At 37.3% G+C, this 144179-nt stretch overlaps 4 protein-coding genes across 4 annotated transcripts; 3 read left to right on the forward strand and 1 right to left on the reverse strand.

The window, feature by feature from the left end:
- The first annotated feature begins 37685 nt into the window (after positions 1 to 37685).
- LOC140241154 (choline transporter-like protein 2) lies at positions 37686 to 59010 on the forward strand. The gene is made up of 19 exons (XM_072320913.1): positions 37686 to 37707; positions 38513 to 38594; positions 40367 to 40451; positions 40984 to 41151; positions 42816 to 42888; positions 43682 to 43823; positions 45096 to 45179; positions 45957 to 46069; positions 46595 to 46717; positions 47540 to 47639; positions 48984 to 49076; positions 49965 to 50055; positions 50930 to 51165; positions 51744 to 51838; positions 53410 to 53516; positions 55036 to 55109; positions 55814 to 55979; positions 57455 to 57539; positions 58310 to 59010. The coding sequence occupies exons 1-19, from the start codon at positions 37686 to 37688 to the stop codon at positions 58414 to 58416; spliced, it is 2046 nt and encodes a 681-aa protein (XP_072177014.1). The 3' UTR covers positions 58417 to 59010.
- Positions 59011 to 64801: 5791 nt separating this feature from the next.
- On the forward strand, positions 64802 to 70744 carry LOC140240471 (uncharacterized). The gene is made up of 5 exons (XM_072320242.1): positions 64802 to 65098; positions 66887 to 66950; positions 67451 to 67507; positions 68691 to 68846; positions 70180 to 70744. Exons 1-5 carry the CDS (start codon positions 64916 to 64918, stop codon positions 70281 to 70283), a joined length of 564 nt encoding a protein of 187 aa, XP_072176343.1. The 5' UTR covers positions 64802 to 64915; the 3' UTR covers positions 70284 to 70744.
- Positions 70745 to 74035: 3291 nt separating this feature from the next.
- On the reverse strand, positions 74036 to 96899 carry LOC140240863 (eEF1A lysine and N-terminal methyltransferase-like). Its single transcript, XM_072320637.1, has 12 exons — positions 96800 to 96899; positions 93300 to 93528; positions 91610 to 91818; positions 90066 to 90195; positions 89669 to 89790; positions 88109 to 88249; positions 81821 to 82002; positions 80460 to 80645; positions 78721 to 78932; positions 76591 to 76726; positions 75875 to 76012; positions 74036 to 74931 (listed from the first exon to the last, which is right to left on the reverse strand). The coding sequence occupies exons 1-12, from the start codon at positions 96889 to 96891 to the stop codon at positions 74636 to 74638; spliced, it is 2073 nt and encodes a 690-aa protein (XP_072176738.1). The 5' UTR covers positions 96892 to 96899; the 3' UTR covers positions 74036 to 74635.
- Positions 96900 to 129279: 32380 nt separating this feature from the next.
- Positions 129280 to 132641, forward strand: LOC140241276 (alpha-N-acetylgalactosamine-specific lectin-like). Its single transcript, XM_072321025.1, has 3 exons — positions 129280 to 129342; positions 130404 to 130692; positions 132310 to 132641. Exons 2-3 carry the CDS (start codon positions 130480 to 130482, stop codon positions 132541 to 132543), a joined length of 447 nt encoding a protein of 148 aa, XP_072177126.1. The 5' UTR covers positions 129280 to 129342; positions 130404 to 130479; the 3' UTR covers positions 132544 to 132641.
- The last annotated feature ends 11538 nt before the right edge of the window (positions 132642 to 144179 follow it).

Genomic DNA, 144179 nt, shown 5'->3' on the forward strand with positions numbered 1-144179 from the left:
AATGAGGGAAAAATTGATACTAATGCATAATGAAACCATCACTGCCTTTGCTGTTGTAATGCAACAGGGTTATTTCACATGACAAACTGAAGCATGAAACATGAAATATATGATGTTGTAGTTTTACAGTCTCATTCCCATTCTGCATTTTCTTTGGGGCCTTTGTAAATTCATTTATTTATTTATTTATCATTTATTTATTTATTTATTTTTATTTATTTATTTTATTTTTTTTTGGGGGGGGATACACCTTGCAGTCCTTACTCACGATCACCCGCACTCTGCGTCCAGACACAAATAAATTGTGCTTCAACAGCAGTTTGATTTATTCTGGAAGGACCCACTTAATATGCGCCTCGTATCTCCTGTGTATGGACTACAATGACTCTGTACAGACCAGGAATCTGTGAGTACCGACTTCAAAAAAAAAAAACAGAGCATTTGCAGCAGACCACTGCCTTCCCCAGCCACAGGCCGATCTGACTTCTTTCACTGACATACAGAATTGCATCCATCACCATGGCAACTGGATGTGAAAGCATCTTTCAAGCCGGCACTGGTGATGTTCATAAACTGCTCCAGTGACATTGTCCATTTTCTCTGTATTTTAGTGCATAAATGGTGGTTTGTCGATCTTGAAAGAATCTCATATAATCCTGCTCCATAACCAGCTCATGAATACTCCAATTGTGTATACAATGTCTGGTATGTTTGCTATTTGTGCATGCTTTTTTTCTCTGTCAACCCGCACTATACCTCATAATTATATTGAAGTCTATATTTTATTAATCAGAATATAAGCAACAAGGAATATATTTGTATTGCAGTACTTACAGATGTGAAGATTACCAAACACTATGGTATATTAAATCAGATTTTTAAATGGTAATGCTTTTTTTTTGTGTGCAAATTTAGTAATATTTATACATACTGTACATGACTGCTTGTAACCTTACACATTGTATTGTGTTATTGACAAGAATTATAACTTTTGAATTTCATTATAAAATGCTTCTTTGCTGTGTGAAATTGCTGTTGAAAAAAGTGGCTGCTGTTCATTTATTCCAAAGTTTGGGGGAAAGTGTTGCATTGCTCCTTTTTTTAATCAAAGTGCATGTGTGTTTAAAACGTAACAAGAAGTTCCCTGAAATTAAAGAATATTGACAATTCTATGTTAATATTTTTTTTCTCTCATTTTTAACTTTCTTAATTTGTCGGTCAAATCATCAAATTTCCCAGTGTTTAACCCTAACCAGGCCGGGCTTTTTGGGGTGTTCTGTGGCCTGGGGGATGGTTGATTCACCCCCCCCCCCCCCCGAGATCTCGGTCGTCGATTGCGCAATCGCCATGAAAATTGGCACAAGCATTACCTTTGGCGTAATCTACCAAACTATAAAAAAAGAAATGGAAATTTTCATTATATTAATTATGCTAATATATGCATAAAATCATACATTTTGCTCTAAAACAGAAAGTAAAGCTCCTAGAATCGTAATTTTTGGTGATAACATTCTTTGTAGCATTCCTAACAATGTGCTTGAAAAAAAAATCTCGTATCAAAATAAATTTCTTATGTATTTTATTGTTTTATTAATTTTTCATGTATTATTGTTTTATGAATTTGTTATGTATTTCTTTGTTTTTTGACCTTTTGTGTTATCATTTTTTTTCACGAAATTTATGACAGAACCTATTTCAAGCATAATCGTGCTGAAATTAATTGATTTTAGCCTATGAAAGTGAAAATATTCATATCTTTATGAATAAGGTGAGAAAGCTCCTTTGCATAGACTTTGTACACAAAATCACGTTTTTGAGCCATTTTCGGTCTGACAGGCATGTGTAAAAGGACGTGCAGCATCGTAACGGTATGCGCGATTTTCGCAAAAATGATGTCAAAAGTTGTGCGAGACTTGAAACCCTTTTAAAACCTTAAAAACTTAAAACACTTGTTCTAGCAATATGCAAGCAGATTTCGGGCATGGAATATGTTCTGTCAAATCAACCTGGAAATTTAGAGTTTGAAAAGTTTAATAGTATGAACTTTTGAATAATCATATCTAAATGCCGAGTATAATGCAGATTGAGAGACTTGAATAAATCCTATAGGATTTTTTGTTTTGTTTTACCTTGTTTTTCAGAATTGTTTGAATGCACATTAAAAAAAAAAAAAATCTAACTTGTTTCCATATTCAGAACAACACCGTAGACCCGGTGTCAGCCTGGTAGGGGAACTACTGGAAACACCACACATGATGGACATAAGTCCAGGAATTCCGTATCTATGGCAACACACCCATGACCTTCTTGACTAGTCAGAACCTCCTCTCTGTATTAAAGGCAGTATTCTAAGTTTGAGAAATTGTGATTATATGTATGATTATGTTTGAAAAAAATCACAGAGGTAGGCCTACATTTTAACCCATCTCATCCCATCTAAGTTGCAATGTCTCATAGATGAGAACTCCAATGCTCTCCTCAGTGTTAAAGGCACTGTTCAACGATGTTGATAAATCTGATCTGCATGGACCCACATGCTACTACTATGACTACAACTACTACTACTACTACTACTGCTATCAGTTTGTAAAGTGTAGAACCTGTGTGCAAAATTCTTCTGCACTACAAGAGCTCCTGATATGTTCGTAAATGATTATGAAAAAATGGACAAAAAATTGTTTTAAGAGTCTTGATTTAAAGACTACATCTTTTACTCCAGTTGCAGGTTTTCTGCTGTCTTATGGTAAGATATTCCACAGTTTGGGAGCAGCATAGGCAAATCCCTGGGTTTCTGATGTTATTGTTTTAAACATTGCTATTTGCAGAAGAGTGTCTTTAATAGAACTTTGCAGGTTATGAGTGTACCAGCATCTCATATGCAGAGTAGATATGAAACTATTAAGAACTAGGGTTTGAATGAACACCAAATGCTTAACCCTTTGAGGACCAGTCCTGAGTATACTTGGGTCAAGCGTCTATGGGAAATGCGTGTTGTAGTAAAATCAAACTGTCCTCAACGAGTAAAAGAATGTGAAAGTCTGTGAGAGATCAGATAAATTTGGCTCAATATTTCTCATAAACAGGACATAATGTAATGAGCCATTTTATAAATTGCTTGTTACCATGGTGATATGTCTTCTTAGATCTATTGATAATGACAGCAAAATTCTCAGATATTGTTGTGTACACGAATGTGTGGTTTTTTTTTTTTTTGCATGTTAACCCATTGAGGACAGACTGATTTTGCTGCAACATGCATATCCGAGTATGCTCAGGACTCATCCTCAATGAGTTAAGGTCATCACGCAAAAGCTTAGTCACCAAAGATTGACAGTAACTTCAGAACTTTAGCCTTCATGATATCAAAATATCTTGAAAGCATTAGATTTTGTACAGACAGGTGTGTGAGAGGATGTTATGGTCAATGTACAGATTGTGTCTTGAGGTATTATTATCAATATATCCATAATCTGGTGCATAGTTTTTGTGTGAGTTTTTTTGTACATTAAAGATAGTGAAACTGTTGGGAATACAATGTATGTACTGTACATATAGTATTACAGAATCAGTATTTTTTAGTGGGTTACCTTAATCCGTTGAGGACGAGTCCCGAGTATACTCGGGCAGGTGTCTATGGGAAATGCGTGTTGTAGCAAAATCAAACCGTCCTCAACGGGTTAATATTTGAGAAAACTTGTAATTATTCACAGGTACGCTATATTTGTAAACACATTTCACAAACACACTTGTACACATTTGCATTAGTATTTTACACTTACAGAAATGTAGTTGTTACACAAAATATTAAACATTTTGTGCAATTCTTTTTGATGGATGATTGATAATGCTTACTCAGAAGATCTAAGTTTTTGTGATTCTTCTATCATTGAAATGGCATAATGTAGTGGTTTCTTGGTGTAGGCACATTGTATAAGACTTTGTTAATGAGATATTTTTCCACAGCTTTTTCTCATTTAGATAGACATATATCATTTCATCATTTGTAGTGTACATAGAAACACTGTGTAGCCTGCTATGAATGTTATTTTGCACACTTTGTACAAATGTGGTGATTGTTGCATGTGCAAAGGAAAGAGAGAGATTTAATCACTAGGAAAGTCTTGTATTGACCAGAAATGATAACTCAGATCTCCAGCATTCTCTTGAAGAAAGTAGTGATTTCACCAAAAACGTAGTACAACATTTCACCAGCTCAGTGTTGTTGTATACAATGTTTGAGATTACAGCCCTCACCCTTTGCCAGGGAACTTATTCATAAGATCTTGGGACCTCCTCACAAATCTCGTAATCGCTTTATCACACTGTTTCTGGAAGAGTTTAGACATCATAGGCTCTTCATGTCCTTCCAAAAGATAAGGATCTCCCTTTCAAGCAAAAGCATGTTAATGTATATTGATGTTTCTTTTTTCCATAAAACCTACTCTAAAAGCTGAGAACAAAACTAAACAAAAAACAACCAAGATTCCAGTTGCTCCTAATACTTTTCCTCTAATGGCATATGAAAGTGAAAGTTCATGGAAGTATCATTTAGAATTAGATTTGGTGCACATTTTGGCAGGACAAGGAGCAGTTCATTGCATTCACATGATACTAAGTCATAAAAACACACATAACAGTGAAAGATTTTTAAATTCAGACCTATTCATATCAGTTGAAATTAAACTGCATTTGCAGTGAACATGGTGTATCTTACATTGGCAGTTTATCACCACAGAGGGCAGTGTTTTGTTTTGTTATTTTATTTTTTTTTTTTAGTACTGAATTCCCAGCAATGTTTATCAACACAGATCCACATCCACATACACAAATCCACACAGACAGCTGACATTATGTCTTGCGGCCAATCAATGAGCGAGTCATAAAGTAACATTTAGCATAGCATGCTGATACATTTCCTCAAGGGTATGACATCACTGTTTATTTTTAGGTCTCAATTGATGCTGTTTCCACTGAGCAAAGAAAACTATTGTCGAATAACTGGAACATAATCTAAAGTAAAGTAACCTCATTTCAAAGAATAAAGTAGATTAAAACAATAAAATGAAATGGTTTAAAGAGAATGCAGTATGAAATGGGGAGACAGAAATATAGTTGCATTTGAAATGGCTGTTGGTGGTACATGATAAGGCTGACTTGAGACGTTCTTGTTCCTCTGTGAATTAATTTGATAAGATGACTCAAGTGATTAAGAATTAACTTTCAACAAACTTAATGTTTAACTTACAAATTATTTTTTTCCCAAAAAAACAAAAGAACAGGGGAAAAAAGATGTAAATCCTATTGATTTTAAATGCAGTGGTTTTGTTTTATCCATGTAGATCTATACATGTATGATACCGTATACATGTATATTTTATGTGTGTGTGTTTGAGATTGTGAGTACTTCAATGAATTTACACTGATATATCAAAATTTAGATCAAAATGTGTGTCTTTCATGGTGATGAATATGTCATAGTTCTGAATCATAGAGAGGATTATAATTATGACAATAGAGGCTGTCTATTCCCCCTGCTGAGAAAAAAACTGTAATATGACTGAGACTAGGTACATAATATGGATTCAAATTGATTCAGGCTGAAAGTTCTCCAAGCACATTGTACTATTGTGTGTGAAAGAAGAATGAAATGTTGATCAGATTCATGCAGTGTTGTTTGGAATGCAGAAGGGAGCAACTCCACAAGCTAAGGTCCTTCTGCTTCACAACATTTGATATCCTATCTTAATTGTGTGTAATATATTGTGTTTCTCTGTATTCTCCTTTGTGGCATAACATAAGGCACACTAATTTTGAGAAATCCAGCAATGAAATAGATATGTTTGTAATTACGTTGGTGATAAATGTGAACGTGCCTTCTAGGTAGTGCCTTGCTCAACCATGGCTACACAAGTCCAAACACAATTATCTTACTCTGTATTGTCACATATTAAATATAGCTTGGTGATTAATGTAAACATGTCTTTCTGGCAGTGCCTTGTACATTATATAACCCTTGTCCACTCACATCTAAAAACAAGTCCTTAATCTAGTTTTTCTCATATCTAGCAATTCTATTCAAAATTTAATTCATCCATGTGCCTTGTGAGCTGAATGGAACCGTATGTTTTGCAGTTACAGTTCATTATTCTGAAGGTTTGTTATTCTAAAGGTTCATTAATCTGAAAATGGGAAAAAAAGGTTTGTTATTCCAAAGTTTGGTTGATCCAAAAATGAATTAAGGTTCTTAATTTGGAAGGTTCATGAATACACATTTGTTCATGTTCAAATTAACAAATCTTTTTTTTTCATTTTCAGATTAATGAACCTTCAAAATGAATGATTGCTCTTGAATTGTAAGGAGCAATGTATGAATCCCGTGTGATATCACAATACATGTTATACGCACATATCAATACTGACAATGTATTCTCTTTCATCTGTAAAAAAACACTATACTTTATAATCATGTTTATGTTATGACAGCATCGTTGGTCTATCGAAGTGATGGTCAGATGAATGCCGAGAATGAAATGTTTCTGCAGCTTGGATAGTTGGCTTGCTCCTGTTTCTCTACAAACAAGACTTGTGGGATGATCCTTGTCAGCTGTGAATGATCTTTTCTATATAAATACATGTAGATGTATTCATTAGGGAGATGATGTGAGATGATGTCGGTGTATTCATGTGGTACTGGAGACGGTTGTCATGACGACCAAAGTTTTGCTGCCTGTCGATACAGTACAGTTGGCTCTCTGTCAATCCTGATCATGTCAAATTTCTGTGACTTCAAAGTACCAGGTATATTTCCAGAACCAATTAGAAAAACTGTGCTGATACTACATCATGCATGCAACTTGAACATAAGTTTATTCTCCATTCCCATTAGATTCCAATCATGCAAAGTTAACTTTATTATTATAATTCATTATTTATTCATTATTATTATTATTATTGTTGTTATTATTATTATTATTATTATTGTTATTATCATTATTATTATGATTATGATTATGATTATTATTATTATTGTTATTATTATTATTAAGATTTTGATTATTATTATTATTATTATTATTATTGTTGTTATTATTGTTATTATTATTGTTATTATTATTATTATTATTATTATTATTATTATTATTACCATTATCATTATTATTATTATGATTATTATTATTATTATTATTATTTTTATTATTATTATTATTATTATTATTATTTGTGGCTAATTTGACTTCCTCCTTGTCGAGCCACCACCTTTCTACACCTTATCTTTTTGAAACTGGGTTGTCGAATCTGCACACAACATTGGCAAAGGGAATAATAGGACAAGTTGACATGGAAGGGCAAAGATTTTTCAAGTGGTCAAATGAATTAGATTATCAGTCACTTTTTTAATGATGCACATGGGGCCGAAATCAGCTTTTTAGGAGTTTGTTATTATCACTTAATGCTACAAGTGGGTTCTGAATCTTTAATTGTCACTGTTAATCACAATCTCGACTGATGGAATTGATATATGACTTGGACAGGACTTGTAAAATTCTTCTCGCCTTTTTGTGGAAACTGCATTCAATTTTTTGTTGAAGTCAGAAATGTAAGTTCACAATAGGATACATAAGCATTCCATGTTTCTCGTTCCATATGATGTTGAGAAAGTTATTGAAAGTATGTTACTTTAAGTCTTGTTTGTGTGATTGCCTTAATGCACTCTTACAGAAAATTTCTAGTACTGATTTTAATATGGTGTAGATTTTGAAACATGTATTTTTTTTTCCTGGCACATAAAGTTATGAATATCCTTTTTATAGACATGTCCGGTAAATGTTGACATGAATGTTAGAAGATAATAATGGTATATTTTTACACCAGTTATTGTGATACACTTTCATATTTTATATTAATTATCTATAAATGTCAGTAAAGATTTGATTTTATAAAATAATAAAAGTCAGTGACACACGAAAGGTAGTTGTCAAGTTGCATTTTTTTTTGTCCTCACTATAGGTACATGTATGTCCTACATTGAATTACAAAGATTTCTTTTTTCTTGGGGTCAATAATGATAGTTGCCGTGTGTTAGCTGGAGGCACCAATTCAGAGCAAATAAAAAAAAATGTAACTATTAATAATGCTCCTATAGTTTTATTGTGACTAGTATACAAACAAAATACAACAGATCTATACAGGAATATTAAATGTTACATGGAGAATTTTCTTTAGGTAACAGACAGCATACAGTGGAACGAAGATTGCCTAGTTAAACTAATTGGAAAGCCAGATTAATGTATTTTGCATGTGTGTGTGTGTGTGTGTGTTTGTATGTGTGATAGAAAGGAAGAAAAACAGAGAACGTGTTTGACAGCTCTTTTCTGACGAGCGTACGATCCCACCACGTAGCTTGGTTGATTTTTGTACTAAGGTATGCATTCCTTCTTATTTTTTGTCCCCGCCGAACGAGTTCGTGCAGGGGACTATGAAACGGGCTCCGTACGTGTGTGTGTCTGTGTGTCCGTGTGTGTGTCCGTCTGTCCGTGTGTGTGTCCGTGTGTGATCAAATGTTCAATTTGCTACTTCTCTGTCATTTATGAGCCAATTTTTATTCTGTTTGCTTTATATGAGAGCACTACATGGGAGCTTTGAAACTTCTACACAGAATTTCAGTTGTGACCTTTGACCTTGACCTTTGACCTACAGTGTATATTGTACATTTTGCTACAAAATGCTACTCCTTCGCCATTTCTAACCCGATTTCGATTCCGTTTGCTTTATGTGATGGCACTAGGTGAGGGCTTCAAAACTTCTACACAGAATTTTGACCTTTGACTTCTTTGACCTTTGACCTTGATTTTTGACCTATATTGTACATTTTGCTACAAAATGCTACTCCTTTGCCATTTCTAACCCGATTTTGATTCCGTTTGCTTTATGTGATGGCACTAGGTGAGGGCTTCAAAACTTCTACACAGAATTTTGACCTTTGACTTCTTTGACCTTTGACCTTGATTTTTGACCTATATTGTACATTTTGCTACAAAATGCTACTCCTTTGCCATTTCTAACCCGATTTTGATTCCGTTTGCTTTATGTGATGGCACTAGGTGAGGGCTTCAAAACTTCTACACAGAATTTTGACCTTTGACTTCTTTGACCTTTGACCTTGATTTTTGACCTATATTGTACATTTTGCTACAAAATGCTACTTCCGGCGGGGACATATATTACGCACGGCGTAATTTCTACTTTTCCTTGTTTTTACGCTGACGGCCTCCAGTATGTACGCCTCTATTCACACCACCCTGAAAATGGTGAAAAGGCCGCCCCAAAGTTCAAGACAGTTGTTTAACCGCGGAGCTTCATACGTCAAACGCGCGACTTCACGAGTTTGACGCCAGGACAGTCCTTCTCATTATCAATCCGAGGATGGGCGGCGCTGTCCCAAAAAAAAAAAAAAAACAACAACAACAACACAAAAAACATCGAAAATGTTCTCCTTCAGCTCTCCCTCTGTGCGCTCGTGTTTTGTTTAATTACATGTCATTTGCACGTATCATAGTAGCATTTGAAATACAGCTGATTAGTTGTCTATTTAGTTGTTATTTTTTTTTTAACCAGTACCAGCTGCTACTGCTAAATGAGCACTGTATAATTATTGTATTCCCTCTTCTTAAAAACTGCTGTATTTGAAACGGGGTCGAGGAAGAAGTAAATTTTTGTAACTCCTATCTATCTATCTATCTATCTATCTATCCATCCATCCATCCATCTATCTATCTATCTATCTATCTATCTATCTATATCTATCTATCTATCTATCTATCCATGCTACATATACATCTTTCTATATATCTATATACCATCTATTTAGTGTCTGTCTATCTATCTACCGATCTATCTATCTATCTATCTATCTATCTATCTATCTATCTATCTATCTATCTATCTATCTACAACGTGCAATCTAATATCTATCTCTATCTCTACCTATATATCTCTCTATATCTATAAATTCCCTGTAGATACGCGTATAGTTACCCCCTTTTTCAGACGCTGTTTCAGAATTTTCCAGAATTTTGTTCTCAACAATTCTGTTTCTGCAATTATCTTCGTCTTTACGAAGGCCTAATAAGGCTTTTTGCCAAGTGAGCTGCGCTACCGACTTCGCGCCCTCCTTTCATTTCTCTGATTTTTTCACAATAATTTTATTATAATCCAGAACTTTTTTTTCTAACTCAAAGATGCAATTCACCACCCCGTTTCTACTCTCCAACTTCATTCAGCTTCCTTAAAAGAATACCAAAATGTGATCTCATATCCATTCGTCGTCATCCTTATGGGAACTGGTTCTTTAAAAAACAAACAAACAAACAAACAAACAAACAAACAAACAACAACAACAACAACAACAACAACAAAACCTCACCTGTCCCGAATGTGAACACTGTTGTTGCTATCAAAACCATGCTCACATTTCCAACTCAAGCTATAACAAAACGCTGTGACGTCACTTCGGTACGGTTGTCCAGTGCCTTTTTTCAGAAACATTACTTATCAGCCCCTTTCCACACTGTTCACCCCGACTCTTACCATTCATTCAAGATCACACCATGGATATTCCCACGCTGTATATTTCAACATTTCAGCATTTCAATAATGTTACTTATGCAGTATAACTGTCAACCGGCACTATCCAGTAGATCAGACGATGCACTCATCCGTTATTATCATCTAAATCGTGAGACAGCCGTTAGTCATAATTACATAATATTGACTGGCCTCGAGGGAGATACCAGAAAATATTGCCCAAACTGAAAGAATATTGCCCGAGTCGAAGACGAGGGCAATATTCTTTCAGTGCGGGCAATATTTATCTGGTATCTCCCTTAAGGCCAGTCAATATTATAATTATTACCTATCCCCTAGGTAAATTAAGAAAATATGTGAATACAGCTATACACTATGATATAGATCAAGCTACATTTGACTACCTGTAGATCATCACCAACATGTCGAATAATTGAAAAATTGTTCATCAATGTATATCATTCAACTCCAACTTCAAAGATACATATGTAGTTGTAACAGGCGAACTTCAAACATCTGAACGCTTTTACACTTTATTTTTGCTTCGTTTCAATTTGGAGAGTTGTAATAACTGATGGTCACTGTGCAAGTTATGATTGTTTGACGCGTCGTGCTGCTGGAACTAGTGGAAGTGGTCGACCTTGTATGAGCTGATTTATCGGCGTTCTTCTGCGGTGCGTGTAATCGACACGCAGCGACGTCCTTGAATGTTTTCTCTTCGTGGTCGAATGTTTACATGAGGTGGGAAGAGAAGGAGTGGAAGAGAAGGAGTGGAATCTCTCTTCCCACCTCCCTGTTTTACAGTGCACTCCCGTTATAACGAACGCGCGGTTATAACAAAATTCTTGTTATAACAAAATTCTTGTTATAACGAAGTAAAAATTTGAGCTGCAATGTCGTCCACTCTATGTATTTCTATCGTTTATTTGTTCGGTTATAACAAAATTCCGATATGACGAAAGAATAACTGCCGGTCCCGAGGATTTCGTTATAACGGGATCCCACTGTCTATGTAAAACCCCGGATGCTCGTAATATGCTCTAATATCGCCCGCTGAACTCCCGACCCTGCAAAATAACAACTGTAATTGCCTCGCAAAACTATCTCGTATAGGTAATAATTAAAGATAGTGCATTTTGTTGAAATTATTGACGAAGTAACGTGAGCAGCACTGAGCCTATATTTCGATTTAGCAGGAAAAGTTTCACGACTGTAACACGAAAGTGCATGCGTCAGAGATGTTTAGATCGATAGCCATCGCTTTTAGTAAGTTTAAAGGGATGGTATAATTTCGTTTGAGATGGGAATTCAGATTTTATTTTTTTTTTCGAGATTAGAAACCACTTAGATGAAATATTAGAGAACATACAATTCTGAGAAGAATTCAAAGTTTATTTGATGAAAATCGATTTTGAACATCAATAATGGCTGAGATATCCAGAAACAAAGGTGGGACCCACCTTTTTTCATCTTCTTCATCGTCATCATCATCATCATCATCATCGTGATCTTGATCGTCGTCGTCGTCATCATCATCATCATCATCATCAACATCATCATCATCATCATCATTTCACCGTGCAATCGAACGCATTCTTAGTGACACTCAGTATGTAACAATATTCAACTTACATAACTCTGCAAGTGAGAAAACTCTATGATAATGACTTTATGATGAGCAATGATATTCATTATTCATGTAGTCTGTACTCATGTATTCTGTAACTGATGCTGTTGCCTCATTTTGTACTCTCGGGCCCGGATTCACGAAGGTTTATGATACAATCTTTGTCCATGGTTGAACATGTTTAAACCATGGACAAAGACTGTAGTTTGGTATTGGGCGCCAAGCTCATGTCGCATGGCCTACTTCTTTACGAAATCAGTCATTTCTTTACGAAATGTTAACATTTTGTCGGTTTGTAGACAAAGATTGTACCACCTTCGTGAATTTGGGCCTCAGTGTCCAGAAGAATATGGATACGATGGATACTTTTACATCACCCAATCACTGAGATTGTGAATTTGCACAGAAACAGAAATAAGATTAAAAAAAACCCCAGAACGTTCATCTTCAAACTCCTGTCCATGGCTGACACTGCTTTTGTGTATCTTTATATACATAATGTATACTAGTACATACATACTATTCTTTGTTTTGCATCTCTGCAGACGAAAGCTACTTTCCCGCGGAAAAAAGAGTCCCGCTTCTCGTCAGACCTATTCATGCTATTAAATTGTTGTCACGTTGAAATGATTTATGACACTGACATCAGACAAACAGACATTCATAAAGATTGATCTCTGATAAAAAGGCTGTCACGTCCCTCATATCCTGCAGCCCCTTAATCTCTTCTGGATATAATTACGTGGTGAAACCAATTAAAAAAAAAAACCCACTTTAGTACCAAAAGACAATTTAGATATATTTGCACTCCTTGTGTGCAATTATATACCGTTCATATTTCAGCAAATTAGATTGATATCTCAATAGAATTCATCACGCTTAAAAGAATTGTTACTCTAATGGCCTCTGCTACTCCTTTAACTCTCCCCAGATTAAAGGGATGTGTCTAATTTCGGATGGGATTGGAATTCAGGTTTTCAACGTGTTTTTTTTTTCATAATAATTTTATACGATAATAAGAAACCTCTTATGATATATGAAAGACCATATAATTCTAAGAGTAAGTCAAAATTTATTCGATGAAAATTGGGTTTGAAATGACTGAGATATCCAAAACGAAGTGATTCTGATAAAAGGTGCCACCATTGGCACATTTTGTGAGGGCCACTTTGTTTTACTTTGATATCTCAGCCGTTTCAAAACCGATTCTCATCAAATGAACTATGAATAACTCTTAGAATTATATGCTCTTTGATATTTCAAAAGAGGTTTTTTTTTTTTTTATTATAGCGCAAAAAAAAAAAATTACAAATCTGAGTGTCATGATCGGCAACATACTTGTTTCTTCTATTCGAGACCGCACGATTCATTGATTCGTGAAGGGTCATACAGTTGTATTTGTTCCGTCTGTCTAATATTTCTGTTATTCATTTTTTTCCTGTTCTCGTCTACATTTATGTAGGATTTTATGTCTTTCAATCATCCATGTATATCCAACCGTCCATCCATCTAGACGTCCATGTATATGTGTGAAATATGTATGTTTGTTTGTATATGCATGTACATTATATTGTATGTATGTGTGTACACGCCTATGTGTGTGTATACATATACGCGTGTTAACTGTGCATCTACTTTTGTATGTATGTATGTATGTATACTATGTATGTATGTATGTATGTATGTATGTATGTATGTATGAGTGTGTGTATGTATGTATGTATGTTTCTACTATTCGTTATCTATTTATTATTTATTCATGTTTTCTGTAAAAAATACAGAGTAGGCACATTCAGTTTGCTATCTACTTTACAATACAATGGCGCCCTGTATGTACACAAAATAGGATAACAAATGCATTTGCAGTCACATGATTCACACAATACAGCCGGATCAATGACATAAACAAACAGAAGAAATAAACTTAACTACACTTCTGTTACGTGCTATATACTATAAACATCAAAAGTAGGGCCATAATTATTTAGAAAAGGGGAGAGTATAATAACCATAACCATTTATCTATCTATCTATCTTATCTATCTATCTATCTATCTATCTATCTATCTATCTATCTATCTATCTACTTTTTAGGTTACTAAAGTATATAAGTTTTGCTTGTCAACATTTCCCAATTTTGAATTTCACATCACACTGTACAGTCCATTCCTATCTACAAAATGAAAAAATGTCCTTCACGACTTGTTTGGACTCCTCACGATTCCTTTCCTTTTGTCGTAGCAACATCCTCCAACTCGCCCCCTCCCCATTCTCTTTCACCAGTCCTTATAATTCCCACTTGCCGTTTCCTTCTTATTCTCCTACTTTCCCTTCATACTCTCCCATGCACTGCCCCCATCCCCTCCCCGTTCCCACCCCTCCCCGTCCCCGTCTCTCCCATCCCTCCTATATCCCTCCCGTTATCTCCCTCCACCTTCCCTCCCAGCTCTCTCCTTGTTCCCCACCCCCACCTTTCTACCACTTGGCCTCCTTTGGTTGAGATCTAATTTCAGGTTTCTAACATTTTTTGGTGAGATAATGAGAAACCTCTTCTGAAATATGAAAGAACATGTAATTCTATGAGGAATTCAACGTTCATTTGATGAAAATTGGATTTGAAATGGCTGAGATATCCAAAAAAGAGCGATTCTAATAAAGTGTGGGACCCACACTTTGTTACGATCGCTTTGTTTTACTTTGTCGATGTTTCAGTCATTCCAAACCCGATTTTCATCAAATGAACTTTGAATTCCTCTGAAAATGGTATGCTCTGTACTATATCATAAGTGTTTTCTTCGTATCTCGCAAAAAGTTAAAAGCCCAATTCTCATCTCCACCAATACTGTACCATCCCTTTAAACTCCCTTAAACTCTTCCCATAATCCGTCCGTCTTCATTCCCTTTAATATAACAAGCACCTGAAATTTCTCCCTCCCTTTTTTTCCAGATTCTTTCCCTGTTCCCTCTCCTTATCATTCCCTCTCCCTCTCTCACTTGTATGCATCTATATTCTGTCCCTTTAAACTTCCCCCCAACGCTTACTTTCTTTCCCCTCCTAACTATCCCACTGCGCTACATCTCCCTATCGCCCCCTTCCCCTTCCCTCCGAACCCACTGTCGTTCCATTCGTCTCCCTCTCTATATTCTCCCCCTCCGGTTCCCCTTCCCTATAAACTTCCTCATATTATTACTCCCTTTCTTTTACCCCCTTTCCAAACTTCCTCCTATATTACTCCCTTTCTTCTACCCCCTTTCCATTCCCCTTCCCGAAACTGCTCCTTTCTCCTCCCCTTCTCAACTCTCTATAAATGTTCCGCGACCCACCATTATACACTCCCATCCATAGGTCCTTTTCTTATAGCAGCTTCCCTCTGTTGCGTCCCCTTCCCTCTCCGCCCCTCCAACTTTACAGCTCTCTTTCCATGTTTCTACTCTCCCTCCACCATCCCCCCTCCTGTCCTCTCCTCTCACCCAGCTCCCCTTCCATTCTTCGACTTTCGCTCATAACCTCCCTTATTCCCCCTCCCCTCCCATTTCCACCTCTCAGCCTATATGCAGGTCTTCTGTCATTGCGGGGGAGTGGGGGGGGGGGGGGGGGGGAGGGGAGGGGAGGGGAGGGAAGGGGATGACACTCATGTGCTTGAAATATAAATCCAATATATTATTACAAACACCCAAGGGGAGGAGGCAGACGTATACGTCGTTTACAGATCAAATATCGCCCGCAGATGTTCACTAATTTGTCGAGATCAGTTTGTTTCCCGCATTGATTTATCGCACTCACAGCTGGATCAGCAATTAGCAGGTATAACGTTATCACACGTATCATGGCGTTGTCTCGCTGGGGCTGCACTCTCAGAATAGATAAGGATGTAGGCCTATGTATGTATCATCAGTAAAACGAACATTCTTGTGATTTATTGATTGATGAGGTCGCAGAGGTCGCAACAACGCCAGTTTTTAAGGAGAAATCATTGTTATTGCCATACAAGTCACCCGCTCTTCCCCTCAGCGATTTATTTCACTTAAAGACTTAAAGGTAAACTATACCTAGCTTTCATTCAGACATAATTCAAGTTTTCAAGGTGAGCAATAATGGCCACTACTTCAAGCAATGCCGAAATGCGACAGCGCTTGCTGCCCAAGGATACGGAGGAAGAAAAAAGCCCTTACGGTAAGATGAACATGATGTATTTGTTCTGTTTATGTGACAATTGTTTGAATAAACAATTGCTCTGTTGTGAATTGGAAACAACTCCGCAGTTTTTGCAATGTTCCAGTTCTTCTCAGTCTACACGTAGAGAATACCGCAACATGGAAGTATCCAGGAGGCTAATTAGCACGCGCAATGATGTATCTTTGCAATGGAATTCAGGTGTGGTTCTTCCTTCACATTATTTTGTGATCATGGTGATACTCAGTATAGCTGGCAGTCCCTCATATCTTCTTCGCAACTTAAAGGTATTGTTTACCATTGGGAGCAGTCATTAAAAAAAAAAAAGTTGATTTATTACATTTGATGCATGCTGCATATGTGTTAGTAGGTCAATAAGTTGCATTACAAAACATCCTACCATATAAAAATTTCGCAATAAAGCCTAGAATATAAGGAGATCTCACTATCTTTTTTTCTGAATAATCCAGAACAGTAGACGGTTTAGTCTAGAAACAATTTTTAGCTATTGTTCACATTTTGTATATTTAACAATACTTAACATTTGCATTTTCGCGTTGGTTGTTTCTATTCCTAACTCACAGTTTAGAACTATTTTGAAGCACTGACTCTGGCTTTTTTGTTTCAACTGCAAATGGTACATAATGCCTTTAAAGAGGAATATGACCGGATCAGTTAAGATTAACAATAATTGTATTCTGAAAAGAAAGATTGACATTTCACAAGACATCGGTGAATGTTTGACCAAAAACGGATGAAAATTAGGGAAGATATGAAGTTAGAAAGTTTCGCTATCATTCACGAAACAGTTCTTGAGCAGTCAAGATGAACGTAAATATGTCATCACCTCACAACCTGCCGTATAGTTTGTATACACTGCAAAAAGTAGTCCGGTGTTAAATAGTGAACACCGAGCTGGTGTTAAATTTTCGGTGCTCATTTATGGTGTTAAATTAACACCTACGGGTGTCATTTCCAAATTTTAAACTGTTTTTTGAAGAGTTTCTTAGTAATTGCACTTCTTGTTGATTTTTTATTTAAACAAGACGATCAAGAATTTTACATTAAAATACTACATTTTTGAAAAAATGTGAAAATAAATTTACACCAAAGTAACACCAGCTGGTGTGGTCCCTTATTGAAGCTGGACGGGTGTTAAACCATTGATATTAACACCAGCAAATATCAAATCAACACCATGTGGTGTCATTTTTGAATTAACACCAGTACAGTGTCAAAATAACACCAGGTACAGTGTCAAATTAACACCACGAAGTGTCAGGTGAACACTTTTCAACACCATCACAGTGCATTTTTAACACCTGTGGGTGTGGTCCTTTATTGAGGTTTGATCGGTGTTAGATTTAACACCAGTGGTGTTAAATCTAACACCGATGTTTTTACAGTGTACCCAAATATTGAAATTTACAATTTCCAGTTCAGTTGCTTGATATGCCCCAGTATTAAATCACTGCGATCATTATTTTGAGATTACTCAGGCAGGACTACTATGTTTTACACTTTTGTAACAGCAATACTGGATTATTTTTCAACACTTTTCTTTTGTACGCTATCAATGGAAAATATAAGTAGTAGCTCGCTCATTTTTTGCCTATTTGCATCAACTGTAGAACTGCGTGCAAAAAATAGCAAGTCCTTGAAATTTCAAATTCGATTACTTTTTTTTTTTTTTAAATCCGATTTTGGTCAAATTTTACTTTATTCTGTTGTCCTTGTTAATTTTCTTAATCTTTCTTTTTGGACTAACTTTGAACTGGTCTAGAATTCCCCTGTATATTTTTTGCCACTTCACTACTAAACATGCCAGTCATTTTGTTTGCCATGTATGACCCAAACTCACTCACACACACACACACACACACACACACACGCACACACACACACACACACACACAATACACTCTCTTAACCAGGTCAGTACTATGGGTGTGAGCGTGTCTCTGTCACACTTTTGATTTGGATTTTGATTTATTCATTGAATGCATAATACATTATACATAATATGTATACATGACGTAATTGATGTAATTGAATAATTTCTTACTTTTTGTTTAATTGATAATTATGATGAATCAAATTTGATATCATAAACATCTTTGTTGTAAGTGACACATAGGGCTCATATCATGCCCCCGGGTAATTGTAAAGAATTGTACTTTTGTGAGCCTTGGCCCATGTGTCACTTCCTTACATCTTATACATTGTATACCCCGTATGTATGTTATTCTGCAATATTATTGTATGGCCAAATAGATAGATAAACAAAATTAATGATGATGATGATGATGATGATGATGATATAAATAATAAATAATAATAATAATAATAATAATAATAATAATAATAATGATAATAATAATAATAATAATAATAATAATATGCACATATATATAAACAGTTCGTACATGGAAAATGTAATACGTACTGTGTAAATACATACACTTTCACGCAGTACAGACATTGTGAGGCACTTCCCACACAAACACAGTTTCCTATGATTCTGAATACCCATGTTTCTCTCGCTCCCTCTTCCCAGCACGCCTATATATTCTGCCCCTCTCTCATCTCCCACCCCTCCCCTCCTCTTTTCACCCCTCCCTTTTCACACACACACACACACACACACACACACACACACACACACTCACACACACACACACACACACACATGCACATGAAGCTCTCTCTTCCCCCCTCTCTCTCTCTCTGTATCCACCCCTTTCTCTCCCGATCTTCCTTCGCTGTTTTCCTGTGCTGTTCACAAAATTTTTTCTCTCGACTTTTGAGAATTGATCTTGATAAGGTTCGTGTGTCATTTTCCAAATCAGACACTCATGGTTTAGGCTCCAGAATAACTCGATGGTTAGCTAAAATTGTGACTTCCTGATTTTTTCCACTTTATCTCAAGACAGATATTGTCACCGCGTGGAAAAAAAAAGTTTGGAAAGCATATCTGGTCTGTCTCCCATTGCTGTCTTACGTAGGTCCATGTTATCGTTACTCACGAGAATTAGACGTATATAGCAAGCAGTTAACCAACCTTCTGCTTTACTGTTGAAATGAAGCGTTATCATGGTAATGTATGTAAACATAGCCTGAAAAGAAAGACAGTTTACAATGAAATCTTGTTGAACGAGCGCAGTGAGCGTGGAAGTGATTTGGTTGCAACAGAGGAATTGTTTTCCTTCAGGAGAAAATACTGCATGGCATCTTCACTAACGCAAGATCTTAATAAGTGTCGGAATCACTGGAACATAAATACAGGATAAACTAAAAGTGGCCAGCGATAATACTTTTAAAGTTTCCTTAACGCACTTTGCTTCCGAGGTGACAAACATGTGAAGACGAAGCATAGAAAAAAAAAAAGAAAACAAAAATTCGCCTGGGTTTGAAGTTCCCTCTCCTGTACATCGGTGTCTATCGGTTTCTTCTTGGTGCGTTTTTTTCCGTCAATCACGATCACGGATGCTTGGACGATGGGGAGGAAGAAGGGAACTCGATCATGGTCTCGTTCCCCTATCACGGACAAGACGAACCTGGTAGAGTTCGACAGATTCGATGCGGTCGAATACAGCGGATGCAAGGAACCCGAGTGGCAGTACGATCCTAGCTTGGGTATGCTACAATATGTACCTGACATGCAGTCGCTTCTGTGTTGTGTTGTATAGACTAGCATGCGAAAGTATATTGCACAGTAAACATACCGTCTTATTTCCAAGCACAAGTTTGCATGTATCTCAGACTACGAATTGCAAAGTACATAGGCCTTCTGAATATTTTACCTCACTCATTTTTGTGTTTTACAGCTGTAAACTATTGATACATAAAAATGCTCTTTATAGGGACTGCGATAAAGTAGATAAAAGGTTTTATGCACCCGTCTGTATACGTATAACAATTACTGGTCATTGGTACATTATCAAACTGTCAATCCACTTAGTGTACAATATAGTCAGTTTGACGCACTTCCAAACCACGTTAAAAGTCTTACGGATAGACCATGCTGTCTCATATCGCTTGCTTTCATAGATGTTTTGACGATGTCAATAAAATTAATATCATTAATTGTAAGTATATTGTTGCAAACTCGCTCCTGCTGATACAATACAGCAACAACAATAATGATGATGATAACGACAATTAATAATCAAGACAATAATGAAAAAAAAATCATATTTCTGGTTCCACTTCAGGGTTTCTTCTGCTGAAAAAAAAAAGTCTCTTAAACGCGCGCATGCGAGGAGGCAAAGTGGCTTTTTTGTAGAGTCTGAAAGGGGTGCGAACGCCTCCACGCCCATGAATGATACATAACAATAATACGGACCCATAATTATTTAAGACTCAACAACTCTGCATTCGATGAGAAGCCAAAGTATGCTGTTTTATCACATCCACAGCCACGAGATGTCAATATATAATCATTTTGTGTGATATATCACTTCTCTGCATCGCATAGTAGATCATCGATTTTCTCCATCTCCTCAGCTGAATACTGGTAATGATAAAAAAAAGACACTACGATAGTAAATATAATATGTTACAATGAAATGATAGCAATTAGCATTAATGATAGCAGCAATAATAGTAATGATAATGATTACAACAATGATTATAGAAGTTTAGAAAATATCATTTATTTAGTAAAGATATTTCCCATAATTCAATCATTATGAATGTTTAATCTTAAATTAATGATGTCCGTTTAATGTTTTTTATGAATTTCATTTCGAGGAATATCAAATACATGTAACTAAACTAAACTCGGAAGAATATACAGCAAACAATGCAAACAAAAACTACATCCAATGGGCCTATCGAGGATCACTGAAAAGAAATGAAATCGATCTTATTATTAATTCATCCTCTAGTGATTGGTTGAAAGAGCTTCTTGTGATTATATGTATTTTCAGCTGTATCAGAGTATTGGCATGTTTGACACTCCATTCCATAAGCTACTGTACATGTATTTGCACAATGACGTCACGTATCATTTCTGAAATTGTGCTCTTAAACCGTCACTCTGTGAAATGTAACAATTTTAAACAAACAATTGTTACGTCACACAGCAATTCTGACATCGCGCACTGTATGCGTCGCACCGTGACGTCACAAAGCAATTTTGACATTGCGCGCTGTCAGTCTGTGAAATGTATCAATAAAACTTCTTGTAAAGCAATTGTGACCTCATAATGCAATTCTAACATTGTGCATTGCTTCGTATTGTCATACCGTCACCAAGTGTGTGGAGGATCTTTGCTGTCACTCTGAAATGTAACATTTTTGAACAAAATAGTTGTAACATCACAAAGCAGCCTAACATCGTGTGCTGCCTTCACAATATCTCATCCACCACTACGACACGACTTTTCGCATCGCACTTTCCCCATTCCATGGGCGTAAATCGGGGGGGGGGGGGGATATAAAATTATCCCCCCCCCCCCGAAATGGAGGAGGGGGGATGGCCTGTACAATCATCCCCCTGAAATTTGAGAAAAAAAAATGGAGGAAGCAGAAATGTGATTGTATCAATTTTGGTATATTGCATGACGTTCGTACGCCCGCCTTCAGACAGGTAACAGAGCTGAACAGTATTCTATCTTGTAGGATAATGTACTCGTATACATAATTTTCTCAAGCGCTCGCTGGCTTCGCTCGCTCGCGAAGAAAGTAATATCGCTCGGGTTCGGTCCCGTTCATGATATTAAGTGTAAGAATTAATACAAGAAGTTTATTCAAACTTGATACCATCTTATAGCCAAATTGTTTTATATCAATCAACACCACAATATAATGCTACCTTAAACAAGTTGGACTGTTTCCAGTCGACAAAACGCGCAAAAACATGCATCAAATTGCACCATGTACAACATCAAAATGCAAAAAGTTCTCACCGTCGGAGGGGGAACACCCCTTCCTCACCCTCCCCCTCCCCCACCCCCTCCCTCCCTCGCCCCATCCGCTCGCTCGGATTCGGTCGCTCGGGTTCGGTCGCCGCTCGCTCCGCTCGCTCGGGTTCGGTCCCATTCATGACATTCAGTGGAAGAATTGATTCAAGAATTTTATATAAAATGATACCATTTAAGGCAAATTGTTCAGTAATAATCTACATCAAAATATTCTGCTACCATAAACAAGTGGGACTGTTTCAAGTCGATAAAACACGTAAAAACATGCATCAAATTGCACCATTTACAACATCGAAATACAAAAAGTTCTCACGTGGGAGGGGGAACATCCCACTCCCACCCCCCCCCCCTCGCTCGCTCCGCTCGCTCGGGTTCGGTCCCGTTCATGATATTAAGTGCAAGAATTAATACAAGAAGTTTATTCAAAGTGACTATTTTATCGCCAATTGTTGTTTTATATTAATCGACGCCACAATATAATGCTACCTTAAACAAGTGGGACTGTTCCGAGTCGACAAAACGCGCAAACATGCATCAAATTGCACCATGTACAACATCAAAATTTAATGCAAAAAGGCAAAAAGTTCTCACCGTCTCTCGCTCCGCTTGCTCGGGCTCGGTCGCGTTCATGACATTCAGTGGAAGAATTATACAAGAAGCTTATTTAAATGATGCCATTTAAGGCAAATTGTTCAATAATAATCTACATCGAAAATATTTTCTTACCTTAAAGAAGTGGGACTGTTTCAAGTCGGTAAAACAAGCAAAAACATACATCAAATTGCACCATTTACAACATCAAAATGCCAAAAGATTCCACCGTGGGAGGGGGGAAACCCCATCCCACCCACCCCTCGCTCGCTCCGCTCTCTCGGGCTCGGTCGCGTTCATGATCTTCAGTGTAAGAATTAATACAAGAAGTTTAATGATACCATATAGGCACAATTGTTCAATATAATGTACTGCTACCTTAAACATGTGGGACTGCTTCAAGTCGATAAAACACGCAAAAAAGATACATCAAATTGCACCATTTATAACATCAGTATGCAAAAAGTTCTCTATATGTGGGAGGGGGAAACCCCCCTCCCACACCCCCCTCCTCGCTCGCTTCTCTCCCTCGCATCTAACCGCTCCCCCAAACAAATGGATTTATTGAATTTATTCGGGCATTATTCAGGGCTGCGCTACGTTTTTTGAAAGGGGGGGGGGGTGTTGTCAAAATCGCCTGTCAGTCAAGAAGAAAGAACATCAAACGACAAGAGAAACAACAACAAAAAAGTCGTCATACTTTTAAGGTCTGATTTTTCGCCGAAAGTCGGCTGACAAGCAAGCAAGCAAACAAACAAACAAACAAACAAACAAAAACAAGAACAAAAAGTCTTCATGTTTGCTGCCACTTCCCTCCCACTCTGCATGCAAAAGAGTGGGACATTCGATCCCTATAAAGTGTGTATGTGTGTGTGTGTGGGGGGGGGGGGGGGGGCGGGCACCAAGCTTCTCTCCCCCACCCTCCCCCACGGGCTGCGCCGGTGCGGTTTCGGGGCTTGTAATCGTGGTGATGGTGACTATCGCCTATCATCCCCCCCCCCCCCCAAATCCTCAGTACGAATTTACGCCGTTGCCCATTTCCCCTTCTTTTGTTTAAATTTTTAATCCAAAATATTAAGCAAATATACTTTCAATTGCCTAATTTTGAGTGTCTGGTTAAAACTATAGGCCTCTGTGTCTCCAAAAGAAGTACTGTATTCACTTCGGGGCTGCGCCCCTCACTGAATAGTTCCTTTCGATTCACCTCTGCCCATAGTTTTAACCAGAAACTTTCAAGAGTTAGACAAAGTTAGACAAAATATATTAAATTTGTATACTATACTACTGCTACACTACACAGTATTACTACTTCAACTACTATTACTACTATACTACTACTACTACTACTACTACTACTACTACTACTACTACTACTACTACTACTACTACTACTACTACTGTGATGCTACTATTACTATACTACTACTATTATACTACTACTACTACCACTGGTAGTAGTACACACACTGCTGGGTGTACATAATGCGTATTTGTGTAATACATAAAAGAATTGACGTAGAAAAACAAAGAAACAAACAACTAGTACCACATCGGTCCACATACAGGCTCTAGATATATACGTGGATGAGTCTCTTAACTTCCATGTGGAGGTTCGAAGATCGAATCTTGTCAAGGGCTTTGTCGTTGGGCAAGATGTCCCTGTCAAATAAAGTTACTGTCTTTATGTAATGTATCTAAATGTAGCTGGTAATGTTAGTATAATAATGACAATAATAATAACAATACAATAGTACTGAAAGAGCACTTGACGAGGTAATGCTTCTTTCAGAAATCATGAAGGGGTTTGGGTGATTTAACATATTATGTGTCAGTTACTAGTTTTTATCATTATTAGTAGGGCCTATTCATTAGACCAAGAAACAAGTCGAGAGAATGTGTAGGATTTACTTCCATTGAAAAGCAACAACAAAACCCCTTAAGTGGAATTCTCTTTCTATTGTTGTTCGTCGGTGACTGTTGTAGTCTTCTCATTTAGACATCTAGCACTGACACTCCGTAAATCGTAACTTTGCATTGGCTGTCCGATTTTCCCTCACACCTCACTAATGTGTGATACTCTAGAATAATACGAGTCTCGTATTATCTCTACAGTTACTCAATCCACCGTTTTATATTTGGGTGCCAATCTCCATCCTGTTTTGCAATGTTGTCTTTAAATTTCCAAGAGTTACAACAATCGTGTTCGATATTATTTTAATCACTGAAGTGGATTTCCGTGGTTGGCAAATCCATTGTGCTTCTCTCGGAGGTTATTGTGCTTTTGTCATGAAGACTTTTACCCCCACTGAGAAATTTGATTCTTGATACAGTGTAGGCGCCCCTATTACGTATTGTTGGCAAAATCCCCAAAGTTCGTGGAGTGACGTCATTGGTTGCAGACGATGACAATACGCGCATAATCGATTCATTAGTACGTTCGATAAAAAGAAAAAGAAAAAAGCGTGCATTTTTTTCGTGATAGATGCCGGATGGAGGAGCCACCTCCGTGGTGGATGACCGCTTCAAAATCCTCACACTATTTTAGCGTAGAGTAGAAGCCATTGGCTTAATCCACACACACATGGTACCATTGTACTGATCACACACACACACACACACACACACACACACGTACTCGACGTGAACATACACTCTGTACTCGACTCACGATCGAACAATCATCCGCTCGCAAACGATCAGCAAAAGTACGGTCCGATGATCCATGAGATATCACCAACCAACACGGTAAACTTCGACAAGGATTGACAATTTCTGCTGGATGTTTGGGTACTGGAAAATATCACAAAATAGGAATACCATTAACAAGCGATGGGCAAAAATAAAGTGGAGGATGGGGAGAAGCTGGTGGATGAAGAAGATGGGAAATATGGTGAGTATGCCGTCAAACTTGGAAGTATACTTGCTCAGTCTACTTCACTTTCTGCGAAGAGAGTGGGGTGGTTGCTAGTCAGTGGCGTCCCGTGTTACAGCCCTTGTCCGCCGCACCGCTCGGTGCGACGAAGTACAGTGGTACGTATGTACAGGGCGTGTGTGACACCGATTTGCTCGCGACTGTCTTGACCCTAATTAAATAGAGCCTTGGTTTGTGAGTGTTCAAACTGCTTTTAATGTTTCAAATTCCATATTGCAACAATAAAGTCTATAAATTTTGTATCAGAACGTTGTGAAACAGTGTGATCCCTGTGGCTGTGTCTGTGAATGTGTCACACTGTAACTCTGTACCGTAGCTATCATTTCTAGTTGTAGCTTGAAAGTAGAAATCTACTGCTGAACTCGAAATGTTAGTCTCGTCGCCCCCCCCCCAAAAAAAAATTGATGCCTAATGATCTCGAATGGAATCTACAGTGAAAGTGTGCAAGAAAATACCTCTTGCGAAGTGGAATGTTGGCATAATATACGAGTGTATTCTACTAGAGGATCTAGTCATCATGATAATAATAATGTTGATCAACAGCAGTGGCGGATCCAGAGGGGGGTGAAAGAGGCGCATGCACGCCCCCTTTATTTATCGTAAAAACAAAAGCAATAAAAAGAAAAAAAAAATGAAATGAAACCCGGAAGTGGCACCAGAAATATTAGTTGCGCCCCCCCCCCCCCTTTACAGAATTCCTGGATCTGCCCTGAACAGTGTAATCATAATGATGCATTCAGCATGCATGCACGCCGGGACTTGACTTCCAGTTCTGTTCTACTACGGATGCCACACTTGTCCAGTAAATTTTACTAAAATAAAGTAGAAGGGTCGTCTAGACCAAGTACATTTGTAAGCCTGAATGTTATCAAAGAGTAGACAGACAATCTGTTCTTTGCAATATGTACACATGTACATGTACATACACAAGTAAGTACCAAGCCTATGTAAGTGTGGCTAAATGCTAAAATTCCTTTGGGCCTTGACAGCTTCTAAAAACTACATTTTTCAAAAAGTTTTTAAAGCCATGATTAACTGCATTTTGATTTAGGGAGACTCTAGTGAGTCTGCTGTTTTTTTCTTTATCATACATGAGCCAGATTTAGATGTGATCATTTTAACGGTTAGTACAAATAAGTTAGTAGTGTAGGCTTTTTCATTTCCTGTTTATTTCAAGTGTGAGTTAAGATAAACTTATCATCTAACTCATAGAGTCAGGGTCATGATCTAGACCAGTACAGTTTGGCCTACTGAAGACAATGCATGTGATGTGCAACAGTAAAAAAAAAAAAAAAAAAAAAAAGGGGGGGGGGGGGTGAAGATCTTGCATCAAGATATAATAATAATCATGTGGCAGAGAGGTCTCAAAATAAAGATAATGATAGCAACACATGTACAATCTGTACTGGAGAAATGATGAATTACATATACAGGTTACAGAGAGTTGAAACACTACGTTGTATATTAAAGGGACTCTTTCTTCTACCTTGTGCAATATTTTAATCACTTTTTATATCATCATATGAGTGGCTGTTTATAATGATTTAATGAATTTTAAAAAGGGTAATTTTTTATAATGATATGATTTACAACAACACATGATGGGGTCTGTGATTATACAATTGTAGGTGGATAACAAAATGATGCTTTATATAAAGTCATTCTTTACAGAAATGGGTACAGAGTGAGAAAGTTTATGAGCAAAATGTATTTGGCTAAGGCTCCCAACAAATCATTCAAAGAGAGGGGGATGTAATATGTAGATATAGCTATAGACAGAAAGATAGAGAAGGAGAGAGAAAGCTAATTCATAAATTTGTGTACAATTGTTTTTGGTTATGTTTTTTCATACTTTCATTGATATTACTGTTGCTTTTTGTTTTGAATCTTTACAAAAACAAGGAAAATTTTAATACTCAGTGTGGAAGTTCTTTCAAAAAATTCCATAGTTGATGATAATTATTATTATTCCAGAGCACAAAGAAGCAGCAGGTGAACATCCAGTGCTGAAAATGTACAATAGGGATTAGAACTGAGGACACAAATTGAGTACTGGTACAATGTGTACCCTGTCTCAAACAATGCAGGCAGTAGTTTCAGCTTGATACACTGTACATTGTAGCATCACTATCATACTCCAAAGAGACAGAGTTTACAGTACTGTAGAGGCACCGTACATGTAAATTTACACTCACTGTTGTCAGATCTGCATATTTAAAAGTCTGTCTCATTGGCCTTTCATTAGTGGACCATTGTCTATCCCCCTTCTAGTTTATGAGAGAAAAGATTGAAAATGAATTTTAGGATTTATGATGTGCATTAAATGGAAACAAGTGTTTGTGTCATACACTGTACACTGATGTTAAAGCTTGCAAACTTTACAAATCATAATATTTGGTGATTTACAGTGCTGTATGTCATGATTTTATTTCAGTTGCTGCCATTTTACTTCCCAAATATTCTGAAATTCACAAATACATTGTACTTGCATGCCTTGGAATTAGGGTTAATAAAAGGTTACAATTTCTTTATAAAATATTGATCTTTCTCCTGTTCCAGTGGTTGACTGCCTGTCCCCCTAGCAAAACAATACAGTCAATACAATGCAATAATCATATTGGTAATGTGCTCTTATACAAACTGTACAAGTTCCTTTAATACAGCACTTTACATCCCATCATCATCTACATAGCTCAGCTGCTATAGTGCATTGCAGTAGTAAACAAAAACAAAAAACATACGAGTAATGAACAGGTAGTTATTGTGAGGTACATTTACAGCAAATGGTGAATTGTGTGATCAAATCACACTGTCTACTGTAGCTGGACCAAAGAAGTTACAGCCACGTGCCAATTTTTATTGTGTATGCTGTCTTTTCACACAACCTATCAAACTTTTTCCCCTAATTCAAGTCTTAGAGCATTGTTTTATATAAAGAGAGTTGGCATACAGTACTTACAGCTTTAGACTTTTTATCCTCTCTTGAATATCTCTTCATGATTTTGCATGAAGGCGCATGAATGCAAAGTGTTGCTACAGTTGTACAGTGTACATGAACATTGTATGATCCAGCATACTGTGAACTAGCAGTGAAATGGCCAATTACTTGTAATGTATACCACAGCTCAGGTGATAAAATGTTCTCTCCAATCATCCATAAAATGTGTTTGATTAAGAATGTCAATATGCATTTGTGCTATGTACAATCAATCTCTTTTTGCTACATTTCACACACATACAGATATAGTGTACAAGTACGTAGGTAGTGCATTCATGTACACGTACAGAGATATAATAGCATTCTATGTCAAGAAGGGACTCATATTTTATAGTTTTGTGAACTATCCTTACAGAGGGTTCTTTACAGTATCAAATTCATACAGTGGCTTTTACCTGTTATTGTAGACTTTGCACAATTTACCGCATTACAGTGTACTTTATGTTTGATGATCTGTGTTTAGTTTCCATTCATTACCAGTCCACTCTTTCTCCACAATTGCTTTGATATACATTGCATTTCGGTCAGATGACCGGGGCGCTTTTCCTGTACAAAATATGTCTATACTTCAAATCCCCATGCACATGGGCTCTATTACATGTGCATGTACACTTCACGGTTTGATAGGAAGATAGACTACTGCTGCCAGTCATTTTCCAGGGGCTCTATTTCTCACTGGTCATTTGCTGGCTGGGTGATGAGAGGTCATTTTTAGCTATTCTTCCTTTTCTGAGTTGTTCTATTCAATGGTTATTTTGCCTTTCATTTAATTAGTAAAGATTAAAAAAAAAAAAAAAAACTCTATGCAAAAATGTTTATGGAAAGTCAAAGAAGAATGTCAGACTTGAGTTTCATATATTTTGTAAATCAAATTTTTTGATAATTGATCCGTATGCAAATCACAGATAATACGCAGGGTTTCTTTTTTTTTTTTTGATAATGGTTATCAGCCTTGGTTATTCAGAAGGTTTGTTAATCTGTAAAGGAAGTTCTATCACTCTGAAGGCTTGTTGATATAAAAATCAAATAAGGTTTGTTAATTCCATTTAGGTTCATTATGAATCCAAAAAGAAGATAAGGTTTGTAATTCCGAAGGTTCGTTTAATAATATGTACATGTATCTTCTGTTCATATTCGGATTAACAAACCTTATTCATTTATGCATAGATTAACCAAAGTTGGAACAATGAACCTTTGCAATAATGATTCATATGCTATTTTCAGATTAGCAAACCTGTGGAATATTGGCTCAACTGTTGCAATAAATGAATCTTACTTCATTTTTTGATAAAGGAATGTGTAGGCTTTGTACTTTATGTAGGGAATTTTTGTGTCGTGGAATACTGTAATGATCCTTTTCTCATTATGTTGTTTTTTTTTTTTGAATTTGTAACAAATTTGTGTGAACAAATGTTATATTTTATTTGTAAATGAATATTGTTTGCTGTAATCATTCTACAATTTCAGAAAATATTTCTTTGCAAGCTGTAATACAGACAAGTCATCCATTTTGTATACTTGTGTATTGTACAACATACAGTCTGGGCATAATGCAGCCATTGTGTTCTGTTCCCCTTCAATCAAATCCCTTGAATCTCATAGACAAGTCTGTGTTATAGTCCATTGCCCACTGAGGTACATGTATCATTAATATTGTATTTACAACAACAAAATATCTAATTCTTATATTGAATTCTGAATTCATCTCATTGGAAAAGCCTTGCCAAGTGCCCTGTAGTATTTCTTTATACAGATTGTAAAGTGAAGTTAAAGGTAGGGAATCCCATTTGCATGCCTTAAATGAAGAGTTGTATAAATACAGTGGTATGTTGAAGAGAGTATCATTTTAGAAACTCCCATAAAGTATTGAAAGTGGACGGTAACATTAAGTACATTTTTATTGACCGTTAGATTTTGAATTGAATTTTTTTCGGGGCTCACCGTAAATTCCAGTACATTACTAGGCTACCTTTGCAGACTCATGCACTGTATGTGTGTCCATCATGTACATGTGAAGAAAGTTCATCAAAACTTTAATACAAACATTTCTATATACATTCTTGCCACACACTCTATGTTATTACATCAGCTCTTATACTTTTAGATTTGTGTTTATAGATAAAAAATACAGAAGACTGCAACAAAAAGGCTTAAGTGTGGCTGACACACAGAACTACTGAGTATAAGTTGAGTTTTGTGCATTATTCAAATTGTAGATAACTGTTGACTTCCAAATTTCTCAGCAGTGGCCTTTAGAAACAAGTCCCCTGAGGTTCATATTTAATGTTTTGCTGCATTTTTTGAGGTCTGTAAAAGGTATCCCCTACCTTTAAAGAAATGTGTTGCTTAACAGGTCAATTTGTGAAAATGCACCAAGAAATTGTGAATACACAACATACATGTTTGTATGTCATATGATTTGGTACTTTATGTTTTACACTGTGTACGGTACACTGTACACATACAAAAACTGCCTTCCATTATTACTGTGCATCCATTTAAATAGCAATAATCCCTGATGAGCTCTTCCATGTGCTTTCCATTTAATAATTCAGTACTGAAGTCATTGACAGGTAAAATTAAGCTCATAAGTAATGTAGATGTAGTACCAGTACAGCAGATGCTAATGAGTTACACAGCATATACATTGTACGCCAGATAGAATGTACAGTGTACGCGTGTACCAATCAAGATAATGTATTTCCAGTATAACCCACATGCACCACTTCTGTCAAGGTTTTTTATTATTTTTTGCTGGGTCGTGATCTGCTTCTGCTCCCCCCGCAATATTTTCCAATTAGAATGATAAAAGAATTGTCTGCTCCATTATGTGTGCTATTGTAGAGCCACGTTGCACATTTGTTATGATCCCATGTTCTTAAATTTCACAATTTGACAGGTTTCCCCCTTCAGCATTAGATGTCAAACTACCTATTAATTGCTCTACATTTGTAAATCTTTGTGTTTAAGAGTAAGGAGCACATTTTATTTGAAATGTCTGTGATCTGAATGTTGTTTTTATTTACAGTCACCATACTGTATCAACACTTTTTATGTATAAGAAAATTTTAATGACTATGATAATTATGTACTAAAATATTACCTGGTAGTTATGAGTAATCTACAATTGTACATGTATCTAATTTCTTTATCATTTGAAGCAATAGGATAATTTTTGTTTTTATATCTTACCTGCTCAGAAAATCAAGATGTTCTGTGAATTAAACAATAATTTTAATACATTCTTCAAATCAGAGTATTATACAGGGACTGTACTTTTCAAGACAGAATCATATATCAACCAGTTGGAGACTTTAGTCCTGAATATACTTAGGCAAGTGTCTACAGTGCACTCCCGTTATAACGAACACGGTTATAACGAAATTCCGGTTACAACGAAATAAAATTTAAGGCCGCAACATTATCAACTCTATGTATTTTCATTGTTTATTCATTCGGTTATAACGAAATTTCGTTATAACGAAAGAAAACTGCCGGTCCCGAGGACTTCGTTATAACGGGAGTCCACTGTATATTTATTAAATGGGAAATGTGTGTCTAAAGAAAATCAGCTTGCTCTCTTTTGGTTAAAGATGTAAGCTGTTGTTTGACAAGTGTGTATGCTACTTTAATATTTACTAGCACTGTCACTTGTATAGTTTACTTTTATATACATTGCATGTGATTGATTATTGTTTTTAGCTGGAAGAAAACAGTACATCATTTCTATCTACCACAACAGCGACGTTTGGAAGTTGAAATATATATTCTACCAACCAAGGCACCCCGTACTCAGATGCCCACACACAATCTCTCTTTCTCTCTTCCAAACACAATGTACACACACAAGAACCCACCCCCCCCCCAAAAAAAATATATATAGAGAGAAATAAAGAAGACATGATACTAAAAAGAAAACAGGAGAACAAATACAACTTTGTAAATTATCCTCATGAATTCTGATTATGTGACACACTTCCTTGCTTGCAATTCTTCTCATGTTCATATTTGTACCATGTTCAATTACACTGTGCACCCAGTACTTCCGTCTATCTTTTCTAGCTAATCCCTTCATTATTGCCTCTGCCTTCCATGTGGACTGCCTAATTCACACTGAGAGGCCCTATTGCTGTTTCTCCTACAAAGGAGTTAGCCTCAACCTGTTACATTGTTGCCTAGCAACGAACAGCCACCCAGCACAATGGCTGCTGATTGTGAACAATGAGAGACCCCTCAGTCTGCCTGCTGAAATCACCCTCTCTTTCACGGCTGTGCGAACACAGCGGTGGACACCATGGGTTACAGTGGCAATATTTACTACCTGCTTATTCCCATCCGTGAAACTGAAGGACCTACGCTGCATAAGCCTGTGACCCCTTTCAAAAATACATGCAGCTTTCTGCAGCTTGCTCTTCTACAGATGATCAGAGAAAAAACATTTACCCTACAAAGATGTACATGAATTGAGACAACAAATTTAATAATCTTGGTGACATAAACTAATAATCCTGACACATGATGAATGATGTTTAAGATTCTAAAATGGCATGTGTCCTTCATCATCAGCTCAGGTCTGTAATCTTTATACACTGTACATGTAGTCAGCAGAGGTATCCTCAACCAGCGGTATCAAAGCTACATGTAGACAATGCAGTTCCTGAGTGTGTAAACCAGAAATCTCTAGGTCATAGCTTGTTTCTATACTATTCAAATGAGGGTGCATTGAGGGGCTTCTGCATCTACAATGTAGATGTACAGAACAAAAAGTGGAAGCCATAGTCATAATTAAGCTGCTACTAGTGCTAGATAGGATCCTCCTGAGAATTTTTAATACTGTACTCAATAATACTGTACTCTATCAGTGAATTTAATGGAGATTGAAACACAAACCGTTCATGGACCTTGTGACATATTTAGAGCTTGGTGCCTGTGAGCACAATAATTGACTTAAATTTTCGTTTTCAGTAAAGAGCAATATGATCTTACAATGTATGAAGCTTACTGTTGTACATTAATTGCTCTCTCATTCTTCAACCATTTGGTCATTTTTTAATGGCAATGCTGTGTGATTCTTTGATTTAATGACAATAATATCTCTTTATAGGCAAGTCCCAGATAAGGTCCCGTCAAGAGGGAAAAATTTCATCTTTGCTCAATATTGTATGTTTGGTATCATTTTGAAGCTTATGAGCAGAAGTTTCAAAGTCCATGAAGGAAAATATCATCATGTATATTTATGCAAATTTCAAGAGCTTCATTTGCAAACAGCATTACATATGGGACATTTATACAAATTTATATTTATGCATAGGAAAGCAAATGATATTTGATTTAAGTGGACATACGAAGTTCATCAAATAGTTTGACTTGGTATGTATGAAAATTCAGGGATTACGAATGCAAATTACATGTAGGTAGTGTCCTATAAATACCTTTTAGAGGCATAATATGTTATAAATCAGAATAAAAGAATTTACGATACCTTTTAGAGGCAAAATATGTTATAAATCAGAATAAAAGAATTTACTACAGATTTTGCCAGAAAAAGAAACACAGATACTTGTACGTGTACAGTATGGACTGTGTATGTATGGTGCTGGTTTTGAACATTATTTTAGAGGGAGATTAACCATTAATTGCGGAGTTTCATCGCAAAACTGGTTAAGTATTATTTTTTTAACAACTAAAATTTAGTCGATCAGCAGATTGAGCAACACAATTTGTGAAACCCTTCCAGTGATACAAAAGTGTACCTCACTTGTTACATAGCAAAGAGTATTCTTTTTTTTTTTTGTATGAAGAACGAGTATTCTTGAAATAATGATAGAAATATCCCATGTATTTTCTTGTCATTTCTGCTGTTTTTTTTTTCTTTTTTACAGCTTTGATAGCAAATATATTTCAAATTAACAAGAATGGATTTAACTCATTTTGCAGTCAAACTCTGTCAGTGTGGGTCCTCTACAGTACAGATATCATACAAAAGTATGTGATTGGTGACAAAAATGTAGCTTGGACAATGCATCATGTGTCTACATTTCAAGAGTGAAGCACCTGCAATTTGGATCTGTACAATGTATGTGCCGAGCTCATAGTGAATTAATCAGCCATTTTCCCTTGCAAACAATGTGCCGTACACCATATGGTACAATAATTTGTATGAGCATGGATGTTTATCATGTAGTAACCAGTGTATGACATGTTTAAGTCCTGTGTGTTTGTACATTGTGTTCCAGATGTTTGCCCATGAAGGGGTATGTACAAACATGTACAACCACAGTAGCTGGAGATATCCCTCATTGGTACGGGTACACTTTCAGTGAACCAGACATGAACATGCTGCCCTTTAACTTTTTGTACAGGAAAAAAAAATTGTACGTTATGTTTTTGTTTTTGTTTTTTTAAGTATGTGTACATATTGTATCCCTGTCATGTTTGAATTTACATTTTAAATGCTTGCTTTGAAGTGAAAAAAAGGTCAAATATTAATATATACTGTAAAAGGTAGCTGATGAACACTGTATTGGGTTCCAATAAATTACATGTGAAAAATTCTGAAAGATCTGCTTGCTACTTGTTGTTCCTTCACTGTTTATGAACAAACAGGAAACTATGAACAAGCATTGTATTTTACTTTTTCTTCTGCAGGTAAAAAACAAAAACAAAATGTAATGCGTTTAATATGAATGATTGTGTACAAAAAGTATGCGTCATGTACGTCAGGCAGGAAAGGTTCACAAATGCAAATCATGAACCATGATTTGTATAATACATATTTGTGCAATTCTTTTTTCATCACTGAAGAAGTGCAATTGTGCAAACAAGGCTTCACCTGTCCACAGAACATGCAGTGGAAAACTAATTTAGATTAACATTTTACAGTACAGTGTCATTGCCGTATATGTACTCCCAACACTGTATGGAAGCATAGTTTCGATTATACAGTACATTATATTCACTGTTTGCTTTGAATGATAGAAATGCCAAGTATTTTTGCTTGTTTATTTATTGTTGCTTTTTATAATCTTGCACAATCCCAGATATGATTTTTTGCTATGATGTATTTCAGAATTTGAAGAGGAAACATACTATCATCTAATCTATGGATGCGATCATTAAAGGATTATGATACTTGATGGAATCTCCAAATATTCAGTTCTAAGTTTACATAAATATCACTAATAACAATGTCTGTAATGCGTGTGTACACTCTAAATAGATTGCATTTGCTGATAATAACTATATATATATCAGATTTGAGATATACTGTATGTGTTGTACATTCACTGAAAAGATACAATGCACGTTCAATTGTGTACACATTGGATGTGTATAGTTGACTTTTGTTTCATAGGGACTTGTAAAATGAATTCTACCATTTGATGGCCAGCAAAAAATAAAATAAGGCATGTGAAAATAACATTGCAGACCGGCTAAAGTCTTTTCGTGCATTATCAGATTTCATGTTGTTACAAGCGTTAATCCCATTAATCATTTGACCTAATTGCCCTGCTAGTGGATGATCATACACGTACAATGTATGTCTATATGGGCCATGTATAACTTCAGTTTTCAGTTCATTTGCCATAGTTCTGCCAGAGGTTCTGTATAATGTTGATTGACGGACTGTATTATAGTGGCATACAATTTGTACTCTGAATCCAAAAACTGTATTCAAAGTACATTGTAATTTGGTTGGAATCACTTGGATTTTCACAATGGTTTTCTGTGAGTGTTCCACATATTTTATATCATCGCCTGATATCCATACAATGTAGTCTACTATCCACAAAGTAGAGTCTCCCATAAATATATTTAAGGACTGATGTAAAAATGTTGGTCAATGCAGTAATGCAATGTGTGTTTCTCTACAATTGTGTTTTTGGTCACGCAAGAAATAAAATATTGAAATGTGATAACCATACTGTAGTGACATGTTTTTTTTTTTCTTTTCCTTTTTTTTTTTTTTATAGACATGCCTATAAAGATTTTTATTATGTCCTCCTACATGTACAATTGTATGTTTTCTGAATACATTTCTGTTCATTATACTCTCTTGTTCTATTTAATTTCAGGCAAGCCAACAAAGTATGACCCAACATTCAAGGGACCAATAGAAGACAGGTAGGCCATATTCAATCCAAAAATCATGACAAGTTTGGAGGTTTGTTTGTATACAATTGTACATGCTACTTAATTTACTTGTTTGATGGAGATAAATGATAGTTAAACTAGAATATATCGGGTTGTGTGAAGCAACCAAGGCACAGAATGATGAAATATTTGAAGGGTATTTATGTCTAATTTCATAGCTGAATGATTTAAAGAGATTTTATGTTTTCTGACACACAGTACAATGTAGTTCCTACGTACAACTACTGAGCCAATTTCAAACCATCTGGAGATTATGATAAAACTTTGAAATATGGACATTCTAGGAGACTTTTAATTAAAATGTGCTACAAGTTTTTTTTTTTAAATTTTTAATTACATGTGTGGTGTAGAGGTAGTACATGTTTCATGTTCTGTCAAGCTTTTGATATGAAGTGACCTAAGTGTACATACGCACAGTGTTTGCAAAGCAATATATGGTATCATAAATTTGTCCCCCTTGAAGAGCTGAATACACATTTACCTTACACTACTCCATTTTTGCTTGCTTATCGCAATCACAATCAGCTAAGTCTGATTTGCCCTTTTGCAGTAGTTGTCATGGTAACAGTGATGCCATATCTCTGGCCAAGGGCCCATTCAATTTTAATGGATCCATATCTTGTTCGCTCTGCTTCGTTTTCTACAGGAGCTGTACAGATGTCATCTGCTGCCTTTTATTCATTGTTTGCTTCGTTGGGATGTTTGTTGTCGGCTACTGGGGTGAGTTCATACATTGTATGCATTGTACTTAGGGTCACAGGACAGCTAGTCTACTGTACAGGGTGATAATAGCATTTTAGAATACTGACATGATGGAACAGCAATTCATACATCTGTATATCTTGTTATTATTGTTCAATTTTGTTGTGAGGGTATGTTTGGACCTTCTGATCATTTTATAGATCAGGGCAACACACTTTTGATATGTAATACACTTCACTCAAAAAGATGTGTTGTAAATATATTAATCACTTCTATCTGATTAACCTGTGAAGAAGATTGTCTGAAGTGAATAGAATACACACATACGATGCAAAGTTTGTTCCTAACACAGCATCAGATTTTGAAAATATAAAGTGCACCAGATTCTGACTGATACAACAAAAATTTTAAAATGTCACATCAATATGTTGTGTTTATTTAAATAAAGTTGTATTCACCAATTGTGTCATACTTTATGTACAAATGTACTGTAGGTGTTGATTTAAATGGGATGAATGAAATTGATTATGTCATCAAAACACACCTCTTGAGGCTGTAGCCATCATCTTTCTGGCAGAGTGCCAATTGGTGTATTCGATATTAGATACTGTTTTCGTAGAATGTCAGGAGCTTACCATGTACACAGAACATTCAGAATATACAGTGTAGAGTGAAATAAAAGTTGTACATGAGTATTTGTTAAACATCCAGTCACAATGAGACATACTTTTTTTTTCACAAGGAAATACACATCTAAAGACAGACAAACGCACACAATAATTTTATTCATTTGTTTGTTTGTTTGTTTGTCTTTTTTTTTCAGCTTGGTCTCATGGTAATCCAGTCACTCTCATCAAACCAACAGACACATATGGCAACATTTGTGGATATGCAGAGAATGTCAAGTAAGATTGTCTAAAGTTTCTATACTTTGTACTTGGTTGAAATTTGTGATCTTCTTCTTTTTGCATTCATGTGTTTTTCAACTCCCAACAATATCTCCTCCTGTGCTACAAAAGCCTTGTATCATGTCCAAGGTGGGATATTGGCAACTTTTTTTTTTTCAGCAGCTTTTTTTGATCTGCACCTGAAAAATGAACTACCTCTTTATGCAAGGCTCGACACTAACGGTGGCCCGGTGGCCCAGGGCCACCAAAAATGAAAGTCGGGCCACCAGATTTAAAAAAAGGGCAAATTTGGTCGGCCGCCTCGGATCACCAAAATTTTTTGAAAAGTATGCCAATAAATTTGTAATTCTTTGCACCGGAAATGTTGAGGTTTATTTATGAGTAGATATGTCCAGCTTCCAATTCTTACTATGATAAAATTTAGATATTTGACTCCGGTAAAAAAAAGGACTTTTAATGCTTTAAATTGTGTGTTTGTTTTTTTTCGGGCCACAAAATTTTTCTCTCGGGCCACCAAAGATTTGAAATTGATGATTTTGGTGGCCCCATCGTTAGTGTGGAGTCCTGCTTTATGAAATCAACAACTGTTGATGTGGAGAGCCCAGAGAAAGACAGAAGCAGTGCTTTTACCTCCTTCTTTACCTGTCAGTGAGATATGACCTGCAATTCATTTGGTGGAAGTATGTACACTTGGTTAATACAACTTTGTTACCATTTTTGTATATACTTGTTCTATTTCAATCTTAGCAAGCAGAGATTTCTGTAGACTTTTTTTTCCTTTCCCACTCTTTTGCTATATCAAGTTAAACACAAACTTAATAATCTTAATATATGTTTAAAGGTCATATATTGGGAATTTCATACAGGAATCTCAAATTACATACTTATCTATCAATGTTTTTGAGGAGGAAAGAGCATTTTTTCCTATATGAGTGCACATCATACAGCACAAATAATGGTTTGGTTGCAGCTCAGAACGAAAGATTACAAATGTTCCATAGTTTCACCTGTAGCATTTTCATTGGTATTGCTATAATGACTTCTGACAAGTAGCTCCTGAAGATGCACATTTTAATGATTGTAGCAGAATGTGATTATTTACATAGATCATTGTTTTTTTTTCTTCTGTGTATTAAAGAAAAGTGGCCATTTTCACTCTTGTTTTTGTTGATGGGTGTACAAATGTGTATGCCATGAATGACATTCGCTAATTTATATTGGCATTATATTCAACTTATCATCGACATGCTTCAGGTGTGCCATGTACATGGTATCAAGTTTAATGTAAAACAACTTTTTGACTCTGGTGGCTCAGTTTTTAATAAAACATGAGATGTTGAACTTTATTGACTGTGTGGTATTTTGATGGTGAAAAGGATGAAAAAAGAAAAAAAAAACACTCAAGCATGCAAAAGTTTTGAAAATCAAGTTGTCACAATGGAGATGACTATGAACAAATATTACCCTGCTCATCCACACTACCACAATAAAAAGATTGTCTACTATCTGTTGGAAAAACTGAGTGTGTATCAAAAAACCAGGCGCTCGCAGATTTTCACCTATTTGAAGCATATTCCAACATTAAGGTTTTATTAAAATGGGTTTTTGTATAACGTAATTTCTATACAGCATTACACACAGTTGCATAATTTCGGACCATGCAGCTCATATTTTTCAGACTGAGAGGCTGTTCTGTGACTACATGTATGAAAGACAATTTGTTATGTTCCATTAAACATCACATTTTCTTCATCTTTCTATTTTGGCAGAGATAAGCCATACCTGTACTTCTTCAACTTCTTGGATTGCCTGAGTTCTTCAACTCTCCTCAGTGTAAAATGTCCGACAGTGCAGGTAAACAAAGTCTACTTGATTTATGCTACACATAACAACAAAAACATGTAAACTTTGACTTTGTTCTTTCTTTGTTTCATTCTCACCACCGCAAGGTGGTTGCATTTTACTCTTTAATGTTTTTGATGATTATGATTATCTTTAAAGTCATTTTTTTTTTAATGATTTTGCTTGTTGCATTTAACTGATGCCATGTCTTGATAAATCAGCATCATGTGTATTAGCTATAGTTTTTATCTGGCGATTCTATTGAATACACTCTATATGTAGACACTCGTAATGCTAGTACAGTTATGAATTCCAGTTTTTTTTTTTTTTTTTTTGTGGGGTTCTTTTTGCTGTCCAGGAATATATCATGTGAATATAGCTTCATTAGCTCTATGCCCATTGTTGCAGCCGTTGCAACTTATATGTTATATACTGTCAGATTTAAACATTGATTGTGAGCGCCTTGAGCACCATTGAGTGGATGCGTTGCATGTTATAAATGTCTGTATTATTATTATCATTATTATTATTATTGTGGTGACAGGTATGTGTATCCTCATGTCCAAACTACACGGCTGCGCCGTACACATCGGTCGCCACGAGCGTTATCAACGGTGTCGCCTTTGATGTCAACCTGATCGACTGGAGTACATTCATCTGTGACTATGGTTTTAATCCGCAACAAGAGTATCTCTTGAGTGGAGGAGAATACGTAAGTCACTCACATTACAAACAGGGCCCTCTGGCAAAAATAAAAAAAGATATTTATATGTTTGGAATCCAAAATGAAAATCAACAAAATTGAATTTTCATTGATGGTTAATCCAGCACTGCATTTGAGTGGGGTATTTTATGTGTAGATTAGTTCAGACATGACTTTTTATATGCTTCTAAACCTTGCACTTTTCATTTTAGATCACACGCACAGACTCTACCATGCACTCAAATGAAAAGAAAAAAAAAAATGCAGCCCGAAGGGATAAATTAGTCACAAGAAATTTTTCCTGTGGCAACAAGCTGTCTTTTTTGCCCAGTAGACTATATATTTCTATGAATCTGTTGTGATTTATTATAAACCTGAATAATAGATAGCAGACAATTTTCTGTAGTGATTGTTTTGCAAATGAAGTATAGTGATAAGAATGGCGAGATTGTTGTCATGATGTTTCTTTAATATTCATGTGATAAGTTTGTGAATGACTCAATAGAATAGAAATTTAGCCTTGGTGCTGCAATGTACTTTTGAAGAAGCAAACCATCAAAATGCAGGGAATAAATTTCCAACTTGAATTTGATTAGCTATTTCAGATGATGAATGATATATAATTATATCAAATCGTATCCTGTGTACTTCTATGGAAGAAAACTGCTACACAAAAGTTAGTTTGTGTAGGTGTAGCTGCAGTATAAAAATGCATAGCAAATTACGATGCGATACCAGGAAAATGATTCCCTGAAATATGATGGAATAATCGTAGCCTGGCCAAAGGATTGTTGCATATTGTCAACTTGATAGACACTTCTGATTGCAAATGAAAATGGTGTTGTACTGTCAAATGTACTGAAGTCGCTATAAATAGTCGCCTCTGGCAAACACAGCCATGGCAACCATATAACAAATCATGTCTGCACTCTTCGTGAATGCAGAGTAAAGCTGACATCAGATTTTGGAGAGCCGTTGCCATAGTGATGCCAATTACCATTTCTCATTAGCTGATTTCCCTACTTTCCTTCGCACTATCAGGGATGCCAGTGGCATTTGCCTCCAAGTCCTGAAAAAATTTTGGTGGGGCAGAATATGTGCTTGAAGTGCGCACATCATGAGCACGGAGCGCGAAGTCCCTTGCGGCAGGGGTTCAGGTCTGGGGTTGTAGATACTCAGCCCGATTTTGGACCATTCCAAAATACTTTTATGACCTTTTTCATTTTGGTGGTAATTTTGATACTTGAATGCAAGTGATGTTTACTGAATGGATAAATTCAGACTTGCAAGCACTAAAACCCAAGGAAAAAGGATAAACGGGAAGAAATTACAGAAGTGGCAAAAAAGCTTAAATCAGAGATGACACTGAGAATAATAAACAGAATAGGAAAATCACAATTTTCAGACATTTTGAACAAACAAAAATGTGACTCTAAAGTTTGCTTCCTTTTCAAAAAAAATTTTGCTATTATTGGGAATAGTTGAAAAAAGCTCAGCTATTTTCCAATACTTGAACGCACCTACAAGTTTAGTGTTTTCTTTTGGTCTTATGCACATATTGTTTGTGCTGCTGGAAAACTTTGGTCTTTATTTTTGTGGCTATACACTGTGTTCACTTGATGCAGCTGACTTTTTTCTTAATTATCCTTTGATCTTCCCTCTCCCCCTTTCAGTCAGGTACCGTGGGCCTGGAAAAGATGTTCTCCGATGAGAAATGTGCATCCTATGTTATCCCACAGACTGCATGTGAGTGGTATACTCTCAACAAAGATGTTAATAATGATCAAATCTTATTCAGCAGAAGAAAATATCTATCATGACGTGTAGATGTACATTGTTAGTATTTAACCCGTTGAGGAACGTTGATTTTGCTACAACAGGCATTTCCCCTAGACCTCGGCCTGGCCGAGTATACCGCGGACTCATCCTCCACAGGTTAAAGGTTAACCCAGTGTAGTGTATATTTTGACCCATTGCTTTAAGTTCTCATAGGGTAGAATCCTATATTGCAGTCACAGTGGCCTGCAAACAATTTATAAGTTTGAGGAGAGTAAATGCTGTGTAATACACTTTGTTTGCAATAACCTTAATCTATGTCCGTCACGTTGTTGTGTCATTTTGCTATTTTGCTGGTGTAAATTCTTTTTCAATAAATTTTAATAACATGTTCAATTTTCAATTTGTAGGATTGTGTTGCACCAAAATGTGATAGAATATCGCAACATTGTGTGTTGTCAATGTCCTAGATTCCCTTCTTTTACATGCAATACATGGTCTTTTAAAGACTTTATGTTGAAGGAACGTATAACAGGTGTGTCTTTTTTTAGGACAGTATTGCAAAAAAAAAAAAGAAGAATGAATCCAGGTTTATATGATCTCATCCCTAATTTGAATGGTTGTCAATTACTTTAAGCCAACAAATTATATCTTGCATTTTCCCTTGCAAAAATTACATTCAGTGCAACAACCACTTTACTGTGTGCCTTTTGTGACTGAAATGTGACTTCATGCAGTTGTTTTCAAATTATCTTTTGTGCAGACCTCGGTCGATGTGTGCCATCGTTTCTGGTGAATGCATTGAGTAGCGTGACGGACGTCCTGTCTGAAGACGAGTTCATTCTCACCCCAGGCAGTGAGAACAACAACATCACTGCCAGCAACGCCCAAGATCTCTTCGAAACGTAAGAATGAAATTACACACTTAAACTACCAGTTGCACCACGTTAAAATAGTTTACCAGGAGTGAATGTACACTATTTGTAGAAGTCCCTCAGATCTATTTGTTGCAAAGCTAGTGTGATTGATTATTCCTTGTTTTGCCTTTATGATTCTCAGTCTAAATACCTATAAAGTTAACTAATCTCTTAATGTGAAGCAGATGTTTCCAGTCACTGGAACACTAGTCTAAATATCTTAAGCCTCATCTAGGATCACAAGAAGAAATCAAAGGAATGATATGCATGTTACCATACCGACAAAACTATGTGCGTTATTGATCGATACTTTTTCGGAAATGAATGGAAAGAAGAAGAAGAGGATAAAGACTAAAAGAATGAGTGAGATAAGGTGAGATGAGAGAGAGAGAGAAAGCAAATGGGAAAGAAGTGATGGAAAAAATATGTGACTAGCTACAACAAAAGGATCCTCAAGTTGCTGACGGCTGAGCCGAGAAAAATGAGTTTGAAGTCACATCATCAAAATTGGTCAAAACAATCGGATTTCTGTCATGTCATAATTTTGTAGTCTAATGTTTTATCCATCATCTGCCAAAATTTTGCAGCTAAATGATCAAAGGAAAGGCAGGAAATCAGCGTTTTTCTGGGCCTTGATTTTCCGACTTAGAACGTAACAGAAACGTGTCCGAAGATTTGGATTTAGCGCCGCAGCTAGACTCCGCCCCTAGCAACGAGGGTGTGATCTTATTGGTCAGTGCGTGGCATCCTGATTACTGATGGTTGTGCGTAGATCGCTGGCGCTAAGCTTGAATGAACATCGCGGAGGTTGCCAGGAGCTGCCTTCTATTGTCAAGCGGTGAAAACTGTCTCGCCTCCCCTTGATCATGATGGCGTCAGAAGGAAAACTTTGCAGGCGTTTTTCTCGAAACTCTGATTTCCTCCACCCCTTGACATGCGCTAATAATATCATCGCTATCTCTGCAACCGAGTACTTTTGTGAGTTGTGTTATATATGAAATTAAAGTAGAAGAGTAAGGAAATTAAGTCATGCCATTTTCAGAAAATTGCCCTCCCCCGACTTTCGGATCATTTTGTTGTAGCGGGTCACAAATAGTTAGAGTGAAACAGGAGCCATTTAAATGCTTCTACAAGTAATTGTACCAAGCCAGGTCATAATGAATGGTGAGCTTCATTGTACTCTTCTGCATTGATCTCCATTCTTTGTCGTTTCAATGTTTATATTTACAACTGCATATGGATATCTCTCCTGTCTGACAGATCTGTGAATTTGCTGCTGGATGTAGTTAACCTTGTTGAGGTGATCTACCAGGATGTCGTTGCCTCGTGGTATATCATCCTCGCGTAAGTTTCCCTATGAAGATCAAATGTTATTCTCCCTTGTGCCATTTTGATTTGGATCCTTTAGAATATTTTGTTCAGGACCTTACATAAAAAAAAATCTGCTAGTTTTCATTGCTTGATTTTGATTATATAAGTTATAAATTTGTGATGTCTGGAATTATTTCTTGTTATCTATAAGGGTCAACATGCTTCGTATTCCACTAAATGGAATAAGACATGTTTTTCCTCGATGTTGGAGTAGGCATATAAAAATAGCTAAAATATTCAGCTAACATGGATATTTAATTATGTTTACATTGTTGAATGACAGTATTTGTTTTGATGTAGGAGAAGAGGTATTAAAATTGCAAAAATGTTCAGCTAGAATGGATGTTTTATCATGTCTGTATTAAAGCATTACTATATTTGTGCAGTAGTTTAATCAAAATTGTCACATATTTTGTTTCAAAGCAAAGGGCCAGGTTGTAATATAAGCTTTACATTTATGAGCAAAATTTGCCAAAACTTACACACACTAAGAATGTAGTACCTCCAGTGAAAGTAGGAAGTGTTCCATTAGATATGATTTCAATACAAATACATTTGCTGTTTCATTTTTTATTTTTTAGATTAGGCTACTGATACGTATAGATGTAGCAAATGTATATGTATGTGTAGCAAGTAATATTTGTTTTTTTCTCTTTTGTATGAAACGTTTCATCACCTGAGTGTGAAATATAAAACCAATCGTGGATTTTCAAAGCTTGGCTTATGACCTTTGACCCTTGATCTCTGCAGTGGAATGCTGTTGGGAATGTTGATTGCATTCATCTTCATTGTTCTGATGAGATGGCTGGCTGGAGTAATTGTGTGGTTCACAATCTTTGGCCTCATGGCTACACTGGGTGTTGGTAAGTGGTCTCGTGTTTGGTGTGCAGTGCTTTATGTTTATTTCATAGTGTAACTTTGAAGTTCATTGTACGTAGTATTAGTAAGTGCCAACAACCCAGTACTCATAAAACAATATTTCAGACATTAAATTCAATATTGGAATCAGTTTGACTTTTTTTTTTCTCCCTGAACCAGTGTGGGTTTTGATTGGCTGTCAAAAAGAGAAACTTAGTAGAGGGTTTTTGGGCTGGTCACTGCAAGATATGTGATGAAAACACATGACCCCTTCTCACTTTCATGTCTTGGGTTTTATGAATAGATTGTGAAACTCAACATTTCATAACTTTCTCTTCTTTCCCCTGATTTTGATTATTCCATTTGGATATATCATATTTATTTTAGTTTTTTTTTTTTTTTTATTCATGGAAGTCAACTTTCGTACGTACACTAATTACTGTCATATGCCAACCTGAAAATTCTGAAACACTCATTCTTATTTCCGGATTGTATATCCTTTCTACGTGTGACTATATCCAAACCTGCAGGTATTTACTACTCCTACTACATGTACACCAGTCTGGCTGGTGTGGATGGTGCCGATGCTGCCATCACCTTCACCGCCAATCTCTCCAGCTACTTCCGTCTCCAGCAGACCTGGCTCATCATTGGTGAGAGGCTGATAGCAGATTCCCTTCACTTTGTATTTTGGTTACATTGTGTCCACTGCCCCTACCCCTCCAGATAATCATAGAACTTGTTGGAAAGTTTGGATGTACTGATTGAAACAAACAAAAAAATTATTGCTATCATTCATGTTTAGTGTAAAGATCGTTGATCAATACCAAACATGGTAGTAGAGCGAGGAGAGAGAGAAAGAAAGAAGAAGACAGACTAAGAGAATGTAGATTGAGGTTTATGTCATTTTACATTATACACTACCATATGAGAGAGGATACAGAGATTTCGGTTTGTGTGTGTGTGTGTGTGTGTGGTTTTTTTTTTTTTTGCCTGTTTGAAGTATTCTACATTAGAAGAATGATATAATGTGTGCTACATCAATGGATTATAAGCTGAGGAAAAAGATTCTCAAGAAAATGTGTTAAAAAAAAATCACTGACATCATTCTTTCACAAAAAACTTTTTACATCATGAGTTAAAGATATTTTTATATGCCAAACATGTATTAAAGAGATATGCCCATAACAGACTGATTTACCAATCCAATGTAGTGAAATCAGTGAAAGTCTGTCTTTGGGGTCCTTTTAAAAGCTTTTCCATTATCCCAGCTAGCTGTTTCTGATGAATACACTTCAGTACTTAAATGGAATCTACCCTGCATACATTAGTTGTTCCTATGTCAATCAAGTCTCAGTAAGCTCTCTAGTTCTTGGGAACAACCTTTTTGTCTAAAAAGAAATGTCTATAGAATTTGAATGTTCTAGTAAATAGGTGTGTACTTGTTTTTCTTTAAATCCTTTGCATGCATACAGGCATCATTCTCTCAGTACTCCTGGCCATCATACTGCTAATGACCCTCTGCCTCTGCACTCGTATCCGCATCGCCATCTCCCTCATCAAGGAAGCCAGTCGGTAAGGATCGTTGACAGATCTTACAAGGGAATTTCCCCAAATATGCATACGGAATGAGTGAATGCAGCGATATTAGTATTAAAATCACTTCACCGAAGTTTGAGGAAAATTGCGCGATACATTCAAAAGTCATGAGTTTTTAAGTTTTGGTGCTGACATTGCTGGATGAGAAGACTCCGACATATTGCAACTTCACATGTGGACAACAAAGAAAATATGAAAGGAATTCAACATATTTTCACTTAATATTTAACTTTACCTCTTTCAGAAAACGGGGGGAATCATTTTACTCTGAACATACGTCAGTATCAAGAGGAGGATTTGTGTACTTTTTATGACATATGATTTTTTTTTTTTGCAATTCTCTTTACATTTTGTATATATCATTGCCCATGCATAACATCATGGACTGTTGTAGTCATTTATCCAGAGGTGGCAGCACCAAAGGGTTAAAAAATTCATTTCTTTTGCATGGATTGTCCATAGTTTTCCTCACACCTGATGTGCTCTACATACACCGTTACACTTACTCAATCCATATGACTATTACATATATGTATTTCTTTTCCTTTTTTTCTCCTTTAACCCGTTGAGGACAAGTCCGAGTACATATACTCGGGCAAATGTCTATGGGAAATGTTTGTTGTAGCAAAGCCCATTCTCAATGGGTTAAAGAAGAACCCTCTTCTTTAACAATTTCTCTCCTTCCTTCGTTTGGCACAAATATTACACTTGGATAATTTGTTCCCTTCCTGATGGCTCAGGCAGGCTATTGCAGTTGCTTTTTGACTGTTATCTGTGATGTAACCTTCTTTTGCATTCAGTTTTTCTTTAAAGACAGTGGTCAATAGCTTGACCCTGATGACAAAAAAAAATTCTGTTGACGTGATCATACTCCAAACTGTACACTTTTGGATGTTAAGAGAGATGAATGATCTTAATAGTTCTAGAATCAACTGAGGTTTGTTCTTTTTTCAAAACTAAAATTGGAGCAATAGGCAAATGAGAACATTCATCAAAAGGGAAAAAAAAATCATACTTCAAAGAAGAATTCATTAATTATGTGCAGCATGCACATTTCACAGTAAGGGCCTTCTCTGTAATTGATTTTGTTAATGTGTTTGCAAATCCTGTCCAGAGATTATAGATATCCAACCCCACTCTAAAATGTGAGTGTGCAATCTAATTTCATGTGATTAATTTATGTGTATAAACATTGAATTAATATATCAATATTGGCATGGACCATATGGCTCTGTAGAGCAGTGTGTCTTTGGCAATTTACATGTTAATTGTGCTGTACTGAGTAACATATTTTCTTTTCTTTGCTCTGATTGGTCACAGGGCCATAGGTCACATGATTTCCACCCTCTTCTGGCCAATCATGCCATTCCTACTGGAGCTGATAGTGGTGGCGCTCTTTGCCTGCATTGCAGTGTATCCTTTTCTCACACTTGTTTGCATGATTGATTGCAGCAGATGATTGTACTCGAAGTCAATATTTAGTGCTGATGAATTTCCATTTTATTTTTTATAAGTCATAGGCCCCGTTTTATCAAAAGTTATAATTAATTATAAATTTCCTTACCACACAGGCTGCCATAGACTTATCATAGAAATCAACTATAAGCAATTATAACTCTTCATAAAACAGGGCCATAGAAAGATAAGACTGCCAATTTTGTATGTGAAAGCAGGAATGTCCCTTAATTGATATCTTTTGATTTGTCTATCTACTTACCATTTTTTTTCTATCATTTTTTTTTTTTGACAGTGCTTGCTGTCAGCTTATTTCAAGAAGCATATACTTTATATTTTCATGTAAGTACATTGTACATGCTATCTTAATCTTGCTTTGCAAAGGCTGTAGTTTGGATTTTTTTTCCTATCATTTTTTTTTTCTTCTGTGGATATGAATAACATTTATGATATGGGTTTGCGTATGTACAGAAAATACCAGAAAACATCATGTACGTTTGGATAAGTACAAACACATTTGTTTTTCATACTGATTTTGAACTAAGTCCCATGTTAGAAAGTTTCGTACACTCTTGTCATGTCACTTGATTTTAATGAGCTGCATTTAACAGCTATCAAAGTAAAATGCTTATATATATATATTTAGTGATGGGCTGTTGCTGAGCTGCTATTGTAATGGCCTGGGGGGCATTTCATGAAGCATTTTGCCCGACAAAGTTGTCAGACAAAATGACCCAGCTTCAGCTTCATGAAGGCAGGTCAGTGTGTCCTAGCTGGATTCCATGAATATTGCCCTGTCTTCCAAACCCTGTGTAAATTAGCCTTGACTCAAGCCGTCATCCTCAGTTATCTTGCCACCACTCATCGCAACATGTATGTAGTGGTCGATGCACCGACAGATTTTGGAGTTGCTAATGGCACATCTTGTGACCAGGCTGTAAGTGTATAATCCCTTCTCCTTTAATGAATAAAACAAGTAAAATGATTTAGTTGCACTTGTAGAGTAGAGACCTTTGATTAATTACTGTCCTGACAATATTGTGGAATTGGGGCGCTACATGCATGGTTTATATTTTGAATTCAGTTGTTAAAACTTCATAGCGTTAAGTGTTTCTGCTTGTAAATCAATATTTTACTCAATTTACCTCCAGTGTGACTTTTAATCTGGGCAATTGTAAAAGATATCAAGTGTCATTACAGGAGGTGTCAATTTCTCTTGTGACGGTGCATTAGAATGCAAAATTTTGTAGCTTGAAATCCAAGAACTTTGTAATCTGTGGACAAGTTACCATCCATACAAATTGTATGGCTCATTTCTTATTTCATTCATATCAAGACAATTCGAAGATATTGTTTATAGAACTTCAGCAAAGATCCTCCATCTGAAAGGATATGTTATCATTAGAATTAAGACCTCTGCAGATATATGTTTGCACGTAAGTCAACGTATTATATGATTTTGACAGTCTATCCGAGCCTCCATTATATCTTCCTTTTGAATGATCTGTGTGAAGACAAGTTTAAATAACCAAAACAATGCGATCCTGATAAAAGGTGGGACCCACCTTTTATTAGGAATGCTTTGTTTTCCTTTGGTTATGGATATCTCAGCCATTTCAAAACCGATTTCAAGCAAATAAACTTTAAATTCCTCTTAGAATTTTACGCTTTTTAACATTTTGTAAAGTGGTTTCTAAGTATTTCATAAAAAGTTAAAAGCTGAATTCTCACCTCAACCAATGCTGTTCCATATCCCGTTATCTGTACATTTCTTTGGCCCCTATTCATGGCACTCGTTGTACCCCTCACAGACATTTGCCACCAACAACACAACAGCAATGTGCATCTTCAGCGAGTACGCCCTGCCCAGCTACACCATCTACCTGCAGGTCTACAACCTCTTCATGTTCTTCTGGCTGGTCAACTTCATGATCGCCTGGGGTCAGATGACGCTGGCTGGGGCCTTTGCCTCCTACTACTGGGCCTTCACCAAGCCCCAGGATATCCCAGCTTTCCCTCTTCTCAAATCCTTTTGGCGATCCATCAGGTACAGTATACTCTTACAGCTTTAAACGTACTCATAGTTGGTCGTTTTAGATGATTCGTCATGTATGGGGAACATCTGTCTCCATACGTACATGTAATAACATCCAGATGTGGGCAAACCACATGCAAAGGAGAGCATGAGATTAGAAAAAAAAAATAAAGCAGCAATAATTGTGTGATGAATTAATAAAGATTGCTTTCAAGAAGTGATCCTATGAAAATGAAGCTTTTTTTTTTAATTTTCTTTGTTAGCTGTTGATGCAATGCAAATGTGCAACATTGCAGAAGGGCCATATTATCTTCAAATGGAATGTTTGCACCTAATTGAAAAGATATTTATTCTTTGCATATATATTAAAAAAAATTAAGCTCAGAACTTTCCTTCATAAATATTTGTGGAAATGTAATTATACAAGGTGAAGGAGTGCAGAGTCACATTTTGTTAACCCGTTAAGGACAACTCCCGAGTATACTCGGGCAAGTGTCTATGGGAAATGTGTGTTGTAGCAAAATCAATCCGTCCTCAACTGGTTAATATCAACAGGAATACTTACCGGAGTCTGATTTCTTCCATTCCAGGTATCATCTGGGTACCATAGCCTTTGGTTCCCTCATCATTGCCATCATCCAGATGATTAGGGTCATGTTGGAGTACATAGAGCAGAAACTCAAAGGTGCGTGTGAGATTTTGCAGCTAATGATGACGACGACAACAACAACAACAACAACAACAACAACAACAATAATAATGATAATAATAATGATAATAATAATAATAATAATAGTAAAAATGATAATAGTAATGATAATAATAATGATGATGATGATAATATGGATAAAAATAATAATCATAGTAATAATAATGATGATGATAATAATAACAATTATAACAACAATAACAGTAATAATGATAATAATAATAATGATAATGATAATAATAATAATAATAATGATAATGATAATAATAATGATAATAATAATAATAATAATAATAATAATAATAACAATAACAATAATAATCTTTATCCAGGGTAGCCTCTTCAGTGTTGCCGCTGTTCTACCAAAGGGCCCTGTCATTTATTATTACCCTAGCATTGCTAGGTACCTATTTATTCACTTGGGTTATGAGAGGGACATTGTGGGTAAAACCATCTTGTCCAAAGACGTGAGCGCTGGGTGGGAATCGAAATTGGGTCCTCTGTTTTGGAGTCGGGAGTCTTATCCACTATGCCACAGCACCCCCGATGTGGCAGGTACAATTGTACAAGATTTGGTAAAAAGTCACTATGGTCTCCGTAAATTCATTTGGATTTCCCAGGCATATTTTGTCATTTGTGGGTTGTATGAAAGCGACGAAGATCAGCATTTGCTGCATGGAGAATGTGTGATTGTTCAGGATATTTTGTATGTGTGTGGCTTGAGTGTTGTGTTCATGGTCACTTATTGTCATGTACGTGTGACAGATTTTGAGTATTATAAGGTCACAGTTAGATATGGGAAGAGAAAACAATAATATGGACATGGGTGCTTGCTGTTGAAAATATTTTTGTGATTGCTTCACTTACCTTGTATATGAAAACTATTGTCACTCTGTCTTAAAAGTGAAAAGCTGGGGGTACATCAATTCTTTAAGTTAAATTTCAAAGACTCCTTTATAGGAATATAATGGACGAGTTTGACTGTTGTCATGGCATGTTTGTCAGACTGTAAAGTGCAGCATACTCCTTCTATGGCAATAACTCTCATGAATACTGAATTGTATGCACTTGAAATGTGCTCTTGCATGTACAGGCACAAGGGGTCCTAAGAATCAATAAATTTGAGGTTTAATGTGAAGAACCCTGCCCTCCTTATTTACAGAGTGTGATTAATTCTTGTATAATTTATCTCAAGTAATCATTGTTAAATTCAGAGTAAATTATTCTGCACTCTAACTATTAATGGAATGCAAACACAATGCAATTAGTATTCATTTTCAAATGCTGTCATGAGTCTTTGCAAATATGGTGAAAGTAGACTTTGCCAGTAATTTGATATCTTTATAGGATGGAAGTATACTGCTGTATTGAATATAGATGGTACCAAATAGCTGCATGTAAATTGACTTGTAGGCACAAGGCTGGAGCAGTGTTTAACTTGCAACGTGCTTTCCAGAATTTGGGCCTCTTGGTACACAAATGGATTTCACATGCTGACGAAGATTGTTTGTTTATACCGGAATCTCTCTCCATCCCCTTCATGATAGGCAATGCTGAGAATGAAGTTGTGAAGTTCATCATCAAATGTCTCAAGTGCTGCTTCTGGTGTTTGGAGAAGATCATGAAGTTCCTCAATAAGAATGCCTACATCATGGTGAGTATAATGTCAGTCATAGAACATTTAAATATGACTAGACATGTGCCATTTTTTGTTGTTTTTGTTCAATCAATTTGCACACCTCATGACTTGTTTGTGCCCGAGGTACTGTAAAAGTGGATATTTTCCCGTGACTAATTTTTCGCGCTTGGCTGGGTAAGAAGAGTTTCGTGTGTTTTTAATTCCGTGGAATCAAGACACCAAATACTGGAACATAAGGCATGCAAAAATATTAGCGTGCTTTTATTTTCACGCTAGCTTCTGGTTGCGTGAAATGCGCAAAAATTACAATACCGCGAAAATTTCCACTTTTACAATATGTTGTTTGCCTGCCAGTCTATCCATGTGTAAACTATGACCTCCTTTCACCACGATATTAAAGCTGAAAACAACTGAAGATAATCCATTTCAGCTCGACATATTTGTGTACGATCTGATGAAGTGCTGGTGCTGAAAAAAGAAGAAGAAGAAGATGAAGATTCCCACAGAATAAAGGAAGTATAGACCATAACATCATTTACTGATCGCACTACGATTTGATTAGCATTTCATATAACACTCAACTGACTAAATACTGATCAAATCAAAGGGGAACACTGACAGGTTAAAGTCATATTCTGATAGGTCCTGCCTTCTCTCCTTTTCAGTGATCAATTGAGGTAAAACAATTCTCTGTATAAAACTATTTCAGCAAATATGGTGCATCTCTGATATCATGCAGTTGGCACCTGAATGACGTCAGATGTGAAAGATTTCAAGAAATTTTGTGAATATTTTGATAATCATATTGCTTGCATGGATCATCTATTTTCATTCCATTTTTTGCTTAGTGCTTTCTTTGAACGTTCTGCATCTAATGAATTGATTTACACGTACTGAGGACTGAGGACTGTGCCTCTTTAAAGTCAAGATATCATCTTCCTCTCAAAGTGATAAGCAGTACGCGGCAAAATTATGTAAATTGAATATAATACTGCAAAGAGAGGAGAAAAAAAAAACAGTTTGAAAAAATGTCAGTGTGTCCCTTGCAGTGGTGGATCCAGGCGGGGCACACTGGGCACCCCCCTTTATTTTTTTGTTAAAACAAAAGAAATAAAAAGACAGAAAATGAAGAGGGGTGGGGTGCGTGCGCCCCCTTTAATTTTGTGAAGGTGCCTCCCCTTTACGGAATTCCCGGATCCGCCCCTGCCTTGCATTCAGTATGAACTTATGGGAGAAATAAGGTAGCAGAAATAACTTGGACGATACCATCAATTGTACGTCTTTTTACAACCCATGAACTCTGACCTAACATATCCCACAGTTCTTGCCTTTCATGTTCCTTCCTGTCACTGTTGTTTGGATTGGAATTTTTAAAAATGGCGCTTTTGAAGTTTACCGCTGACAAAATAAGTCCATATCTATGTGAGATCGAACAATGCTGTAGGCATGATGTACTATACAGTAGTCCCATCCATAGGTTGACTTTTTTACCTTTCCTTTCACTATCTACGTTGTATTTCCCTTCCCATTACAGTGTGCAATCTACGGGAAGAACTTTTGCACATCGGCCAAAAACGCATTTTTCCTGCTCTTGAGAAACATTCTCAGGTGAGTGGCAATGCACATGGATCACAGTGGTCACTTTGAATGCCTGCAGATGTGGAATTGAGTGTGGGAGCTAGGAACCAGTTTTTTGCTCTTTGGAAATAATCAGCATGAAATTAGCTTGTATAGCAAAATGAATTAGAGCTATCCAAGTACTGCAAGGCTAATACTGATTATGGCCTTATGGATTCTGGTCTGAGGCTGTAACCTGTAGAGTGAGACACCTACACATCTATTTACTTGTGGTAGTTGATATTAGTATGTTGCTGCTGTGTGGTCTCAGAATTTGAGCCAGACAATTTTCAGTATCCAACTTACTATAGACTATTATCATCACTGGCAAGATGGCATACAGTAAACTTTGTATGAGTCAGTCTTTTGGAGTGAAGAAAGTGCTTGAGTTAAGTGCTATACTGTAAAAGTGATATACATGTACTGTGATTCAAGTGACAAACTGTTACAAAGTGATATTGTAAAGTGATAAACTGTAAAAGTGATGGACTGTAAAATGCTGGAAATTTTTGCATAGATAAATAGATATGTGTGTAATAATTTTTGTTTTAATTTGTATGATGCTGTTGCATGTTGCCATTAATTAGTTATGAATATTGTTTATAGATTGTATGCACGTCTCCTTTATCAAGCAGACTCATGTGGGAGGTACAAAATTTGAAGGCATTTTCCGTATCCTCTCTGACATGTGACAGGGTCGCAGTGGTCAATAAGCTGACCGACTTGGTCCTGCTCATGGGCAAGCTGCTGACCGTTGGGTTGGTGGGCGTGGCAGCCTTCTTCTACTTCACCAATCAGATTTCGTTCCTCTCCAACCTGGTCACCGTTCCTGACGTGACCTACTACTGGGTCCCCATCATTGTAAGTCATCTCTCTTCTGGATGAACATTTGTATGCTTATGTATTTGTGTTTATGTGTGCATTTAGGTAATAATCTCCTCCTCATCCTGGAATTAATGCATGAAATGAAATGATATTCTAGAATTGCAAGCTTTCAATCCTCATGGTAATATTCAATTTCTAAGTACTTAGCCTGTCTCTTTCAGACTTTTGCTGAGACAGAAATTAACTTTATATTGATAAGTGTTATATTTTCTTCGAAAACATCACAGAAAGTTGTTTGTGTGCTTGTGTGTGAAGAGAAAGAGAGAGAGAAAACAAAAGAGATGGAAAATAAGAAAATGTGTGTGTGTGAGTGTGTGAGACTACAAGTACTATCAAACAACGTTATAAGTTTTACTGGAGTTTCACAGAAAATTTGACGTTCCTTGCTATTACTGTATACGGCATATATATCGCGAGTCTGAATTTTCGCGAATCGGGACTTCACGACAATTTCGCAAGTGATTAAATTCGCGATCGTGGAGTCCTGTACTGAACGGAGAAATGTGTACGCGTACGTCACATTCATATCGGCATCAGAGTTGATATTTTCGCGTGTTTTTAATTTCACAAATAGCAGCTGACTCGCGAAATTCGCAAAAATAAAAGCCTCGCGAAATATTTGGCGTATACAGTATAATGTCAGCAATTGTGGTTATAAGTAGAATGATACAACCAAGGATTTCCGTCTTGTGGTTCCAAGGTCTGAATCTGTTGGCAGCAGTGGTAATGTTTTTATGCATATATAGTACTTTATTATCAGTTGTTGCCAAATGCTTTGGAGGGCCGGGACTTGAAAGTCCTGTATTACCTTTGGGAACAGGGATTTTGATAAAAAAAAAATCAAGATATGACATTTGATGCATATATGTAGGTCTGTTGTACCACAAAACATCCTATCATATGAAATTTTTGCAATAAAGCCTAAAATATAAGGAAATATCTGTATTTTTCTCAATAACTCGTACCTGTAGACGGCTTAGTCTGGAAACATTCTTATTATAACTATTGTTCACATTTGGTATATTTAACAATACTTAACATTGATTTTACCGATTCAAACTTTTACAGTGGTTGTTTCTATCCCTAACTCACATTTTAGAACTATTTTAAAGCACTAATGCTTGGTTCTTGTTTCATCTGCAAATGGTAAATTATGCCTTTAAAACTGTTGGTCCCATGCTTCTGATTTCCTTGAAGTACTGGTACCTACTTATATTGCTTCCTTTGTTTCCAAATGGACTGAGCCCAAATCGATTCATAAGGAGAAAAATAGAGATGTACCCAGAGAATGTGCTTCTTAACCGGTCAATAATAGTGACATTTCATCTGTGAACATATTTGTGCCAGCCTTTCCATTTTTTCTTGACTTTCTGGCGCATCATTAGCAGGATGCCTTGCTGTGAATAAATACTTTATTGAGATGCCCTTCTTATCACTTTCTTCCTCTGTAGGTGATGGTCATCGGAACCTATGCAATCGCTGTGAGCTTCTTTGGAGTGTATGATATGGCGGTGGACACCCTGTTCCTCTGCTTCTGTAAGTTTCTTTTTCTTTTTTCTTCAATATTTTGTTGTTAATAAGTTGATTTTATACATAATTTTCATAATACCTGAAAGAAAAAAAATTACAACATACAAAACAATATATTTTCCTAATCACTCATATCCTAAATGACAACAATATTTCTCTTACTTCTTTGTTTTTCTGATATCACATGTAAACATATTATACAAATATCGTCTGTTGAGAATGAGAAGGGCGTTAAGTGGTCTTGAACACTATGGGTTTTGTGGCAACGTAACGCCCTTATCATTCTCAGCCGACGATATGATCTCTGTGATGGCTAGCGAGTGTGTTTTGGCACATACATCTAATTTCAAAAGCACACATTCATTTGCTTAGATATTCAGAACAGTATAATGCGTTTGCGTACGTAGCATATGACTTGCAATAAGAAAGGCACAGGTACACATGTAGCAGTTATCATCTAGGCAAGCTGTTTAGGCAGGCCAGAGTGGCATATGTGTAAATAATATTTGCCTATGCATAGGTGTTAATCTTCTTCTGTTTTTTTCCTTTGCAATGCTTGTGCCAATGACTCTGTTATTATTAGTCTCTTTTTAAAAAACTACTTTTCTTGAGGCTGAGATGTAATGAGTTCATCCCTATTTTTTGACATTAAGTTTTTTGACATCTCCAAAAAAAAAAAAGAAGAGAGAATAGGCCTATAACATGTATATATTATCACGATTGTGAAATATGTCTCTATTGGCAACGTCACCCCCATATTTTTATTAAACCCACAGTGGAGGATCTAGAGAGGCACGATGGCTCAGCAGAAAAACCGTACTACATGTCCAAGGATCTCATGGGCATCGTCGGCAAGAAGAGTAAAGTAGAGAAAGAGGATTAGATCTGCCGGTTGGAGCAATTTCCAGAGCTGACCTTGAACTCTTGTGTCCAAAGGACATCATTAACAAATATAACACCGCATGCAAACACTGTGTGACTTTTGTGACATCATCAACATGTTGAGGAGAGGAATATTGAGAACCTGATGGAGAACTGGATTGATGGATGCACATGGAAAATAGAAATCCCCCAAGGCATCAGTGATCTCTTAAGTTATTGTGAGTGTCTTGGGTGACGCGAGTCAGAACCAGCTACAGTGATGTCAATGTATATGCACCCATATGAGCAAAACTTTCCATAAGACAAAACTTCCACCCTGAGGAGAATTTCCACATCATTCTTTTTAACTGCAATTGAAACAAGTGGAACTTCTCAAACTTTGAAATGGCTGATGATATTTGAAGATGAATCCTTTGTTGAATAATGATTGAAAAAAAAAAAAAGATTCAGAAGGTGTTTACTTTAAACCCTCAGCACAGAGTTAGGTCCCCATACATGAACACCTATATCCAGTTATAACCTCTTTGATAACCCCTATGATGCATCTTTAAATTGATGCTGTCATTGTTATTTAGTACAGTTCAAACTAAGTTATGTACACATGTCTTGTGAGTGAATGAAGATTGAATATATGAAATATAGTTTAAACACTGTTTGAATTTTCATATTAGCCATGCTGTACTGATATCTTTCTGTTTTTGTTCAAACAGAAATGGAGATATGTAAATAGAGTAATCATTTTGTGATTAATTTTTTTGTTGCGTGCATGTAGACAGACTTGTTCCAGAGATTTAATACGGTCTAAGAACTATTGTGGCTGGATGAGGAAATACTGAAATTGATAAAAATTGTGTTTTTTTTTTTCATCAATAAATCTGAAGTGTACAGGGAATTTGAGATGTGAATGGAAGAGTGGAGTTAAAAAGCACGAGAAGATATGTTTCAGCCATCAGATGCCATTGAGAACTTGTACATAATGGTAAGATTAGGGACATCAAGATTGATTGTGCAGCTACTGTACTGTGATTGTATACTCTCATTACACATTACAAAATACTAGCCATGACATTCATAATTCAAACTTTCAATAAGTATAGCATTTTTAAGATGAGTTTTTACCTGGTCTTAAACTCATTGAAATGTATAGCTGCTTGGCTTGCAAACAGAGGGAGATTTTTTTAATGTTATTGTCTCATATCCACAGTCAAATCCATCCACTTTTTGAAAACAAACAAACCAAAAAGCCAACAACTCGTTAATGGTCCTGTACTTATGTGACTTAATTTTGCAGGCAAAATCATATTAGAAACCGGCCTCTTTCACAGAGCATTTTAGGGAATGACATCTACGGGACCGTGGGCAATATGCGGTGTCACTTTCTAAATGAAATCTTGTGTTACAATTGTTGATCTTGACATCCTGTTCCTTGATTTTAATCTCACAGCCATGTTTGAAATATTGTCAGTTTTGAAAATGCACAGCACATATTCACTATTTCCTTTGACACGCCGTTGGGAAGTTGGAGACATACATTTGGGAAATCACTTTCTCACTCTATGTTTCTATCCATACAACAACAACAACAACAAAAAGAAAAGGAAGATGAATTCATGCATTCTGTGTTTCATGATCTGGTATAATAGAATATTCCAGACCTTGATTTCATCTGCAGAACAGCCCATTCTTGTGAATACACAAGTCTGTATGCTGCTTGGGAATTGGGTTTTAGTGCTTTAAAACAAAAAAGGGGAAAAGAAGCAAGCATATCATTTATGCATCATTTTCTGTTTTCCTGCATGCTGGATAAAAAAGAGACCACATTCTTTGTGCAGAGCCTACAACTGTATGTATGTATGTATATAAGTGTGTGTGTTTGTGTGAGTGTTTGTGTGAGTGTTTGTGTGTGTGTGCACTGGTGCATTTTAATTTTTTTTTTTTCACACATAGTGAAGGTCAACAATAAAGACATGTCAAATTTCTTGCTTGGCAGAAAGGAGATCGGGCGATATGATGTATTGACACCTCGGCTGTTTGCTAGAATAAAGTTTTTGTAGGAATTAGTAGCATGTGTGATGCATAGCCTACACAGAGTGGTGAATGGTAAAAGTTGTAACATATGCTGAATGATGTTGTACTGTTCTGTATATTTCAGTTGTTTGTAAGCCCATATGGAAATTGTTTCATTCTTGTCTATAATATGTGCATATCTTGTGCTTTAAATTGTGCTGTGAATATAATAGCATGTATCAGGAGAGCTGGGGAAAGTGTTTTGCTTTGCTTTGCTTTACTATGTAAGTTCTATGTGCGCAAATAGTAGATTAGAGATACAGTGTTTCTAACATACTGTATACGCCATATATTTCGCGAGTCTAAATTTTCGCGAATCGAGACTTCCCGACGATTTCACGAGTGGTTAAATTCGCGACCATGGAGTCCTTTACTGAACGCAGAAATGTGTACGCGTACATCCCATTCATATCGGGATCAGAGTCAATATTTTCGCGTGTCTTTAATTTCGCGAATTACAGCTGACTCGCGAAATTCGCGAAAATAAAAACCTCGCGAAATATTCGGCATATACAGTACTATTCCACAAAGTAATCTTTAAGTGCAAAGGAAGATGGTAGAGTTCATTCTTGGTGTGTTTAAGAGTAGTCTTCCTGCAAGGAGGCAACCATTTACAAAGTATATATATGTGGGCTTTTTCTTTCTTTTGTGTGTGTGTACAATTGTTGATATCTTTATTTTTTTTTTCATAAATCTATCTATCCCACCCGCAGCATTGAATAACCATTGGCTCTCATTGGCTGACCATAGAGTATCTTTACAAAGAATTTGTGTATATGTTTTGTGTGTATTATTTTTTTTTTTGAATTCATCTTTTGACGTATATGATATATCACAGATCTATTGCATTCACCTTGAATTTATATTTCATCATATCTTGTGCTATTGCTTGTGGAATTCAAAGCCTTGACTTTTCTATGAAGCCATATCTTACAGTAAACTGTCTCTTGAAAAGGGGCTGGCTAGTAACTGATCAGTGGGGAATCAGTGGGAATGCTGGGGGATGAATGTTCCAATCCTTGTGGGATTCATTTAAGAGTACATTACATATCTATTGTTGTGTGAAAATCATTTGCTTCAGAATGGTCTCATATTCAAGTACTGTGAAGTTTAATGTTTACAGGTTAGCATGCCTGAACAGTGACGGGGTGATCGTTAAAGCTTTTAATCACACTAGAAAAGCTGGGGGATGAAAATGTAGTGTATCACATAGAATTTAAAACAAATCTATCTTTACTATTTTTTTTTTCTCAGAAGGATCTAGCTCTAGTGTGCAAATCAACATGGGCAAATTTTTGGTTTGAAAATTGCAGCACAAGATCAGCTGTTTCACGCTGTACAACATTTCCTGCAGACTTAATGTAACTTATCACATGATAGAGTACATCTCTACGGTATAAATCATTGTGCACTGATGCTGAACTGTGTACCAGTATGCAGGGAATTTGTTTATGATCTAACATGCAAGGGATGTGTGGATTTTTTCCCTGTGAATTGTGCTTGTACTTGCAATTTTGATACTGAACTTTGAAAATTTTGATGCATGGTCTGTTAGTTCCAACAGGCACCATCAGGTCAATGCAGAAAAAACAAAAACAAAAAACAAACAGGTGGTGGGGGGGGGGAAATCAATGAATGGATTTGGCAATTTAATTTGCCTTTATGGGTGCCATCTTTAAAAAAAGAAAGGGAAGAGGAATTAATGAGTGAATTTGGCAATTAAATTTGCCTTTATGGGTGCCATCTTTATTTGGTTTTATTTTCATTTCATTATCGTGTCCTCTTGAAGAGGATTGGTACTGCCGTCTTTCATGCTGAATCATACGTCTTTCTTGTCATTATATAATGGTGAACATGCCTTTGCTATTCTATCCAATGGTCTTTCAGCTTTCACAATGATGAAGTGTCCTCTGGTTGTTGTTGTTTTTTTTTTGAGGCTTGGATTTGTATATTCTGTCTGTCGTTTTCATTGTTATCTTTTTATCACTGGGTCATTCTTAGAGCTGTGTATATGTGGTGGTGTGATTTTTCCGAGGCTGATGAATTCTACAGAGAGCAATTAATGAATGCTGAACCGTCCATGAAGACTGAAATGACAAAATCGACCTCTTTGTCCCATCTTGTAGCTTCACTCTGGGCGCAGAAAGGCACAACTCTACAGTGCCTAGACAGGATGAGCTAGTTTACTCCATTCTCGCACTAAAACCAACAACTGTTCGCCAATTAACTAAGAGGTTATCCCATCTTATTTTATCATTTACAGGTGAATATGTTCATTTTCTTGTGACAGAAATGTGATTTTAAAGAGTGCTCGTGCTGTATATTTGTACATTTTTAACACTTGATAAAGATTATTTATGTATTATATGACATGTATGAGAATGATATGTAAATAAAGCTGCTCTTTTCACCATGAATAATAATTCGTGTAAAATGTTTCTGTCGTTTCATATATATATATATATATATATATATATATATACAGGGCTCGACACTAACGGTGGCACGGTGGCCCGGGGCCACCAAAAATGAAAGTCGGGCCACCAAATTTCAGAAAAGGGCAAATTTGGTGGCCCACTTCGGGCCACCAAAATTTTTTGAAAAGTGTGTCAATAAATACGTAACTTTTTGCGCCGGAAATGCATAAATGCATGCAGTGAGTGTGCAACTTATCCAAAAAAAAAAAAAAAAAAAGGACTTTTATCAAAGTCTTTTTTTTTTTTTGGGGGGGGGGGGGGCACCAAATTTTTCTTTCGGGCCACCAAAAATTTGAAATTGATGATTTTGGTGGCCCCATCGGGCCACCGAAAAATAAAGTTAGTGTCGAGCCCTGATATACATATATATATATGTATATATATATTTTTTTCTTTTACGGACAATATATTCATTAACATAAAAGCTGATATTCCCAGTTTTTAAGTTTTTTTTTTTTTTAATGAGGTCACAGACATTTTCGCAAGATTTTATATTCGTGATTTGACTTGAGACACCAAAGCTATCGTAAATGCAGCAATGCTTGTCAGTTCACGATATTTTTGTGTGTTGTTAAATTCACGGCCCCAGGGTTGTTAGCAAAATTCGAGGAAATTAAACCATCCCGAAAATAACAGTTTTCACAGTGAGAGGTAAATACGAGATAGCAAGGATAGGAGAAGAGAGTGAGAGAGAGAGAGAGAGAGAGAGAGAGAGGGAGAGGGAGGGAGAAAACAATTTTAATGGGTAGATAATAATAATAATAATAATAATAGTAATAATAATAATAATAATAATAATAATAATAATAATAATAATAATAATAATAATAATAAGCGGGAGATCAGAGATCCGAGATTCGGAGAGAGAGGAAGTGGGAGAGAGAGAGAGAGAGAGAGAGGGGGGGGGGGGGTTCTGTTGGTCGAAAGAAGCACCCAAATTACTCACACATGGCTATTTTTATTAAAGCGCGCGAACCTGCCAGGAAACGATAATGACCGAAATGGTAAACATAATAATACAAACTGGAGTGCCTATCGACACAAGCAGATGAAAATTAATGCAGCAGTTCTAGTCTAGCTGTAGCGATGAAATCACCATGTGTATTGCAGTACAATGGCATCGATCTTCATAACTGATTTCTGCTTGACGAGAAGCTCTAGTGCCTATTCGACAACTTAAGATGGATCTCTTGAAGAAATATACATTTTCTTTAAATCTATATGGAAACTATATAAGAACTTTGTGGGAAGATTTATGTTGCATAAGGTGATTTTTCCTCACCGTTAAACGTAGAATACATTTGAATGCTATGCCCACGACTTCTTAACATTGAAAATAGATTGCTTGAGATGTGAGTATAGGTCCACTCTGTAATTTTAGAGGTACGTGTGCGTGTGTGTGTGCATGTATAAAGTCTAATATATAATGACGTGTGATTTTGTATTATACCGTAGTGTTTTCGCATGTTTATTTTGTGCTTGAATGGTGCGTTCGTGAGCGGTGTAGGGAGTGTGATGCAAAAGAGCTGAAGTACATGTATATCTACCTTTTCAAGACAATAGTTGAGCTTACAGTCAAAGAAACAAGAAAAAAAAAATCAACACAATAAACTATACTAAAACAATGCATGATACAGTTCCTTGTTCTCACTTGGGATTTTTGATCGTCATTGCAAATTCAACCTATGATGTCACAATAATTGTCTGCGCATGCCCAACCATGTTTTATTGTGATGCGCGTAGTCTATGACGTGTTTTAATACATTGATTACCCTACGCGCGCACGTCATAATGCACCCCTAGGTAACAATGGATAGATCTTGTAAATCATATTTTACCTAGATTATTTAGTAGTGTGGTCTTACGTACGTTACTTCAAAAAGAGTTTTACGAAAATTTCCCCTCTCCCCATACGAAGCTTGTAAACTGTGACCGATCAACTTTGATATTTCCGAAATGGCCAATGTTTTCACAAGGAGATATGGCAAGCCTCGTACCACAACATTCTCCGACTTTTGCATCAAGAAAGACCACCCTCATACCCGCCCTAAACTCCCGCGACTCTTCTCGCCGATTCGGCGACACAACCCACACTCCCCGGGCCTTGTTTACCAGAGTCCTTACAACAAGGACAACCTGGTGAGTATAATGTACCAAACTGGAAAATAAATCTAGATGAACTGATTGACAAATTACCCCACATCGACGTAAATAAACACCGAATTGATCAGTGTTTTAGTAGTAGCCATGATAAAAAACCATGGGCGTACGTACTCGAGCATGATTTGAACCTACGCCGATCTCCGGACAGGCGTCATCGCTCTCCAATAGACCACCGCGCGAGCTTGTGCCCGACAGCAAGTGTTGGTTCTAATCCTTATATCATGCTGCGGGTACTGCGTAGTTATTCATTTATTTTACTCGATGTAGGGCAATTTGTTAACCAATTGCAAAGAAAAACATCTCGACGGAAGAATTTCATAAATTTGACAAATCTAGATGACTTTTTTCAACGTGGTTTAAGTTTTGAAAGATGTTACTAACGAAGTTCTTTGGCTTGCAAAAACAGTATCAATATCTTTAAAAAAAAATAATTTATTATCTTTTTTTTTTTGGGGGGGGGGGGTGGGGTGGGGGTGGGGTGGGGGTGGGGGTGTGGGGTACAGGATTAGACAGTTAGTAAGCCTACATACAATAAAGTCGTGCATTCAAAAATATGAGAAAATGTTAGCTGGGTGGTCGCATCCGCTACTGCGTTGACATTACAAGTCGTCCAGTGAGTTCAGTCTTTCTAAGGCCGCTCGATTTTCGAGAGTAGATTTGTCAACCATTATACTAAAGGACAAGTTCACCTTCATAGGATTGAGAGAATGCAGCAATATTAGTAGAACACATTAGTGAAAGTTTGAGGAAAATTGGATAATCGATGCAAAAGTTATGAATTTTTAAAATTTTTGTGTTGGAACCGCTGGATGAGGAGAATACTAAGGCTTGTGATGTCATATGAGTACAACAGTTTAAAGAAAATGTAAAGAAAATTCAACATATTTTCACTTTTTTTCGCATAATAAAAGAGCATTTGACTTGCCTCTTTCTAAAGGCAATGAGAATAATACCCATAACATAATAATGTCAGTAACTAGTCAAGGGAATGTGTACTTTTTTCAAAAGATGAAATTTTGTGAACTTCTCTTTATATTTTCCTTATATTGTTGTACGCATGTGATATCATACACTGCAGTAGTCTTCTCATCCAGCGGTGACTGCACAAAAACTTCAAAAATTCATAACTTTTGAACGGATTGTCCGATTTTCCTCAAACTTTCAACGATGTGTTTTACAAATATTGCTACATTCTCTCAATCCTTATGTTAATGAAGGTGAACTTGTCCTTTAAAAAGTAAGTCGTTCTTGTCAAACTACAAACAAATTTAATTCCGCATTAAAGGGCTCATAGTGTTGGTTGAGACCTAACCTCGGCTTTCTAACATTTTTTTTTTGGTGAAATTACGAGAAACCTCTTATGAAATATGAATGAGCGTGTAATTCCAAAAGGAATTCAACGTTTATTTGATGAAAATTGGTTTTGAAATGGCTGAGATACCCAAAACAGAGCAATTCTAATGAAATGTGGGACCCACCTTTTATTATGATTGCTTTCTTTTACTTTATTTTTGGATGTCTCAGCCATTCCAAAACCGATTTTCATCAAATAAACTTTAAATTCCTCTTAGAATGGTATGCTCTGTATTATTTTACAAATGGCCTCTTGATATCTCCCAAAAAGTTAAAAGCTCAATTCTCACCTCTACCAATACTGTACCATCCCTTGAAAGAAAAAAAGAAGAAACATATTATTTTTGATATTAAAATGAAATGATAAGAATTTCTCTTGAGCATGGATACGTTTAATTTCTTTCTTTGCAGACATTCAGTATCTGGAGTCCGAGGACTATACACAAAGACTTCGAAAATAAGTTTTCACACATGCGTAAGTAGGGATTTTTCAGTGCAAAACGTATTCCTGTGCGCGTGTGTGTGTGTGTGAGTGTGTGTGTGTGCGCGTGTGTGTTTCTTTACGTATTGTGCTTTCACATCGACAATACTTGATAAACTGTCTAAACTAAACGATAAACCACCTAATGAAAGTGGCGGACAGAATGCAAATTTCATGTTACCGTTCTAGAACACATTTAACGGCACTTCCCCCGAGGACAAACCTCCAGATTTAGGCACTAATTCTAATGTAACAAATATCGATGAGTCGATCTGCAGCCCATCAAAATCGACCTAAAGGATTCTAAATGATATCTTTTCTGCACCGAAGTTTAAAGGTGATTTATTTCACTACGAATTGGAAAATTAAACTGAAACAATTTAACGCTCTTGTGAAAGAAATGAAAATGAGTTTGTTATTCAGTGCAATTACAATTTGCTATCGCCATAAAATGCAATTAAGAGTTTAGTTTCTTGTATTTTTTTCCTAACCAGAGGAAACAAACTGGACCTGCAGGCATGAAGTGCGAAGCAACAACCCGCTGGAAGTTGGTAAGATATCCCACTTTTCTTATATTCAAAACTCGAGAACTAAAACAGGTGCTTTATCAGTCACAGGCGTTGTTTACTAGCGCCACCTTGCGTCTGGGAAAGAAGCCTCTTCCTTGTTGATGCGCTCTAGATCTACCCGATCATCCTTTCGCGCGTGATTTCTAAACCTGGGGGTATTTCATGAAGCATTTTGGTCGGATATTTTTTTCTGACAAACTGTTACAAGCTACTGAAATCCTTGCATCTGATTGGCTGAGAGCAATTTTGTCCGACAACTTTGTCGGACAAAATGCTTCATGAAATGCCTCCCTGAAGGTCAATCACTGCAGTATTCAAGTACCCGCATAACCACGCAGATGCAACGATACACGCATGCATGCAAATGATACGTCCGCTTCTTGGAGAAATTTGAACCAAATACAATGTAGATCAACTCGATTCGTATGCTCTCCTATACAGATCAAAAGAATTAATACAAAGAGTAAATAAAAGATTCAGATTCAGAGAATTAGGTAAAGTAAATCTGCGGTAGCATCAGTCTCGGTCGTTCTGACATTGATATTCCAATAATTATTCTCTCCTTGAAGCATTCCCGAAAGGAGCCAACCAAATTGCGGTTGACACTACCACGATTTCTACGAGGGCCAGCGCGTTATCCTTTGGTGTAATTCGACTGATATATTTCAAATTTCGGAAAATCGATGTCGAATCTTTAGTTCCCCAGCAGATATTCGAGATATTTCTTTTAACGATATGGAAAGAATAAACTAAATGGATGATCCGTGCAGAAAGCGACTACTGAATGAATGAATACAGGCAAAGGAATTAATTGGCAAATGTGACATGAATAATTAAAACAGACTGACTCAACAACAACAACAACAACAACAACAACAACAACAACAACAACAACAACAACAACAACAACAACAACAACAACAACAACAACAACAACAACAACAACAACAACAACAACAACAACAACAACAACAACAACAAAGGGGAAAAAAAAAAGAAATCTTGAGTCCGGATCCAATGAAGACGCAAACACCAACCCCTGTACACTCTTCACTCGACTTGGGCAATCTGGCTACACTGTACAAATGAATCCCGAGTTGATTCCACGTTATTATTTTTATAAACCATTGATCGAATCTTTCACTGACCCGCCTCAATACCCTAGGAAAGCCGCCGAAGATCCGCTACTCGATCAGCTCCACTTCCCGCTTCAGCTACCAGGATCCCGCTATCCGCATGTCGAAGTGGAAAACCACTTCTAGGCCCACCATGCCGAACAGATTCAGCAGCAACCCAAACACGGAGCCAGTGGCCGGAATAGGTACATTTTTATGACTTTTTCAGACTTATCCCAACTTGAGCGACTTCAGTTTTGAATCTACTAAATGTCACTAGACTAGGCGAGTCCAATGTAAACATCAGTCACAATATGCTATGAAAATGAAATGATCTGTGTGAGAAAATTTTTTTTAACTTCATTATGCACTTTCTCCAACACATTCTGCTCCGACATGTTGGGTGTAATTACTGTATATTAATCTCTCTCTCCTTTAATCTCTCGTAAGTTTCTTTCTATTACCATTCATATTTGACTCGCTGTATGCACCACCTGTCGGTAATGCAGTTCTATATTTCTGAATAATTACAGAATTTCAATTGCACCAAAATATGGAGATATGGAAATACAATTTTTTTGTATGTGAAAAAAATTGAAATATTTCCATTGCAAGTGATAGATAAATCAACATAGAATCAAATACAGGTGTGCTATCACCATCAAGAGACATTCATGTCGGTAGAGTATTATTACATGTACTTCGTGGTTCCCATAGCAACAGCCACCACATAATAATGCACTTTGGTATACTGTGTGATGTTTGTTATTCCTAAGGTTTGTTGATTTATAAAAGAAAAAAAAAAAGGTTCATTAATTCAAAGATTTGTGACTTTATTCCAAAGGTTTGTTATTCCGAATGTTCGTTAACTGGAGAATAAGATACAGTTCGTTATTCCAAAGGTTCGTTAATGTGAAAATGAAATAAGGTTTTTGAATCCAAAACTGAAAAGAATGTGCGTGCGACTTTATACCAAAGGTTTGTTATTCCGAATGGTCGTTAACTGGAGAATAAGATACAGTTCGTTATTCCAAAGGATCGTTAGTCTGAAAATGAAATAAGGTTTTTGAATCCCAAAATGAAAAGAATGTGCGTACAAATGAACCTTCAGAATTAATAACTACTTTTGTGGCGTGATTCCTCAGGTTCGTCAATCTGAAGGTCATCAGTCCTAAAATGAAATAAGATTTGTTATTCAGAAGGTTCGTTCATCCAAAAAGTGAAATCTGGTTTATTATACCAAAGATCCTATACGTAGGATCTTTGGTTATACTGAAGACATAAAGTTCATCAATCCAAACATGAAATACAAACGTATCTTCGGAATAACCAACCTTCAGAATAATGAACCCTATGTCATTTTCGGATTAATGAACCTTCGGAATAATGAACTGTAATCAATGTGCCATATACATACACACATTTGGTTCATCATTAGTTTGTTCACACTTCCATCTGACATTATGCATCACTCGGTCCACTCAAATCATATTTATTCTCTTTCTATCATCCGTTCTCCCGCTATCTTTACTTCCCCAGTTCCCAATGCCAACATCCTGCCCCCTCTACCGGCAAAAGATGAGAAGAAGATGCCCGCACATCCAATCAAAGTCCTGAATGAACTTCTCAATGATGACCTCTAGATGAGCAGAGGGGTAGTGAACTACCGGAAAAAGGACGATAACACAAATTTAATGGTTATAACTTTAATTTTCTTTAATTGCAACATGAAAGATTCACACTTTGAGCTGGAAACTAAGTTGAGAAGACATTCCATTCTGAACTACAATCCCTCTTAACAAAATCCCACCACTGGGCAATGCATGTCCATTTCATGATTACTTAAGAATAACATAACTTTCATGGCAAAGGGATGAAAAGAAACTTGACAGACATCCTTTGCTTTGAATAATTGAAGTATTTGGTAGCACAGACTGTATTACAGAAACTCTTTGATATCAGTTATCACCTGAAGAGACATTAAAAGGACAGTTTTGAGACGAAATCTCTGGATCATTGGCAGTTTCTTCTCGGAATTGCTGGCCGGGGTACAGTAAAATTTAATACTGTACCACATTTCATGCACATCTTTCTTGAAGAAGACAAGAGTGCTTGTCTCTGAGAAATCACACATGTCTCAAGATGCGTCAACTCCAAACACTGAGTCAACGATTGTTTAACTTTTGTTTCTGTGTACTTGAGTTGGATGTATATTGGCACAAAGATGAGACTATTGAAGACATGTGTTAGGGTATCTCATAGAAAATTCACGATGCCTTTTAAAACATTAGGGAGTTTTCGATTGGGTGAACGAGAAGGACGTGCCGCCGAGCGCAACCGTACGCCAAGGCGTCACGTCTGTACGTTGACCCGCTGCTAAAACACATTTCGATACAAATAAAGTAGGTACCAGAGGCTGTAGTTTGTATGTCAGCGCTGCTGCTGTGACGTATCAAGATCATAAGCTTTCATGTAATTAGAATATAAATAATCTCTCGAAAGAAAAAGGAAAACAGGTGAACTGAGCACGGATTTCCCGAGAGTCATCGTGCTCTTTTGCACGATAACCCGAGAGGAGTGTGACGTCATAGCAAGGTGGGTTGAGCGCGGCGCAACCGATTTGGGTGGACGGTGATATTAAACCGGGGTTAATGCGTTCAAAATTTGTGCGATGAGCCGAGGGTCGACACTTGCGCATGCGCAGTACGTAAAAACTACGTCATAACAGGGTGACGCCTGGCTCAACGTGCATATCGAAAAGTCCCTAATGTGGGGAGGACTACAGCAGCTGTTTCAAAATGCTGGTATACAACCACCTTTATGCTGGTATACAACCACAATAATTCATTTTCACTCATCAGGAGAAAACTACCTTCATACTCGAAAAGGGCAACAAAATGCGATGTGTCACTTTCATTATGTAATCGCCCATTGATGCAAGTACTGACACAAATTATAACACATGGGTGACAGAACTACCTGGTATGTATCAAGTTGAGTTGATATTCGTAGTCATTTGGCCCTCACTAGAGGATAAGAAGACAAGAGTGTATACCTCAACACATTTTTAAGAAGGTTTGAAATGCTCTTGGTGATTCTGCGGCCAAAGTGGTGAAGGGACTGGAAAACTTTGAAGTAGGGCAGAAGATGCTGTGTTCATTGTCTGTAGTAGTATTCATCGATTTTCAAAGAAAGACATTTATCAATTTAATAGTTTGATTCTCCCAGACATTGGCATTCTTGGGTCATCACAACAAAAAAAAAAACTTGCAACAATTTTCTAATCGCTGAACTGGTCTAGTGGTATGCAAAATGTGTTCTAAAAGTGCAGGTCAGGGTTCAAGCCCTACCTCTGAGCTTGCACCCTGAGCCAGACACTTAACCCCCGATTCTCCTCTCTACAAATCTGTGTGAATGGGAAGCTGGAACAGCTGTTTTACTTCTCTGCAGCTACAGTGCATTTCTTTTAATTCTTTTTTGATGCCTCGGAAGTTTAAGATATGTGTCCACATTTGTATTTTCTTCTGCCTAAAGGCATGTTCATGTAATATATAAATATATGGGTTACTGTAAGAGTGGATATCTTCATGTGACTAATTTTTCGCGCTCGGCCAGGTGAGAAGAGTTTCATGTGTTTTTAATTCCGCGGAATCCAGACATCAATTACTGGACGAAATGGCAAGCAAAAATATTCGTGTGCTTTTATTTTCGCGCTAGTTTCAGGTTGACTGAAATGCATGAAAATTTCAACACCACGAAAATTTCCACTTTTACAGTACTACATCATATATCACCAGTTAGAGATGACACTGTCTCCTTCTATACATGGCCAAACGTCTCACGTCCTGTGAATGTAGCCTCCTTTCATAATTTCTCACCACTTAAACTGACAACGAGGCAACGTTGCTCGCTGGCACTGGTCTGACGGTCCCTGACCAGTAAAAAAATCACCATCAGACCTGTAACTTTTTCAGGATATGGACCAGTAAAACATGGAAAATCTGGGTATTTACTGGTTGGACAGACAGGTTACACCAGTAGAGGAAATGGGTTTACCTAGTGTGCAACTCTGCATCAGGTAATCCATATTAAGCAGCCAAATTGAACATATTCCACATTATTTGGGCAGCAAATGCAACTTTGTAGACCAATGACCCACAGCTAATGACTCTTTGTGTGCCAAAGCATTAACTTTAAAGGCAAAATTTACCATTTGCAGATGAAACAACCCCCCCCCCCTCCCCCAGCATTAGTGCTTTAAAATAATTCTAAAATGTGGGTTAGGGATAGAAACAACCACAGTAAAAAAAAATGAATCCGTATTATCTATGTTAAGTATTGATAAATACACAAAATGTGAGCATTAGCTATACTAAAAATGTTGACAGACTAAGCCGTCTACTGTTATGGTTTGATGAGAAAAAATACTGATATCTCCTTCTATTTTAGGCCTTATTGCAAAAATCTTATATGGTAGGATGTTTTGTGATACAACAGACCTACACATATGCATCAAATGTGATACTAGTATCTTGAACATCTTTTTTTTTTTTTAAAATCACTGTTCCCAAAGGTTAACAGGACCTTTAACTTGCCAAGCTTTGTCACCAGCATTTAGTGATCCACTGACACCTGACCCAGTTGTACAGCAACGAGTTCACTCAGGCATAGCAATGTGCCTTGGTCCAACAGAGAGACCATGGTGACACAGTAAAGATTAGGGGGATCCAGCAATCTCTATCTATTACTTCAGCCAAGGGAGGAAGTTATGTTTTCATTACCTCCGCCAAGGGAGGAGGTATAGATGTTTTCATTACCGTTGGTTTGTTAGTAAGTTTGCCTGTGTGCAAAATAACTCAAAAAGTTGTGCTCGGATTTGGATGAAACTTGCAAGGATTATAAAATTTTAAAGATTTTAAAAGATTATAAAATTTTGGTAATGATCCAGAAATTTGGGTGGATTTTTTGAAGGATTTTCGATATTTTGGCAGGTAGGGTCAATAAACTTGGGTGTTCAAGCTGCGCATTTTTGAGATTTTCATACGTGCACTAAAGTGCGTGCTCTAGTTTCTGCTATGGCGAGGTGCGCAGCTCAGCTGAGGGTTTATGACGTAACAAAGGCTTCTATATTGGGAAATCGGGCTACGTGTATTTTTCAGCTTGCATACGTATGGGTGGAAATCACTGATCACTACGGAAGAGGAAGATCATTGGTGGAAAGTAGCTGCTTGGCGGAGGTCTGCACTCTCAGAGTGCTTTTCTAGTTACCACAGGTTTGTTTGTTTGTCTGTGTGCAAAAATAACTCAAAAAGAAAATGTAGAGAATGACACAAGAACAGATGAACAAACTTTGGTAGTGATCTGAAAATATTTATGGATTTTATGAAGCCTTTTTTAATATTTTGGCAGGTTGGGTCAACAAACTTGGGAGTTCAAGCTGCGCATTTTGAAGGTTTTCATACACGCACTATTATAAAAGTGCATGCTCTAGTTTCTACAAGGCTGGCGAGGCTCTGCGGTACAGCTGGAAATTGATGACTTATAACAATAGGCTTCTATACTGGGAAATCGGGCAATTTTCAGCATGCACACAGTGGGTGGAAATCACTAAACTTATTTGGAGAACAAGAGCAGTGGTGGAAATGAGCTGCTTGGCAGAGGTCTGTGCTCTCAGAGTGCTTCTCAGTTGACGATTAGTTTCAAGACATTTGTGCCAATCTGTGAACAAAGCACTGTAACATGTATGCCAGTCAGCAAAAGAAATGCTATAGGGGCTTACTGATCACTGAGTTTGATATCTCAGAGAGTACTTTCATTAAATGACTCAAAAAATGAGACACGTGATATTCATGAAAATTTGCCTTTGTTAGTAGCACCAATATGGAAAGCTAAGCTCAGCACTCTCTGTAAACGGTCATGTGACCTGCTTCTAGAGAAACGACCTAAAGATATAAGTACTAATGTCTTTTTATCACTCCCCTCATGATGTCATCTATCACCTATCGTCCTCAGCAATCTTCAAGTTGTCCATGATTTCACAGAGGTCAAAGGATGGGTCCCACTGGGGCGACACAGACTTTGCGTACTCCTGGAGAGCTTGAGCGCTTTCCGCCTGCCTCTTGCGCATCTCCGGGGTGTTGACGGCGGAGGTGTCCAGCAAGCCATACACGATTTCGTTGACGTCGTCCTCCATGGGACTTGTTTGAACGGTGGGAAAGTGGGTTCGGATGTCAGAGAGCAGCGTCTCCTTGAGTTCATCATCACGGCAAGCAAAGTTGAGGATGAATATGCCTTGAAAAGAGGGAAAAGTTGAAAATATATGACTTTTATTAGAAAAGTAACTTATTTTGGCCTTTTGATTTTAAACTGCACACAAAAATAAAACTGTAACCCCAATTTCCCTGGTATTGGCAAGCATTTTTTTTTTCCTTCGAAGTTTCCAAAAAATACCTGTCAATGAGAAAGAGATTATTTCAACCCAAAATCCCAATTGTGCCATCATGAACTTCAGGTTGGATTGTGGTGTCATCACAACTAAATCTTTGCTACCCTAGCCAGTTAATATAGGGATCCTTTCCAACCATTCCATTCACAACAAATCTTGTATCATAACTGCCAGCCAATTTCTTTAATAATTACATAAAAGCCAGATGTAATGTACACCAAAATTGCATTATGAAAGTAACTGCTTAAGTTTCATCTCTTTACTACGCAGTATAAACTAGAGAAGCACTCTGAGAGCGCAGACCTCCGCCAAGCAGCTACTTTCCGCTGATGATCTTGCTCTTTCATAAAGATCAGTGATATCCAACCACACATACATGTATGCATGCTGAAAATCGCCCGATTTCCCAATATGGAAGCTTTGTTACATCATAAACCCTTAGCTGCGTGGTGTGCCTCGCCCTAGCAGAAGCTAGCGAACGTACTTTAGTGCGCGCATGAAGACCTCCAAAATGCGAAGCTTGAACTCTCAACTTCATTGACCCTACCTGCCAAAATATCGAAAATCCTTTAAAAAAATCCATAAAAATTTTTTGATCACTACCAAAATTTAATCATCTTTTCCTTGTGTCATTCTTAACCTTCCCTGCATGTTTCATCCAAATCAGAGTTCAACTTTTTGAGTTATTTTGCACACAGACAAACTAACTACTTACAAACCAACGGTAATTAAAACATGACCTCCTCCCTTGGTGGAGGTAATAAAGTGCTGCATGTTTCTCAGATCTACCTTGCTTGGGGTGTAAGATCCTCTTCACCTGCTCCAGCACAGAGGATTCCAGGAAAGCTCGTGGAGGGCAGCTGATACCCTGAGTGGTGTCCTTACTGTCCACATCGAACATCACCACATTGTACACAGGGGGAGAATCTATTGGGGGAAAGAAATGAGAACCAGTCTCATTAGCAATAATATGTTAAGAAAGACAGCTCACTAATTTATTTGCAGTGTTTGAGTTAGAACAAAAGAGACAGAAGGTAGATGACAGAAAATGCATTACAATAATTCCTCGTGTGTGTGTGTGTGTGGGGGGGGGGGCAGAGACATAAAAAAGAAGAAAAAAAGAAACAGCAGATACAATGTACAACAAAGAAAGGGAAAGAAAGACAAAATGAAAGACAAAAAAGAAACAGAGCAACAGGAAAAGATAGAAGTGAAAATGGGGGGGGGGGGGGGGAGTACCAAAGAAAGGAGGGTAAAGTGAGAAAGAAGGAGGATAATAGGGCAAAAGATAGAAATGTCCGAACAAACAGACATAAAGATGGATTTAGGGTTGGAAGAAAAAGCAAGAAGTGGGTAGGATGACACTTGTGCATCAGCCTTACCAGTGAACACGAGCTCCACACATCAAATTCTCGTATATGTGGGACCATGGCATTATCACTGAAGAGAGACATACATTTGTACACATAGACCTTTCTCAGTGAAAGCAGCCTTTGCACACAAACCTTTCTCTGCTTGGTTCTTGATGAACTCCAAACCGTCCTGAATGTGAACACGTAGTCTCTCGTCCTCAACCAGTCCAAACCAGGATTTTGCGATGTCCTTCAAGGCTGGATCAAGCTCCACCACATCCAACTCCAGCTGTGGAACCAAAAAAAGTCAACAGAGAGAGAGAGAGAGAAAAAAAAAAAACCCACACACCATGAAAACAATTCCCTAACAATATTTTATTGAATTTCTTTCTTTACAAGCTTTCATCAGATTTGTGCATATTGAGCATTATCTAAAAATTCATCTAAGTTAGTAATTTGAAAGTTTGAATTGGTTCAGTATATGTGACCCGCTACAACAAAATGATCCTAAAGTCGGGCGAGGTCGATTATTTGAAAATTGCACGATATAATCCCCTAATCTTTCTGCTTTAGATTGATATATAACACATTTTATAAAAATAATCGGCTGCGGAGATATCGATGTTTAAAAGAGAGCATGTCGAGACGTCTGGAAAATCACTGTTTCGAGAAAAGCGCCCTAAAAGTCTTCCTTTCGACGCAATCGCGGTCAATGGACACGCAAGTCAGTTTTCACCTCTGGACAATAGAAGGTAAGCCCTAGCAACCCCCGAAGAGTTCATTCAAGCACATCAGCGTCGGCGGTCTCCTCACCAACCAATCAGTGACCAGGATGTGAGAAGCGGCTGAGCATAGCGCACCCCGCCCGCACGCACCAGTCGACTGGGCAGTGTGCGAGCTTCACGCTTCGGTTAGCAGCAAACAGCAAACTGATCAATGAGATCACTCTGGTCGTTGTTAGGGGCGGAACCTATCTGTGGCGCTCAATCCAAATTTTCGAACCAGTTTCTGCTTCGTTGAAACGCTAAAAAACATGGCTCAGAAAAACGCAATTTTTTGGTCTTTCCTTTGATCATTTTGCTTCAAAATTTCGACAGATGATAGAAGACATGTTAGACTCCAACAATATATCAAAATCAGAAAATCGTAAGTTTTGACCAATTTTAATGCTCTGACTTCAAACTCGATTTTCACGGCTTCAACTGTGCGCGACTTTAGGATCTTTTTGTTGTAGCGGGTCACAATTTGAAAGTTTGAATTGGTTCAGTATTTGATTGTAATTGGTAACTGGCAATCACTTATACAGGCTTTTTATATCTTAATTTAAATCCCTCCGTATTCATTAATTTTTGTCATTTCTCATTGTATCTGTTTCATTTCTTTTTCCAAGCAAAAAAAGTATTTCATATACTATATTACTTAAAGTGCAATCAATTGAAGGGAATGGCTTCTATTTTGTTATAAGTATTCCTTTGCAACAGGATTACACTCAAGCACATGTCTAACATGCACATTTTGATGGACACGTGATCATCTCTGGTAATCTGACAAACAGGCTGCATGTCCGACATCCACTGATGTAAACAATGAAAATACAGTCAAACCTGTCTATAGTGGCCACCCAAGGGAGATGAAAAAAAAGGCCGCCCCCGCTATAGACGGGTTATCCAACTTTGTGTGCATTGCCTACATGTACATGTATCATGACATCTTTGAGTACTTACATGTACACAGTACATGTATGTGTGTACGTATGTATGCACACGTGTGTTTCATGCATTGAACAATGCCAATGTTTCAGTGAAATTGTTGCACAGTAGCATATGTACAGTAAGTATTATGACTGAATGAGTGATAAATGCAGCGGTGGCGATCACTGGACGTTGCCCAAGAAGACTGGCACAACTACAAAGCAGAAAAACATGCTGAATTACTGGCTCGGCCATGGCTCCATCGGGTCTGTGGCCGCTATAGACAGGTAGCCACTATACACAGGGTCTTTAACAGGGCTTTTCTCTCGGGGGGGGGGGGGGATTTTTCAGTGGCCGGTATACACAGGTGACCGCTACAGACAGGTGGCCGCTAAGGCAGGTTTGATTGTACATGAAAACATCAGAGAATACTGGAGGAGACACATGAAAGTTGAGGCCATTGTGAGTCAGGAATGGAAATTTCCTTTTAAGACTGAAGTTACTGACAGTGAATAGAAAGAAGAGTTTTACTGATTGTCATAGGGTAATACTGTGCACCCCACGACCACATCTGTCCTTCAACGAAACTCACCTGCGGAAAGTGTTTGTAGAGGAACATAGGTAGAGCCCCTCCCCCCAGGCCCACCAGGACGGCCTTGGCCCCACTGCGAAGCAGCTCCACGCAGTCCGGGATGAGGGCGAAGCCCGCCACCATGAGGCGATGGAAGGCCATGGACAGGTGCCAGTGGTCGACACGCGTCTTCGTCTTTCCCCGCTTCTTGCCACTGGCAGACCTCACCTTCTCTGTACAGAGGAATGAGAGTGGGTGTCACTCACAGCAGAATAATAATAGGGCCCATTTGCGTTGTTGAATAGAATGGTTAAACTTGCATGCTCGTGTAATTTTTGGAACCATCGCACTCATAGACATTGAATATTTGCATACTATTTCGCACGGTTTTCGTACTGTGAATGCAAATACACTGCAAAATACATCGCAAAATACATTGTGAAATTCTCATTCTGTCGTATTCAGGGTGGTAATTCAAACACATGCGAGCTTTGAGTGTGAATTGTGCCACAAAATACCACTCATCGCACTGCAGTGTATTCCTCACGTCGCCTGACACATTTCCTGTCTTCTCACCGAAGGAGATGTGCGTATGCGCAGTGCCTGTAAACTCGGAGAGGTGAGTTTTGGGGCCAGAAATACCAAGTTAAAGGTATTGTTTATCATTCATTGGGAACAGTGATTCAAAAAATGATCGTGATATCACATTTGATGCATAATGTGTAGGTCAGTTGCATCATAAAACATCCTACCATATAAAATTTTGTAATAATGCCCATTAAGTTATTTCTGTGGCAAGACAAACAATTTCTCTTCAGGAAGCAAGAAAAGGAAAAATTAGAGTTTGTGCAATTGGCCCTGTATTCTTCTCCCTATTGATTTGTGTCTTTGCTATACGACAAATTTCTCATAGATACCTGCCAAAGTTATTATAATCAACATCAACATCATCATCACCATCATCATCATCATCAACATCATCAAAATCAACATCATTATCATCATCATCATCATCATCATCATCATCATCATCATCATCATCACCATCATCAACATTATCATTATTATCATCCAGTATATTCTGGACCAGGCTTCCACGGTTAAACAATGAATAGTACAGTGAACTAACTATCATGATGAATTTGCAAACAGATATAACTGACTGCATGCATGAAAAGTGTTGTTTTCATCTCTGTTTGAGTAGGGGTACCGTGGTATATTGGATAAGACTCTTGACTTCGAACTGGAGGTATCGAGTATACATTTTCCTGGCAATTTCAAAGTATACAATTTCCTGGCAATGGAAGAGGCTGCCCTGGGTAAATCAGATCAAATTATTCTACCAGGTCAGACAAGTTTTCCTTGAATCCGAATCTACCCCTATGTGTGCTCCGAGTGTTGACTGGTAAAGAAAACTTCATGGCAATGTACACACTGTCCAAGTCTCTGGTACTGAAAGGATTAACAACAAGCTTACATTTATAAGAAGATAAAGAGAAGAAAGGGTTAAAGAAAAGGGGGGGGGGGGCAAGAGCTGGCTCAGTGTAAGGGGGGACTGTAGCTTACTCTAAAAGAGGATATTTTCGTGTTTGGCTAGGTACAAAAAGATGAAGTTGGTGTGTTTTAATTTTGTGGAATCAACACATTATCAATTAGCGCAACATAAAACTGGCAAAAAACATTACGAATGCTACAATTTTCACTCTAGTCTCTCGTTGCGCAAACGTGTGAAAATTTCCACATTTACAGACTTTACTCACCAGTGACTAGCTTGGCCTGTGACTGAACCAGATTCAGATTGGAAGAAAAGACAAGTTGTCTGTAGAGGTCTCCGTCTTCCCCTTTCACATCTTCCACAATGATCTCGTCATTGAGGGACCCAGCTGACTGGTATTTCACCTCCCGATGGCCGACATCATTACCAATGGACAGAAAGGGAACCTGAAAATGTACGCACTCAGATGATTCTAAAAAATGTTAAGTGCACCTAATTTTGATCTGGGCCAAAATGAAAAATGCATTTAAGTGTATGCAACTGGCAAATGCAACTACTGCCTCTTAAAGGTACTTTATAACCATTGGGAGCAGTGATCTAAAAAACGTTTGATTCATCACATTTGATGCATACATGTAGTGTAGGTCAGTTGTATCACCAAACATCCTACCATATACAAATTTGCAATACTTTAAGCCTAAAATATATGAAGATATCACTATATCTCTCCCCAAACTATAATTGTAGACAGTATAGTCTAGAAACAATTTCATTATAACTATTTTTCACAATTTGTATATTTAACAATACTATACTGATTAATGTTTTTACACTGATTGTTTCTATTCCTAGCTGACATTTTAGAACTACATGCAATTTGAAGCAGTAAAACCAGGTTTTTGTTTTATCTGCAAAAGGTAAACAATGCCTTTAATGAGCTGCAGGGTAATTGGTACCTTATAGTTTACCCACTTGCAGAAGTCAGAATGTATCGCTCACTGTAAATAGGTGACGGAACAAAAATGGAAAAAGCTGCTTAAATAAGGATGAAAACATAGCAGTGGTAAATTGTAAAATTCAAAACAAGAAGTGCACTCAAAGTTTCAATTACAAAATTATATGTATTACAATAAGGAAAGAGAGAGACACACAGACAGAGAGAGAGAAAGAGAGAGCTCCCTGGAAAAGGTGCCCTGGCAATGCTGTCTGCATCTAAAGAAAATCTTTCAAGTGAAAAGAGGAAAGGTCCATGGGCCGCTTTGTTACAATTCTTGGGTGGTCATCTCTCAGCCCTTTACATCTAGGTATTAATAAGTGTTTATTGCCTACAACAGGTCCCATATTTGACATAGTGTCCTTTTTTTTTTTCTTCATTTAATGCAGCCCTTAGCCATTTCAATTATAGCTATTACGTACATAGACATTAATAAATGACTATTAGCTACAAAAGGTCCCATGTTGAACATATTTTTTCTTCTCTATTTTTTCCCTGTCTTCTTTCCCCAGTCAAGGCAGCCTATTGCTATTTCCGTCATAGTGATGTTGATTGGAAACTGCATAAATGACTAAACCTCTACTTCTGAATAGGTTTGCCAAAGTGCGCCCTCTATCGGAGTGTTCACCTGAGTTTTTTTGACATCCCGCCAGGCGCCAACTCCATGACCTTGGATGACAGCTCTGCCTTGATGGTGTCGATAGATTGGTAGGTGTGTCCGCGGTGCAGCGTCACGACAACCAGACGCTGAAACCCCGCCTGCTCGGCCAGCTGTCCCCGCCCCTTGTCGCTCACAAACAGAAATTCAGTCTCTCTGTCAGGACAATGGAGGAAGGCATAGAAATCCTGGCAGATTTTCACAATGGGCTCTTCTTTAGTTTTTGCTTTAACACATAATACTCTTACTGTGACAGTGGAAATTTTCATGGTGTGGATATTTTGTGTGTGTGTGTGTGTGTGTGAATTTCATGTGACAAGAAACTAGCGTGAATATAAAAGCGAGCAAAGTTTTTGCTTGTTATATAATCTAGTATAATTTTACATGTATATTTATGATCTCAAGGCAAAGTTGTATTGTAGGAGTATAATAATAATAATATGAAATATTTATATAGCACTTGATACAACATGTTTCGAAGCGCTTTATAATTGTCAAATCAAACAAATATATAAATCAGCTTCAAATACAAATAAATCAACTAAATAATACATCGTAATCATCAGTTCTGTTCTAGAAATAAATGGGTTTTGAGTTTCTTTTAGAATGTCAGTGGAGGTGGAGGACTGAATATGAGTAGGGAGGTTGCTCCAAAAAAGGGGGGGGGGGGGCACAAATGGAGAAAGTGCAGTCACCATAACTGGAATATCTTTTTTTTTTTCTGTAGTTTTCTTCATGTTCACTGGTCCTGTAGCTTGATTAATCTGCTCTCATTATGCAAACCAGATATCTTCAGAGGAGACCTCCGGATGATTTTCAGACTTTTACATGTGAACAACTATAAATTAATTATATTGGGTACAAAGTTTCAGAATTCAAAGTGATTGGGACGAGGAATAAGAACATTTTCAAAATCTAAAAAAAAAATTATAATGAAAAAGAATGATGATATAGCAGCTTCACTATAAGAATGCTTAAAGGGATGGTACAGTATAGGTGGAGATGAGAATTGGGCTTTTAACTTTTTGCGAGATACCAAGAAAACATTTATGATATAGTACAGAGCATGTACCACTTTAAGAGGAACTCAAAGTTTATTTGATAAAAATCGGGTTTGGAATGACTGAAACATCCAAAAACAAAGTAAAACAAAGCGATTGCAACAAAGTGTGGGTCCCACACATTATCAGAATCGCTCTTTTTTGGATATCTCGGCCATTTCAAAACCAATTTTCATCAAATAAACGTTGAATTCCTCATAGAATTACATGCTCTTTCATATTTCATAAGAGGTTTCTCATTATCTCACCAAAAAAATGTTAGAAACCTGAAATTAGGGCTCAACTAAAACTATATGATCCCTTTAAGTAGGGGATTGAGAAAGCAGAACAAAAGAATAACGCATGTATAAATTCTACACAGGTGAACTTGTTGCAAAGCATGTGGTATTGAAATGGAATTACATTGCTCCATTTCTGAAATATGTGAGGCTCCTAAGTCATCATCCTTGTTCAGTGTAATTTGTTTTGGGTTTCGCAGAGTATGGATATATCTCAGTGAGAAAAATTAATTGCACAAAAATATGGATGTTTACAGTACATACATTTCTTAAAATACTATGAAAGAGACATGCTAGGAAAGTTGATGGACATCTCTGACAGCAGAAATCCTTGTCCTAAAACAGTTAGGCTACATAGGTGTACATGCAACAAGAAACAAAATCAAGCCTGCCACTGAAACGACACGTCAGCTTATCTTCTCCTCTTGACCTGAAATAATTTTGCCAAGTTGAAGCTGCACAAACATGGCTTCTTTAACCCATTGAGGACAAGTCCCAAGTATACTCGGGCAAGTGTCTACATGGGAAATGCCGTTGTAGCAAAATCAGTCCCTCAACGGGTTAAGCTGCACAAACAGTGACAGAAAAACGGAACATAGAGAGATGCAACCATATGCCAGTAGATCACCTTAACGTGCTATACCCGAGTATCCTTCAGTGCATATCCAGGATGTCTGAAAGGGTATGCTGGTAGAATTACACTGTGTCTCCCTACGATTTGACATCATAATAATACTGTACGCAGAAAACACACAGCTCTGTAACTGGGCGGCACAATTTTTGTCAACTGCCCCAGGTGACGCTCTTTATGTGCAGTTGTTAATATTTGTCCATATTGATTTTGCTCAGACTTGTTTTGATTTCTTGTGGGGGAGGGGGGAAAGGGCCATCTCAAAAGTAAACATCATGCAGCTAATACCTCACTACTTCTTGCATTCTCGCCCAGTGATAGATAAGAAGCCATGTACATGTATAACTTTCTGTATGATACCGAAGTGGACACACATTATTATTCGACAAGGTCGGATACCCATATCAAAACCTTCTTATAACATGGGGACTTTGCCAGTCCCAAGTCTTTGGATAAATACAATGTATTTCTTTATTTTCATACCCTCATATTGTGCAAGACCTGGGAGGCATTTCATCAAGTGTTTTGTCGGTAATTTTCACTGAAAAATTTGTTCTTAGCCAATCAGATGGGAGGGTTTCATTAGCTTACAACAGTTGTCAGCGACTGCAAAGTTTCATGAAAGGCTGCCCTGATACAACAAAATAAAAATCATGGTTTTTAGATCTTCATGATAACATGGTTCTCTGCATGAAATTATGTGATCGTGCTTATAATCATACTTTACAGATGCATGCTGTAAATGTGAAAATGCACAAATTGTACATGTTATGCCATTGTTAATACCCCTAGTGAGCTGTTCTGTACTTTACATGTCGCTGAATTTAAAGAACAGGCCTAGCGTTTGAATACAATCACTCTGCTTGAACATGAAACTCACATTGTTTTTACAAACAGTACAGTGGATTTTACCCTGTGTACCACATACCAATGTCAAGCACCAAACATATTAATCCACTGAAGACTAGTCACAAGCATACTCAAGCAGGTGTCTGTGGGAAGTACAGCAATATCAGCTCATCTTTTACTACATGTTGTACAGGTTGAGCTTGACACTGACCAAGTACACACTTGTAGGTGCTTGCCTGTTACACAGAGTTCATGAATCATCACTTTTATGACCTAATTACTGTAAAACAAGGAATGTTCACATGCATTTTAATTTTGCGAATTTCGCGAGCATCAAGATTCATGAAATTAAAATGCATACATGTGAAAGTTTTTGTCTACAATATACATGCATTGAATGCCAGTGGCAATTCACAAAAATTTCATGCCGAGAAAAAAGGCTGTCGGCTCCAGTTTGCGAAAATGTCATGCTGCAAATATATCATGTTTTACTGTACACATTTATCACTGGCTATGTTCTACAGCCTATCTTACCATGGAACATGGTGAACCATGGTGTAAAAAAAAAAGTGTGATAACCATGACCTGTGAAAAATATGACTTATTCAAGACAACTGCACTATTACTCTGTTACATCTATCAACCAAAGATATATGACTTTTATACGCAAACAGCACTCACATGAATGCAGCAAAAACAACATAATGCAGAATGTGATGGACATACAGTCTGTACTAGTACCTCAAACAGAATGAGCACGGGACACTTTAAGTCCTTCTTTTGGCAGTGACACCACTATATGACACCCAAGTCAGTAAAAACTACCAAGACATGCCAGGCTATCATGGAACCCATAACAAGGCACTGCACAAATACCTGAGCAGAAACACCCTTAGACACTCTTATCAACGTGATGACACACCCCCTGATAGTTCAAAGGGGAAGGACAGGTTGGACGTGAATGAGGCTGGTGTGCTTGTATTAGGTATACTTGTACTTCATACTTCCTCATGTACACAGAATGTAACACACACATTTATTGATATGCACATGGTGTTATTCCCCCTTCAAGAAACCCCCCTCTCCTACCCCAACCCCACCGCCCCCCCCCCCAAAAAAAAAACACACCCATTAATGATATCAAGCAAAGAACTTTGATACGCTGTATACTTCAGACTTTATTCAGTCCTGACCTCTATCCTGGGTGAAGTCATATTCTTTCTTTGCTATTTATATTTACAATTCTCTTTGGGTGCATTCACACTGTGAGCACACCAATGTTTCAGCACAGTGAGGACATACAATGTTGTATAATCCAGTAAAAGAACACGACAGTGAAAATTAAAAGACATGAAGATGATCAAGAAGTAAGGAGTAGACGGAGGACAAGAAAAAGAAGAGAAGATGACATTGAGTAGATGAAGATGAGACACAGTGAAAGAAGTCGAAGAGGAGGGAGAAGAAGAAGGAGCAGAAGAAGAAAAACAAGATTTGAAGAAGCTGGAGAAAACTATTAAGGTCATGTGGTACGTATGCAGATCTACATATCCAACCTTTCTGACTGAAAAACAGGGATAACTTGGCTCAAAAGTAGGAAAGAAAGAGCAGTTCCCATAGAGCGTGTTGCAACATTATCAAGACAAATTGGAGACTCCTACTGAAACAACAGCTAAATATGGTCAAAATTCAGATTCTTTCCTCTAAATTCAGGATGGTTAGGAGGTCTGGGTATGCCTCTGCTACATTGCACTATTCTCCTAGATAGATTTGTATTCAGTACATCATGACAATGTGAGATGACAGTTTGACATGATTGGGCAGACATTCGGTCCTTGACCTTTGACCCCATGGCCCACAACTTTCTCAAACACTAATTTTCATGACATTAATTTGAGCTACTTTCAAAATATGAAAAACAGTGACATTTTTGCATTTTCACTTAACCTTTGACTTCTTGGACTAAATCTTTCCCTTTAGAATCATTGTGCACCAACACATGTACAACATACCAAGTTTGATCAAGTGGATATGTTCATTTCCAAAGTGTGGAGAAAATATTGTAATTTCAGCATTAAACAGTGTTACTTTTAATAAGCTTGTTGACCTCTCTTTTGACCCCTGATCTTTGACCTCATGACCAAAAACCTCCAAAGAGAATCTTTGTTTAATAGACAATACATGTATATCCGTGCATTCACTATTAAAGTTTCATGAAGATAATATACACTGTACACATGTACCTCGAGCCATTTCTGAGATAATGGAAAAAAAGAGTGAAATTTCAGAATTTTCACCTGATTTCGTACCTTTGACCCCATGGTCCAAAAACGTCACTCGAGAAGCTTTATCTGGTAATTTATTGTATGCACTAAGTTTCATGAAAATACTCAGTACATTCAGGCATTGCAGAGATATGGGGGGAAATAGTAGAATACAAAAATTTGACATTGGTCTACGACCTTTAATCTTGAGCATGAGCGCCCTCACAAGTTGATAGGAACCGCTTCTCCACACAAACATACTAATGCCAACTTTGATCTCCATACCAGTACCTCAAACGGTTCTTAAATTATGCCATACACAAAGCTGACTATGGATGGATGGAAGGACTGACACATGTACAGACAACCTAAAAACATAATGCCTCCAGCCACACTGCATGGCAGAGGCATTAGCAAATGGAAAAGATGGATGGGGAGATGAAAGGGAGAAAAAAAGGAGAAGCAAGTGCAGCAATAAAAGTCTAAATAATAAAAACAGATGAAGGAGAAGAAAACAAAAAGGAAAATGGAGAAATAAAGGAAGGGGAAGGAGGAAGGAGTGAAAGGGAACAGAAAAGGAAAAAGAAATAGAAAAAGAAGAAAAAAAAAAAGACACCCAGGGCCCCCATCAATGTAATTTACACACAATCTTGCCGCCAGCCTGGCCTGGCTTGAATGCTAGGATGTCAAGTTTCCCTCTATCGGCTATGGTTGTTCTTCTAATTCTTCATGGTGAACATTTTTCCTTCACCTCACACGACATGCCTGGCTGCTAGCCAGTGGTTTGTTGCTTGCTGCAGTGTTTCCCCCTTCCTCCCCCCCCCCCCCAATCATTCATGGGATCGGGGCCAGGGTGAAGATCCGAGTGAGCCAAGTACGAGATGAGAGGGGCCAGGGAGAGGGAAATCGAAAGAAGGAATCATCTGCTCAGGCAAGTTGTCTCTTAAGCCAGTAAATTGTCATCACTATTGCTAATCATTTTCTTCTTTTTCTTTGGACAAGTCCAAGTCCCAAAGTTGGGGAGCGCCGTATAAACAGAATTTTACAGTAAATAAAAAAACAGAAGAGTAGAAGAGGAAGAAGGGAAAGAAAAGGAGGAGTAGAAGTAGTAGTGGCAATAGTGAAAATAGTGTAGAAGATGATGATGAAGAAGAAGAATAAAGACCCTTGTTACCAACTCACCTTCCTTGTGGGACAATGAAGACGGCAAATTTCTTCTCCAACGTTTTCCCCTTGGGCCTGTCAACAATGTGCATGGTGTAACGAGGATACTTGCTGTCTGGTGCCCAGAGATCCATGGACATCGGCTGACCACACAGGGATCTGTATGCGTTGGATTACAGGAAAAATTATGCCCATTACAGCGGAGATTAAAGTGGGGGCCAGACACTGGAAAAGACTTGTCATACACTTCCGGGCCCCATTTTATCACAAGATATAATTGATTATAATTTTCCTTCACACACAGGCTGCTGTTGACCTATGATAGAAATCAACTATAATCAATTATAACTCTTCATAAAACAGGGCTCAGGTCTAACATGACTCATGAATGAATAATCAAGAGTTCAAATAAGTTCAAAGAGTTCAATATGTAGTACCAATTCAGCTGAATATGTCTCGACCAGTATCACACGCTCCACAATAATTGCCCATTTCATGTCATACACACTATTCAATTTTTTGTTTAAAATTTTGTTGTAACACTGTATTACCTCCACCAAGGCAGGAGGTCATTAAAGTGATCATCAGCATTGGTTTGTCTGCTTGCAAAATACAAACTCAAAAAATTGTTAACAGATTTGAATGAAACTTGCAGGAAAAGTTGATAATGACTCAAAGAACTGATGATTAAATTTTGGTAGTAATCCAGGGATGTTTATGGATTTTTGAAGGACTTTTTAATCTTTTGGCGTATAAGGTCAATGAACTTGGGAGCTCTAGAGGTTTATATACATGTATGCGCACTAAAGTGTGTGCTCTGCTGATGACGTAAACAAAAGGCTTTCATATTGGGAATAGCATGCGTGTTTTGTGGAAATGAGTTGCTGGCTTGGCGGAGGTCTGCACCTTCCAAGTGCTTTTCTAGTTGCATGCATTGATGAAACTCTGTCACTCTATCTACTGTCTAGAGCTCTCTTTTCCACAAATCTAAGCTCACTACACATGTCATGGCCACTACTCGTGCTGGATACTTCTATTTCTTTCACATTTTGAGCAAGTTACTATTGTGCCAGTCAAAGCCAGATATACAGTGTACTTGTGTTGAGGTGCTACATAATTTAAATATTTTCTGATATTGTGGTATTTACTTAATTGGAATCAACATTACTTATTACTTACTATTATTGTTATTACAACATATTATTATTGCTCTTATTATTATTATTAATATTACTACTACTGCTACTACTACTACTACTATTATTTATTTCACATTTGCAAGACAATACAAGTGATAACAGATAAACAAGCAAAATACAAGGATATAAGATGATTATGGTCTTATACAAATGCAAAGGTACATGGAGTGAAATTGGAATGGTTTACAAAGAAACTCACAGGAATTTGTCCCCAAACTCTATGAATACCAATAAAGTGAAGTAAATAAACATTGCCATGTGTGGTATTTTGACATCATTATCTATTTCTTTGGAAGAAGTAGGAAGCTAGGGTTGCTTGCTAGAGAGATAGAGATAGAAGAAAGAGAACAAGAATTGATGAGGGCTCCTGAGCACTCACTCTTTGTGCAATCTATCCTGCACTATGGCATAATCCTGAAAATCTTTGACCATCTGACGCACTTCGTCCTTTGACGTCACTCGGCTGGGAGTTCTCCCTTCTGACATGCTCACTTCAAGGATCTGTTGGGAGAGGACGTGGGTGGGGGAGAAGGAGAGGGAGAGGGGGATTTCCCCAAAAAGGGTCATATTTTGTGGGCTATGTAGCAATAGAATGACTGCTTCATTGCATGCCTTTAGGAAGAACTAATGTAAAATTCATGAGACTGCTTTCAATATCTGTGGGCAAAGGCTTTTGCTGTACAAGACTCCTTTAAAAAAAACACAGCTATTACAATTAGTCAATTGTTGGTAATGGCTGAGTGAAACACAGAGAAGAGAATGAGTTATTTTAATACCGGTGTGTGAACTGCACCCATCTTCTTCAGTTTGGTACAGATGACAACGAAGACTGGCAACGGTGAGCCCTGATCAGAATCATCTTCCCTCTGACTTTGGTCGACTTTCTGAATCCTCAGCATCCAGCCTCTGTCGCGAAGTCAGCAAAGAAGTGGAAAACATTTGTGCTGTCATTATGACCCCAAATAACAGCATTCTGTTAGTCACGACGGTTAAAGGGATAGTATAGTATTGGTGGAGATGAGGATTGGACTTCCAACTTTTGGTGAGATACAAAGAAACCACTTACAAAATAATACGGAGCATACCATTCTACGAGGAATTAAAAGTTTATTGTTGAAAATCTTTTTTTTTGAATGGCTGAGATGTCCAAAAATGAAGTTAAACAAAGGGATCCTAATAAAAGGTGGGGTCCCACATTTTACTAAGATTGCACTGTTTTGGATATCTCAGCCATTCAAAACAATGTTCACCAAATAAATGTTGAATCCCTCTTGAACTTACATGCTCTTTCATATTTCATAAGAGGTGTCTCATTATCTCACCAAAAGTGCTTATATCCACGATACCTGAACTTACACTTCATACAATGTAGGTCTCAGCTTAAACTATGATCCCACCACTGACCTTCACCAAATTTTGTACCAAATCTGTTTTAGGAAGTACAACTGTATGTCAGTATATGACACCTATGCACCACATTTAATAGCTTCCATAAAATATATCTATTGAGCTTTTGAATGACACTCAAAATGACAGTTTGACATTGACTTGGACCCTGGCTAGTTCTGCTTTATCTTTTTTTTTTTTTTTTCTAATTAGTGTCAGAATCTGTCACATTTTCATGTGGCCTCGAGTCTTATGACAAGGTCTTCAATTTTGAATTCTTGTAATTTCAAACAAAGTATATTTGAGAATATGCCTCAACAACATATGTTGCAACTGGTCTCTTTTCAATTCTTTTTTCAAGTACTTGTAATTTGATTAATTCATCCCATTTTGATAACCAGACAGCAATTTACTCTAGCCCTCTTGATGAGCATTTAATTGTTTGTGTTGCTTTATATACCTTTTTAGTATATCATCATGTTCATGGGCAACTGCGAATCTAATTCTTCTTATGTTCTATTGATTTTCATATCAAGAGTCATTAGAACAGAATGTACATTGGAAAAAAAAACACACACACACACACAAAAAAACAAACAAACCTGAAGCTGACACGTTGTTTTCACAAATTGCTCCTTGAATCTGTACAAAAATACTGTAGAGAATGACTATGACAAGTAAATCTTACCTTGTGTACATGCACTTTCAAAGTTCTGGCCCTGTGGCATACAAAGATGCAATCAAACATTCACCACAAAACAAACATACATAAGTCAGGCATTCTGGCTGATTTTCTGACTCACATTTGATCTCAATGTTTATGCAACAGAGCCTTGGTGTGTAGTTTTTTACTTGTTCAGTGCATGGTTCTCTGTTCAAGTACACATTGTACATGTACATAAAGACTGACCTGTCTTAGACAAAGCAGACTCACTCGCTTGGAAAATACTGCAGAAGCTTGCTCAAGACGTGGTTCTGGGCAAGGGTGATGCACACGTAGCGACCACCAAGCTTCAGCACCCTCGCAACCTCCCCAAACATCTTGTCAATGCGGGCCACGGTTTCTGGACCGTCGTCTGTCATGAGCCCATCTAGAGTTCCCTTGTCAAGCACAACTGAGTAGGATGCATCCTCATACGTCATCTGAGTACCAAATAAATGAAAAAGAAATTTCAGAGTAAAGTGAGGTCATGTGTACACATACATATCATCGCTAGGGCCACAAGACCTGGTATCTGAAATTATTGGTGAAAATGACTTTATTGGATTAATGCTCATATCTGTTAAGTGATGCCCTGTCCAAATCCTAGTTGTTTTACCGGTACCCCAAAAATGAAGTTACCAAAGGAGAGGCTCTCCCATTTGATATAGTGCTTTGGCTGCCATTATTTTTTTTTTTTGCTCTCCTGAACATTTGACATTTAGTAAACACGAGGTCTTGTTGCCACAATGATGATATGATAATATTGTTTTGTTTCATCCAAGGAGCTTGTTTCATTTTGGAAAAAAAAAAATGAAATTCATGACATGCATGATTATGAAGTCAGGAGGCTGTTTCATAGACATTTGCAATCATTGTAATTGTCAATAAAGAACAGTTACCATAGCAATACTCTACACTCTAATGCTACTGATATGGTGAGAACTACTTTGTAAAGGAAGATATGTGACCCGTTACGACAAAAGGACCTTAAAGTCGCTGACGGCAAGCCGAGAAAATCGAGTTTGAAGTCACATTATCAAAACTGGTCAAAACAATCAGATTTTTGTTTTTGGCATAATTTTGTAGTCTAATGTTTTGTCTATCATCTGCCGAAAATTTCGAAGTTAAATGATCAAAGAAAAGGCAAGAAATTAGCGTTTTTCTGGGCCATGATTTTCCAACTTTCAACAGAAATGTGTTGGAAGATTTGGATTTAGCGCTGCTGCTAGACTCCGCCCCTAGCAATGAGGGAGTGATCTTATTGGTCAGTGCGTGGCATCCTGATTACTGATTGGTAATGCGTACATCGCTAGGGGGCTAAGCTTGAATGAACATCGCGGAGGTCTATATAGGAGCATGCCTTCCATTGTCAAGTGATGAAAACTATCTCGCCTCCCCTTGATCATGATAGCATCGGAAAATTTTGAAAGCATTTTCTCGAAACTCTGATTTCCCCAACCACTTAACAAGCACTAACAAAATTATTGATATACATGTAGTTTACCAAGATATCTATATATCATGGTATAGTTTACCAAGATATCTAATAGATGCACCCAGTGTCTTCAGTTTTGAAGTTGGTTTGGATTCAATTTTGGGACAATGAACCCATAAGATATAAGTTTGACGCCACTCCACCTAGCTACAACCCAGCTCATCTCAAGGACCAAACCGGGATCTGAATATAGAGGCTCAGCCTTCGTTCAGAATCTTGGGAAAGCCAAAGAAAGAAAGATATCTCCATGAAACTGAGTACTTTATGAGTTGTGATATTATATGAAATTAAAGTAGAAGAGTAAGGGAATAACGTCACACCATTTTCAGAAAATTGTCCTCCCCCGACTTTCGGATCATTTTGTTGTAGTGGGTCATATATGTCCAAAAATATCATAAAAATTAAGAGCTGGTAGTGGTAGTTGACCTGTGTTACATCCATCTTCTCAAACTGCATCTCTGGTCTCTTCTTGCCATTCCGTCTCGCCATCTGCTTGATGACGCCATCTATGATGTCAATGCTGACAAGCTGATGGAAGCCGGCATCATAGAGTTCCTCGCCGAGTCTGGAATTCCCGCAGCCAATGACAAGCACTCGGTCACTGGGGCGTACGTATGTGTGGAGAATCCCGCAGAGTTGCGTATAATCACCATACCTTCAAGTTGACAGAGAGAGGAGTCTGAATATCTTACTCTATACCGTAGTTATGGGTAAACTCGGCCTAGCGGGTAAAGTCGGCCCCTAGCGCGCGCAGTACAAGTAGTTGTACTGCGCGTGCTGGGGGCCCGAGTTTACCCATATGGCACAACTACTACATGTAGATCTACTAGTCTACAGAAAGAGGATCGGTTGAGTTACATTGTATTGTACTCGAACCCTACCTAGACTAGTACTATACTATAGTATTAGTACGGTAGTAACATTTGTGACCGTGCACCTCAAAACAAACATAAAGTCGCACACACTGAATTTGCGTGAGGACTGAAAATAAGTGAAATGGGTCAACCTAGCCGAACTTGACTTTTTCATATTTTCTGAAAGAGCAGGTCTTCTTTTACATTACCGGTATGCTAAAATTTGGTATCATAAAACGGGCAGGAAAGTGTGTTTTTTAGCAGTTTATCTCGAACATTTTTGGTAGAATAATGTGATTAGGTGTGTCTTTAGAATCCCTCTTTCATTTCTGAAAAACCTTGTCCACACTCTTCACTTCTAACTCTTATAACTTTTAAAAGGATAGTATACTGCTCTGAAAGGTGGCGTTAATTATGGACAGAATGTGCTAATGAGGCATGGTTAATTTCAGTTTAATCTGATAATCCCTTCATTGTTGTTACTCTGGTGGTTTACTTCCTGTTTTTTGTCCCATTCATCGCACAGCCAGCGCGGTTTGGTAAAGATTAAGCGCTTGAATAGACACTGTACTTCAGAGCCTCTTTTCTCAGTTCACACTTTTCCTGAGTTTGTGCTTTCTTTCCAATATTTAGATAGGTTAGGAGAGTCCATTTGATTTGAGTTATACATAATTTTAAAGCTTAAAGTCTGCTCTTTCATTTATGGTCTGAACTAAAAATTCATGTCTGGCGACTTTTTGTTTGTTTTGAGGTGCAGGGTCACATTTAGTACAGATGTTTTCAATTTGAACGATGTCTTGTTTCTGTTGGTTTTTTTTTGTTTTGCCTGTTTGTTTGTTTTTTCAACAAGTCCACACCATAGTTCTAGTCAGAGGCCGAGCATTTACCCTGTATGGCTGTGGTCCCTGTACTAAATTTACTAGACTAGCCCTCTAGACTAGAATCGAATCTAGTCTTTACTAGATTCTACATACTACGTATGGTAGGTGTTCAACCCACCGACCGGGTCCATAACGACCGACCGCGCATTATAATGGCATTGCGCGTACAGAAAGAAAATGTACGCATGGGACTACGCGCAACGGTGTTCGATTCTTCACTGGGCTACGCTACCGAGTAAAATGTGGCGAAAACAACCAAGTATTCCCTCTAAATTACCGAAATTTGGCAAAATCGAATAAGGTTTATCGTGTAACTACATATAACTAGGCCTACCTTTGCTGACTTGTTGTTAGATGTAGAGTATCCTTCCGTAATGAATTTGACGATTTTGACCGCAAAATTGTCACCGCCGCTAGTACGATCGTGCACACACGTTACACATACACATGACATAAACATTTTGTCGCCCGCTACGACCGTACGAGTTGATGCAGAAACGAGAAATGAATGTGAAAAAACAAACCGACTCATCTAATTTATTTCAATTACGATGAAAAGTTTCCTACTGAAAATCAATTCAAATTCATCAAACAGTCTTTCAAAAGTCATATCGAAGGATTCAAAATATATTCAAATATTATTGGGGAAAAAATGACGGCTAGAAAAAAACAGCGGCCTGTCGAAAAAATGCATTTAAGTGCCCTTTATACGTATTGTCAGGGTGGTCGGTTGAAATGAGCAGGGCAACTGAGTGCGGAAAAAATGACACCCCACGCGTTCGAAGCCGCCATCTAAGAGCGCGTACCTCAGATCGCATTTTCAGTGCGCGCTTGTGAATCCGGAGTATTTTCTCCACACGTGAGTAAAATTTCAGGCAAATTGTGAGATTTTTCACGTTTCTATTGATAGCAAAACGTTAGGTGTCCGGTATTATGAACACCCAACCATACTAATACTACTAGTATGGTAGGGGTCCAACCCACCGACCGGGTCCATAACGACCGGCCGCGCATTATAATGGCATTGCGCGTACAGAAAGAAAATGTACGCATGGGACTACGCGCAACGGTGTTCGATTCTTCACTGGGCTACGCTACCGAGTAAAATGTGGCGAAAACAACTAAGTATTCCCTCTAAATTATCGAAATTTAGCAAAATCGAATAAGGTTTATCGTGTAACTACATATAACTAGGCCTACCTTTGCTGACTCGTTGTTAGATGTAGAGGCGTATCCTTCCGTAATAAATTTGACGATTTTGACCGCAAAATTGTCACCGCCGCTTGTACGATCGTGCACAGTACGTTACACATACACATGACATAAACATTTTGTCGCCCGCTTGCGCTACGACCGTACGAGTTGATGCAGAAACGAGAAATGAATACCGTGAAAAAACAAACCGACTCATCTAATTTATTTCAATTACGATGAAAAGTTTCCTAATGAAAATCAAGTCAAATTCATCAAACAGTCCTTCAAAAGTAATATCGAAGGATTCAAAATATATTCAAATATTATTGGGGAAAAAATTACGACTAGAAAAAAACAGCAGCTTGTCGAAAAAACGCGTTTAAGTACGCTTTATACGTATTGTCAATAGAGGGCGGGGTGGTCGGTCGATATGAGCCGGGCAACTGAGTGCGGAAAAAATGACACCCCACGCGTTCGAAGCCGCCATCTAGAGCGCGTACCTCAGATCGCATTTTCAGTGCGCGCTTGTGAATCCGGAGTATTTTCTCCACACGTGAGTAAAATTTCAGGCAAATTGTGAGATTTTTCACGTTTCTATTGATAGAAAAACGTTAGGTGTCCGATATTATGGACACCCAACCATACTAGTGACTAGAAGAGACCTAACGTTAGATCTAGTCTAGAGACAAGAGTGCATGAATCTAGTCTTGTCGTGCTTAAGGCAGTGTTCATCTCTTCTTTATCTGGCGAAAACATTCGTGTGGCGTGAAAACTACACTAGTTTGGTTAGCGGGTGGCACCACGTACCACGACATTGTAAATTAAATAGATCTAGAATAACTGCTAGACACGCACATGATATGCAACCCGGAGGAAATACGAAATTGTGGACTAACATTAAATAGCACGAATGGGACTGAAGAGTTTTCCACTATGAGAACGGCAAAAATATGCTACTGATTCCTAGCATGTTGTTTACTTTTCAGTCAAAACGTACCACTCGAACGCCTTACTGCCCCGTTTTTTGAAGAAAGTATCCCAGTATTGCGCAGAACTAAACTCTGCCGCACTTTTAGGTAACAGGTCCATCGCTTCCGAGACTCTTGATATTCAGCGTGTTCAGCTCGTATGTTTTCAACTCCCAGTCAGCAGCCGAGTCGAGTCTAGTCCACGGTACCACGGCCACACCATGTGTGTTATGTTAGTATGTCCGTATTAATTTGTATGATGGAAAAAAAAAAAAAAAAAGAGAGAAAAAAACAAAAGGAAAAGGCTCAGACCATGTACATACGGATATGATGGAGAAAAGTGGTGAGGGTGAGGGTGGGGTGGAGAGTTTTTAACTAGTTACCTCCGCCAAGGGGGGAGGTTATGTTTTCGTTACCGTTGGTTTGTTTGTTAGTTGGTTCGTTCGTCTTCTTCTTCTTCTGATTAAGTCTGCCTCCTTCAATACTGAAGATTCTTCTTGCAGACTGGTGCTATTTACCTTATAATTCGTTTGTCCGTGTGCAAAATAACTCAAAAAGTAGTGAACGGATTGTGATGAAACTTGCAGGAAAGGTTGAGAATGACACAAGTAACAAATGATTAACTTTCGGTAGTGATCCTAGAATTTTTGGGGAATTTATGAAGGATTTTTGATATTTTGGCAGGTAGGGTCAATGAACTAGGGAGTTCAGGTTGCGCGTATTTGAGGTTTGCATGCGCGCACTAAAGCGCGTGCTCTAGTTTCTGCCAGGGCGAGGCGCGCTGTGCAGCTGAAGGTTTATGACGTAACAAAGGCTTCTATATTGGGAAATCAGGCAGCTTTCAGCACACAATGCAGTACATTGTACGTATGGGTGGAAATCACTGATCTCAAACAAGATCAGTGCGGGTGGAAATGGGCTGCATGCTTGGCGGAGGTCTGCGCTCTCAGAGTGCTTTTCTAGTTAGTTATTGATTTGTTTGATTCGTTTCATACTGCAGGGTTAGCCTGTTCAGTTTGGTAACTTTATGAATTTATGAAGTCTACATGCATGAAATACATGAATTTCTTTATACTCATATGACCTCTAAAAATTTTCACATATTATTCCTTTGTAATTTCATCTATTCTTCTTTTCACCAAGTATGACCTATATTTTCTTTTTCTTAAGATTTCTTATTATAATCTTGCTTTTTTTCTGTATATAATTATATATGTATATATATATATATATATATATATATATATATATATATCATCAAGAGTAAAAATACACATATAGATATAATAAGTGTGTGTGTATTATGTTTAATGTGTTTGTAGTGTGTAGATTGCTTATCTAAATTGTATGTACTATGATAAGCAGTATTCTTTTTTATGTTCTTTTTTTCTAATAAATCACTGAAGGTTTAGTTTAAAATCACATACCTTGTATTTTTCAGAGGAGTCTGAAGTTCTGCTTCAACCAAGGCTAGGTACCGCGTCTTCCTTTTCTCTCAAACTCTACTCTGCCACATTCTTGTTTTTTTTTTTGTGTGTCTAATTTCTGTAATATGACTGCATCTCCCCTACGATCTGAGCTACTTTTGATAAGCATGTACCCTTAGAACAATATAAATTGCGTTGGCACATGTGATGATCGGGGTGATCGGGGTGATCGTTTGCGCTGCAGATATGGGAGAAGAGAAATCCGTAAAATATTGAATGACAAAAATGGTTTATTTATAGATATTCCTTGTGTTCAAGCCCATTGCTGGTTCTCTCCAAATTGATTCCTCGGGCATGGGCTCCCCTAGACTGTAGCTGTTTGAGATCTGTACCCGGCAGGCATGATGATTGTCAGGTCACTTTTTGTAATCAAGAGCCCACAAGGGTAATAGTTCTTTGTAATCAAAATATGTTTATATTATATATAATTTATGTGATAAATACGCTGTTATGATTTTCGGTATTTTATTGTGATTTGAGTCTGCAAGGGGTTATGGTCCATGCAACCAAATCCACGTTCACATCACAATACATGCGAGTTGTTATGATTCTAAATATTTACTAAACCTACCTGCAATTAATGTTTTGTTGTTGTTGTTGATAAATACCTTCATGATGTAATAATAATAAATAAAAAATGAGTTTTGGGATTTTTCTCTCTCTCTCTCTCTTGGTCGATATATTTTTCTGATTAATTAGCATTCTCAATCAGAACTCCAACAACTGATTTTTTTTTTTTTTTTTTTTTTTTTAATGAGAGGTGTGCTCCCAAATTACTCAACTTTATTTAGTAGTAAACGTATGCAAGTTACATTTCATTATTATTAATGCAACACGCTTAAGCATTTGATGCAGGTAGTGTATGGTTACCCAGGGTGAATTGTACAGTCTGTTCCTTTTTTTTTGTTTTTGTTTTTTGTTTTTTGTTTTTTTGTTCAGGATGGCATCTACAAACGGGTGCCATCTGAACTGCATACAGTATCAGCCGAATGTTATACTCTTCTCCACTCACGCAGTGGACCGGCCGTATATACAGTGTATTACAGTACAATGATTATGTTAACCTGTCTCTTGTTCGAATTCGATGTGTGCCTTGCGCTTTGCAACTGTTACTTGCCCCATATAATATAATGGTTGGCGGTCCCAGCGTGTGGATCTTGTTTCGGCATAGGGATGAGGAGATCTATTGCTTTGCAGCTGTGGGAGAGGAGAAATCTGTATAAGAATGAATGATATATACGGTTTATTCGTAGACATTCCTTGTTTTCAAGCCCATTGCTGGTTCTCTCCCCTGTTCTCTCCAAATGGATTCCTCGGGCGTGGGCGCCTTTAGATTGTAGCTGTTTGAGATCTGTACCCGGCAGGCATGATGGTTGTCAGGTCACTTTATTGTAATCTAGAGCCTGCACGGGGTAAGGGTTCGTTGTAACCAAATCTATGTTTGTAACCAAATCTATGTTTGTATCATAATCCATGTGATAAATATGTGATAAATATGTTGTTATGATTTTCGGCATTTTATTGCGTTTAGAGCCTGCACGGGGTTATGATCCATCGCAACTAAATCCACGTCTATGCCATAACCTATGCAAGAAATATTTTCAATATTGACTAAAACTGACTGCAATTAATACTTTGTTGTTATTGTTGATATATACCCTTTACGATAACGACAATAAGTTAATAAAATGTGTTTGGGTGTTGTTGTTGTTGTTTTTTTTTTCTCTCTCACTCTCTCTTGGTCGAAATATTTTTCTGATTAATTGGCATACCAATTCAGAACTCAATCAGCTGATGTTTTAAATATCTAGGTATGCTCCCAAATTACTCAACCTTTTAGCAGTCACCGTACACAAGCTAAATTTCATTATCATTATTGAAACACGCTTAAGCATCTTATACAGGTTGTATAGTTATCCAGGGTGAATTGTTCAGTTTGTTCTTCTTGTTCAGGGTGGCATCTGCCAACGGGTGCCGACAGTATCAGCCGAGTATTGTATTCTTCTCCACTCACGCAGTGGACCGGCTGCACAGTTTAATAGTACAACGTACTATGTCAATTTGTAACTTGTTCGAATTTGGTGTGTGCTTTGTCCGCTATAGAGTTGCCCTTGGCAACCGTGTACTTGCCCTACATGTTCTTTTTGTCCAGGATGGCATCTGCCAACGGGTGCCATCAGAACTGACAGTATCAGCTGAGTATTGTATTCTTCTCCACTCACGCAGTGGACCGGCTGCACAGTTTAATACAGTTTATTACAATATATTATGTCAACTTGTAACTTGCTCGAATTTGGTGTGTGCCTTGTTCGCTACAGAGTTGCCCTTGGCAACCATGTATTTGCCCTATATAATATACTGGCCGTCGGTGGTCCCAGCGTGTTGGTCTTTTTGGGGCATAGGGATGGGTGATCTTTTGCGCTGCAGTTATGGGAGAGGAGGAATCCGTATAGAATTAATGATAAAAACGGTTATTTTTTTTTCTTTCATTTCTTGTAAAATTGATTCTTCGGGCAAGGATTTCCTTCCTAGAGTTGCCCTTGGCAACCTAGTATTTGCCCTATATACTGGCCGTTGGCGGTCCCTATGAGACTTAAGATGTCTTCTCTTCTGTCATAACACAATACGTATTACATACATGTGTTCCTTCTATTGATCGGATAAAGAACAATTACCGGAGTTTTATTATAACTTATTTTGAATATTAGTATTCATGCTTATGACAAACTGTTCTCTTTATGTTTGTGCCTACTTAGATCGTATTAATGTTATGTATAGGACGATCCTATATTCCTTTGTAGACAACGTTATATTAAGAGACAACGACAAAATGTGTAACTGCAATATTGCAACAATCTCCACAGTCAAATTGTTCTCTACTGCCCTCTACAGGTGCCCTCGTGGACTCAAGCAACGGACAACACGCTCACCCTTTAATACGCAATTCTATAGACACAGCATTCAATTCAATTAATGATGATGACTTTTTTGATTTGGCAGGACCTTCTTTTGAACAAAACGAATCAAATATCAATCAAAATGACAATTTTTTTTGATAATTATGTTTCTGACAGTTTTAATTCATCGCCGCAAGAATTAGATTATGATTTTGACACAGAGAACCAATTGCAAAGTCCGTCTTCTGAATATCTTACTCAATCCCAATTTACCAATGTTGTCAAGGAATATGATAGTACTACTTTTTCTCTTTTACATTTTAATATTAGAAGTATTAATAAGCATTTTGAAGAATTGAGGTTATTTTTAAATAGTCCCATCTTGCATAATATCTCGGCGGTAGGTTTAACCGAAACCTGGCTCTCTCATGACTCCAGTCTTCCCTTCGCTCTCGACGGGTACGATTTAGTGGTTACCAACAGACAAAATAGGGTAGGTGGAGGCGTTGCCATATGTTAAACAAAATTATGATTATGTAGTCCGCGATGAGTTCACCAGTATGACTGATTTTTTTGAGTCTTTATTTATTGAAATCACAGTTCCAGGCAGCAAAAATATAATCATAGGTGTAATATATAGACCACCAAACGCGAATACTAAATTATTTTTAGATTATTTTTCGGATCTGGTTAAAAACCCACTTTTTATCAATAAAAATTGTTTTATAATGGGTGATTTCAATGTAGATTTATTAAAACAGAACAATATGTCGCAAGATTTGTTGGAAATATTTTTGTCTGCCTCTTTTTTACCCTTAATATCTAAACCCACACGTATAGTTAATGAATCTGTTTCTTTAATTGATAACATTTTTTTGTAACATTCTTCCTCCTCCCGATTCTTTTGTAGTACTCTCAGATATCACCGATCATTTCCCCATCTCGACTGGTTTTTCTTTAAATGAAACAGTTAATAATAAAAACAACAATATATTTAAACGAAGAATTACTCATGAAAGTATAGCTAGGCTAGGTGCTAGCTTAGACACCGCAGACTGGTCCTGTATCTTTGATACAGATGATGTTAATTTGTCTTATGAATATTTTATGAAGATTTTTATCCAACATTTGGACATTTGTATTCCAAAACGTAGAGAAAAATCAGCTAATTACAAAAAAATACCCAGGCTCCCATGGATTTCAAAATCGCTCCTGCGTTCAATAAATAGAAAGAATAATTTATATTACAGATTTAAAATGAAACGTACTGAGCAATCAAAGTTGAAATACATTAGTTACAAAAATACTTTGACGAAAATTATACGAATAGAAAAGAAAAAATATTATACTAATCAGTTACAATTTTACAGGCATGATATGCAAAATACATGGAAAGTTTTAAAGCAAGCCATGAATATATCAAATGTTAAGTCAAATATTACAAAAATTAGATTTGATGGTGAAATTGTTGAAGATTCTCAACAAATTTGTGATATTTTGAATAACCATTTTTCTTCAATTGGGGAAAGCCTGGCAAGTAATATTCCTCCCTCCACAAAACATTTTTCCGAATTTTTGGGTCCCCCAAATTCTAGTTCAATACTTTTTAATCCAACATACACTCAGGAGATAATCAATATTGTCTCTGATTTCAGTTCCAAAAAAAGTGCTGGACACGATGACATCAGCAATTTTCTTTTAAAGGGGGTAATATCGTCAATTGCAGATCCCTTAGCTCATATATTTAATCTATCCCTTTTTAATGGCACCTTCCCCGAAAGTATGAAAATAGCAAAAGTCATCCCCTTGTTTAAAAAAGGTGACAAATTAGATGTAAATAATTACCGACCAATTTCTTTGTTAAGTGCATTGTCAAAAATTCTTGAAAAAATTATTTATAAAAGAACTATTAATTTCTTTAAATTTAATAATATATTTACGAATTCTCAGTTTGGATTTAGGGAGAAACATAGCACCACACATGCATTATTGAGTTTTATAGAAAAAGTGGCACATGCTATCGATGAATCTTCTCATTTGATAGGTTTGTTCCTGGACTTCTCCAAAGCCTTCGAGACCATCAATCATGATATTTTACTTAACAAATTACACCATTATGGAGTGCGTGGGAAGGCCTTGGAGTGGTTCAGGAGCTACCTCATGAACAGAAAACAATATGTTTCTTTAAATGGTTGTAATTCACAAATATTAAATATTAAATGTGGGGTGCCACAGGGAAGTTTATTAGGTCCACTGTTGTTTACTGTTTACATAAATTATTTTTGTAGATCATCAGATGTTCTTTCTTTTATTCTTTTTGCAGACGACTCAAATCTATTTTTTTCACACAATAATCTTTTTACCCTTGTTAATATAATAAATTTAGAATTAGAAAATGTTGCCCAGTGGATAAAAGCAAATAAGCTGTCTCTTAATCTTCAAAAAACAAAATATATGCTCTTTAGTAATTCTACTGAGGCATTACCTGTTGATATTGTTTTAGATGGTACTCCACTCGAAAATGTTTCCCATATAAAATTTCTTGGAGTAACAGTTGACAATAAGCTGTCCTGGAAATTTCATATTGACAGCATATGTAAAATTATTTCACGTAATATCGGTATAATTAATAAGCTTAAGTTTTGTTTTCCTTTGTCGTCCCTGCTCGTATTATATTCATCCTTAATATTGCCATATTTAAGTTACGGTATTCTCGCGTGGGGAAATACATATAAAACATTTTTAGATAAATTACTTTTATTGCAAAAGAAATCACTCCGTGTTATATGTCATACTGCATTTTTGTCCCATACAGAACCACTATTTTATGAGCATAAAATATTGAAAATTAATGATTTGTATTTGTTTAATCTAGGACAATTTATGTATAATTATAATAAAAATAATCTCCCAAATATATTTGAAACAATGTTTCAAAGAAATCAATCCATTCATAATTATCCAACACGGCGATCAAATGATTTCCATTTGCCATATCTGAGAACTTTGTTGGCTCAAAACACATTTATTTACAACGGGCCAAAGTACTGGAATTCACTTCCCAGTAACATTACTACAGCTCAATCTCTGAATTCCTTTAAGAATAAATTAAAATCATTTTTATTGAAACTTTACAACATCCAACAGAGTTAGTTTCCCTTTATCATCTCAGTCAAGTCACCATTCTTTTTTACATAAGTCCTCCTATTAAACTATGTCCCTGTCTGTGTTCTAAATATAACGATGTGTTTTTTTTTTCTCCTGCATTCTTACCAACATAACTACGTATAAAAAATGTTTTGCATTACATTCAATCCAGCTTGTATTTTATCACTTATTTTACATTATGAAATCCAGATTGCTTGCGTCCACGATGGCACATGCTGTAGTTCCCTCTTTTTTCTCCCTTTTTTTTCCTCTCCTTTTTTCCTCTTTTTTTCCTTTCCTTTTCTCTCTTTTTCCTCTTCCCAATCATTTTGATGTCAGTTGACATCGGTTCGTTTATCGTGTTTTATATTGATGTTTTGTGTATTTTTCTGAGGGTCCCATATCGTACAAGCTTTGCTTCTTAGTGGGATCCTCCACTTCCATCCTCATCCTTAGTTGACTTGTATTATACGCTTTATGTATTTAACAAAGATGTAATCACATCTACTTTTCATTTTCATAATTTTCTTATGTACCTTTTCAAAATCTGTTCTGTATCACAAATATCCCGTGTATATGCAATGTACATAAATTTCTTTGTTCATTTTGATGGAGGTGAAAATAAAGTTGAATTGAAAAAAAAAATGTTGTAATGTTTGTTTGTTTTTTTTTTTGTACGAGAATGTTTCGAGCAGGGTGCAAGTCACGAGACCGACACTCACGAGTCATACAGCCCACGAGTCATAGAGCTCTCAAGTCATACAGCCCATGAGTTATGATACCGCTCGAACGAGTTATACAGCCCATTAGTTCGACATTAAGCTAACAAGACCCACGAGACCGACACATTACGCGCCGTGTTGTATCTGTCGAACTCGTGGGCTGTTTATTTTACCTAGTGTCGAACTCATGGGCTTTATTTGTCTAGTGTCGAACTCATGGACTGTATGACTCGTGAGCTGTATGACTCATGGACCTGTTTTCATTGTCGAACTCGTAGGCTGCATGTATCACTCGTGTGGGTATCGGTCTCAATAGTGGGATGACCCCGTCGAGGGTGGGAATAGTTTGGGCACTTCCCATGGAGTTGTCTTTGAATGTGTATTATAACCTTTTCACTTTGTTGTAGAACGTCTCTTTGCCAACTCCATGACATTAAAAAAAAAAAAAGTGCACTTGCTATACCGGTATATTAGGAAGGACCTTTTAAATGGATCCAGGCTAACTAAAATTGGGGGAAAAAATCTTTAAAGATGCCACTGAACACAATTCCATAAAAAAATTCGGTTAGAAAAGACGACGTAAAGACAAAATAAACTCAAACACAGACAAGCGCTCACGATCACTATCGATACCAACGGGTGGGACAACTCGGCCCACCCTCAACGGGTGGGACGAGATGTCCCGTGGGCCGAGTTAGCCCGACCCCCTTTTAAATACACGTAGGCCAACGAGTAGATCACTTTTTCTATATTGCTAAGAAGGTGGGGTAATTTAGGCACCTCCCACATGGTTACACTGGAATGTACCTTCTTCACTGTATGTATTGAAAAACAGGCCTCTTCTATCATTGCCATGATGACATTTCATTCAAATATATATATATATATATAATATATATATATATATATATATATATATATATATATATATTGTGATCACGCATTATAAAACCAACAAACGTCCAGACTTTAACTGAGGTCTCCAAATACGTTCTGGGTCAGTCAAGCCAATCTTTATTTTTCTTTAAATTCTGAAAGAGAAATTCTTCTTCGACGTAGTTCTATATAATGTAGGGTCTTAAAAAAAGAAATTATTCATTTTTTCAGTTTTCTGGAACACACACACACACACATATATATATAATATATATATATATATATATATATATATATATATATATATATACTACACATATTTGGTAGACAATTTTAGCTGTGTCTTACAGGAGGCCCCTATATCAATTTTAATTCTTACGAATCCCTCATATTTCCTTGAAATTGTCATGACTTTTGGTTGCCTTGATTATTAGGCAGTCTTTAGGCCTATATACCCACAAACTCTTTCATAAGAGCTCTGAAAACATACCTTTTCTAAATCCAATCTTTGGATCTAAGGTCGTTTGATATGTTTGTTTGTTTTTTCATATAATTTTACTGTTCCGGGTTTTTTTTTTTTTTTTTTTTTTTTTTTGGTGTGTGTTAAGATGAATAATCTTTATTTTGTGTGTGTGTGTGTGTGTGATTTTGTAACCGGTCTCAGTGTACTCTAACATTCATCGAAATGTATTGCTTGGTATTGATAAGATGCTGCTGATGTTTTGAAAGTCAGTGTAAGTTACAAATAGACTGTTTTAATGGAGTTTTCAACATTTCAGCCTACTCTGAAAATCCTTCCATTGTCTGTGGAGTTTTACTTCCCTTTTTACCTATTCATTGCACAGAGCACAGCATTCTAAGATTAGGCGCCTGAATAGACACCTACCTTCAAAGCTCTTTTCCCAGTGAAACATTTTTTTTTTTTTTTTTCAGAGTGTGTGCTTTCTTTCCATTGTTTAATAAAGTTTTGGAAAGTCCGTTTGTACTGAGTTATTCATGTGAGTCATTTTAAAGCTTAGAGTCTGCTCTTTTGGTCATGTTCAAATTTTTCTCACGGATTTCAATTCCGTATTGCTATCCGAATTGACCCAGTTCGAACCGCATTGACTCGCATCGACCCGCTGCAACCCGCAGCGTATAAAACCGTATGGACACTTGTCGTATACCGCATTGCCTGTAGGCCTGACGCTCCTAATTCAACTCGCACATTGCCTACAAGGAAGGCAGCACAAAGATGAGGTATAATGTTATTTTTTACCAAAAAAAAAAAAAATCATTAAAAATCAGTCAAGTGGAAAATTGCCACCTTTGGCAGTGTTTGACATTGCTTGCGGACAGGAGCTTCTGCAGGCTATGAAGAAGTTGAATGCAATCAGGGTTTTTGTATTTTTATGAATTTTTATTGATAAAAAGGTAATTTGCTATTTTTATCGTTTTTGAGAGTGACTGGATGACTAGTCTCGTATGGAGGCTCTTAACTTTTTTTTTTTTAGAGCTGGAAAACATCCCAGAATATGTTATTTGCCTGAAAGCAGAGAAAATTTCTCTTCATCTGCTTCAATTTTAAAAAATTCTATGATTCGATCGATTTTTTATGATTTATGGAATATGCTGCATCTAACACAGGTTTCTATTGGAGCCCGGAAAAGGAGCGTGAGGCCTTTATGCAACGGATGATGACACGGTTTACATCCGGGTCGGTACGGGTCGAAGCGGGTTGATACCATGGTCGATAGGGGTCGTAAAGGATTCAGTTAAGGATTTAAAGCGGATTTTTATACGGTTCGATACAGGGCTCTACGGCTCGAACCGGGTCGATACGGTTTTAATTCCTTATGGACCCGGTTCGAAATCCGGCCGTGTGTGACTGTAGCATAAATTACCTTCCATTCCGGGACTAAACCGGCTCATTTTTACCCGATCAAATCCGTTTTGTGACCCGGCCGTGTGTGATTCCAGCATAAAACAGTGGCTGTAATCTATTCAATTTTGTTTGAACAATATACAAATGATGCACAGGACGAAGTAGTTCGGTGAGAATTGGATGCTGGAATTGAATGGAGTTTAACTTTCAAACTGTTTAAACCTACGAGCGCAGCGAAAGCATTGGTTTTTGACTGTTTCTAAAGTTAGACAAGAACTTCCAATTCTCACCGATCCACGAAAAAAGCCGGTGCATCATTCGTTTTATAAAATAGGACCGTAATTCATGAAATTCGACCTTTTTCCCATCATTACGCTTCTGGTAAGCCTACACCTTCAACACTATACAAGGCTTGAACCATTGCGTTCAGATTTTACCGGACACATGTCATGATAATTGACCAATCAGGTTGCAGATATTCTAAAGCCCATTTATAAAAATGGATAATGCATGGCTAACGTCACTAATTTTTCATTGACTTTCGTGTTAAACTCACGATTGACTTGAAGTTTTTGTGGCATTGCAGGGCTTTGATGTCACGATAAAGAAACACTCAATTACAAGTGCTTACTTTTGTCACTCGTTTTTGTTTTTGTAAACAACTTCAACAGATCACTCGCTAACTGTTTGACAGTGCAGGTACTCATTGCCGTTTACGGAAAAGGGTTGCCATTTCTGTGCTTAATTAAAAGATCTGTATGGACCACATCTGTTGTAGTCAGAGGTGTTGTACAAACTAATATGTACTGTCGTTACTCGTTACTCGCAGGCGTGCAATTGAACAAGATTTCTCACTCGGTGAAAGATTATCGAGGCGCACTATTCAACTCGGCTTCGCCTTGTTGAATAGAGCGCCTCTATCTTTCACCTCGTGCGAAATCTTGTACCATCATCGCAGCCATGACCATTCACTGTTTGTATAAATTTACCAAAAAGATGAAGTAGTAAGAGGATGGCCCTGCTGCAGAGGATTAATAATTTGTTTGTGAAGTGTGTCGACCAAAAAGGCAATTTTATATGAAACGAGTCAATTTTCATCATTTTAAACTGACCATCAAGTGGATACATCACATGGATCTCCTCAGGCTCGGGATTGAATCCTTTGATTGTCCCTCTACAAGTCTTCAATTTACTGGGCGTCATCGTAGGTAATTCAGGTAATCAATCATCACTGGTGCATGATAACGACATGTTGATATGTGAATTATGCGAACTGGGATCTTATTTCTGCTTATGAGTTTTCATCGTTGGTCTAAGGGCGTGTTTGTTATCCAGTACGGCACGTGACACAGTGCCTCCATATTCATGAGTTTTGCAAATAAGGCCCATGAGTCCGTCAGGAGGCAACTGCAACGCCCACACTGGGCTAAAACAGCACACGAGTTCAATATTATGTTGCGGCCTTAAAGGGATCGCATAGTTTTGGTTGAGACCTTATTTCAGGTTTCTAACATGTTATTGTAGAGATAATGAGAAACCTCTTATGACATAATTATAAAAGAGCATGTAATAATATTGCATGAGGAATTCAACGTTTATTTTATGAAAAATGGTTTTGAAATGGTTGAGATATCCAAAACAGAGCGTTTCTAATAAGTGTGGGACCCACTCTTTGGGGATCGCTTTGTTTTACTTTGTTTTTTGATGTTTCAGTCATTCCAAACCCGATTTTCATCAAATAAACTTTGAATTTCTCTTAAAATGGTATGCTCTGTACTATTATTCATAAGTGTTTTCTTTCTTATGTGTGGGCCTTGTTTGCCAAGTGTTGGATTTATTGGCCATATTTGCTTCGTGTCGGACTCATGGACTATGAAGGACTCTTGGGTTGTATGATTCGTGGGTTTCAACTAGTAACCTGCACCCAAATTGTTTTTTTTTTTTGGGTTTGTTTTTAGAATAAGGCCATGTAATGATGCCAAATTAACGGCTGCGATCAAAATTCAATGGGTAGAGAAGTGACATCGCTGATCGATCTTGCTATCATAAAAAAACGAGAAGTGAAAAGCATTGTCACTTTTGCTACAGAACTACCAACAGAAGGCCTATTTCTAATGTAGAATATGAAATCTTGCACATATTATTTTTTGTTTTTTGATGATATTTACCGTGAAAATAGTGAGCTCCTCCATTTCGTGTAGGTGACTCCTTTTTTAAGATTATGCAAATAGTGTTTCTTTGTACGTAATTATAAATGAGCACAATGTAATCATTATTGATTTTGAGTAGGTTTCCTATCCACCTGTAACCTTTGATACTCTTCAGCTTCACTACGTAATGATGGTCATATTGAACTTATCGTGGATTTTCCTTTTAAGCTAATTCTATTAATGAAAAAAAAAAAAACCGACTCTTATACTGGTTGCCTTCTCCTTCATCGTCTTGAAAGTGGTGGAAATTTTTTTTTTTTTTTTTTTTTTTTTTGCAAAGCCGGATCTGCCTCAGTCGAAAACAAAGTTGTTTCAGCCACTCGAAAACGGAGACAGACAACGCTTGTTGTCGTCACACGACACCGAGTTGAGGGCATAGTACCACTAGATTTCTTGCCGCTTTTGATTCATACCCTAGATTTATCATTAGCATCCTGAATTCAACACTGACGACAGGATATGTTACATTACAGGAAAAATTGCACTTAGTAGACGAAAACAAATGATAGAAGGTTACATATTATCTTAAATTAAAACAATTGATGAAAAGGAACAATGGCGTCATCATATTGATATCGGGACGAAAATCAAAAGAAAAGAAATACAAATTGGGAAGAAAAATATCGACAGGGGAGATGAAAATACAAACAGGAATAAAAAGATTTTATTGGCTCAAATTAAATATCTAAAATGTAAGTGTAAGTGTGTGAGAACATATTAACTTTTCTACCACTTGCATTTGCGTTTGATTATACCGTCGCTATTCGCTTCTGTAAGGATGACGTCATTACATTTTCGTAACTCCCCCCCGGAAATTGATAAGAGAAACAGTGACACTTAAGCTCAAAGAGATGGAATTACGTAGATAAGTGTATACCTTCTATCGATAAAAATTCTTTTACCTTTATAAATCTGCTTTTGCGATCTTCTGAAACAATATAGAACATAGAATGTAAGCGATGTCAACTTTCAATAAATCTTCATGCTATGGAGTTGTTCGTGCTCACCTGAGTATCGCAAGTTAACTTTCCATGCCGCAGACTATGTAGACCTATTACCCAAGAAGAAAATAGCCGACTTTGGGAACTTTGAGGATCTCCACTCGGAGGACACGGTATCCACTTGTATACTCTATCTCGCTGGCAATGATACTTGCCAAGTTTGTAGAAAATTTGACCTTGTATGTGCTTTCAAAAAGAAGAACAATGATTATAGTAAAAACTAATTTCAATTGGTCCCGGTCCCAAGGGGGCCACACCCTAGGTCTTGCATAAACAAACTTGAAAGTACATTCACCAACTTGCGTTGTATTTACTCAGAATATTCTGATTTTATATAAGACGACTCCACAAATATTCTCTCACTTGGAGGTTCTGGGCCAATAGTGCCCTAATTGGAGCATGGTGCTATTTGTTATATATATATATATATATATATATATATATATATATATATATATCAAAGAGTCCTAGCTAAAATTTCTGCTAAGTTTAGGTGAAAATCTAATCATGCATTTTCAAGAAGAAGATGAAAATGTGATAATTGCATGGACCCGAACTTGTTTGTACTAACTTTTAATATCTCACTGACTATACATGCTATTTCTTCTGATTCAGGAAATGAAGGTTCTTGAGGGCTTTGGGGACGGGGGAAGGGGTGCATGGTGCCCATCACATCTGAACAAACTGACATCCTCAGTTTGGTGAAAATCCGTCATGGGGTTTTCAAGGAGAGGCTGAAAATGTAAAAAGTTAACGCACCACGCACTTACGCATGATGGACGCCGGACAATAACTGGTCGCAATAAATAGCTCACTAGAGACTATAGTTTACTTTACTTTACCTTTGGCTTATAAGCTGAAAATCTATGCGAGCGTATAACAAAGCATTCAAAGAATAAGATAGACGATATAATTTTTGAACCTGGTATACCTGGTATATCTTAACACGTGATGATTACACCACATTCTTTTTAAGCCCGCCGCAAACTATTTACTCTCTTTAAAAAATCGAATTAAAATATTCACTCTTGAAGGAGTGAATACAAAAAAAAAAGTGAATTTAGAGTGAATTTTGAGTGAAAATGTTCCTTTTCACTCATTTTGGAGTGACCTTAGGGATCACTCGAGATTTTGAAGTGATCCCTGAGGTCACTCTAAAACGAGTGAAAATGAACTATTCTTGTCCAAATACAAATTAGTTTGATAAGAAAGAGTAAAATATTACAAGTTCAACTGCATACTTTTGATCGAAATCGGGTGAAAAATAAGAAAGTTTCGCTATTTTATTCGGGAAACACGCAGTTCTCGAACGGTCAATATAATTATGCAAATGGCAAAAGTGAGCATGTCATTCCCTCACAACTTACCATATATTTGTCCATAAAATTTTGTTCAAATGCAGTTGTCATCATTGTGCCTGAGGCCCAAATCCTCGTATATCTATAGGCAGTGTCACACCTTTCCGGCAAGCCTTGCGTGCTAGTTGCGAAGAAAAATTTTTGCTACACGAGGTCCCCACAGATGACCCGCACATGACAGTACCTAGCACGTATCTCACCCGTAGTTAGTGATCAAGTCCTCTTTTGGACTGTCACATCTTTCCGAGCAAGATACGCGAGCTTGATGCGGGTGGGCATTTTCGAGCACGCAGGACAATTTTTACATCCCAGGCCGACAAGGATTTGGGCGAGTTTCTCATGCGTCTTATCTGCTGCACCCGTGCTACTTACATTGTTCTTACGTCCATTCCATTTGACCTGCGTGTAGGCGCATGGGTGGCGAGTGAGTTCTGACAACTCGATGAAGGAATTCTCTGGAGGAATTTGATATGGCAATTGTCCCACAGAAAGTTATGCAGATGACACGCGCTTCCGGCGCAAAAGCATGGATCTACGGGCAACTTATACGTACCTAAAGCGGGTCAACTGCCTGTGACTTGCGGGGCCTCCTACTGGTGTTCTGCGTGGACCTCTGCGGGCAATCCCCGCGACTCAGCCGGAAAAGTTTTGGTCATGCTCAAAACTCGGCTGCGGGTGAATCGGACATGCGTGCGCACCTCCGGGCGACTGCGGGCAAGATACGCGCTATGTACTGTCAGGTGCGGGACAACTGCTGGGAGGTCCGGAAAAAAAAAATCCCCGCAAATCAACCCGCCATTCTTTCCCAGACATGGTGTGTAATATGATATGCATTGTAGTCATAATTATTATGACGATGCATTTCGTTTTCCTCAAAATACAATGTACAGTTCAAGTCACTGTGGTCGTTGCAGGACGGTCATTACGATTGTTATATCTATAGATCTTTCTCCGTTTGCTAGCTCAAGATAAATCAAGGCTAACAAACCAACTTTGAATGTTGATACACTTTGTCAGGGATTCTGCATTGGGTTGAACGACATCGCATCCGAAGGAACGTGGGTACTGAAGTGCAGTGTGTTGGGTTACAAACTGTACTACTGTTTCGTATTTCTATACAGGGTGGTCCAGAAAGAACGGAACACCTAAGATCTTTAATTTCAGCAATATCGTTGCAAATATATGTCATTATTTTTCTACAGAATGACAACAAATTCTTAAATTTTGGTTGATGGGTTATGATTTTAGGACCATTTTGGTCAACCCTTGCAATTTTCAAAATGTGATCATTTTGCACTCTCAGAGATACCAAAACCAGCGAGAATTCGGTATATAAGTGCCATTATCATTATCCCAGAGTAGTCAGGTACCCAGTTATACATCTGGGTCGAAAGGGACATGGTGGGTAAAAATATCTTGTCCAAGGACGTAAGCACTTGGCGCGTATCGAATAAGTAATTGGATAGAGTGTCCAGTTTGCAAAAGAAAGCTCTCCGCGTCATTTTGTTATTTTCCCATAATTTCTCATACGTATGTATTGTTTGCTTCTTATTAGCTGTTAAAAAACAGATTTTTATTCAATTTGCATAGCAACAACTCTACTTCTTCTTTCTTCGACTCTATGTTCCTCTTTAAAGAATCAATCATTTCGGGCATATCCAACTCGACTTTTTAATGTATGTCATTTACACACGACACTGAACTTGAGGGCAACAGGTTTTCCAATGTCCAGCTGATCATAACTAAAATGCTAGTCTCCTTGACCACGCTGGTGCTGCAAGTCCTTTCCAGTATCCTACATTCATTTGTAAAGTTTTATGCCCTTAAACAAAATAATGTCCTGAATCTAACATTTAGAATCAGGAATGGAGATCGATAATGGTATGGTACGAGAAATGATAGCCAATAGCTGTGTGAAAAATTAATTGGTAGATGAAAAAGATCAATGTTTGACTGGGAAGTGAAGAAGGACAGAGAGAGAGAGAGAGAGGGAGAGAGAGGGAGAGAGAGGGAGAGAGAGAGAGAGGGGGGGGGGGGGGGGGAGAGAGAGAGAGAGGGAGGGATGAGATGATCGATGCAAAAGGGGTGTGGCTTTGGTTGGATGAATTGGAACATGATTCTATATTATATGAGAGTCAAATCAAGCCAAATGTTCACTCTCATATCGCTGCTTTGTTTTCAACATTGCATGTCTCCAGATATTTTTGCGTGGATGTCGCCATAAAAGATTGTGTGAGTATGAATAATTTCGATGTTATATGTAATCGGTATAAAATTATTACAAGTAGTTCAGAAAGAGAAATTAACACCAGTAGTGTTAACATTATAATTATTGACATATGTAAACATTGGTTGTGTATCAATAAACACTGAGTATGTTCTGAAATAATCGCTTTGATGCTGAAGAATGATAAAAGCTATGCGCGAATATTCCTCTTTACGTGTATGTTTTATAGGTATATTTGCAGCAATCATGAAGATCATAAGATTAGTGTAAAGACAGAGTAGTTAGTAGCCTGTATACCCTTCCCTGTAAATGCTATGGTACTTAATCACTTGATCAATTCATTTTCCTCTTTCGTTTATTATGGTCCATCAGTATCTTCATTTAATTCATCTAAAAAAAAATTGTATCTTCCGTATTGCTGGGTCGTTTATGTTTCTCTCCTCTGTATTATCATTTTGAACAAGAAGGAGTAGAACAAGAAGGACTATACTATAATCATAGTTTTTTAAAAGCATAATTATGTCTTTATTGTAATAAATGATGACAGGACAAAGTCGTTGTTACCAAATTCATGGGATGTGGAATGTTTTTGAGTGCATGTATTCGACAGGTGAAGAGATGATATGTATTGTCAATCTGTTCTTTTGGTCCGGGAAAGAAGATACGCTACGTACCTGTGCTAATTTGGTACTGGTAACATCTCAGTGTATCACATATTTTTCGTCGTTGTACTGTGCGGAACATTCAACTGAAACGCATATTATAAAATCGTAAAAAAACTTTAAGCTTTTGACAATAAGCGTCGTTTTTCTCGTGGTCCTGGCTTCACACATTGCCATTGGTGTCATCGCAGGCGTGGCCAAGCAGGGATGGATCTGGCTTTATGCTAAGGGGGTGCTGTGGGGGGCTGGGGGGGGGGGGGGGGAGTGATCCAGTGACAATCGGTCATGGCAGGCAAAAAAAAAGTATAATAAAAGCAAGAAAAAAAGTCTTCACATTTTTGTTGCCACTTTTCCATCAAAATGAGCTGAAAAGAAAAACAAAATCTTCATATTTTTGCTGCCACTTTTCTTCCCAAATCCGCTGACAAGCAAAAAAGTAAAAAAAAAAAGAAAAGAAAAAAAAAACCCAAATGAAATAATTAAAACACAACACAAAGAAAATCCCAAGGAGGGGGGGGGGTGATTGGGTTAAGCCCACTAAGCTCCATCCCCAAAACAACAACAACAACAACAACAACAACAACAAAAGGAGCGGGGGGGGGGGGGAGTTACCCCCTAAACGCGTTAACGGTTCAAACTCCTGATTGGATAAGTAGTAGGCCTATAGGTTGAATGATTCAACGATTCAGATTAGTCGAGCTACAAGAAAGAAAAACCTAAACCTGACAAGCTTTTCCAACTGCCGATCGCCGAACGGGTGTTTCATGGATGGGTCTTGGAGAATTTACACGTTATAAATTGTTTTACACACACACACACACACACACACACACACACACACACTTTTTTCCCTTGATATTTTATTGATTTCATTCAAATCATTCCGAAATCAACCCATTCTGGGTGTAACATGAACATAAAAGGTACAAATGCAATTCAAACACGAACAAATCCATGTATCAATTTAAACTGCAAATCATCTCTCTTCAACATAAACAACTCGATTATAAATCAACCCTACTGACAATTTCTTCACAAGAAATTGACATTTACCAAACAAAATATCCTTTGAATATACTGAATCCTGTAACTCACACTTACAAGGGCATATACATAAAAACAAAAAATCACACACATACACACACACACGCACACACACACACACACAAACGACCACACGCGCACGCACACACACACACACAAACACGCACACACACACCCTTACACACCTAAACAAAACCAGTCAAGATCCTGTAGGTCTACGCCAAATACTCCGTCAATTCTGAACCGACCACCTGTGTCACACACACCACTCCCTACAACCACAGAAGTGTGAACAGCGAAAAGCCATCACGCCCTGCCAGGTAACCACTCCACACACGTTCACATTACTACACATCTATTGACGAAAAGCAATTATTTTTTTCGTATGCCTATGCATGTATTATTTGACGATTGTATCATAAAAGTACAAAATTAATATACATAATGTGTAATTTTACTCACACAAATTTATATACATTGTATATTTATGGGTTATTAAGACTAACTTTGCATTCAAATTTATGAAATTCTTCTGTCGAGATGTTTAGATTGCAACTTATTGACAAACTACCCTACATCGACGTAAATAAGCACTGAATTGATCAGTGTTTGAATAGCAGCCATGATAAAAAATCATGGGCGTACGTAATACTCGAGCAGGATTCGAAGCTACGACATCCTGATCTCTGGACAGGTGTCATCTCCACTAGACCAACGTGCTCCTGCCCGACAGCAAGTGTTGTTTCTAATTCTTATTGCATACAGCGGGTACTGCGTAATTACTCAAATTCATGAAATTCTTCCGTCGAGATGTTTTGATTGCAACTGATTGACAAATTGCCCTACATCGACGTAATTATTGCCCTACAACCGACTTGCTGTCGGGCGGAAGCTCGGTTGGTCTGGTGGAGATGACGCCTGCCGGAGATCACGAGGTCGTAGGTTCGAATCCTGCTCGAGTACGTGCGCCCATGTTTTATTATCATGGCTACTACTCAAACATTGATTAATTCAGTGCTTATTTACGTCAATATAGGACAATTTGTCAATTGGTTGCAATATTTTGTATTGTTGTTTATGCTTAGATTCAAATTTATCATGATTTTATTTATTGCATTGTTCAAGCCGCAACCAAGGCCAATAATACTAAAACCTTAATTGGCCGAATAAAGCGCGGGAAAGAATGCATTTAATGAATGAAGGACTTCAAGTGTATACATACAGCAAAACTTTCACCTAATTTTTACTCTGCACAGGAAGAGAGAGAGAGAAAAGATACGTTCATTGGAAGTGAAACCTGGACGAATCGTGCACCCTTTCCCGTGAAGCCATGAAGCTGACGATTGCTTTTCTCTTTGTCGTGGTGTCCTACATGGTCGTCGGCGGCCATGCATTTGGATTCTGTCCAGTGTACTGGACTGGGTTCCAATTCTCCTGTTACCGGCTTTTCTTGGAGCAGAAAACATGGCAGGAAGCGGAGAACCACTGCGTAGAACTCGGTGGTCATTTGACGTCGGTACTGAGCGAGGCGGAAAACAATTTCCTCTACAATTACTGGCGAAATACGGTTCAAACTCCTACGTGGGTAGGTCAAGGAGGGTGGATTTGCATTCTCGTAACGTTTTTTATTCTTTGAGTAAAGTCGATATTTTGAAATTTTTAATCAATTTCTGCATCGTACTTCGCATCAAAAATTAGTTTTGCTTCTTAACCATATCTGATGCCCTTTACATGTCGTGTAAGGGTGGGATTTCACGGAGCACGCAAACGATTTGCGAAGGACGCGAATGACAAAATCAAACATTCGGAAAAGTTTTTCTCCGAATGTGTTCCGACAATGAAGCCGAAAACCATTCTTGCGCAATTTGTGCGAAGTTTCCACGACGTATGTGCAAATGTCGTGTGTATCATTGCTAAAGTACAGCATGTTACGTACACGAAGATCACGCGACGGAAACGCGAACAACAAAAATTTTTCAATAATCATGGGAGAAAATGTACCCAAGGAGAGGTGGAAGCTGTCTTGAGTTGATTTTTTTTTTCTTTCCTCTATTTCTCCTTTCTTTTTCTCTCATTTCTCTATTGTGTGCTTGCCTACATTTTTTTTTTCATAGGACCTATCTCCACTAGTAAAGCATTTGATTTTTTTTTTTTGCAGTTCCTCCAACACATTATCTCTATATCCAAATGAAATTCTACATTCTTTAGATTAATCTTAAGTGTATTCTGCGATTTTTTTTTGGTATATCAAACATTTCTTTCTCTTTGCTAGTCTTTAATTTCTTTTGTTACTATAGTTGTTCATAATTGTTTGATGTTTAGATGTATGCTACGATTTTTATTTGTAGAAAGCATATAGGTCATACATCCCCAAACGTGCGCTAAACGTTCGCGAGAATGTCTCAAAAGGTACGCGAACAGTTTGCAATTACGTCGCAAAATGATCGGAAAAACGTCGCAGATTGCGCGTAACATACGCGAGACATTCTCCAGAGTTTCGGAGTCTGTTTGGGGTTTCACGAACATTTTGCGAACATCGCGCGTGTCTTGCGAATGTCTTGCGCATAATATTATGACGAGGCTTTAAGACACTTTTGAGAACAATTCACGAGCAAATCACGACCAAGTGTGCGGAAAAGTTTCGCAAAAAATTTCAAACTTTTTTGAAATTCTCTCCGAAGTAAAAACGACATTTGCGAACAATAAATTGACCACGCTTCCGAACCCTCACGTTCGTTTGGCGATCTTTTGCAGACTAAAATACGAATGCTGGATTTTGCCATTCGCGTCCTTCGCAAATCGTTCGCGTGCTCCGTGAAATCCCACCCTAATTGTATTCATGTTTGCTGTTTTTTGAGTACTTTTTTCTGAAATTCTGAATAACGTACACTATGATATTTTTTTTTTTGCACTCCAATATATGTATTCATGAAAGTATGTGTACTTTGCAGCGCAGCGATATTCTCTTTACACTCATTATTAACATTCAACATATTCAACAAAGTTGTTGTTGATTGTTATAAAACACCCCTTTTTCAGATTTTGAGAAGCCGTTTAATGAAAAGTGCTGGCACAATGATCATACTTTGAAAAAATACTTTGATTTCAGTTGTCTGAAGTAGAAAAACTTGGCTTTTTGTATTTGGCATCAGTAATAATCTTATGAAATACTTGCAAATACTTAGCACAATCAGACGATTGTATTAATCGTGTTCCCTTTGTGAGGCTAACGATCGATCGATTCGAACTGATTTTGAAAACACCTTTATCAGGGGTACTGGATCGGTTACAACGACGTCAGTACCGAAGGGACATGGGTCTGGACCGATCAGTCTACTTCTACAGCTCCATTTACCAAATGGCGCCCCGGACAGCCGGATAACGGAGGAAACCAAGACTATGGCAGAATGTGGTACTACGGAACCCAATCCGATACCAACAGAGACTGGGATGACGAAAGTAGCAGAGCTCGCGGAAGCTACATCTGCAAATTGATATTTTGATTTCAGGTTCTCATGAGGTTATGTGTCGGTTATTGGATCGGTTGTTGCGTTACTAATTGCGTTAACTATTCCGTCATTTGATTTCTCCTTATTGGAATCACACTTGGTAGGCCCTATACTTGATATCACGTCTCGTATCTTATATCAAATTTCAAAAAGCCAAAACGTATGATTTTTTTTTTTCCTTTTGTGCTGATAAACGAAATGAGAGACAAAGCAAACATAATGTAACAGACTGTCATTTACCTTTTTTAATGGAGGTAAATTTTTTTTTTTCTGTTTGATCTTAAAGTTGTACATTCTAGTTTCGTATAATGCCAGATGAAAAAAAGAAGAAAAAAAAAAACACTCAAGAGACGTAAGAAAAAGCACCAAAGATGTGCAAATTGGCAATGATTATTGTTGATTAACCTTTTGGTTTTATTTTTCTGATGGAAGGCCAGGTAAATCCACCTATTGATGTTATCACGTAAAGTTTTAAGACAAAAGTGAATGATCATTGTTTTCTCAGTAAAGACTAATAAAACTCACAAAAGACAAAATGAAAATAAGAATTGAATGCGTAGTAATTGAATTATATCTCACGTGTCTATATTTCCATTTTACCAATGACATAATGTTTAAGGTATTCCTGTCATATACATACATATTTACACACACACACACACACACATACTCATTATATATATATATATATATATATATATATATATATATATATATATATATATATCTTATACAAAGTGCGAATGAAGTAGATAGCATCCAGCACCGCACTATTTATTTCAAATCAAGCTTTGGCCTTGCTCATGGTTGTAAATATGTTATTATGGCAAACAAATACATGAAGAAGGGGAAATTCATAAACTACATTATAAATGATTAAGACAATAAAAAAATGGATACATGAATCTAACCGATCTTTACTTGAATGATAAGAAATATAAAAAAAAAACTGAAATTGCGAAAAAAAAATTAACGGTGTGTTCAGTGGGTATATTGCATGAGCTCGAAATCGGAGGTCTGTTGACATTGTGTGGATTATGATTTATACGGAGCGTGCCTGAATTTGCTTTGGAGTTTTTGTGTGTGTATATATCTATCTATCTATCTATCTATCTATCTATCTATATCTATATATATATATATATATATATGTGTGTGTGTGTGTGTGTGTGTGTGTGCGTTTGCGTTTGCGTTTATGTGTTGTGTTCCTATTTATACGGTGTCAAAAACAACATATTTAATCAAGTCAGTCCCTATGTATCTCTCGATTAACATACACATAAACGTATAGATATAAATATATTTTATATCATTACCATAATCATATCATTATAGACATATAACACATACATTGACATATAATATGCATAATATGCAGCAAATCATGTATACAAAAATTCTGAAAATGTAAGACTGTCAGTTCATTAGTCATCAATAATGATATACTGTCATGATCATAGCACACTGTGTATCACGATAAAGATTTATAATCATTGCTTCTAACTTGTAGATAAAATATAATATGTGTCCTATAAATATTGTTGTTATCATGCTTCTACATTAATACAAGGTGGGGCGTTTGAGGATGACTGAGGGGAGTTCTTTTCTGACATTGTTGTGGATTTGTTTATGATGTCAATTTGAATTAAATATTGAACGATGACAGACATAGATAAGAAATGACAGAATAGGTAAATATAGAATCGAATAAAAAAAAAATGTCCACTAGAAAAACTATTTTGCAATAAGCTCATGTGTACATTTCGTAAAATGACCTCTCTCTATTCTCAGTTGGTTTGATAGGCACTTCACTCGTTTCGAAGAAATATGTTGCATAAGGTTTGCCCAACGTAACAATTTATGGAATTCATTTTCGAACAAAGGGTGAATTTGCAAAGACCAAGTGAGCAGAGAAGACTCTCAACCAACAGTCAGAAAGCATCCGTTTCATATGCACTGTATTCAGTAACAAACAATTTTTATTACCGTTGCCAAAATATAGGCTGTAAGTTGCCAAAATATAGGCTGTAAAGAACACTTTGCTGCCGTCCAGTGGATGTGCTTGCAAACACTGTCCAGGATTACACGAACGTTTAAAAGCATGCTGGAACACGCTTTAGCGGAGTAGTTTAATTGAAAGATTCAAATATCCCAGATTAAAAGATTGAGAAGTAACATGCGCAAATGTGCGCATCATAGAAAAAAAATATTAGGTTTTGAAAGGACCCGATTTTCATTTTGATTTGTGTATTACTACGGAATTAAAAAACACATGTTTACAAGTTTGAATTCTGTTCTAAACTGTTCTTAATCAACTCGAGTGTTTATCCAAAAGAATACGGTGAAATATAGCTCGTAATTCAATGATACGTGAAATACGTTCTTCGTCTACAAACGCAGCCGGTAGTTGAGCGTGCCGTGTGCACCATTTGCTTCTGCGCATGATCACATCCGGGAGAACGAGTACTCTGTCAAAATGTAGGGTACCTCCTTTGTCCAGCTAGCCAGCCAGTCCCAACAGGAAAGCGAAACTGCTTAGATAACTGCTTCTTTGTTTATCATGTAAAACCTGATCTATCTTGTGTTATGTTTTTGTTGAAAAAGAAAAAAGAAGAAGAATGAAAATAAATGAATTGAATTGAATTGAATTGAATTGAATAATGGGACGGGAGTCCGAGTACGGGGACTGTCACAGCTGATAGCTTCCGCGTATTCTTGGTCTTTCCGTCATCAGGGTCATGTAGCAAAAACTGTCTTGCAGCTATAGAGCGGTGTGGAGGATGACTTCAAAGCGTATAGCAGTGTTAATGTTGACATGCCATTATAATGCTTTGAACCTAAACATGTGTTTGCATGAATTACGAAAAGTTGCCACTCCATCTATGCAACACCTCCCTGATCATACTGGGTACGGAGTTACAGAAATCAAATGTGACCCTGCACCAGCACCACACACACACACACACACACACACACACACACACACACACACACACACACACACACACACACACACACACAAAGAGCAGACTCTAAGCTTTAAAATAATCCATAACTCAATTCAAATGGACTCCTCTAACCTATCTAAATGCTGGAAATAAAGCACACACTCTGGAAAAGTGTGAACGGAGAAAAGAGGCCCTGACTATTTAACCGCTTAATCTTTACCAAGCCGTGCTAGCCGTGTGATGAAAATGGACAAAACACAGGTTGTAAACCATCGGATCAACAACAATGAAGGAATAGTTAGATTAAGCTGAAATTAAGCACGCTTTTTTAACACATTCTGTCCATAATTAATGCCAACTTTTAAAGCAGTAGCCTTATCCTTTCAAAAGTTATTAGACTTGAAAGTGAAGAGTGATTTCAACAAATGAAAAGGGGCCTCTAAGACATAGCTGATCGTTCTACTCTCCCCCAAAAAAAGGGTTGTAGAAAAACTGTTCAAAATACACTTTCCCATTTATGTTACGACCCCAAATTTAAGAATAATGTAGAAGAAGGATAGCTCATTCAGAAAATAAGAAAAACTTAAGATTGACTCTGTTGACACATTTCAGTCCTCATGTAAAATCAAGGGGTGCGACTTTTTGTTCGTTTTGTGATGCAAGGTCACAAATGATTGTGATGAGGTATAAGAATGATTTTGACATTCATGAAAAAAAAATCACAATGAACGATGATGGTGTCATAGCAGTTGCACACAAGAATACATAACTAGATGCTAAAGAACAATTTTAGAAGAAAGCACACATAAATTCTACACAGGTGCAGTTGTTAAGTTAGTGGTTTGGCAATGAATTACATGGCTACATTAGTGGAAATGTGAGTCTCTATGTCATTATCCTAGTTCAGTGCAATTTGTTTGTTTTTCAGAATACTGGGTTATCTGCTAAAGGATAATAATAACTTCCACAAATCTACATGGTACAGTCAATTTATGGAATAAATAATATGAAATCATGGAAATCGTCTGGAATCCCCTTTACAGTTTCTTACTAGTTTTGATTTGTGTGAACTCTTTCTCTTTAGTTTGTTTCGACTTTGCTCTTGATAAAAGACACGTATTGAACCTACAGCGGAGTTTCCCCGGTACAATGGGGGACTTACAGCGGAGTTTCCAGGTTCAAAAAAAAAAAAAAAAAGGGGGGGGGGGGGCGGGGAACTGACTCTGACAATTAATCGACTTCTCCTTCCTCTATATATTTGACAGCCGCGGATTACTTTGCAAAGGCGGATCTGCCTCAGTCCCAAACAAACTTGTTTCAGCCACTCGAAAACGGAGACACGACGTCGAGTTGACGGCATAACAAGTATTTCTTTCTTGGGTGGTACCACTTGACGGCGCCAGGTTTCTTGCCGCTTTTAATTTATACTTTCGATTTATCATCAACGTCCTGAAATTAAAATGAAATGCAGGTCATCTTATATTACAGAAAAAGGGTACACATTTTAAATCAAAACAAGTGATGGAAGGTTATATACATCGTAAATCCAAACAATTGATGGAAAGAAAAATTACGTTTTTATAAATAATATTGGGATGAAAATTAAAGAAAAGAGAGACTATTTAAGAAGAAAAATGTAGACGGTAGGATGAAATTGCAAACAGGAATAACAACCTTTCATTTGCTTAAATGAAACATCTTTAATAAAAATGAAGGTGTGTGTGGAGCCCACGTTTCTACCATTTGCCAGCATTTCGATTGCTGTCCCCACTTACTTCTGAGGACATGCCGTTATCGCACTTTCGTATGAGTGATTCCCTCCTAACCCCCCCCCCCCGAATTGAAAAGAGAACTGGTGACCGTTAACTACAATGAGATGGGACTTTGATAATTCAATGTGTTCATGCTTTTAGCGGCTTTTTCGCATATCTGAAGTCACAATAAATCTCGGTATTGCCAATGCGCAGAAAACTTTTCACAAAAATTCACTTTTCTGGCATAATGAAAGAGCACGTGACCTTGTTAACTAACCGTTTTCAGAAAGCAGGGGGAATAATTATTGCTGCCCTTAACATACGTTAGTATCAAGTTGATGTAATGTGTAATTTTCATGAAATGAATATTTGTGGTATTCCCATTATGATTTCTTTATATTGTTGTCGACACATATACGTCATAACCCCTATCAAGTAGTCTCCTCATCCAGCGGTTCCAACACCAAAAGTTTAAAAAATTCATTTTTCATTGATTTTCAGATTTTCCTCAAACTTTCACTGATGTGCTCTACTGATGTTGCTGCCACTCATTCCACATTGCTCCTTGGGATTGGGTTCCCTTTAAGATGTTTTCATTATACCTGTACGTTGGAGCATCAAGCATCACATCAGACATGTCAGAGTCACAAACGCTATTGACCAGTTTTTAAGATACGCGTTCATAGGAAAATTGACATATCACTGCACGTTTGAATGATGATACTGTAATTTTATACAGTGTTTTAGCTCCATACCAACCCTGAACAAAATTAAGGAATCTTTCATGAGTGTACTCAACGTTTTATTTGGACCACTTTGTATTTTGGATATGTCAGCATTTTCAAACTGATTTACATCAAATAAATTTTGATTTCTTTGTAGAATTGTATGCTTTTTCATACTTCATGATTAGCTCTTTGTTATCTCTATCTCTCTCTAAAAAAAAAAATTCCGAAGCCCCAACTCAACCCAAGCTATACTCTCATTTTAATCGTTAGCAAGGGAGAGGACAAACCAAATGATCACTAGAGAGAGAGAGAGAGAGAGAGAGAGAGAGAGAGAGGAAGGTATGAAGAAGCGGTCAGATCAATCGCAGATCATTTTGCATTACGGACTTTTGGCCTCGGGTAACTCGGGTAAACTTCTGATTGCTAAAATATATTTATTACAACGGGAGATCTCCGTACTATGATTTTTATTCAACATCAATTCTTTATTTTACAAAGACAAACGTCTCAAATTCATTATCTATATGATTTTCATTCAGGATAGCTCATTCATGAAAACAGTTGTAATGATCTTCCAAAAATATTATCTAAAATCAAATTTAAATAAATTTATATGTCATATCATATTTAACACAAATAGTTTTAACTGTTACCCAGCAAGACAGTCAGGCTTAGTGCATTTACCTTTCTATATAACGTGATCTGGTAACATTTTTTAACACTCGCCATGACTAAACTCTTGAATTTATTGGACAGGAGTTTAAAGGAAATACAAATGTATCTACATTAATTAACTTTAGGAGACAATAAATGAATAAACTATTACAAAGATATTCTGCTTAAAATGATCAATCTTCCTACTCCATATCATTTCCTCTCTCCATCTCTTCTTTCCCCTCTCAACTCACCTTGTCTTGTCTTTTTCCCCTATTTCGTATCCTCTCGTCCCATTTCTCTCTCAAAATGAGGTGTTTCAGTAGTTGTGGTTGCTATTTCACTTTCTGTTACCAAAGAAAGTGAAATGTTTATGTTCTTTTCGAAAAATGAAATAAAATTTGAATTTAATTGAATTGAATTGGATTGGATTGAATTGAATTTGTTAAGATACCACTCTGGTATATACTTTGTTATTGGCATGTAATTATGTTTACTTGTCTAACTATGATGTGATTTAATTTTCGGGGGCTTAACTTAAACAAGCTGTGCTTTGATTTAGGCTAGCCTGTTTTGGTTCTTATGACTTTTGATTATTTACCATTTGTTGCAAAATAGAATATACGTTTTGTTTATTCTTGTACGTACAAAAAGACAAAATGATCTTTATAGTAATTACAATTGTAACTCATTCATGTTGTTTCTTGTTTCTTTTTTAACACAAAGTTGAAATGAGTTAGATTTTATCAATCAATCGTATCCTCTCTTCCCATTTCTCTCTCAAAATGGGGCGCTTCAGTTTTAGTTGTTGTGGTTGCTATTTCACTTTCTGTTACCAAAGAAAGTAAAATATCTATGTTCTTTCAGAAAAATATAAAAAAAAATTGAATTGAATTGAATTGAATTGAATTGAATTGAATTTGTTATGTATACAACTCTGGTATATACCCTGCTATTAGCATGTAATTTTGTTTAATTGTCTCACCATGATTTGATGTAATTTTCGGGGGCTTAAGTTAAACAAGCTGTGCTTTTGATTTAGGCTAGCCTGTTTTGGTTCTTATGACTTTTGCTTATTTACCATTTGTTGCAAATGTATTTAGAATATACGTTTGTTTATTCTTGTACGTACAAAAAGACAAAATGATATTTATAGCAATTACAACTATAACTCATTCATGTTGTTTCTTGTTTGTTTTTCAACACAAAGTGGAAATATATTAAGATTTATCAATCAATCAATCTCACATTAAGGACTATTTACGCTAAAGCCCAACGAGCACGAATTCTTTTTTTTTTTTTTGGGGGGGGGGGTGAAATTCAGCAAGGTTCAGAATGACTTGAATGCTCTCAAATTCTGGATCAAAATCTGTTTTCCAGCGAAATTACGAACGTCTCAGAAGTATACGACAAAGGAATGCTGAGTTTGTGAGAGCTGCCATATCACCAATGATCACTAGCGTACAAAGTAAAGGAAAGGGCTTGCTATATGGTATATAGCGTCCATTGAACCGATGCTGAGCTTGCGAAATGAATTGCCAGTGAATACCAAACATAATTATAACGTGCCGCGGCAACCATGTGACTTAAATTGAATATCCGAAGTTTTTGAGCTTCCTCACAGACCGATTTGGTTACGAAATTTAGTTTAGTTTACTGTATCTTGTTTTCCTGCATCAACTGGGATATGAGAGTACAAAATACTAAGATGGTACATGAAACAACCTATGATGCACAAAATGTCAGCGGTAATGAGATCAATTTGACAAAATCTAACAATCACAATTTTTAAATACATATATAGTTTGGTAAAAAAAATCACCAAAATTTAACCATTAACAATTGTATCATAGATGAATACACAAACAAACAGGTTAGTTAGAGGCACCGTCTGTCAGAGCACTTAACTACTAACGATTTAAATACAAAGGCTTTTAAACTCAATAGAATGACGTCTGACACAACTTTTTCTCAGACACAACAGACCACCCTCTCTAGTCTCAACTACAGTAGTCTTAGTTTCGGCTGTTTTGAATCATCCATTCAAGTATACCATTGCAATAAAGTGTTTTTATTGTCATACAACAAGCAAAACTTTCTGGCACCATGCAATGAACCTTGTTTTCAATATTTTCTACTGTTTGATAATCATAATACGTACAGAAGAATGAAAATGATTTAATATTCATAATGACATTCTTGTCTACATGCTGTGCTGTTTTTCTTTTAGAATAGTTGATAAATTCCTTACAAAATTTCGCCACCTTCACGAAAATTTCTTCAGTTGTATTATCAAAAACAATTGCACCTTACAAAATTTCTTTGTACAAATATTATCGTCTTTAGCAGGCACCCAGAACTACATTGTAGGATAGGGATCCTTTTGTGCTTTACAGGGATGGTATAGTATTTTGTTGAGATGAGATTTCGCACCATAATTTGATAACACTGTTAATGAAATGTTAAAGAGCATACAATTCTAAACGGAATTCAAAGAGTATTTGATGAAATCCGTTTCGAAATGACTGAGATATCAAAAAATACAAACAAACAAACAAACAAACAAACAAACAAAGACAAACAAAGTGACCCTGATGATAGGCGGGACCACTTTTAATTAGGATCGCTCTGTTTTGGATATCTTAGCCATTTCAAAACCAATTTTCATCAAATAATAAACATTGATTTCTTCATAGATTTATATGGCCTTTTATATTTCATAAGAGGTTCTAATCTCACAAAAAATGGAAACCTGAAGTCATATCTTAACCAAAACTATAATTCCTAATCTAATCTAATCTAATCTAATCTAATCTAATCTAATCTAATCTAATCTAGTTCGTTTATTTGACAGCCTTGGATAAAAAAAAAAAAACAAACAAACAATATGCGCAGTTCTGTTCTAGTTCTAAAAAAGGTTGTTATTCTGCCACTCGAGAGGGAAAACTCGGATGTTTCTCGACTATATCTCATCTATATTGTTTAGGACAAGAAAGTTCGTGATTTTCTTATTTAATGATTGACCTATGTGGTCTCTCCCTGATGGCGCCAGTGCATTATATAGTCTTCCCTGAATATCCTGTCTATTGGTTGTTTTGTGTGCCCTTTACCGGACATCCTGAATCTGACGTTTATACCGAAAGAGAGAAAAATGATAGCAAGGTTCAGAATAAACTAGTTGGGAATAGGGATCAAAGAATGACTGGAAGGAAATCAAAGAGAGGGAAAGAGAGAGAGAGAGAGAGAGAGAGAGAGAGGATTGAAAGAGAGGGGGTATAGAGAGGGAGGGAGGGAGGGAGGGAGAGTAAATGAGTTGGAGGATGAGATTGACGCTAGAGGGGTGTGGCTTTCGTGGGCTGATTGGAACAAATTTATATAAAAGAGATGAAAACTACCCCAGTCGGTGTTCATTCGTCTATTGCTGGTTCTTCAGAAGATTGTCTCCAATCGCATCTGAACTCAGTGCTGTTGTCTTAGAATCTTCGTGAGTATCAGTACTACATCGCTATTCTACAAGCATTGTCTTTTTAATGGGTCCCTCCATTTTTTCGATGTTTTGCGTATTGTTATATCGTCTATATCACTTCAGTCAGTCAATTTTCATTACAACGTATTTGTTACCCCAAGGTTCCGCGATTATATTTTTCTCAATTTACTTTGTTTTGATTATGCAACCTTATTCACAGTGTTACCAAAGAAAGTGAAATGTTCATGTTCTTTTCGAAAAATGAAATAAAGTTTGAATTGAATTGAATTATTGAGGAAAGTGAGGGAATTTCGCAGTTAAATCGCTCAGATATTATTATTTTTTTTTTACCAATCTGAATAGACTGAAAACAGGAAAGACGTCTTTTTATAAGCCTTCAATCTACGCGATCTTCTGAAACATGGTGTTCGGGAGTTTTGAGATGAGATCCTAGTAATGTCTGAATTCTCTTCATTTTATTTCCAACTCCTACCATTGACTCATCAAACGCGAAGGACAATTTTAAGTTTCCATAATACTTGAAAATACAGACTCGCTAAATTGACTTTGTTATATCTGAAGCAATGGTTTCTAACTTTTCATACTGCTGAGAAGAACTCTCCGTCGCCAGTCTAGACCCTTCCTTTCAATTTGTCAAGCAATCAATTTGATAAAAGACGATACTTCAGGTATGGAGTATCATCATTGCTTTACTTCTTCAGTCTTATTTTCTGTATTATCTTTGTGTAAATTTCTTCATGATCGTCTGTAATTACGAACAACAGCAACAATGAGAGTGATCATTATGCCATTTCTCATAACAAATACTTACATTGCTGGACAACCAGATAAGAGAAGGAATGTCCCTTCATCATCCCTTATTTGCTTTTGTCATGCCTTTGAGCGTCTGTTTTGGTTGACATAATTTATTATGTGAATTCGATTTCTCGTCATTTTTCTTTTTCTTTCGGGAGAAGCTTTCCTCCAAGCACATGTGCTAGGCAATATCCTGTATGTCTTTATTTCATATCTTTATTTATTCTGTAAGTTTTCCCTCTGTTTTATCATTCATCCTACAGAAGAAACGAACTAAGCTTCTCGAATCCTGAAACCATGAAGCTGACGATTGCTTTTCTCGTGGTCCTGGCGTCCTAAATGGCCGTTGGTGGCCAGGCATGTGGGTGCTGTCCAAGGTTCTGGACTGGGTTCCAAGGCTCCTGTTATCGGCTCTTCTTAGCGAAGAAAAACTGGCAGCAAGCTGAGAACCACTGCGTCCGTCTTGGTGGTCATTTGACGTCGGTGCTGAGCGAGGCGGAAAACACTTTTCTCTACAATTACTGGCGATATACGGTTCCATCTCCTGCATGGGTAAGGCATACGAGGTAGATGGGGCTTAGCAAACCCGCATCTAGTGCCAAGCGAATAGTAGTCGAAAGAATAAACATTTTGAATGGAAACACCGATTTCAACCTTTTTTATACTTTCAATCACATCGGAAATTATAAACACCTAATGCAGAAGTGTTTTTTTTTTTAAAACGTACTTTCTTGTTTTCTTAGCTCTGTCTTATCTATCTTTCTGGTACAATATTGAAATTTTTGTGTAGTGATGTATTACTTTCAATAAGTTTCTTTTGTTTTAAAATTTGTGCTTGTTTTGCATATATGTATAACTGAAAGAAAAATTAAGCAGACAGAAGCAGACATAAGATTTTTTATTCATTGAAGTACGTGAGTGCAGTGTGTGTGTGTGTGTGTGTGTGTGTGTGTGTATGTATATGTGTGAGTGTAACAGCCTGTCTTTGACTTTCTTTGAGGGAACTACACTGTATAATGAATACGCCCGCAAGCATCTGCTTCTATATAGGTTCCCATACACTCAATTTTATTCATCCGCCATGAATGTTATGTAGCTGAGAATGATTTCAGTTGATTTTGTGCCATGTAAATGCTATTTGTATATACTGAACTTATAATTTATAATTCATGTGTTACTTTACAGTGTCATGGATGGATGTTGTAAATACAACATTGTATGATTTATGTGGAAACTTTAATATATGAAATGAAATGAAATGTTCTGGTTAATGAACTCATTTCATTTTCGTGGGTGTAGGAAATTTTTTTTTTGCTTCAGAATTATGGTAACCCTTTCATGTTCGGATTTACGGGGGTCATCCTACAAACTTACACCAACCCACGAGTCATTCCGTTATTCCGAAGGTCCGCTAATGCGAAAATGAAATAAGATTCGTTATTACGAAGTTTCTTTATTACTATTATTATTCTCTACAAACTTACACCAACCCACGAGTCATTCCTTAATGCCGAAGGTCCGCTAATCCTAAAATGAATTAAGATTCGTTATTATAAGGTTTCTTTATTTCGAAACATACAAAACTGAATAAATATTCGTTAATCTGTATAATTGTGGCGTTAATTCCGAAGGTTCGTCATTCCGAAAATAAGATAAGGTTTGTTTTCCCTGAGGCCCATTAATCCGAAATTGAAAAAGGGTCCGATATTCCGAAGGTCCAATATTTCAAACGTTTGTTGATAAGGGCTCATTCGGAATACAGAAACGAAGGTTATTTCACTTCCGGAATAGGGAACCTTTGGAATAAAGAACTGTAACCGTTGAGATCTGTTATTGCTCCAGTCTTCAAAATTTACGGTCAATTATCATTCAGGGAAAATGGAAATACGGCTTGATCAATTGTATATATCTAGACCTTACAACTACAGAAGTATTATGTCATAACTCCCCCTTTGTTGTAAATTCTAACTTTTTTTCTTACTACACAAAATCATTCGATGTATCGAATGAGAACAACTTCGAGCAGAAAGAGCAATCTTACATAGGCCTGTGCAGTCAGCATAAATAGATTCTTGCATCATCCGGTTCCTGTTTATTTAGCTCACAGTTGACAGCAGACAGTAGTAGATTTATATTAACATATTTTTCTTGTGTAACACTTTCATTAAGGGGTTCTGGATTGGTTACAACGACATCAGGACGGAAGGCTCGTGGGTCTGGAGTGACCATTCCACGCCCAGAGCTCCGTATACCAACTGGCGCCAGAATCAGCCGGACAACTATCATGGAAACCAGGATTGCGGAAGAATGTGGTACTACGCGACCACTTCGGACACAGTCAGAGACTGGGACGATGGCGGATGTGGAGCTCTCGGTGACTACATCTGCAAGTTGACCTTCTGATCTGCTGCAACCTGTGGCGTCATAATGGGTCGGTTATTGCGTCAGATGTTGCGTCAGTAATTGCACCAACTGTTACGTCATTTATTTGCTCTCCAACCATGCACAACATATTCTATTTCGTCTTTGAGTTATATTTAAAATATCCAACGCCCTAATCATAACATAAAATCTCATTTCAGAGCTTAAACCTGAGCATTTTCCAATTTCAATCGTATTTATGTAAATCCAAAATGAATGAAATGTCTTTGTGAAGCTCGGTGAAAGTTGGATTACATACACATCCACATATTTCTCTATAACAGCTGATGTCTCTGGTCTCATAATTTCTAACCTATAAAGATATACGCGAGTTCAGTTAGGAACATGTGAAATGTCCACCATGATTATTTGCATTCATGACTACTGAAAGTTTATTAAAACAAATTTCAACTGTACTCAAAGAAAGTGTTGTCATTTTCATGTTTCACTTTAAAGTTTGTTTTCTTGTTGTCTATTCAATCAATGATATCGTACATTGAATCTCTCCCTATGTGACTTAACCAAAGTTTCAGAGCTTCCTCATCGTTTAAATTTAGTTTAGCTTTGTTTAGCTTGGTTTCTTTTACTATATCAACTGGGATATGCGAGTACAAAATACTAACATGGTACATGAAACATTTGACAAAAATTAACAAACACAATTTTCACAATTAAAAAAAAAATATATATATATATAGTTTGGTAAATAACATCAAACTTAACCGTAAACAAAATTAATGTATCATAGGTGAATCCACAACAAACAGGTTAGTTAAAGGCACCGCCTGTCTGATCACCAAAATACTAACAATCTAAATACAAGGGCTTGTACAAATTAAACTCAATATAATGAGGTTTGACACAACTATATCTCAGACACAACAAAGTACAAACTCCGGTCTCAACTACTGTAGTCGATAGTTTCCGTTGTTTTGTATCATCCAATAACCCTCTATATGCCACATACCTGTCCGTAGATGTGTGTGTGTGTGTGTGTGTGTGTGTGTGTAAAGTCTGTGTACATATGACTAACTGGCACAGAATGGGTTAAAGTATACCATTTCAAAAACAATCATACAACAAACAAAACTTCCTGGCACCGTGCAATGAGCCTTGTTTTCAATCTTTTCTACTGTTTGATAATCATAACACGTAGAAAAGAATGATAATGCATGCATATTTATAATACCATTCTTGTACATATGCTGCTTTGTGGGGTTTTTCTTCAAAATATTGTATACATTATTTTCAAAATTTCGCCATCTTTACCAAAATCTCTTCAGTAGTATTATTAAGTTGAGATAGTCAAAGGCATCGTCTGGTTATAATAGAATTTCTTTGTATAAATCTGATAGTCTTCAGCAGGCACCCAGAACTAGGATAGAAACTTTTTTGTGCTTTATAGGGATGGTATAGTATTAGTTGAGATGAGATTTCGCACGATAATTTGAAAACACTGTATATGAAATATTAAAGAGCATATAATTCTAAACGGAATTCAAAGAGTATTTGATGAAATCCGTTCCGAAATGACTTAGATATCCAAAAAAGAAAAGTTAAACAAATTGATCCAAATAAAAGGCGAGACCAACTTTTATTATGATCACTTTGTTTTAGGTTTCTTAACCATTTCAAAACCAATTTTCATCAAATAATAAACATTGAAATTTAGCTTCGATTACGATGCCCTTTCATATTTCATAAGGTTTCTCATTATCTCACACCAAAAAAAAAAAAAAAAATGGAAACCCGAAGTCATATATCATACTATATCATCCCTTTAATCTGGAATCGTTTATTTGACAGCCTTGGACAATATATATATATATATATATATATATATATATATATATATACCTATACAAACAAACAAACCAACCAACAAACAAACAAACAATACGCGTAGATCCGTTTTAGTTCTACACGAGGTTGTTATTTGGCCATTCGAGACGGAAAACTAGGACGTTTCTTAACTATATCTTTTCTATGTTTTTCTATTACAAGAAAGTTCGTAATCTTTTATTCAGTAATTGATCTATTTGGTTTCTCCTTGACGGCGCCAGTGCACATATAGTCTTTCCTGAATATCGTCCCTGTGTTTTTGGTTGTTTCGTGTACTCTTTATCCGACATCCTGAATCTGACGTGTTTAACAGTAGTAATGTATACTGTACGAAAGAAAAATGATAGCTAGGAGAAAAATAAAATAGTTAGGAATAGGGATCAAAGAATGACCGGAAGGAAAACAAAAACAGAAAGAGGGGGAGGGAAGGAAAGTGGGGTTAGAGAGAGGGAGGGAGGGAGAGTAAATGAGTTGGAGGATGGGATTGACGCTAGAGGGGTGTGACTCTCGTGCATGGGCTGATTGGAACAAGTTTGTATAAAAGAGATGAAATCTAACCCAGTGTTCATTCGTCTATTGCTGGTTCTCCTGAAGATTGTCTCCAATCTGTTCTGAACGGCTCTTCGTGAGTATCGACACTTCATCATTATTGAGGGAACTGAGGAAAATTTCGCACTTAAATTGCTCAGACTTTCTTCCCAATCTGAATAGACTGAAAACAGAAAAGAATTCTGTACATCTTCAATTTACGCGATCTTCTGAAACATTGGGTTTGGGAGTTATAAGCTTAAAGCATAGTAACATGCCTGAATCCTCTTCATTATGTTTCAAACTCCTAACATTGACTCCTTAAACGCGAAGAACAGTTTTAAGATTCTATGATACTTGAAAAGATAGACTCGAAAATTTGACTTCGTTATATCTGAAGCAATGGATTCTAACTTTTCATACTGCCGTCGCCACTCTAGACCCTTCCTTTTAATTTGTCTTAAAAGACCATATTTCAGTTATGGAGTATCATTATCAAAAGCCTTGTTTTACCTCTTCAGTCTTATTTTCTCTATTATCTCTGTGTTATCTTCTTCATGATTGTCTGTGATACTACTATTACGAGCAAAAGCAAAACTGAGAGTTGATCATTATGATTATTACCGATAGCAAGTGCTTAGATCCAAGGACAACCAGATGAGAGAAAAAGGTCACCTTATTATTCCTTATTTTCGTTTGTCATGCCTTTGAGGTGTCTGTTTTGTTTGACAGATGTGGATTTAATTTCCTCGTCTTTTTTTCTTTCGGGACGAGTTTTCATACGATCATATGATGAGATTATTAACACTTTGTCTAACAAAGAACATATAATTGGAGGGGTTTTGTTTGGATTTAGACAATGCTTTTGATACAATTGATCATCAAATTTCAATTTACAAATTATCAAAATTAGGTATAAGAGGTATAGTTCTTTCCTGGTTTAAAAGGTTTCTCTGTAATCGGAAACATTTTGTTTTGTTTCAGTCTAAAACTTATATGACCCCCCCCCCCCCGTGGTGTGCCTCAGGGTTTAATCCTCGAACCTATTCTCTTATATATATATTATTATTATTATTATTAATTCATCATATTTATCTTCTTTATTTCATATTATTTGCAGAAGACACAAATATATTTTATTCAAACAAATGTATAAATACTGTTATTAACACTCTGAATACCGCATTATCCAAGGTACATCTGTGGTTCAAGTGCAATTAGTTGTCACTGAACGTTGATAAAACCTGTTTTTAATCCCATACCAATCACAAAATAGATGTTGGTTTTTTTTTGACAGTGTACTTATTAGTAAAAAGAAATCCACCAAGTTCTTAGGCGTTATTCTGGATTCAACTTTGACTTGGAATGAACATAATTATTCATAAAATATGTACACGTACTTCGATTTCGAAAGCGATTGGTATATTTATAGGTTGAAACCAATTTTGACAAAGAACGTTCTTCTAATTTTGTACAATTCTTTTGTTCTACCACATATCAATTATTGTAATATCGTATGGGGTGACTGTAATAAATCCAAAATTGATTTGTTATTTCATTTGCAGAAAAAAAAAAGCCATCGTAATTTGTACACATTCACCTTATTTAGCCCATACCGATCCTCTATTTAAAAGACCGAAAATATTAAAAGTAAATGATTTTCATATTCATCAATCCGCCATTTTTATATTCAAATACATTAACAATTTACTACCGTTCTTCCATGAAACTTTCATCTCAAATAGCAAAGTACACTCCTATCCTACTCGTCATTGCAATGACATTCATTGTAACCTGAAGTTACTTGTCGCTCATAGATCTATCCTACACCATGGACAGGATATTATGGAATTCTCTTCCCGAACAAACTAAAGCATGCACATCACATTTTTCTTTTAAAGCAAACATGAAAAGTACGTTATATCAAGTTATGGGAATCGGCTTATATCTGGCCTTTGTGATCAAAAAACTAAATAGATTAATTGTTAATGTTTTTATACTCCCCAGTCTCCTTACATAAAATATTCAATAAATATGATATTCAAGTTTTTCTATCTTAATAAGGCACCTAGTACAATTTTATCGCGCGCCTGCTCTGCTCTTCCGCTTGCACCAGCACTCACTTCACTCACCTCATTCTCTGTAAATATAGCGTCTATGCAATTTTCGTTGTTGCAATCTGATGCCGGAATTTTACTGTTTTTTTTTTTATCTTGCATTTTCTTTTCATTTCGATAAGTATACAAGATGTATGTTTAGCCCATTTTTTCTTCTCTTTCAAGGATGTCGTATCTTCAAGATGTATGCTTATTTTAAGACAGTCTTCTGCATTTACACTCCCAATACATGTACCATAATTCAGTCTGATCATTTGATTCACTTTATCCCGAGTGGTTCCCAATCGACGTGTTATCTTATTCTTTTCTTTAATCTGTATACATATATATATCTCAGTTTTATATTTGGGTGTACACACAGTATGTTCCATTGTCTTGTAAACAAAAAGAAATGACTGCATTCAATTTGTAATATATATATATATATATATATATATATATATATATATATATATAATGTATATACATATATATATATTCCATGCAGTAAATTCCTGATAAATGCATTTTAAATATTATTGAAATGTGAAAATCCAAGCACGTATTCTAAGCAATATCCTGTATTTCTTTAATGCACATTTTATTTCATCTTCAAGTCTTCCCTCTGTTGTATCATTCATCCCACGAAAGAAACTAGTAAGTTTCTCGAAACCTGAAACCATGAAGCTGACGATCGCTTTTCTTGTGGTCCTGGCGTCCTACATGGCTGTTGGTGGCCAGGCGAGTGTGTCCTGTCCAAGGTTCTGGACTGGGTTCTACGGCTCCTGCTATCGACTCTTCTTAGCCAAGAAAACATGGCAGGACGCGGAGAACCACTGCGTCCGTCTCGGTGGTCATTTGACGTCGGTGCTGAGCGAGGCAGAAAACACTTTCCTCTACAATTACTGGCGATATACGGTTTCAACTCCTGCATGGGTAAGACATACGAGGTAGATGGGGCTTCGCCAACCCGCATAGTGTCAAGCGAATAGTAGTTGAGAGAATAAACATTTTTAATGCAAACATCGGACATTTTAAACACGCAATGCAGAAGTTTTTTTTTTTTTAAACATACTTTCTTGTTTTCCTAGTTCTGTTATTTTTTTAATCTCTCTGGTGCAAAATTAAAATTCTTTGCAGTGATGTATTGATTTAATAGCTTGCTCTTTCTTTTTATTTTTGTTTGCCTTGAGAATATTATAACTGAATGAAGAATTAGGCAGACAGGAGTTTCTTTTTTCGTTGCAGCGTCGTAGAGTAATGTAAATAGCACCCGCGATATAGATAATTATGGTAAAAACAAAAGACACAAACAAAGGAAAACTGACCAGAAACAAATGATAAAGGGTAAAGATTTTGAGCAAAGAAAATGGGTTTCCATCTGGATTTGAAACCGAGACCTCCGGATTGCCAGACCGGTTCTCTACCCACTGAGCTACAGAAAGCCCTTTCGTCCCATAACCCTTGATTCTCTTTTAAGAACTGTGATACAGTTTGCAGTTTGCATATTAGCGCTGTACAAATGTAATTATTGTATTGTACTGTATTCATTTCGTTTCATATCAGATCATTTCTTATTTTGCTCTAACGATGGATTAACCTCCGTACACAGCTATACTGACATAACATAATTATGTGACTACATTGATAATGAATCTCGGGTAACAGTACATACAGGGCGTTCCAAGCTTCAGTTGCCTCAGTACGAATTTGCGAAGTTGTAATCAGCTGGATAGGAATACGACTTAATACGACTTTAATAAGGTTTGTTATTCCGAAGTTCGTTTGTACTTATAATTTTTTTTTAATTCTGATCTACGAACCATACTTCATTTTCGATTTTACAAATCTTTGGAACAACGGCGTAAATCCATACTGAGGAGTGGGGGGGATGGTCACTATCACCACGATTACAAGCCCATAACCGGACCGGCGCAGCCTTTTTTTTTTTTTTTTTGGGGGGGGGGGGATGGGGGGCGGGGGGTGAGGTGGGGGGGAGAAGCTTTGTGCCCCCCCCCCCCCACACACACACACTTTACAGGGATCGGATGCCCCACTCTTTTGCATGAAATATAAAGTGGGAGAAAAGTGGCAGCAACAACATAAAGACTTTTTTTTTTTTTGAAATATCTGTGAGAGGGAGCGGAACGACCGAACGGGGGAAGGGTGTGTATGGGGGGGGGGGGGTATCCCTCTCCCACACGAGGAAGATTTTGCATTTTCAAACCTGAAATTCAGCGATCTGGTGCTCACTTGTGGTGAAAATTTTGTTTTCTTTTCTTAAAAAGAAATAAGAAAATGAAATATTCACAATATATTATTGAATGACAAAATCGTGGTATTTCAGCTCTTGCTGTGCGACATATCACTGTGAAGGCCTACTAAATAATGGGGCCTATCATCGGCGTAGACAGGATTTGATCTTAGGAGGAGCGGTTATGTGAGGGAACGAATCAAGCGAGGGGGGAGGGTATGGTAGGGGGGTTTCCCCCTCCTACGGTGAAATCTCTTTGCGTTGAAAATTTTGACATTTTTCAGTCCAAAAACTGCCGTTTGTAGCTATATTCTTCGCTTTGGAAATTAAGGGGGGCACACCAGGCGCAACTGCTGTCAATCACTGGCAGCAACATCAGGAGAATGGCATAGCGATGAAATGCGAGCGAGCGGAGCGAGCGAGCATGAAAATTTTAACATTTTACAGTCTAAAAACTGCCGTTTGTAGCTATACTTTTTCGCTTTGGAAATTAAGGGGGGCCGCATCAGGAGCAACTGATGGCAATTACTGGCAACAAAATCAGGAGAATGGCATAGCAGTTAAATGCGAGCGAGCGGGGCGAGCGAGCTTGAAAATTTTGACATTTTACAGTCCAAAGATTGCCGTTTGTGGCTGTATTTTTTCGCTTTGGAAACTATGGGGGCACACCGGGCGCAACTGCCGGCAATCGGGCAGCAACATCAGAATGGCATAACGATTATATGCGAGCGAGCGAAGCGAGTGAGCTTGAAAATTTTGATATTTTACAGTCCCACATGTCCTTTGTGGCTGTACTAGTATTTTTTCGCTTTGGAAATTAAGGGGGGGGGGGGCGCACCGGGCGAAAACTGCTGGCAGTTACTGGCAGCAACATCAGGAGAATGGAATAACGATTAAATGCGAGCGAGCGAAGCGAGCGAGCTTCAAAAATTTGACATTTTACAGTCCCCAAACTGCCGTTTGTAGCTATATTTTTCGCTTTGGAAATTAAGGGGGCGCACCTGCTCACAATCACTGGCAGCAACATCAGGAGAATGGCATAGCGATTAAATGCGAGCGAGCGGAGCGAGCGAGCTTGAAAATTTTGACATTTTACAGTCTAAAAACTGCCGTTTGTAGCTATACTTTTTCGCTTTGGAAATTTAGGGGGAACACCGAGTGCAGCTGCCGGCAATTACTGGCAGCAACATGAGGAGAATGGCATAGCGGTTATATGCGAGCGAGCGGAGCGAGCGAGCTTGAAAATTTTGACATTTTACAGTCCAAAGACTGCCGTTTGTGGCTGTATTTTTTCGCTTTGGAAATTAAGAGGACACACCGGGCGCAACTGCCGGCAATTACTGGCAGCAACATCAGGAGAATGGCATACGTCTACTGCTAGCGAGCGAAGCGAGTGAGCTTGAAAATTTTGACATTTTCCAGTCCTAAAAACTGTCTTTTGTAGCTATATTTTCGCTTTGGAAATTAAGGGGGGCGCACCGGGTGCACCTGCTGTCAATCACTGGCAGTAACATCAGGAGAATGGCATAGCGGTTAAATGCGAGCGAGCGGAGCGAGCGAGCTTTAATATTTTAACATTTTACACTCCAAAAACTGCCGTTTGTAGCTATATTTTTCGCTTTTGTTTGTCCCACTTTTATTTGAGAACTACCCCCCCCCCCATCGACGCCTCTATACATATTAGGTTGCTTTTGTTAAGTGAAAGATCTGCTGCACACTCTTTGATAATTTAGGGAATATACGTCTATGTCAAAAGTGTACAAAGTTTATCCCTTATCCTGTATAGGTGTATTAGCGGACCTTTTGCATGTTCATGATTGCAATACAACGATCTGGTGCATAGATCTGGCGATATTTGGACAATTTTCCATTAAGAATGTTCGAGATTTGTCCTCATCCCGGGAATTGCTTGGGGGATAAATGATTTGTCTGTCTAAACACTTCCTTTGGGGCGGGGCAAATGCCCCTTTGCCCCCCATAGATTCGACGTCCCTGATCTTCCCTTGGTATGCCCATAGATGTATCCTGACTGAGTCATCAGTCACTGTCGTTTCTCAGGAATGATTCAGGAAATGGAGGGGATTCAATTATGGCGATAAAGTTGTTATTGTTTGTTTGTATGTTTTCGTACATATTTTGCAGATGGTCCCCAGTTACTCGCGTCATAGCATGTTTACATGTAGACATATACTATTTGACGTTGTCAACGCCTGAGCCATACCTTACAGTGTATGTCGATGTTACTTTCGTCGCGAGCGAGCGAAGCGAGCGAGCGCTTGAGAAAATTATACATTTTCCTACAAGATAGAATACTGTCCAGCTCTGTTACCTGTCTGAAGGCCGGCGTACAAACGTCATGCAATATGCCAAAATTGATACAATCACATTTCTGCTTCCTCCATTTTTTCCCCTCAAAATTCAGGGGGGGGGGGGGGATGATTGTACAGGCCATCCCCCCCTCCTCCATTTCAGGGGGGGGATATATCCCCCCCATCCCCCCCCCCCGGGATTTACGCCCATGCTTTGGAATAGCGAACCTTATTCTTTTTCAAATTAACATACCGGAATAACGAACCTTATTACATCCTCGGATTAACGAACCTTCGGAATATCGAACTTTATATTTCATTTCTGGATTAACGAACCTTCTGAATAACGAACCTTAGGGATATCGCCACGATGTTCTGATTAATGAACCCATTTTCTTCGATTTAAGGAGCCTGTTTACAGGTATAGGGATTTTTTTTTTTTTTTTTTTGCGTAGCTAACCGTTTCGATTTATGATAATCGAGGGTGATCCCACAAACTGACACCAACGAGTCCTACGTCCAACGAGTTCGACATTGAAAAATGGGTTCCACACTAGGCAAACAAGGCCCATGAGTCCGACACTAGGGAAATAAGGCCCACGAGATCGACACTGCGCAAAAAAGGCTTACGAGTCCAGCACAACGCAAAAAAAAAAAAACAATGTCCACGAGACCCGACACTTCCTAGGGAACATCGGAGAGGTGGTGGGGTTGCTCTGCTTCATAAGTCCAGTCTCACTGTACAGCCTCAAGATTGTGGTCGTGACAAACCCAGATCCTTTGAAGTGATTGAATGTAGTGTGAGTTCTGACAGTGTTGGTCTCAAATTAGTGATCATTTACCGCCCTCCGCCCTCTCCTAAGAATAAGTCCAGCTTTACTGACTTCATGCAAGAATTCTCTTCTCTTTTGGATAAGTATGCTCTTTTCACAGGCAAATTACTTATACTTGGAGATTTTAATGTCCATTGGGAGAATGAGAATTCTGTTGAGACAAGGCGACTTACGTCGTTACTTAAGGACCATGACCTTCAGCAGTTTGTGGATGGGCCAACCCATGAGTCTGGCCATACATTGGATTTAGTTATTTCAAGGGTTGGAGAAGAGTGCTTGGAGACTGTTGATATAGGTGAGTCTCTGTCAGACCACTCAGCTATTCACTGTAAGCTGCCTTTTCAGAAGCCAAAGGCAGTTAAGAGAAAGTTTCAATTCCGTAGGATAAAGGCAATTGATTCCACCAAGTTCAACACGGATATTCAGAAGTCTGAGATATTATCATCAGATACATCACAATCTGCTGAGACTCTCTTACTTCAGTACTGTACAGTTATGGAAGAACTCCTTGATAAACATGCACCACAGCGTTCCTGTGTTGTCACTGATCATCCTGTCATTCCTTGGTACAATCAAGATATAGCTGATGCCAAGCGAAAGCGACGTCAACTTGAGCGGAAATGGAGAAAGACAGGGTTATCTGAGGATAAACATCGTTTCAAGGAACAGAGGAACATCACTCAAGATTTGTTCAAAGCGGCGAAGTCTAAGTTTTGGAACGACCTCATATGGAATGTGATTATGATCAGAGGGCCCTGTATGGCGTTATCAGCCAACTTCTCCATCAGAAAACTCCAGCAACAAAGAAACTGCCACAAGATATACCTGATGCTGACCTCGCCATTGATTTCTCTCAGTTTTTCACTGGAAAGGTTGAGAAAATCCGGGAGCATATCATGCTGGTATCTCGACCACTAGACCATGAACAGCATGCACAGAAGTTGTCACTCCCTTGACATCATCATCAGGTATTATTGATGCTCATATGTCCGTGATGCCTCCTACTTGTCATGAGGAAGTCAAGCGAATAATTCGCAAGACCCCTGCAAAGACATGTCCACTTGACCCAGTACCTACAGCTCTTGTTAAGCAACATTGTGATCTCCTAGCCATACCTATCACTGGTTTGATCAATGCATCATTGCGCGATGGAATAGTCCCAGACAACCTGAAGCTTGCCTATGTTACGCCAGTGTTGAAGAAATCTACACTTGACAACAATGACCTAGCCAGCTATCGCCCAGTGTCAAATCTACCATTCCTTGCCAAAGTGATGGAGAAAATTGTAGCTAGTCGCCTGACAGCTTATCTGCAAGGTAATGATCTCTATGAACGCCTTCAATCGGCATACAGGAAGAATCACAGCGTTGAGACAGCACTTTTGAAGGTCTCTGATGACATCTTTACATCAATCGATAACAGGAAGGCAGTTGCCCTTGTTTTACTTGACTTGACAGCTGCCTTTGACACTGTTGACCATACTGTCCTTCTGGAGAGACTGAGGAAAGATTTTATTAGAATTGATGCAACTGCTCTCCAGTGGCTCGGGTCCTACCTCAGCAACAGAAGACAAGCTGTAGTCATCAATGGGAAGCTGTCCCCTGAGACCTCCCTTCGCTATGGAGTACCACAGGGCTCAGTCCTTGGTCCATTGCTCTTCACACTCTACATTACCCCTCTTGGCTCTATCGTAGAGCAACATGGCCTTGGTGCACATTTCTATGCCGACGACACCCAGCTTTACCTCACTTTTGAT

This window comes from Diadema setosum, chromosome 17, assembly GCF_964275005.1.
Source record: "Diadema setosum chromosome 17, eeDiaSeto1, whole genome shotgun sequence".
Taxonomy (NCBI): Eukaryota; Metazoa; Echinodermata; class Echinoidea; order Diadematoida; family Diadematidae; genus Diadema; species Diadema setosum.

What these genes read in the sequence shown, in the direction of transcription:
- LOC140241154 (XM_072320913.1), top strand. Translation starts at nt 37,686, where the DNA reads ATGTTTGTTGTCGGCTACTGGG. An exon ending in GGATATGCAGAGAATGTCAA is followed by an intron (nt 38,595 to 40,366) that starts GTAAGATTGTCT and finishes CTATTTTGGCAG; the next exon opens with AGATAAGCCATACCTGTACT. An exon ending in CATGGCTACACTGGGTGTTG is followed by an intron (nt 46,070 to 46,594) that starts GTAAGTGGTCTC and finishes CCAAACCTGCAG; the next exon opens with GTATTTACTACTCCTACTAC.
- LOC140240471 (XM_072320242.1), top strand. Translation starts at nt 64,916, where the DNA reads ATGGCCAATGTTTTCACAAGGAGATATGGCAAGCCTCGTACCACAACA. An exon ending in CTTACAACAAGGACAACCTG is followed by an intron (nt 65,099 to 66,886) that starts GTGAGTATAATG and finishes CTTTCTTTGCAG; the next exon opens with ACATTCAGTATCTGGAGTCC. An exon ending in GGAGCCAGTGGCCGGAATAG is followed by an intron (nt 68,847 to 70,179) that starts GTACATTTTTAT and finishes TTACTTCCCCAG; the next exon opens with TTCCCAATGCCAACATCCTG.
- LOC140240863 (XM_072320637.1), bottom strand. Translation starts at nt 96,891, where the DNA reads ATGGACCTGTTACCTAAAAGTGCGGCAGAGTTTAGTTCTGCGCAATAC. An exon ending in GGCAGTAAGGCGTTCGAGTG is followed by an intron (nt 93,529 to 96,799) that starts GTACGTTTTGAC and finishes GTCAACTTGAAG; the next exon opens with GTATGGTGATTATACGCAAC. An exon ending in TGGCGGGATGTCAAAAAAAC is followed by an intron (nt 80,646 to 81,820) that starts TCAGGTGAACAC and finishes AGTGCGTACATT; the next exon opens with TTCAGGTTCCCTTTCTGTCC.
- LOC140241276 (XM_072321025.1), top strand. Translation starts at nt 130,480, where the DNA reads ATGGCCGTTGGTGGCCAGGCATGTGGGTGCTGTCCAAGGTTCTGGACT. An exon ending in CGGTTCCATCTCCTGCATGG is followed by an intron (nt 130,693 to 132,309) that starts GTAAGGCATACG and finishes ACTTTCATTAAG; the next exon opens with GGGTTCTGGATTGGTTACAA.